Here is a 138944-nt window from a genome sequence, read left to right as displayed (position 1 = left end):
GCACAAAATCAAAGTTCATGTATATAATTGCACATTAAACCAAAGTTGATGTATAATTTTGATATTTAAAATAGGTAATAAGTCCCTATACTTTTATTTTCAGGAATTTAATCTTTTATTTTTGATTTCAAAATTTAGGTCCATTAAATTTTTGTTGTTGAATTCAAGTTAATTATAACGTCATTTTTTAATTACATGGCTACTAATTGAATATTTGTTTTATTTCAAAATATCACACCAACAAATTTAACAAAAAAAATAACATTGTTAATAGTTGGACCTAATTTTGAAATCAAAAGTAAAATAACTAAATTTCGGAAATAAAAGTACATGAACTAAATTTTAAATTTTTGAAAAGTATAAGGACTTGTGACATATTTTAACAAAAATTTCAAAATAAGTTTTTTAACAATCTCATTATAGGTTTTGATCCGCTCTAGAACTATTCATAATCCCTCTCCAACCCATAAATAAGAGAATAATGTGCTTCAACACACTCAAATCCACGTCCTCTTGCATTGACAATAATAACTATGCCAATCGAACTAAAATTCAATGGGTGATTTTTTTTTTTTAATCTAGGTTCTAGATTTCACATAAGGAAATATGCTTTGCTTTGGTAAGTGGAACTCAATGCTTATGCCATGGAATTTGTTCTTATCTCTTTTCACTCATTAACAAGCAATCATCTTTATTATTATTTTGTCATTCTTATCAAATAAATGATTAAGTAGGTAATGTGTCAAAATTAAATTAAGTTATATCTTAAACAAATAAAAAATACACCCAATTCAATGAATCATATACTTGAGGGTCCATAATTAGCCACTTTAATCAAACAAATCTTATCAAATTTCAAGTTTACTTTAAGAATATGTGATTTCTTGATTTGGAGAAAAAGCTAATATGACAAATAAGAGCATAACGGTTAAATTTTTATTAGTCCCTGTACTTTGTTATAATTGTAGATTTCATCTTTATATTTTAATTTATTAATTTTTAGTCTTTGTACTTTCAAATTATAAAATTTCAATCCTTCTTGAACGATAACTGTTAAAATAATTAAGTTCTGTTATCTCCAAAATCTAACGAGGTAAACATATTATCATAAGTATAATATCATGTTAGCTTACTATTTCCACGTATTACTCACAAAGAAAAGACCAGTTTGATTAATGACTTTTATTGCTAATACTAAAATTTAAAAATTCGAAAAATATAAAGACTTAGAACGATTCAATTAGGGAATGTGGACTAAATCTACAACAATACACGTAATACGAGACTAGAATTGAATTTAACCAAACGAATTTAATTACTTATTTCACAACTTTCACAAAAGATAAGGACTAGTAACAAAATTTAAACAAACTTTGTATTGATGTTACCATCATTATTTTACGATTTTAACCCAATTCATAATCGATAACATCTAAGATATCCGTATTAAACACACATAGAAAACCGGAATCTAAAACCACTTGTATGTTGAAACTACATACGTTCTCACATTTTACATGCACGAAAAGTGTTTGGGTGGCAAAATCCATTGCTTTTCTTTTTCTTGCTTTTTTACTTTTTGTTTATCTCTGTTTTCCTTGCTGCGTTAGGCTTCTCCATTCAAACCAAATCAATCCATGGCTCTCTCTTTTTTAGGGGGGAGGGGCATGAAGACAAATTTATTCCCCCTAATTTTGACATTTTATCATTTTAATCCTCATTTTTATCACTTTGGTCTTCAACATTAAAATTTTAATTAAATTGTTTTACTACTTTACAGAACAGTTAAGTGGGCTGTTAAAATTTTAATGACATCGATATTACAACCATGTGACAATTTCATGATAATTTTTTATGTATATTTTTTAAATTTTCTTGAAGTAAACGTGAATTGTCACGCAAATGTAATTAAAATTTTAACAATTTAATTAATTTTTTCATCTAAAAAAAGTAATTCAATCAAATTTTAAAACTAAATAAAGCCAAAGTGAAAACTAAATTTATCCTTTATCCATTTTTTTTTTCATCTTTTTTGCCACACTATAAATAAAACACCGAACACTTGGATCTTTATTGACACAAATGGCTCTCTTTATTTGCTTCTTATCCCTTCTTCTCTTTTCTTCTGCTACCGCTTGTGATCGTTGCCTGTACCAATCCAAGGCTGCTTATTTCTCCAAAGCCAATGCACTTTCATGTAAACTGCCTATAGTTTTTTCTCTCTCTCTCTCTCTCTCTTTTTCTGGTTAATATGATGAATACCCAGAGTTGTTTTTTACTTTAAAAATGAAATTTGGCAAAAACCCAGATTATATTTCAGTGAGAAATTTTGTGGGTAACAATCTAATTTTCATTTTTGTGTGGCTCTGTTATTGCAGCTGGAGCTTGTGGATATGGTTCCTTGGCATTAGGCTTAAGTGGTGGCCACCTTGCGGCTGGTGTTTCCTCTCTTTACAAAGATGGAGCTGGTTGTGGTGCCTGCTTTCAGGTTCGTATATGTCATTTTAAAAGTTTTTGATGGCTTCTTATGTTTGAAATTTTGAGTTTTGTTTTCTCCAAAAAAGTGTCGTGTCGTTTGTGGGGAGTTGACAGATCTTTCAATAGGTCAGCATTCGGTTTAGGATGCTTATATTTGATTTTATCTCCGGGTTTTGTTTATCACCTTCATCGAGAGCAATGAAAACTTAACATTTGCTCTTTGTGAGATTCAAATTTGAATGGCATATCTTTGGTGGGTGAAGGTGCTTCCTCCATGAACCCCTCTTAGCTCTCTGCAAAGGTGAGAGACAAAACTGAAGATAAAATCCAACATAAATATCCAGGGCTCAATACTGACCTCTGTCAACTTTCAACGGAGAATACTTTACAAACTTTTCCCATAAGGGTCTGGCCTCCTCTCAACAAGTTTGTTGATATTTTTGTTTTTTAAACATATTTTGGCAGATAAGGTGCAATAATTCAACACTATGTAGTAGTAAAGGGACAAACGTGACAATAACTGATATCAATCACAATAATCAAACAGGTTTTGTGCTTAGCACAAGAGCTTTCATGGCCATGGCTAACCATGGTATGGGCCAACACATATTGAAACTTGGAACTGTAGAAGTTGAATATAAAAGGTGAGCCTATTTAAACCTTTTTTTAGTTTAGATTATATATGAAAAATGCTTCAATTGAAAGTTGGTTAATTTCTTATTTGTCTTGGAAAAACAGGATACCTTGTGAATACAAAAACCAAAACTTAGCTGTTAGAGTTGAAGAATCAAGCCAAAAACCAAATTATTTGGCAATTAAATTGCTGTACCAGGGAGGCCAAACAGAGATTGTAGCCATTGATGTAGCTCAGGTTAAAGTCAAATTTCAAAGATTGTTTATAATTTTACCGGACATCATCTATGACCCGAATTTTAAATTGGTTTCGAAATTCCAAAAAGTTTTAATCGATTTTTTAAAGTATTAGTGTAAAATCAATCAAGTTAGTCCATCAGCAGTGGTGGAACGAGCCAATAATACTTGGGAGGGTCTAGTTAAAATTTCAAAAAAATTTAAAGGGCTTAATTAAAATTTTCATATATTTTGAAGGGCATAAAGAAAATTTCCCAAAATTTGCGATAGGGGTTGGATGTTGAATTGTGCTCAAATATGGCATGTTGCAGTTCAAAACATACTCGATTAAATTATGAACACGTACGTGTATATTTATTGTATAGATGACTTGGATCTAATGTATTACAAAAATAACCCCACATCGTTTATACAGTAAGTACATAATGTTTACAATTTGATCCACGCATTTTAAATATACTCTATATCGAATTGAAACTAGTATTTAAAGCTTAACCGACAGAGTGACTTAAATAACACAATATTGATACTTTGATACTCAATTTGAAGGTTTTAAACCTTACTGACTAATTTAAACTCTGAGCGATAGTTCGGGGATTTCTAGTGCAACTTTCAAAGTAACCCCATAATTGTTTTTGCTTGGTATATATTAATTCCAGGTTGGTTCTTCAAATTGGAATTTCATGAAAAGAAACCATGGGGCAGTGTGGGATACAAGTCGGGCTCCAAATGGTGCATTGCAGTTTAGATTTGTGGTAACATCTGGATATGATGGGAAGTGGATTTGGGCTAAAACTGTGCTTCCAGCTGATTGGAAAAGTGGAGTTGTTTATGATTCCGGGGTTCAAATCAATGACATTGCAAAAGAAGGTTGCTTTCACTGTGATTACAGCCATTGGTGATGGTGATAAAGATGTTATTTTTTTGTTTAAGTCTTTGTGTGAATACACATGGTTTAATATGGTCAACATATATAGTGAAATTTGAATAATTTAGAAGATTATAAAAAAATTATGAGTTTTTCGGAGCTTTTGTTTTGGTTAAAGAAAGATTAATGTAATATGTCCAATTCTAATATAGAGACGAGATTAAATTGGTCTTTACATTATTAAATGGATCAATTTAGTTATTATATTATTAAAAAAAATCAAATAATGTCAAATTTCAATAGAGTTAACATTTACTATATAAAAAATCATTTGACATGGGCGCAAGGGGTGCGCCGATTGGTTATTGAGAGTGATAGTAAAACGGCTATGGATTTTATATTAGGGAATGAGAGAGGGGGAAGCTCTTAGTTGGGGTTGGAGATCTGTAATTGGATGGCGAAGGATTGGTATGTTAAGCTTTGGTTTGTGCCAAGAACAACAAATATGACAGCTGATACTATAGCTAAGGACGTTAGAAGACACACAATGGGGCTGCTTGTATTTGCTCAACCGGTTCCGGCAGTGCATTGATGCGATCTTACAAGATGAGTGTTAAACAAGTCTAATTTTAGTTTTTTCTGTTGAACACTGCAGTTCATCTTCCTTTTTGTAGCAAAAAAATCGTCATCATTATTTAATAAAGTTATATAAATGAAATATTTTGTTTGGAGTTGAACCACAAATGAAAAAAAAATTATATCATCTTTTAAACAGTAAATGTTAATTTTGTTCTAATTTGAACTTATTTGATGCAGTCGAACTAAATTGATTTAATAATAAATGGACTAGTATGATTAAGTCCCTAAAGTAAAGGGATTTCGCATAGAATTTCACCAATAAAAAAGGCATGTTAGGCTCATCCCCAAGTAAATCAAATTGACAATGGCAAATTTTGTGTCTCATAATATTAAAATTGTTGTAGGGTCTCTCTAAATATTATTAAATAAATTAATATAATGAAAAATTTTCATTATGATCTCTTAAAATCTATAATTCAATTCTAAAATTCAAAAATAGAAAATTGGCTTCAATCTTGAAACAAAGTAAGGGCGATGCCAAGGAGTAGGCCGAAGCCTTGGAGCTATATATATGGTCCCTCCAGAAATTATAAATTGATGCAATAATAAAATTACATTTTAATCTTTTAAAATTTTATAATTTGATTCCAGACTTAAAAGTTTATGAATTCATCCCTAATTTCAGTCGGCTAGTTTTTGTAATCTTAGGGTTCCTTTGGATGGATGGTGCGTTTACCTACGGTTAGTGTAAAACCAGCGATGACAGTGAGATTAGATATTGTTGCAATATTGTAACATGAGACAAAAAGAAAAATAAACGCAACGCACTGGAGATAATCACCTATCCAGGGTAACCCTTAGTTTGCTTGAGTCACAAGTTAATCTTTATGGATTTTGAAATAGATGGTTAGTATTTGAGTTTCTAAGGAACAATATGAACCCCAAAACAAGAAGATTCAAAAAGAGGGGTATTGCAATATAAGCAAAATTTTCTACACTATATGTGTTTGCAATCAATGTGAATGATGAATTTGCCTAACAATTAAGGCTAGCTAATGATTTAGTACATTGAGAATTGTTATATTAGTAATGTTTTAATAATCGGATTAAAAATTGAATTAGTCAAATCATCGATTCTCGATCCAAATCAATTTAATTGTTGATTCAATCATTTAAAGATTTCATAAAATTTAACAACTAGATTAAGAAAAGGCTAAAAAAGAAAATAAAAATAAGGGTAAAATACTCCACAGATCACTCTAAAATAGCGTCATTTCTATTTTGGTCATTTAATTTTTTTTATCAATTTAATCACTCTAATTAAGATAATTGTTTGAATTTGTCACTGCAGTTAAAAATTCTGTTAATCCACTAACAAATTGCTAACGTGACCTTTTTATACTTTTGACTAAAGCTAGGGACCTGTTTGTAATTAGTCCAAGATACTTTTTTATTTATTTGCAACATAAAACTAAAGCTCGTAAGTTTGTTTCTTTTTCCTTTGTTGTTTGTTTCCAGGGAAAATTAACAGAGGAAAATGAGGATGGTTTTGACTTGTCCAAAACACCCCATGTTCTAGTTTCTTACTCAATAACCTTATCACTGTCTTTTTTTTTTTCACTTAACCATTTTAAAAGAAAACATGCAAAGGAGAAAAGAAAAGAAAATGACAAGAAATATTTATATTAGAAAAAGAAATATAGTTTAGAAGAATTATTGTTTTTAACCAGAAAAGTTGAACACCCAACAAAACCAGATTTGTTAATAAACCAAACATAGACAAAGACATAGGACACAACCCAGTTCTAGAAATTTAAGAATTAAGGGGGAAAACTAAAATTTTCTTTTTTAAAAAAAAGGAAAAGAAAAACTTACTAGAACTAAGATCAAATTTGGAAGATAGTACTCGTGGATTTTCCTATCTTGCCACTTGTATTTTATTTTAATAAGAATTTGGATCACAACTCTAACACCTGCAGCACAACAAGGAAGCATGAAACAATTTGAAAACAATACACTTAAGTAAAAAAAAAAAAGTATATCAAATACACAACTACTCCCACTAATGACTTGGAAACAAACAAAACTTAACTTGCACACAAGTTGATTATGTTAATCAGCACCTAAACACATCAAATAACTTAACAATTAAATTCATTTTCAACTACATAACATAACAAAGCAACTAAATAAACGAAACCAAAAACAACATGCATCAAAGGCATCATCTCGCAGCTCGCAACCTGCATGCATTGCTTGCTTGCATGTAGCTTGCAGTTCACAATTCGCAGCTTGCATGCAGCTCATAGTTCACAGTTCACAGTGTCAGCTCGCACTTTGTCACTCGTAGAGACTTCTCGCATTTTGCCACTTCAACATGTGAAAGAGTTGTTGCATGATTGGCCAATTTCTAATAATTTGGAACAAAAAATTACCCATAATCAAAATAAGGCAAAATACACTTATGGGAAGAGTTTTAGTGCCTTGCCTTATGCCAAGTCTATATTCAACATGTAATCACTAAATTTTTTCCGGGATTAATTTCGTGTTTAAAAAAAAAAGAAATTTTTTAAAATTTTTTATTACATTTCAACCCTAAACTTTTTGAAATTACATTTTGACCCCTTAACTTTCTTAAAATTACATTTTAACCTCTAAACTTTCTCAAAATTATGTTTAAACCCCAAAAGTTTTGCTGCCGTTACATATTGGTCCCTATGGCAGTCTCTGACGCAAGTTGCACCTGCAACTCGCGGCGGCCGACCTAGGCCCTCCCTAGCCCCCTGCTACCTGCAAAAAGAAAGAGAAATCAGCTATAAAAAGGGGTTTAAACCCCAAAATCAAGGGGAGGAGATTTCAAAAAAAAAAAAAAAAGAGAAAGCTTTGCTAAAAAGAGAGAAAGAAAGGAGAAGGGAGAAAAAGGAAGAGACGGCGGCGGCACCGTGGCGTCGGCGACAGCAAGCAACGGTGGAGGCTAGACTTTGAAGAAGAAGAAGAAGGAAGAAGAAGGAAGAAGAAAGAAGAAAGAAGAAAGAAAGAAGAAAAGAGGAAGAAGAAGGAACAAAAAAAAAAGGAAAAAAAAATTAAATCGGGCCGACCCGACCCGAATCCGGCCCGACCAACCCGCGCCCGACCCACAAGCCCAGCAGGCCCAACAGTAGCAAAGAGCAGCCCCAAAAAAAAAAAGCAAAACAGCAAAAAAAAAAAAGGGGCAGCAGCAGAAAAAAGGCAGCAGGCCTGTCCAAGCCCAGCAAGCCTGACCCAGTCGAGCAAGCACACTGCAGCAGGCCAGGCCTGTCCAGCACCCCCAGGCCCAGCGCACCAGCATCCGGCCCAGCGCCCAGGCCCGAATCTGGCAGCCCAACACTCAGCAGGCCCAAAAAAAGTAAAAAAAAGTAAAAAGGCTTTTGGTAGTTACTTTAAATCCATTTTAATTTAGTCTAGATATTTAAATATTGATCCATTTTAATTAAATTAACATTTTAAAAATATTTTCTAAAATATTATTATATTCATTTTATTTGCATGTTTAAAATAAATAAAAAATAAAAAAGTTATTCTAACGCATAAGGCAACGAACCGGTTTAGCATCGAGCCGTTGATTTCATCGCTATGTTGGGTGAATATCGATGGCTCGTGTTAAATACGAGACGCCCTTCTAAAAATCGAAAATATTCTAAAATTCTCGTGTTTTTTTTAATTCTCCTGTTTTAATAGAATCACGATTAAATGTTAAGTTGAATCGATTTGGCACTAATTCGATGATTTCATCGCCATGTAGGGATGAATATCATTGATTCGTGTTAAATACGGTACTTCTTTAAAAAAATCGGGTTTCAAAAAATTTCGTGTTTTCAAAAAAAATTTCTCGTTTCAAAAAATTTCGTGTTTTTAAAAAAAATTCGTGTTTTCAAAAATTCTAATGTTTCAAAAATCTTCGTGTTTTCAAAATTCCAGTGTTTCAAAAATTTTTGTTTTTTCAAAAAATTTCCCGTGTTTTCAAAAATTCCCGTATTTCGAAAATTTTTCCGTGTTTCATAAATTTCCGTGTTTTCAAAAAAAATTCTCGTCTTTCAAAAATTTTCATGTTTTCAAAAATTGACCGTGTTTCATAAATTTTCGTGTTTCAAAAAAAAATCCTCGTGTTTCGTATTTTATAAAAAAAAATTTATATTTTCAAAAACAAATTTTGTGTTTTAAAAATTTTCGTGTTTCAAAAAGAAAATTCGTGTTTTCAAAAAAAAAAGAAAAAAATCTCGTGTTTCAAAATTTTCGTGTTTTTAAAAAAAATCGTGTTTCTAAAATTCTTGTATTTTAAAAAAAATTTGTGTTTTCAAAAAAAGAAAAAGTTGTTGTGCTTTAAAATTCTTGTGTTTCAATCGGGTCACGACTAACATTAAATTGAACTCATATTTTTGAAAATGAAGACAACGCGCGTTTAACGAGATACCAATTTTGGGCGTCGCGAGGGTGCTAATACCTTCCTCGCGCGTAACCGACTCCCGAACTCTAATTTTCTCTGGATTTTCACGTAGACCAAAAATTACCTCTTTTTTTAGAAAAATCTAAAAAAAATAAATGTTTCTTTTAAAAAGAGAATTTATTAGGTGTCCGATCACACCTAGAAAAAAGATCGGTGGCGACTCCCTTTTTTTAAAATAAAATCAAAACTCCATTTTCAAATTTTCAATAATCACTTCGACTAGCGCCCATCGCCAATTTTTAGGTCGCTACACAACACATGCCAACTGAATATCTCAATATCTCGAATCTAGCAACTCCAATGCTCTTGGTAAATAGATTTGTCAGTTGATTCTTAGTTGAAACATACTTCAATTTAATGGTTCCATTCCCCACTAATTACTCTTTGATGAAAAGTTGTTTTATAATATGTTTGGTCCTTCAATGAAGCACTGAATTCTTTGATGTATGAATGGACTTCCATCTTAATAGTAAATTAACAGAAAGATCACTATTTAATGCATCAAGTGTCTAGTTTTAATACTAGTTGAGAATTTTTTGAATTTACTTTTCAAATTTTCGTTCAATTGTCACTAAATGAGCTCACTAACAATTATAAAATAGAGAAGGATACAGAAGTTTGGTTACGCAATTTGAAAACTTCCTACGTCCATGAAACCTTACTTAAAGAGTAATCCACTATAAATCAACTTGTACAAGATGTGATTTAAGTCCAACAGTTTTGTAAAAATTTGCTAGTCACTCTAAAATTCCATTTCAATGGTAGTGGCACTCTTGATGAAACCATTCACGTTTGTGATGTAATAAACGTGGAAGGGGAATGGAATTCCACTTGGCTCTTAACAGTTCTCCCTAGATAGGTGGTTAACTAAATACAAACTTGCAACCCCCCTCTAAGGGAGTCAAGAGCCCGGATCATCTCTCTTGGAAGTGGATGGCTGCTGGGAAATTTTCTATGCATGAGTCATACAAACATCTTTTTTGCCCCATCTTATCTAATCAACTTGGGGATGATGAAGTCATTTGGAAAATGAAAATTCCTCAAAAAGTTAGGACTTTCTTATGGATGCTTGTTCGGAATAAGATTTTGACAAATGAAGAGCGTGCACGAAAAGGTATGTCTTCTTTTCCTTTTTGTGAACAGTGTGGCAAGTCGATTAAATCAGCGATCCATACTGTGAGAGATTGTGATTTCACCCAATTGGGGTGGAAGTCCTTATTACCTAGGAATGCTTGGAATGTTTTTTTCAACTTTCATATTGGGGAATGGATACACTGGAATATCATGAATAACGAGATGCTTAATGTTGATGGTGATGAATGGTCGACCCTCTTTTCAATAGTGACTTGGTTCATTTGGAAAATTTGTAATGCTTTTATTTTTTAAAAATGCTAGTAGCAACAGTCATGAACTCATTACATCGACTCTTGCTTGGACAAAGTCTTGTGGGTATAGTGCCAAGATGGTTCATTTGGCTTACTCTTCTAAAACTGAACAAAGATGGCAGTGTCTCGATTCAGGTTGGGTCAAGATTAACATTGATGGTTTTGTTTCAAAAAACAACACCGAAGCAGCAATCGGAGGAGCTGTGCAAAATTCAAATGGGGAGTGGTTGACGGGTTTTAACATGGTAACAGGGATGGATGAGATATTCAGGATTGAAGCACGAGTGATTATTGAAGGAATGAAACTGGCTTGGTTGAAGGGGTATAAACAGGTTGAGATTAATTGTGACAATGTGATGCTTACAAATACTATCTGTAATGGGTTCGCATCAATTAGTAACATTGCTGAAGTCCAGTTAATTCATGAATGGTGTAATAAGGATTGGAAAGTGAAGTTTAGGCATGTCTTGCGAGGAAGTAACAAGGTAGTTGATTGTTTGGCAAAGGCAGCAATAAGAAAGCTAAACCAAGTAGTTTTGTTCCGAGTTCCACTACAGTATGTTATACGGCTACTAAAAAAGGATACTCATGATTACTTATATGAAGGAAACACTGTTTTTATTCATTCCTAGCTAATAGGAATGTTATTTTTCTCTACCAAAAAAAAAAATTTTGCTAGCCACTAATGACAAGTTCTTTCACTTAACTTGGCAGTTAATTTCGTGGCTAAATGTTAGCTCATTGATTTTTTTTTTTAAAAAAAACGCGTGTATTAAATTGAGACATTTCCTTTAATGAGAAGGAGAAGGTGGCCGCACTGTCACTCGTGCATAATAATTAAGCTTCATTTCTTTTTTCATAAAAAAATTGTCAGCTCATCTTGTTTGTTGAGATTATTGTCAGCTAAATTGGGTGGGGTGAGCTAACAAATTTTTCTTTTCATTTTCAATAGAAAATTCAGCACGAGTGGCAGTGGAATCTTGTGCCTAATACGCCATATCTCAAGCCTGATCTGTAGGATCATTTTTGCATTAGAAGAAGACAAGATCCACAGTGCCACTCGTGCACAAAGCTTCGTTTCTTTTAAAAAAATGCGTTAAGCTTATCATGTTTGTTGAGGCTATTAAGTTGAGTTGAGGGGAGACATTGAGCAGACAGCGGCAGCAAAAAATGTCGAAACCCCAAATCAGTATCACGTTTGGATTCATAGAGATTTGCATTTGAGATTCCTTGTGTCTCCCCCTTTGCCTTTATTATATATATAATCATAGCTTAATGGCAAAGCTGTATTCACCATTCACCCTTTTAAGACTTTTCATCTTTTAAACCAAAGAACAAAGATGGGTTCTTCAGCTTTGAACCAAAAATCCAATTTCAATGCTCGTTCAAACAGTTTGCCTTCTAGACCTCATCCACTCATTCCTCAAATAGATGAGCATTTACGTAGGCTAAAATCCGATGAATCCGCCGCTTCTTCATCGTCGATTACCGGAAAACTAAGTGGTCTAAGAGATCTGTATGAGTTGGTTCATAGTTTGCTTATCACACAAAAATCCTTAGCCCAAAACTACAATGGCAATAATGAGTTGTTGTTGAATGGATCTCTTAAGCTGTTGGATGTTTGTGGTTTAGCCAAGGATGTTTTGTTGCAGGCCAAGGAAGATACCCAACAACTTCAATCGAGTTTCCGAAGACGAAGAAGCGGCGACGATGCCATTTTCGCAAACGAAGTTAAGGCTTACTTAGCATCAAGGAAGAAAGCAAACAAGTTAATAAACAAGTCTTTGAGAGACTTAAAGATCAGTAAATGTGGCTTTGCTGATGTTGATGAACCTACATGTAGCATGTTGAGAGATGTTGAAGGGGTTACTTTCGCAGTGTTCGAATCGGTTTTTTCCTATATAACAGCGACAACGCCGGAACCGAAATCGAATAACTGGTCCTTGGTGTCGAAGTTGATGCACTCGAAACGTGTAACCTGCGAGGGACAAGTTTCGGGGACGAACGAATTCGAGAGAGTGAATGCAATGTTGTGTGGTCTAATTGGGTATAAGAGTAAGAAATGTGGTGATATGAGCAATGAGAATGCAGTGGTTGAGTTGCAGAAACTTGAGACAAGCATTGAAGATGTTGAAGATGGAATTGAATGTGTGCTTAGGCTTTTGATTAAAACTAGAGTTTCTATTCTCAATATCCTTAGCCATTGATTGAAGAAAATCATAGCAGATGGCATTTTCAAAAGGGAAAAGAAATTCCCACGATTTTGATGTACACTCCTTGTATAAAGCTAAAAAAATACATGTATAATACTTGATTGATCCTAAATATGAATGCTACAATTTTCTTGAACAAATTTACATCATTTTTTTGGGGGGGATTTGTTTTTCTTAAGAAAGTTACATTTGATTTTGAACAAATAATAATAATTAGGGTAAAGTATCAAAATAGTCACTTTTGTTTATCTCATGTTACATTTTAGTCACTTACGTTATCGCATTGTAACATTTTGGTTACTGAACCATTAATTGTCGTTAATGGTGTAACGGTAAGCTGACATGACACGTTAAATAATTATTTCAAACAAAAATTTTAGGTTAATTTATACAATCGGTTCCTATATTTTAACGTTTTGAGTAATTTAATTTGTTTCTTTTATGTTCTTTTAACTTCTTTTTTTTTCTTTATTTTTCATTCTCTTCTACTTCTCCCTTTGTTTTCCTCCATTCTCCATTTTTTTAATGTAGTTTTTCTTCTTTTTTTTATTTGTTAAAACTAATCTCTATATTTTTTATTTTTTGAACAATTTAATTTTTCGAGTGAGGCGAGCTTGGACTAGTTTTAACAAGTAAAAAACATAGAAAATTTACGTTAAAAGAAATGAAGAAGGAAGGAAAACAAAGGGAGAAACGGGAGAGAGTGGAAAATAATGAAAAAAAAAGTTAAAAGAACGTAAAAGAAAAAAATTAAATTACTCAAAATGAAAAAATATAGAGACCAATTATATAATTTAACCTAAATTTTTCGTTTGAAATGATGATTTAACGTGCCACGTCAACTTACCATTACACCACTAATAGCTCAGTGACTAAAATGTTACAACATGATAACGTAAGTGGTTAAAAGTAACATTTCAAACATAAGTGATTAAAATGTAACTTGAGGTAAACAAAAGTGATTATTTTGATAGTTTACCCTAATAATTAAATCATCAATTTGCATATCTATACTATTAATAAAACTTCCTTACTAAGTTGATGTCACAGATTAACCAGGCACTAAATTCGCATCAATTTGTATATTTATACTATTATTATTTTGATGACATACTTCTCTTTTCATACTTTTATATAGTTTTTAAATAAAAGAATTAAAGTTAATATGTTTAGGATTTAACCCATGTTTAATGGATTTATAAAAAAATTATCATTACAAAAATAATTGTAAGTGAACTTTAAAAAATTACTTTTTACTATAAAATTTTTCTCTCACCGATTTGTGTATATAGATAATTAACTTCTTAACATAAAATGTTTCCCTTACCAATAATAATTTTTACATTTCATGATTTATTATATATTATTTTAAACATATATATGTTTTAAATATGTGAATTCCACAAGTATATGTGTGTGATAAAATTTCTAATAGATAAGAAGAGAATGTACCCAAAAAATTGGAGAGTGAAAGAATGAAGATTGCAATATAGGCAATTTTCTGCCATATATGTGTTTGCAATTAATGCGCATGATCAATTTACATTAAATTTGAGGCTAAATCATCTAGGTCAGTTCTTAATTGCTTTTGAAAAGTGTTTTTGAAAAGTGTTGTGGAAAAGTGCTTTTGAGAAGTGTTTTTGAAAATTTTGAGTGTTTGGTATTGCTATCAAAAAGTGCTTTTGAAGAATTAAATGTTCATTTTAGACATGATATTATAAAGTAACAAATATGTATTTAAATAATGTTCAAATTAGTTAATATTATGATATTTTAGCAAAAATATAAAAATAATTTATTATAACTTATTGTTAATATTTTAATAATAATATTAATTTTAAATATTTCTAAGTAATTAATATTAATTATTTATTAAATTTAATTAGAATATATAAACTATATTTAAATATTTAAATATTTAAATATAATAATTAAATATTTGTAATTAGATATTGACACAATTGTATTATTATAAAATTATTTTTATTTTAATTAATGCTTTTAACACATTTGTATTATTTTATTTTAAAATGTATTTGAATATATAACTCATATTAGATATGAACATAACATAGAAAACATAAACCTAACAAATTAAAATATTACATATATTTCGATTAAAGTTTTAAAAGGGATAATATTTATATACCAAATATAAATTCACAATAGACATGTACTAAGCATATACATAGAGTGCTCTAATCTTGTTCTCAATTATATTATTTCTTTATAATTAATTTAACTTGTTCAAAACTATTAAGAACATATATTATATAAATATGTGGTTTCCAACTAGGAAGCTCTCAAATTTTCAACTACAATTTATTGAGCAAATTGAATAAAAATTGCATCTAGAATGGCAAAAATGTCATCAATCTCCAAAGTCTAGTTTGCAACTAAATACTTCATATCTGTCTGAGAAATTTTTCTTATAGAAAGAAAACACTTCAAACCATCTTAAATTAGTAATATGGGGAAAAGACTATTAGATGGACAAATGTCAGACACGGGAAAGACTCAAATGAAGTCAATTTCATAATATAAGATTCTAGAAAGAGGGAAGAGTGTATTGCATTTCATTTAAAGGTTCAGCTAAAATCTTTAAACAGAACCAGACCTATAGTAATAAAACTAGTACATACCATGATGTAAAAAAGTACAAGAAAAATAGAAGAGCAAATTTGAGTCCACTCGGATGTTGAACATATTTTGAATAGACCAACAAAATTAGCTATCCACTGTAATATACTTGAGAACTCTATAAGGAGTTGATACATATAAAGCATGAAAATGCTGAAGCATGCATAAAACTGGAGAGCCTTCCACAACCTTGACAAAAAAGAAACAGAACATAAGCTACTAAAAACATTAACCAATGATAAAATCAAATTCATTGACAAAGAAAATGAAATAGAACAATGTACAAAGAGTCAAGAAGCAATCACCTGAATAGTCTTAGAAAATTGCTAGTCAAAGACCAATCCACTAGCCCAATACGACTTCCAATGAAAATGGCAAAGAAATCCACGAGGATGGCTAATTCCCATAACCAGCTGAATAGCAGGTAGAAGCAAACAGGAAGCAACTTTAAGATGGGAACCTTTCATGAATTAAACAATGGAAAAAATTATATATCAGTTTCAATTTAAACATGACTACCTGAGGTAACAAGTAAATTAAAGAACTCAATTAAAATATTAAGTTCAGAAGTTGAAGCAGAATAAAGATTAAGAAGGAAATGTTTAAGATAGTTTTAACTTTTCTTTCTTTTTCTATAGTGTCCGAGGCCAACAAAAGTTCCAACTTATTGCCAATGGCATAGACTTAATGGGAATTGAAATTTATATATAAAAGTTATAAAGCTGACTGCAATGCAGATAAGCAACGCGATCATTTCAGTTGGCTAACCATCGAAATAGCAAACTACCAAGCATACACATTATATGTTATTAATGCAGTTTGTGCATACATTGCATATTACTAAGTTGGCAATGATACAACTTAATACTGCATGAAACACAAAGCATTTGTTCGCAGAGAAAACTCGTTTGTTCTATTACCACATGAAAACCCTTAACTAGATTGACAAGAACTCTAAATTGAATATGAGGCAAAATAATGCTTTAAAAGTTCTAGTAGCTAACTTATAAGCTTTAAGTAGGCTACAGAGATCAATAATTTCACCTCCAATCCACAAGGCCCCAAAGATCACAAGAGAAATATTCCACTGGTAAAACATGTGCTATCATTGACACAAAATTAGAAGAAAAAAATAAGGCTCTAGTTCATATCCTCTGCATGCAATGAGTTAATCCTAAAACATGCATATAGGATTGCTAAATGGATCCTGTTTTAGGTGGGGAGAGTACATAGTGCAACAATATCACTACATAAAAAACAATTAGAAAAATAAGGCAATACTTACAAACCTAATTGTTCAACAACTGTTAAGAAATGACCCCAACAAGTATACCGCCACGGAACAAGACCGAATATGTTCCCATGTATATCAGGCAATGCAACTACTAGCACTAGAAGTTGTGTAACCAAAAAATAGATCATAGTGGGAGATCTCTAAGACTGGATTCTGTAAAAGCATAGCCAAAGGGACAAACTGTCAAAATATGCAGAGACTAAAGGAACAGAAGAATTAAAGAAAACAAAATATATCCTCACATCATAAAACCAATTAGCTTGAGCCACCAAGCATCTCCTACACTCTGTTTATAGCCTCCAACAGCCCATATAACAAGCTATGCAACTTGTGAAAGAAAAACAAGTAGGGAAAATATGATAGCAGGTCACAGTAACAAATATTTCCTCCTGAAATGAAACCAAACAATTAATTTTAAGGAGAAAGAATTTCTGTAAAATCAATTAATTAATTTCTGTAAAATTTCTGTAAAAATCAAACAATCAGAAAACAACTAAAAACTAAATCATAATGAATAATTAAATAGAAGAAGAAGAAAAGAAACTCACCGGTGAAAGAGGAACAAAGAACTAGAGGAAAGAACTTTGAAAGAGAAAATGTGAAAAAAATGGGTATAGCCAAAGGACCATAGGAAAGAATGTTTTCTGGGGAGAATACATGTTAAAAATGGAAATTATCAGCCAAAAGCACTTTTGGCTGAAGAAAAGTTAAAATTTTCAACTTCTCCATTTGCCAAAAAGCACTTTTTTAAGCTGAAAATTATTCTGAAATGGTGTTTGTTCTTCATTGCTTTTAAAGAAAAAGGACTTTTTCTTGCAAAAGTCCATCTCAGATGAACCGGAGAACGGAGCCTTAGTATGTTGAGAATTGTTAGCATATAATATAGGTGATAGCTCAATTTCAAGTAATTTTATGAAGAAGGATTCTTGGAGAAATTATTTTATGGATTTTTCTATCATATTATTTATAGTCTCTTTTTAATTATTTGATAATATTTCAGCAATTTTTCTATGTCATTGATACAAAATTTTGATATTTTTTTTTACCTTAAACTTTGAACCCAAAACCCTGAACCTCGAACCCTAAATTTTATTCATTATAAAAGTTTTGACTTCATCTTTAATGAGGTAGACACGGTTCATGAATGATGATGTAGATGCAAATATTGATTATAACAATCTATTCAAATGATCATCAACCTCTATGAGTAGAACAAAGCATGGTGACAAGTTGTGTTAGAAACAGTGGTAGCCATTGTTTCTTCTAGAGAGGATCCCTTCATCCCTACCCAACATATATACACACATGTATACATAAATATATGTATGTGTCATGTGATGAGGAAGAAATGAAGAATCTGATCATTGAGATTAAAGTGTATATTTTCTAATTATTCTACAACTCATTGACATCTTGATTCGTAAAATCAAAATTCAATTATACTCGAGATTAAAATTGTATATTAAATTTGTTTAAAACTCAGATTATTTGTCCAATTTGATGTATTTATCTCTATTAAAAATTAAATAAAAATTTTAATTTTCTTTTTTGATAAAAACAAAATTTAAAAGATTAAATTATATTGACAAAATCAAAAGCACCAGTAGTTTTATTACTTTCAAGAGCTTCTAGTAGATCTGTAAGAGTAGTTGTCAAAACATTGATTCCCTTCAAATCAACAGATACTATCTTAGCAATCCTATCTGCGACTAGATTGACTTCCCTTGGGACATGTCTGACCACCGAATAATGCTCAAAACTTCGTAGCTTTGTTGAATCCGCCTAACTAAAGCTGATCTCGAACTAGTTGAATCATCCTTTTGCGAAGCATGAATTACTTTAAGACTATCAGTTTTAATTAAGATCCTACTCAAATCTCGGTCTTGTAAAAGAGCCAAACCATCTAAATTACTCCACAACTCAGCATAAAAAATCGAATACATCTCTAAATAATGATTAAAACCCATACTCTAGATCCTTATGATTCTGAAAAATCCATAGACTTTGTCAAAAGCTAATTTTTTAAGTCATAATTGTTTCATCATTTCATTAGCATAAACATTAATTAATTAATTAATTAATTAATCTCCAAGAAACTATAATGGCGGATCATGTTTGTTTTCAATAAGCAATAAAATAAAGCCTTATAAATGTGGATCGTGCTGTCAATACGATATTATTCATCATAGACAACGCGTTAGTTTAGGGTATCAAAGTACAATAGAAAATATTATGTAAAATTATGGAGGATATTTTTAAATTAAGAGTTAAATTGTATTTTATTTTGTTCATTTTAAAATGGATAAATTAGTCTCTGCATATTTGATTAAGGAGTAAATTGGTCCTTATACGTAAAAATGAGATACATATGGTATTCCACATGTAACTATCTGGTTATTATGTTAGCAATGTCAATTTCTAACAGTAAATATGGAAGAGAATTTTATCAACAAGAATTAACTTGCTCTTTAATCTAACGTAAAAGGACTAAATTGTCCATTTTTTTGTAAAAGGAGTAAAATGCAATCGAATGCCTAGTATAGGGATTCCATGGCACTTTTACCAAAATAGTGGATATGATTTCTTATTTGCAATACTTTTCATAATTGGGTAAAAATACCATGGAAGCTCTTGTACTAAGATTCAGATTTCATTTTATCCCCTCTATTCAAAAAATAGACAAATTGGTCCTCGTACGTAAGAATGAGGTATATGTGGCATACCATGTGTAATTATCTGATTATTTTGTTAGCCACACCAATTTTTAATAGTAAAAATAGATAAAAAAATTTAATAAAAAAGATTACTTCTTTTTTTATCTAACGTACAAGGACTCAATTATCTATTTTTTTAGTAAAGGGATGAAATATAATCGACTCCTAGTACAAGGAACTCCATAATACTTTTACCTTTATAATTATGATTCATGGTTTCATGATTTTGATTAAAATTGTTTAAAATTTGACATATTCATATATTCATATCATAACAAAATAATGTAGATTTGTTCAAAAAAATTGTAGTATTTATATTTAGGATTAGTATTATACATGTATTTTTGAGGCATATATACAAGGAATGTACATCAAATTTTGGGAATTTTTTGGCCAAAAAAGAAATTGTGGGAATTCTTTTTCCCTGGGAATTCTTTTTCCCTTTTTGTAAATGCCATCTGCTATGATATTCAGCAATTAATGGCTGAGGATATTGAGAATAGAAACTCTAGTTTTAATCAAAAGCTTAAGCACACATTCAATTCCATCTTCAACATCTTCAATGCTTGTCTCAAGTCTCTGCAACTCAATCACTGCATTCTCATTGCTCATATCACCACATTTCTTACTTTTATAACCAATTAGACCGCACAACAATGCATTCACTCTCTCCAATTCATTCGTCTCCGAACCTCGTCCCTTGCACGTTACGCATCTCGAGTGCACCAACTTTGACACCAAAGACCAGTTGGTCGATTTTGGTTCCGGCATCGTCGCAGTTATATAAGAAAAAACCGATTTGAGCACCGTGAAAGTAACCCCTTCAACATCTCTTAACATGCTACATGTAGCTTCATCAACATCAGCAAACCCACATTTATTGATCTTTAAATCTCTCAAAGACTTGTTTATTAACTTGTTTGCTTTCTTCCTTGATGCTAAGTAGGCCTTCGCATCGTTTGCGATAATGGGATCGTCGCTTCTTCGTCTTCGGAAACTCGATTGAAGTTGTTGGGTATCTTCCTTGGCCTGCAGCAAAGCATCCTTGGCTAAACCACAAATATCCAACAGCTTAAGGGATCCATTCAACAACTCATTGTTGTCATTGTAGTTTTGGGCTAAGGATTTTTGTGTGATAGGTAATTGAAACAAACTATGAACCAACTCATACAGATCTCTTAGACCACTTAGTTTTCCGGTAATAACCGATGAAGAAGTGGCGGATTCATCAGATTTTAGCCTACGTAAATGCTCATCTATTTGAGGAATAAGTGGATGAGGTCTAGAAGGCAAGCTGTTTGAACGAGCATTGAAATTGGATTTTTTATTCAAAGCTGAAGAACCCATCTTTGTTTTTTGGTTGAAGAGATGAAAAGGCTTGAAGGGTGAATGGTGAATACAGCTTTGCCATCAAAGCTGTGATTATATATATAATAAAGGCAATGGGGGAGACAAATCAACTGCAAATCTCTATGAATCAAAACGTGATACTGATTTGGGGTTTCGACATTTTTTGCAGCCGGTGTTTGCTCCTTGTCTCCCCCCAACTCAACTTAATAACCTCAACAAACATGATGAGCATAATGCATTTTTTAAAAAAGAAACAATGCTTAATTATTGTGCACGAGTGGCACTGTGGATCTTGTCTTCTTCCAAAGCAAAAATGATCCTACATATCAGGCTTGAGATATGGCGTATTAGGCTCAAGATTCCAGTGCCACTCGTGCTGAATTTTTTGAATAATTTATATTGAAAACTAAAAAAAAAAACAAATGTTAGCTCACTGTGTTTCCCCACCCAATTAGTAGACAATAATCTCAACAAACAAGATGAGCTAACAATTTTTTAAAAGAAAAAGAAATGATGCTTAATTATTGTGCACGAATGGCATTGTGGCCACTGTCTCCTTTTCATGCAAAAAAGGGTCCTACATATCAGGCTTGAGATATTGCGTATTAAGGACAAGATTCCAGTGCCATTCATGTTGAATTTTGAATAATTTCTATTAAAATATAAAATAATCAAAATATTCTGAAATTTGAAATTTAGTTTATGTATTTATAAAATTAAAAAAGGAAATAGCTACTATAAGAAAATACAGGTTTCAGACAAGACAATGGAAAAGGTTACCGTGTATATTTGCAAGCAGATAAGAGAGACGGGACAGAAGAACTGCAATGCTGAAAATGGAAAAAGAACAATCATAAAACCACAAATTTTAGACAAAAATCCAGAAGGAATCAATAACTTGTCAAGTTGGGTACAATTGTTTCCAAAACATTGCTTCGAGTTCCTGGGATTTTCCACAGCATGGAGCCTAATTCTCCTGTTGGAGGAAAAAGAAGAACCAAGAAATAGTAATACTGTTTGAAGCAAAGTAAAAAGAATTAAAGAAATAGGGCCTTACCGTTCAGGTGCTCGGAGTAGGGTAGTGTCCGCCACCATTACAGCTGAGTGGCAAGTCTCAATGCCGCTGCTGTTATGCTCTGTGTGTCTATTTGCTACTTTATAAAATGAAAATCTAAAGTAGATACCATACCAGAAAAGCTTTCTATTCCATTTAATATTTGCTTCACTTGAATAAAATATACGAGACAATACAAGGTAATTTTCCTTTAATCATAAACCCATCATTACCTTACGGTAAAAATGTCCAACATAATAATAATAAGCTTCTTCTACTCTATGCCTAGTTATGTGATATATAAGCTGGATGTCCTAACCTCAATTGACAATTTGCTATCGCCATGTCTTTTTATGTACACAGGAGAAAACAGTTCCTTGCTTGACAAGTAATCTTATCTGAACTAGAATTTGATCCGGACTTCAAATGATTCTAATCCAAACTAACACCAACAACAAAATAACCGAAGAATATTTAATCTGACATGAACTCTTCAATTTTATATAAGTAATCAACATCAATCCAATCTGGATCCTCTATAGACTGATATTCATCACTCATTTTAACAGCATCTTTCCTGTTTTTCTCTTCAAATGTTTCAATTCCTTTAGCTTGACATAAACAGCTATCTGGGTTTTCATGAAACTCACCCTTGCCGGGTTTCATTTCGTTCGGCTCTCCCATGAAGCCGATCTGATAAGTTCGAACCCTAGAGGAAAACTCTTCCCATGTCATGTTATTTCGGTCCAAGAACAATTTGTACAGCTTCTTAGCATTAGGTCGGATTGCTGGTTTGTGTCCAAAGTATCTCCTGCAATAGGAAAATAGAGTGTGTTGTTTCGCCAATGTGATTCGCATATAACAAAAAAATAGTTGCATACCTCCGACCAGCTAACATTCTAGCCATGTTTCCGTTGTTGTTTGCGACGAAAACATCGGTTTCATCGCAAACAATATAATCCAATGCGGCCATACGACCTGAAAATGAAGAAAATTGTGCCAACTCCTCCTTGGTAGCTATCGTTTGTTTTGAATGAAAATTAGGGAAGAGTCCTTTGAGTGGAGCCAATGACTCTTCACCTCCATATACATCACCTGACGCCACGTAAACGTGAACATCACTTCCAAACCCCAATGCTCTTAGCATTAGACCAACTTCCTCCGGTGTCAGCGGGCATTTTCCGTTCCTTCTTACTTTTTCAGGGTTGCTTGCCTGCAGTTCCCACCAAAACAAACATGTTTTAATGCATCTGCAGATATTTAGAGGATTTACAGAAGTGTCCTTGACAACGCATGAGGCCTTACATGTAAAGTTTTCCACCTTTTCCGGATTGCTCCGAGTTCAGCCCTTTCTTTATCTCCTCCACCATAATAACATCCGGAAAATGCAAGCATATCAGGTTCAAACCTATGGCAAATGATATATCAACCTGCATTAAGTCTTTTTCACTTTTATAGTAAAGATGTTAAGACAAACTGAATAGAACATCCAAATTCCAATAAATGCACTTCTAAGTGGACTGCTCTTTACCTCAAGTGCAAGGCAATGAAATGTTTGGCTTTCATCTTCATCCTTTCAACCAAGAGTTTACCCATTTTGAGAATGGGATCTGTGAACCTTAAAGCATGATAGTTTACCCTACATCTTAGTTTTTGTAATTCTGTGTCTAACCTGTTTGAAAGCCTATAATCAAACTTTGTAAGCTCAACAGCCTGCAACAGGAAAATGTTATAGAAAAATTCTGTCAGTTCTTCAATCGTACGCTAATTTCAATCCCATGAACAATCCGACAGACACCAAGACAGTATGTTTAACATATCAAACGAAGGATTAAGTATCCTTCTTGTTAAACGAGAAGAGACTCGACATCAACATCATTTGCTGGTACACTCAAAAAGTACATATCATTGATGCTGCAAGACATAAAAATGAGTAGAAAAGCTAATTTCGAGCTACTAGTTACCTGTGTTCTATTTAGAACAGGTAGAACACGAGTCTCGTAGCATGTTGGATCACACTTCCTTGGAACACGAATGGTTCGTGGAATCCAAGCTTTACCTCCCTTTGGTGGTAGCTCTTTGATGATTTCAACATCCCGAGAGAGATACGAAATGAACCAGTTGACATCGAAAATGTCAGCAAAACAACTGCATCAAAATACCTCATCACATATATATGCGTAGAATATAATAAACCATTCCCCTGCATTGAAGGTTAAACATGAAGACAATGGCAGACCTGGTATCTTTCCAATATGATTGCTGGTCTAGCCTGGGAATAACCAGAGTTGCGTTTAACATATATGCTGCAACAACAGCGTCTATTATCTGTAGCCAAAACTCACAAAATATTATAAGCTTACTAATTGTGCAAGTCCCTCAAAAATACCAACATTAGTTCTCAAATCCAATAAGCCTAAATTCAGAAAACTTACCCCTGTTCGCTGTTGATTTAACCCTCCACTGGTAGCAATCAACAAGTATCGGTCGGGAAGTGTTTTTATATCAGCAGCTAAAACATAACAAAAAAAGGAATATTAGAAAATCTTTGTAATGAGCAAATGAAGCATCCTCGTATTTTTAATATTGCAAAAATAAATCAAGTACAAATGGTAAATGAATAAACAGCTTAATTTTAAAGCCAAATCTAACTAGGGAAAGAATTTAGATTTCTATGTCAAAAACCAAAATCAAAATAGGCCGCCACCTGTACTCAAAACTTTAAAAGTTACATTCTCATAATTTTTTTCAAATTAAAATCAGTCAATTTCTGTCAAAATTTTACCATCAATTTAAGCATGCAATCATACCACCTTCTCAAGCAAATCCATATGAAATCAACAAGTCTAATAGTGAGTAAATTCTGATGAAAAATACTATTGATATCAGTGATTGCAATAAAATTTTAAATCGAAAAAATAAGAGTTTTAATTTTTAAATTTTAAATTTTATCAATTTATAAGTAAAAAAATATAAATAGTAAAAATAAGTAATCAAATTTAGAATACTTTACTTCGAAACGTTTTCGAAGCGTTACTGCATCCATAGTAGAACGTCGATTGGCTCCAACTCCATAAATCACGACCTAAATTTCCTCCACTTGCCTAATAAACACAAAATCAATTAATCAAAAGCTGATATTAAGATCGAAACAAGCCATCAAAACTGAATACGTAGAACGTTTAGCTCGTAATTGCACCGGAACTTGAAACATCGCCTCAAAATTGTACTCCAAAGCTTCTCTTCCTTTCACCACCTAAACAATTAATCAAACAAAAAAGCAAAAACAAAACGAATAAAAATCAGAGAAGATTATCTTACCTGTCGAAGTTCGGCCAACAAAATCACGAAAGCCACATGAATGAGAAAAAAAAAAGAGAGGGAAAGTGTTACGTGACGAACGGAAGAGTGACGAGGAAGGAAGAGATTGTTTGCGGTAGGCGGAGGAAAGTAAACGGAGGAGAAAAGTAAGAGAAGGAGACAACCGGAGATGGCGGAGATGAATGAGAAGACACGGCGGCGCTTCCGCCAGAGAATAAGCTTAAGGCCAATGTAAAAGCCGTTTGAGCCATGAAGATGGATGGTAGTAGTATTATTATTACCTTCACTCTTCTTTCTTCTGATTTTCAGAGAAAAAAAAAGCTTTTTCAACTCCTTCAACGTCGTCATTATATTTTCCATTAAAATTTTAAGCTCCAAATTTTCTTGTTTATATATATATATATATATTAGAACAACAAAAGAAGTCCAAAATTCAGAGGTTTCAGCAGAAATTTTAAGAAAAACAAATTTGAAATTCATTTATTTATTTTTCGGTTAAATCTTCCATAAGTCCTGTATCCTTCACAAATTTAGAATTTAGCCCTATACATTTATTTCTAGGAATTTACTCACCTTGCTTCTCAGATTTCAAATTTCAATTTCAATTGTTAACATTATTTTACTAAATTCAAGTTCATTATTGAACTTGAATTTAAAATCTAAAAATAAAGAGATTAAATACATAAAATAAAATTATAAAGATTAAATTTCAAATTTATAAAAAGTATAGGGACCTATGATAAATTTTAACCTTATCTTTTTCCCATTGGCAGCAACAGATAGTAATGGCGGTTAACCTTAAGTTCAGCGGGAACTAGTTTAAAACAATAATTATAATTTATTTTTAAGTAATTATCTTGAATTTAAAAATTCAAACTTGTAATATTGTTAATAAATTTTAATTATTGGTACTCACAATATTTGAGTTAATGATGGATTAAGATTTTGAATTCCAACAAAATTTAATTATTTGTATTCAAATTTGAATTAACGATAAACTCATATATTTTAATATTAAAATTGGTAAAAAAATTAAAATTTTATGTATTTGAATATTTGAGTTAATGATAAATTTTATATCTTAATATTCAAATAATTAAATTTTAATATCATTTTTGGTTAAGTTATTTTGTCTAAAAAGTAAAAAAAAAAAGAGCTACATTATAAATAAATTTTAATATTTATCTTTCTTATTAATACTAAACTATTCAAGTTAACATGTTATTGATTTTTTTATATAATCAAATTTAGTAGCTCATGCAAAATCTATTTTCTAAAATTTGTAATATTATTATCACCGACAAAATTGTAATATTAAATATAATTAAATTAATATTATAACTAATTTCATTACATTTCATAATTAATATATGGATATCATTCTAATATTTCCTTATATGTAGATATCATTATGATATTTCCTTTTACAATAATTTGGTTTTTCACAAAATAGTCATTTTAAAATATACTAATTTAAAAAACTAATTATAAAAATATTTTAAATATTATAATAAATAATTAATATAAGCCAAACGTAGCCAACCGAATAAAAATTATAGGATGTGAAAATTTATAACTTATGGTTTTCTTAAATATTTTATCAAATAAAATTAAATTAATTATCCAAATAATTATACTTATATTAAATTATTCTAAATTTTTTCAAACAGTCACATATTATTTAAATTTTATAATTGGTATGTATTTCAAAAAGAGTTGTATACAATTTTTTTATAAATAGCTTTTGAAATATTTTATCAAAATTTATACTTTTAAAAGCTATTTAATATATATTTCTTTAAAAGAAAAATTAAAATTTGGTATCATAGAAAACATAAATTTGATTGGCGGTTATAATTATTTTTAAGCTATAAAACCTTACTAATATATATTTTTAGCTATAAAATAAAATATTTAATTGAGATAATGTGTTATTAATTCATTGTACAAATTCAATAAAATAATTCAATACAAACAACCTCTAATAGATCAGAGCTCGACATATTGTATGTAATTTTTTGTGTGACATATACCAAACTTTGCTTTGCTTTGATTTTTATTTAACTTATTTTATTTTAATTTTATTCTTAAACCATAAATTTATAAATTGTTTACTTATTTGGTTTTGATTGGTTTTAAAATTTTAGAAATTTTCATTTTCATTTTCAAATTTTAATTTTTATGTAGACGTAAATTTTATTTTAAATATTTCATATATAAGTTGATATTTAGGTGATATATATGATCGGAAATATTTTTTTTTATAATTGGAGGTGGAGATTGAGTTGATTGGGATTAAATTTAATTTATAATTGCTAACAAATTTTTTTTAATTTAAACAATGCATTTAATGTCGGTAAAAATATTATAAAAGTTCCTGTATTAAATGTCAGATTGCATTTTGCCCACTGTACTAAAAAAATAGACAAGTTAGTTCATCTACATTAGATCAAAGAGGAAATCAGTCATTTCTATTAAAAACTTCATCCATTTCTACGATTGAAAACTGTCATGGTTGACAATATAAAAAGATAAAAATTTAACAAAAGATCAATTTACTCTTTAATCTAACATACTGAAACTAATTTATCTATTTTTTGAATAGAAAAACAAAAATCAATTTAACTCCTAGTATAAGAACCTCTAGATACTTTAATAAAAAGAACAAGTCAAATTAGAAGTTTTAGAACATCAATTAATAGGGATAGAAATTAGATGACAACGATGTTTTGACATATTTTTACATTGGGTAAATCATGTTGGGGTTGTTTTAATGATTTTCATATTGGGTAAATTATTTTGTCCAGGTAAATCATGTATGAGTTGTATTTTCAATTTTCATATTAGTTAAATTATGTTGTATTAATGATTTTCATATTGAATAAATCATGCGCTAGATATCTCTAAATTTATTCCGACTTTAATTTTATAAATGATTCTAGAATTATTTTAATTTATTTTTTCTGAAAATTAATTCTCTTAATTAATTAATTTATGAACAATTTTGGTCAAAAGTGGTTGAATTTGCCTAACCTAAACAACAAATAACTTGCTATGATGTATAAAGAATGAGACATAAAATCCTTAAATAATAATTAATCACTAGTTTGTCCTAGAGAAGAAAGATGAAGAAAATTAACTAGGATTCTATTATTTGTGTAATAGATAAAAATCATGTGTCACTTACCAAAACAACTGTGAGCATATTATTATGTTAGTGTTTTAATCCCCATTCATAGCTTCTAGTAGGGGTGTTCATTCGGTTAACCGACCTTTCAAAATCTTTAACCGTTAACTAAACCGAAATTTTTTTCAAAAAAATTAACGAACCGAAATTTTTTCTGTTAATTCGGTCGGTTAACTAAATTAACCGAAAATTACATGTTTTTTATTTTTGGTTAAAAATTAACCGAATTAACTAAATTACCCGATTTACCCGAATTAACTGAATTGAATCACTACATAATTAAATTATTTTTAGACTTTTAGAATTTAGTTTTAGTTTTAGTTTTAGTTTTAGAATTTTATTTTTATTTATTAAATTATTTGTAATTTTTATGATTGGGTTGGGTTGAATACTTGGGTTTGGATTGGGTTTAGGTGAATAGTGGGCCTATTTATATATTATAATTTTATTTATTAATTTTTTTGGTTAAATCGAAAAAATTTGGTTAACCGACCGGTTTCGAACCGAATTAACCGTTAACCGAAAAATCAAAAAATAATTAATCGACCCCTGACCGAAAAAATTCGTTAACCGACCAATTAACCGAATTCAGTCGGTTAACCAAATTTTTTTAGTTTTACCTGAATTTTGCACACCCCTAGCTTGTAGGTCATTGTTGGGGAAGCATGGTACCACTTTATCTATACTCAAATGTCGAAGACTATCTAAAGAGGTGGCAAGTTCAAAAAGTGAGAGTACATCGTTGAAACTAACCTTGAGTGACACACGACCACAAACCAAGGAAAGATGATCACTTGCCTATGGTAGGGAAATGAGGACATTTGAACCCCTAACTTATAATTTATAGGTCATTGTTGGGTAGCTATAGTCAAGCAAATCAAACCTTATCATATGTCCATATTTCCTTGATATGTGGTCATGCACCACCCACAGTCCATTTAGATGATGTGCTCTCACTTTTAGGTTATTGCTAGGTAGCTATAGACTAATGAATCAAACCTTACCATAAACAAATGTCTACATTTCCTTGGTAGGTAATTGTGTGCCATGTATGGTCCGTTTCGACGAGGCGCTTCCGCTTTATGAACTAACCGTTTCTTTAGGTAGTCTTAGACACTAGAACTTTTTGTAGAGCCAAAAGGTAAAATCTCAACCAATGACAATCAACCTATTGATGGATCCTTTAGCTTTAGGCAAATAATATTTTGAAGATTTTTTGGAAAGTGTTAACTTCTCGTCAACAAATTTATTATATTTACTGCAAAATATAATAATTATAGGAAAAACATTTAGTGAACTACTAATGGAGTTTTTAAACTCCAGAAGCAGGGTCGGCGTGATGACAATTGTCCTATAGGGTATAGTAAAATATTAAAAAAATGAAACACTTGATAATTTTTTAAGTATGCTTGTGGAATTAAAAAAAAGTAAACTACACAAATAGTCATTCATCCAATTATAAAAAAAATCATTTTAAGAACCCAAAACAAAAGTTTTGTAATTTAAATACTTATGTTACATAATTCGATCATTTTGGTTACTCCGTTAAAATCACAAAAGACAACCTGACATAACAGTTAAAAATCGATATAATAACAAATTTAGTCCTCAATATTTACATATTATATTAATTTCATCATAATTTTTTAAAATAACTCTCAAAATTTATAAATGATCTCAATTTGATCTTAATTCTAAAAATTTAAAGAAATATATAAAATACATAAATATTTTCAAAAATATAATAATAAATTTTAAAAATATCTAACAAGAAATAATAATATATAAATTTTAAAAATATAAAAATAAATAAATTTAATTTTTTTATTAATATTAATATTAATATTAAATAAAATATAATTATATTAATTTTTTTTGGTAAATTATAAGATGAGAGCAAAGCCCTAATAACAATAAGATTAGCGCAGCTCAAACCTAGGTTACACTTAGGGCGGTGAATATCCTGACCATCAAACTAACACACGATATTCTAACTATATTAATATTAAATAAAACAAAAATCCCCACCCTTGTCCCTGTTACTACTGTTTCTTTGGACCACTTGGTGCCCGCATCATTAGCATAAACCAATATTATTCTCTCAGGATACCTACGGCCCCATCAATAAAAATCTTTTATTTGGTTAAACCAAACAAGCTTTAAAATAAACAAGTTTTGAAGAATTGTTGCTACACTAGAGAGAGAAGTGGAGTATATAGGGTGTGGGGGAGAGGGAAGAGGAGGGTTTTTATTTATTTATTTATTTAATATTAATATTAATATAAAATTTAAAATATTATTTTGAAAATATTTGTGTATTTTTTAATTTTATTTAATATTAATATTAATATTAATATAAAATTTAAAATATTATTTTGAAAATATTTATGTATTTTATATATTTCTTTAAAGTTTATACATTTAGGATTAAATTGAGAATATTTATAAATTTTGAGGGTTAATTTTTAAAATCATTATTAAATTAATATAATATATAAAAGTTAGGGCTAAATTTATTATTATAATAGCTTTTAACTGCCACATCAGCTTCTTGTTTGTGGTTTTAACGAGAGTGACCAAAATGATCAAATTATATAACATGGGTGCTTAAATTATAATTTTTTTATTTTAAATGCCTAAAATGAATTTTTTTAATAAATGAGTAACTATTTGTGTAATTTATCCAATTAAAATAGTATACTGGTAGAGTACAAAATATTAACTCCTATATATTTATCTATATATATTAATATTTGAACTCCTAGTGGAAATTAGAGGTGATCATGGGCCGGGCGGCCCGCCCGAAATATGAGAGCGTTTAGATAAAAATATAAGCCCAATATATGGGTTTAGACCAAAAAACGAGGCTCGTTTATAAAACGGGCCGGGCCCCAAGCACCACTTTTTTGGTCGGGCCCGGCCCGGCTTATCCAGAATATATAATAAATATTTTTATTTTTTATTCTTTTAATTTTAAAATATTTTTAAAATAATTTTTCTATTTTTTATTTTTAAAATAAATTTTTGGTGTTTATTAAAAAATTGGGCCGGGCCGGGCTCGGGCCTAGGAATTTTTTCCCAAGACGGGCATGGACAAAATTTTAGACCCATATTTTAGGTTGGGCCGGGGCTCGGGCCTAGGACACGGGCCGAAATTTTTCTAGGCCCGACCCAAACCCGACCTAGCCCGGCCCATGATCACCTCTATTGGTAATTACCCTCGTTTGTTTTCTAAAAAAATGAAACAACGTTACGTTGCGGGAAGACCTTGAATAATAATTTAAAAAGGTCAAAACTTGTGGGTAAATTAGACGAAAAAGGTTGATTTTAAAAATATTTAGGATTTTGGATTTTTTTTTTTCATATTTAGAGAAATAGATTGATTTTATAGAGAGAAATAAAAAGGTATTCATCAACGGTAAAATTTTTCAAACAGGTAAAATGGCTAGTTTATTTCCTATATAAACTAAAGTCATTTTCTCTTTTGTATTCAAATCCTATTCTCTCAATTCTCTTAACTATTTAGTTTTCAATTTTTTATTCAATTTCTCTTGTATTCTTGTTGTTTTAATTTTATATTTCGTAATTTATTTGATTTTTTAATAGTAATTTTACACTTATTCGTTTGGATGACAAACACATTTCTAGTGTCCAATTGCAAATGGTAAGAAATATTATTAAATATTTTAATTTTAATTAAGTTCATTATTAAGTTGTTAACACTATTAATTTTATAATTTTTGTATGTTTATATAATTAGATCGAATATCAGATTTTAGAGACGTACATACACAAATTAACTGCAAGGGCACCACGTGTTATTGAACAACACTTGCAAGAGGTGAGATTTTTGCATGTGTCTTATATGCTCAGGGGACTAAATTGGATCCCCAACTTATCAGCATTTTGGTGAAAAGATGGAGACTCAAGATACACAGATTTCATCTTCCATGTGGTGAGTGTATAATTACACTCGATGACGTAGTTTTATAACTCGATTTACTGGTGGTTGAGCCATTCATTACAGGGGCAATGGGCGTTGGCAATTGGAGCGCAATTTGCGAGCAACTATTAGGCAATGTGTCGAACAAGTTTAGTGATATCCAGATAGAAATGAAATGGTTGGAAGAAAATTTCAATTATATCGATAACTCTGCGAGTATCGTCGAAAGAGAACAATATGCTCGAGCATTCATCTTGAGGTTAATCGGGGGTCTTCTAATGCCCGATAAATATTAATGCCCGATAAATATTGAAATTTGGTACATTTAATGTGGCTACTACAACTCGTTGACTTGAAAGAAGTAGGGTGACTTAGTTGGGTATTAGTTGTGTTGGCGACATTGTATCGAGAGATGTGTCGAGTGACAGAACTACAAAAAATTAAAATCGATGGTTACGTACTCCTCCAGTCATGGGCATGGTACCGACTACCATTTTTACGTCCTCAAGTTAATGCCCCTTATGTATTTTTGAAATAACATATTATTTGAATTGGTGAAACAATGGAGCCAGTCATGTGAGTATAACAAATGAACTCGAAGATATTCAACTATTGATAGATTAACGATTGGAAGATGATGTTAGTTTTTGAATTTTTGAATTATATGATTTTTATGTAAGAATTTGAAATTTAATATTAAGTACGTAATAAAATTTATAATTTTGTACTATAGTTTGAATGGATGTCATATTCTGATCTAAGAATTCAAGAATACATCCTGGTCGAATTTTTGGCCAATCACAATATTTGGCACGTCAAGGTGCCAAACACAAGAGGCATTTTCTTCCCTTACATTTTCAACCCCAACCCTAACTTGTGAAAAAATTCATAAGCTGAAAATCCCGAGATAATTTTCAAACATCGAAGGAATCCTAGACGGTCATGGGCTCCCACATCATTTGTTTTTTTTCTTTAATTTTCCTTCTGGTTACCTATATAAATGAGGTTTTGCTCCACTAATCCATCAACTCTCTCGCCCAGCGTCTCTTACAAAGTAAAAAAAATTATATTCTATGTTGTTTTTTTAGTGCTGAAATTTTTGGAGAGAAAGATTTATTTGTGTTTGTGTTTGAGGGAGACATTCCCATAGTTTTAAGGTATTTTTGAGTTCACGGTAATGCAGTGGTACTCGGAGGGCCACACATTTCATCTGTTGTGTGGGGAGCAAACCATCACCATATAAGCTCGTTGCATTGCAACTCAGGCTCTAAGTTCACAGTAGTTATACGGTCACGAGCTGAAGTATAACTAGAGCTCTCAGTTGACAGTGGTTATGTGATCATAAGTTTAAGTATAACTCGAGCCCCCAATTGGAGGTGGTTATGCAGTCTCGAGTTCAAATTTAATGCCACCGGATGAGGATGCTTTATAAACCCCCATACATAAGTTTGAGGCCATAATCATAGGGAAAAATAAATGAGCTTTCCAGTATAATCAACTAATTCTTTTTGCCCATCTCCACTAAAGTATTACCCCTAACCTCATTGTCCGAAACTTGTGACAGAGTTAGGCGCAAGAGGACTTTTCAGGGAATGAGTGATTGTGATGCTGAAGAAAAGCCGAAACACGACTCAGGGCTGCAACAATTGTTGTGATTAAGGAACTCATCAATAAATACAATCTCAGCTGTCCCAACTTGAATTTTAGCTTTTTCTCCATCGTCATAGTCACTCCTCCTTGAAAGTACTCTTGACTCTAATGTTATCACAAGTTTCGAACAATGAGGTTAATGATACTGCTTTGGTAGATATGGAGAAAAAGAATAAGTTGATTCTACTGGAAAGACCCTTTGTTTTTCCTTATGTTTATGGTATAAAACTTATGTATGAGGTTTATAAAACATATCTTCCGATATCATAAAACTTGAACCTGCGACAGCATAACCACCGTCAACTAGGGAGGCGTTTGGTTCAGTGTATTACCTAATACAATACAGGCCGAATACGCGCGTATTACATGACGCCTCTAATCCGGCGTTTGGTTCGCTGTAATAGGCATTACGGCGTAAACCAATCCCGACCTAATCCCTTTTTCACGCTTTTGTAATCCCTTCCCAAATCCTGTAATACCTATTACGTCCGCCTTCCGTCCCCTCTCTGCTTTTACCCTCCTCCCTACCCGACCCTCTCCTATTATGTCCTCAAAATTTCTCCTTCCATCTCCCACCGCTTTTGTTTATTATTCTGTCCTCATCGTTTCTTGATCTCTGTCTCCTCCCATTTCCTCCCAACCCTATCTCGCAACTCTCTCGCTCTTCAATATTTTCACAAAATTGGAAATACGATAGTGAATCCATTGAAAAAAAGTGAAGCGTTTTTCGGGTCATCACCTCTAATCCAAGATCGGGTGAGTTTTATTTCGGACCCAAATTAATCTGCCAATTCTTTGTTCGACAATCTTTTATAAAATTGTATTGCATTAGTATGAATTTTTACTCTTCAGTAGTTTCTGTTGAAATTGCTATTGGATTTTATTCATTGTTGCTTATCCAAGATTGGGTGATTTCTATTTCGGACCCAAATAAATCTGGCAATTCTTTGTTCGACACTCTTTTATCAAATTGTTAAGATTTGTGCATTATTATGAATATTTTTACTCTTCAGTAGTTTCTGTTGAAATTGTAAGATTATTGTGTATATGGATACACTGGTGTTAAAGCTGATTTCATTGGGGTATTTGATGGTGATTTCATATAAATTTGGTGCGGTGTAATTTATAAATCCTAATTTTTTTGCTGACCAACATCAAAACGTTTAAAGCATATACTTCTAAAAATCATATTTCCATTTTCGCATGACAAATTTTGCATTCATGAAGCTTCTTTCTCTTTTCTTTTGCAGCCAAAGATGGCACATTATTTCAATTTTTTTTTGTTTTGTTAAAGTAACCAGTAATTCAGTAATTTCAGAGAGAGTAGATATCTTGTTCATAATTTGTCAAATTCACAAACACTCTGCAAGCAGATATGTGAAAACTGGTGAAGTCCATGAAAATCAAAGAGAAGCTTTTGTTGTATTTGTGAAAATTCTGTAGGAGTATTGCTTTGTTGTTTATTTGTTTATGATGCTTTGTTTTTTTTTTTAATTTCTTGTATATCAGTAGCCTCTTGCATGCTAACCTTGTAGTTAGATTGTTCATTTGGTTTAAAAAGAAACTACGATCTTGGTAGAGTGACCCTGAAAAGAAAGAGATTTTCACTTTCAAGTATGCATTCTAATTGCAGTTTCCTTCCTTCATGTTTTTTGAAGCTTTCTTTTACTTTTGCAATGATATGTTATTGTATTTATTCCATTGGTTGAACATATACTGCTTTTATAAATGAATAACTTTCATTCAAGATATCTTAACCAAAAAAATTGCCTAGATTGTATCTGATATTTTCTGTGATCTGTTTGCGTTGTCTTTGTCTGTATGTCGGAGGGGTTAGGCAGGTTTGGTTGGAAGAAGAGGAAAAGAATACATCTGTTTTTAACAAATGAGTGCTTGTTTAATATTACTACTCTCTTTCCCCACACTTACGTATGGGTTACTCATATTTTATATTGTGAGGGGTTACATTTCTAAATTTATGGTATCTACTCTGATTTCATTAGTTAAGCTCGGAATGGATAGAATAAGTTACCTTGTTTTAATTCACTGATTTAGTATATGTTTTTTTTTTGTCAAATATGATATATGTATGTGCCTATATGCCTGCCTGCCTTTTTTGGTCATGTTATTGCTGATGCTATGAACTAGAACTAGAAATTCAGTTTCTCCTACATTCTTTAGCCAAATCATTGGCTGAATTAGCTTATCAATTGTTGTTGTTTCTTTTTATTTTAGGTTTGATTGAGAAATTATGAGCATCAAATCACTTTTGAAGTATATTAGAATCTTTTTGCTCGGTTGATGATACATATGCCTACATTGTGTTGTTTGGTAATGGGGATGAATGTGGGGGAATTAGAGGCCAGTGGTTTGTTATGTATTAACTGAGTGCAACTTAGTACATGTAGGATGTTAGGTACTGAATTTAGATAATATGGTTGGTTTTATGGTTGTGCCATGACTGCTTCCAGCGTTCTTGTAATTCATATAAGAAAAAGGGTTTAAGCTTCTCATACTATAATGAAAAGAGGACACTGCTTCCAAAAGCTTGGCAATTGGGAACTATTTGTTGGGAACTATTTGTTGTTAATATTTTTAGTATATTTGATATACTATATTTAGCTATAGCATAATTATTTTTTTAAAAAAAAAGGTTGATCCGAGCACTTTTTGCATTACAGGTTCTTTGTTCCAACACTTCCACATCGCATTTGTCCCCCATTTGCTCATTACAGGTTAGTTTTCCATTGGTATTCATGGTTTTGTTTGTATGTTTTCCCTGATTCCATGGCTGTATTGCTGTAGCAGCTTCTGGTGTTTCCCAAATGAATATGGTTATGGTTAATTTCTTTAGCAGCTTTTGTAGCAGCTTCTGTTGTTTGTATTTTTGTAATGCTCATTAAAGCTTGTTGAATTATGGTTATGGTTATTGCTGCATAATTATTGTTCTTTTTTGAATTTAAAATAGGTTATATGTTTTTACTAATATGTAACATTTTTTTTAAAGAGCATTATGCCTACAAATAATGGGCTTCAAATCACAAATATTTGTACATGTAAATACAATCTCATTAATAATAAATTTGTTACCTATAAATGAGATTAAAGTTATATTTTTTTACAAAATGAAATTACCATTTAAAATGTTATAAAAGTTTTATTAAAACTTAGATTTCATTATTAAACTAAATCTTCAATCTTCATTTTATTTATTTTGAAATTAGAAAACATTAACTAAACTAATCTTCAATTAAAAATTAATCAATGATCAAACTTAGAACATGCTTTATTAGATCTTAAATTTCATTATACGAAATTTTATTTAAATTTAAATTTAAATTTAAATGTCCAAACTATAATGTTCAAACATTGAACATGCTTTAAGTAACTAATCAATATATTTATACGATATCATTTTAGGTCAATTAATTTGGGTGATTTTAATTAACTTTATTAGATTTCATTATACATAATACACGTTATTTAAAACAAATGTTAATTGATTCAAAACATTACTTTTCCCTATAATAGAAATAATGTTATCTTAATTATAAAACAAATCTTGTATATCATTTTAATATTATGGTTAATATGTTTTTTTCCATATAATGAAAATAATGTTGTCTAAATTATAAAATATTAATTAGGCTAAAATTTATTACCTAATTCTATCTTAAATTTTAAGTTGATTGCATCATACATAAAGCTTATCTCATTCATAATATGATTTCCTTTTAATACATGTAACATGAATGTCAGCTACAACAAATAAGAAAACCCAAGTTAATTTCTTATGGATACATGAGTGTGAAGCCTTTGAATTAAATGGAAGAAGTACAAGCCGGTGAAAAAGATTTTAATATTAACTATGAATTAGATTAAAGTTATATTTTTTTTTGCTTCGTGTGTTCTAAATTTGTGCTGTTTTTTTTTATTTGATAATGTGTAATTGCAACTTCAATTCTTTGATAGTGTGTTCTAAATTTAAATTGTTGCAGTAATGGCTCGTCTGCCTTTAATTGCACAAACTGTGAGGCGTAAAAGAATTAGTGTTGCTGTGACAATATGGTTGGAAATTTGTAGAATCGCGATTTGGTTCTTATTTAGAATGGGTGCCATCCTTAGATTACATAGACCAATGATTAGGTCCTATACCGTAGATTTTTATGCAAAACGGGATTATGTGAAGAGGCTTGTATATGCTAGTGACGAGACCTGTATTGAACAAGTTAGGATGAATAGAGCTGCCTTTTTTAAACTATGTGAGATGTTAGAATCGATAGGGGGATTGAAGTCGACAAGGTTCATGCTTGTTGACGAGCAAGTAGCAATGTTTTTACATATCATCTCCCATCACCTGAAAAATCGGGTTATCAAGCATCACTTTAGAAGGTCCGGGGAAACTGTTAGCAGAGCATTTCATAGTGTTTTAAATGCTGTCATACGCTTGCAAGATGTGTTATTTAAAAAATCGGAGCCAATTACAGTCGATTCTTCTGACACAAGGTGGAAATGGTTTAAGGTATTAGACTGAGTTTTATATATAGCTTCAACAACATTTACTTGATTTAGATTTAAATTAGTATTCTAACTCAAGGTTTTATATCATGTGATATAGAATTGCTTAGGTGCTCTTGATGGAACCCATATCAAGATTAGGGTTCCAACAGTTGATAAACCTAGATATCGAACGCGAAAAGGTGACATAGCAACAAATATGCTAGGTGTTTGTACACCTGAGATGCAATTTGTTTATGTTCTTCCTGGTTGGGAAGGTTCAGTTGCCGATGGACGGGTTCTTCGAGATGCCATTAGTAGAAGACATGGATTAAAAGTTCCTCATGGTAAAGTGTATAGTTAGAGGACTTTGATTTATTCATTAAGATCAAACTTTGTGTCTTTGAATTAATCATTTTTAATATGAAACTTATTTTATAGGTTGTTATTATCTAGTTGATCTTGGATACACAAATTGTGAGGATTTCTTGCACCATTTAGAGGACAATGATATCATTTGAACGAGTGGCGTCGGGGTTATCGACCAAGTTCTCCGCAGAGTTTTTAATATGAAACATGCCTCAAGACGTAATGTCATTGAAAGATGCTTTGGCTTATTAAAACTTAGATGGGGAATACTTAGGAGTCCATCGTTCTATCCTGTAAGGGTGCACAATAGAATTATTATTGCATGTTGTTTGCTCCATAATTTTATTCGAACCCATATGAGTAGTGATCCCATTGAAGCGGAGGTGGGAGAAGGATTACCTACAATTAATGTGGTGGATGACGATGAACCGAATATCACAAATATTCATCCATCGGATGCTTGGGCTACTTGGAGGATGGAACTAGCCAACCAAATGTTCGATGAATGGCAAGCATCTAGAAATTAGTTTGTGAAACTTTTGTGAAACTTTTGTATTGATTTTTGTATTGTACTAAACTACAGAAATTATAATATAATTTCTTCTAATTCAGCATGTGTTATAATAGCCAATTTTTTGTGCTATGGAACTTTTGATTCATGATATTCAACTTAATTACTTAGATTTTATAAAGTGTTGACCTTTTGAATCATGATATTAAAATAGTAATTAATATAATTTGTTTTTTTTGTTCTTAAGATCATTATGTCGGTGTTCCGAATCAAATGCTCAAGCTTCTCGAGGAAGCAAAAGAAAATGGGTTCGAGGAAGATGCGAGATTAGTTTCAAAGATGGTGGACTGCACAATGTTGGAACATTTAATGTCGATACTGGGTTCAAAGCCGGTTATTTGAACGAGTTGGAAAGAATGCTACAAACGGTTTTACCAAATGCAATGTTGAAGGCGAAACCTAATATTGAATCAAGGATTAGGTTACTTAAAAGGGAGTGGTCAATCGTCTACGACATGCTTAATGGCCAAAACAATAGCGGTTTTGGTTGGGACGAGCATAGGCAGCTCGTTGTTGCTGAAGATGCGGTTTGGGAGTCCTATTTAAAGGTAAGATTATTTCAAGTCTTTATTATATTATTTTTACCAAACTTACGACTAATATGATTTCCTCATTTTTTTAGAGTCACAAAGAAGCCGCCCAATTCAGATTTCGTACTTTCCCTTACTATGACCAGCTTACTACCATATACGCAAGAGATCGAGCAACTGGGAGAGATGCTCAAACAGCTGCTGATGTTCTTGAAGAAATACATGCTGATGATGTACGTACTACAGATATGAATGAAGAGAGAAACACATTCTATGACTGCGAAGCTGACGTCTCTTTAGATGACATGCATGTTTCTGGTACGGATCCGCGAGGAGATCGAGACCAAGGGGGTTCCTCATCTTCAAACAAGAGAAAGAAGAAATCTGATGCTCGTGATAATGTGTTTTCTTCATTTAATGAGGCTGCCACTTTGTTCGGGGAGAAAATCCAGGCCGTTGGCGATCAAATCAGTAGGAGTTTTGCCTCCGAGGTGGTAGTTCAGCAGAAGTCAGAACAACATATGGAAGAGAGCTTCAAATTTATATTCACCTTATGGTCAATTGAAGGTTTAACCGACGATCGGTATGATGCATTGAGTAAAATTCCGACCATCCAACTCAAATGATCGTTTTCTTTAGTTTACCTTCGATTGCCGATTGGAATGGGTTAGGAGATTTCTTTCTTACCATTAAATATCAATGTTCAAACTTTTGATGTTGTAAAACTATATAACATATGGATTATAATGTACAATTTCATTTTCATCTAACCTTTTCTTAATATAAGTTAATTATGTTTATGCATAATATAATTCTCAAGTTATATATTGATTTTAGTAAATTCATATAAGAACATTTTATTATTAAGAATTTTATGAAATTATATATCACTATATAATTATATTTAATATTAATTATTTTAAATTGTATAAATTCATATAAGAAAATTTTTATTATCAAGAATTTTATGAAATTATATATTATTATTAAATTATATGTAATAATTATTATTTTAAATTGTACAAATTCATAAACTATAATCATATTAGTTATAATAATTTTAAATTTTATTAAATCATATATTTAATTAAATCATATTTAATATTAATTATTTCAAATTTTCTTTTATAGTATCATATATTATGATTTGAGTAAATTCATAGAAGAATATTATTTATTAATAATTTTATTAAATTATATATTTTAATTATAATATATTTAATAATAATTATGTTAATTTATATTTTACAAGATCATATATTATGATTTGAGTAAATTCATATAAGAATATTAATTTTAAGAATTTTATTAAATTATATATTTTAATTATAATATATTTAATAATAATTATGTTTAAATATGATTAAATTATTTATTATTGATATTAATCTTATTAAAATTTAAATAACAATAACAATAATAATTTACCAAAACAAATTTATGCTAATTATTAAGAATTTTATTAAATTATATATTTTAATTAAAATATATTTAATAATAATTATGTTTAAATATGATTAAATTATTTATTATTGATAATAATAATCTTATTAAAATTTAAATAACAATAACAATAATCATTTACCAAAACAAATTTCTGCTAAGGGTATTTTAGTCATTTTAGTTTTTTCATTATGCTATTACACCTCTATTACACTCAACCAAACATAGGATTACTATTACGCCTCTATTCCATTACATTCAACCAAACAGTTGATTTGCTATTACACAGCTTTTCCATTACACCTCTATTCTATTACACCTCTAATCCAATACACCTCTAATCTAATACAGCGAACCAAACGTGCTCTAGGAGTCCTAGTTATACTTTAACCCGTAACCATATAAACACTGTGATTGGAGTCTGAGTTGCAGTACAATTGACTTCTAAAGTGATGGTTCCGTCCCGACATGATAAATGAAATGTGTGGGTCTTCAAGAGCTATTGCATCATCGTGAACTCAAATATACCTTAAAACTATCACAATGTCTACCTCAAACACAAACACAAATAAATTTTCTCTTCAAATTTCCAACACCAACACAAAATAAAACAATTTTGGAGAGAAAAACATAAAACACATCCTAAAATTTGCTATCAATTCCTATATTTTAAAAAAGTTTGTATACTAAAATATTTTAAAAATTCAATTGTTTTATTTTTCAATTTAAAATAATAACTCAATCATTAACATTTTTAATACTTTTTTATAAAAAAATTTAACAATTTTTTATCGATCATAAATCACATAACATAAAACAACCTAATCAATATATCATATCAATCAATTTTGAATGAAAATATTAATAATTTTAGTGATTGAACTACAATTATAAAATCGGAAAGGTAAGAGGGTTTAAATTTTAAAATTTCAAGTTTATAGACTAAATCTCAAAATTTATCAAAGTTCAAGGTCTGAAATCAGAATTTAACAAAAAAGCTATTTTTGATTTATCGGTATAAAGAAAGGGAAAAAACCGAAAGCACGGTGAAGGGAAGCTGAAAATCAACTAATAGCCAAAGGAAATCGGACCCAACATTGAAGAAGGATGAACAGTAGTGAAGGGAAGTTGAAATCATCGAGTTCCGAATTGGATTTGGATCGACCCAACATCGAAGATTATCTCCCTTCTGGATCTTCCATTCAAGAACCACATGGCAAGCTTCGCCTGTAATTTTTCATTTCCCCTCTTATTTATTTCCTTTTTTTTTCAATTTGGCTTAAAAATTAGTTAATTTGATTAGTTTATTGATTATGATTAATTTTGAAAATGGGTTTTTTAGGCGGGATTTGCTTGATATTTCTCCCGCTTTAACTGAAGCTGCTGGTGCTATTGTTGATGTAAGCTCTCTTTCTCTGAATCGCTAATTCGTTGTAAGATTCCTGCATGTTTTCTTTGGAAAATATTTGATGAAAGCAAATGCCAATGGCTTAATGTTAGCAAAAAAACCCAAAAACACAATAATTTATTGTGTTTATCCTCTGGCTAGATACTAACACTACCCTGAGCCATGTCATGCCCATAAGCCGCTGTTGTCCTCTTTGGATGCTTAACAGCTTGTCAAGGCTCCCGTGTTGGAGTTCAGGACCTTTTGTTATAAGACCAAATGGTAAATGTGTTGGTGAAGATGTGCCTCCCATGTTTGAACTCATGAGTTATGACCTTCCATTATAAGACCAAATGTACCCAGTGTTGCAAAGAGTTCATGAGGTATACAAAGAGGATAATACTGGCCTACGGATAGGACTTGGCCTAGGAAGTGGTACTACCTTGCTGCTTGGCGGGTTGTGAAATAAAATGATGTTTTTAGCTAGACCAAATGGTATGAGTGTTGCGAAAAGAACTCATATATGGGAGGTCCTGGGTTTGAGCATGAGGAGGTATATCTTGGGGCTGACAAAGCCTTGAGGAGCCAATGGGCATCTAACGAGGATAATACTGGTTTATGGGCATGATGCTGGAGTGAGAGCCCTAGGAAGTGTTAGTATATTGCTGGTCTGTGGATTATGAGGATTTATATGTTTTTATTGATCTATTTTTTGTATATACTAATTTGAATTATCTATTGATTTTTTTATAAAAGAAACATGATTGGTGCGTTCTTTTTTACCCTAAAGTTTTGAGCTTGAGTTGAAGTATCTAGTGAAAGTTTTTCAATATTTAACTGATTGTAGCTGTGCACTTGACGAGCAGGATTCTTTCACACGGTGTTTTAAGTCGAATCCCCCGGAACCGTGGAACTGGAATGTGTATCTGTTTCCTCTCTGGTGTTGTGGTGTGGTATTTCGGTACTTGATTTTGTTCCCTATGAGGTTAGCCATTCTACTTTCCAAAAGTAACATTGAATTGTTTAATGCATGATGGTGTTTGTTTGAATGAACTTTGCTTATGTCTGTTTTAGAGGTAGGTTAGATACTGTATGGTATGTTGAAATGCTTGCTTTGGTTCTGAGTTTCGGTTATGCTGTTCAATCTGCAGGGCTTTAGTTTTAACAATAGGATGGATAATATTTCTGTCATGCTTCATTCCTGTGCACTTTCTTCTCAAAGGGAACGATAACTTGCGGAAAAAGATGGAGGTGCGAACTTTTACTTATTTCTAGTTTGTGCAGCTCATTTTTCTCTCTTTTGTCTAGGTATATGTGTATCTTTGTGTGGTAGTGGGTTTATATACCTTACTTGCGAGGGAAGAAAAGGTTTAAAGTTCTAAACTGGCAAATTGTATCATGCTCTCTTAGGGGATTTCCTATACTTTTCTAGCAAGCTTGTTCCTTACCTATATTCTAGTGCATTTTCCATCTAAATGATTATGCCTAAACTTAGTTCATCATATTTTCTTTTCAGAGGGCGTTGGTGGAGCTAATCTGCAGCTTCTTTGTTGCGTCCTGGACTGGAGTTGTTAAGTACCATGGACCACGGCCTAGCATGCGGCCCAAGCAGGTTTAGCTGACTCTTCTTTCTGCAATTTGTATCACAAAGATTTTCGTTTTTATTTTAATTTCATAAAGATTCTTTCTGGTTCTTTAGTGCTCCTTCGATGCCACCTGTCTCTACAAACTGAAATATATCTGAGCGTTCTTCCATGGATTGAACAGGTGTTTGTGGCCAATCATACTTCTATGATTGATTTCATCATATTAGAACAGATGACTGCATTTGCTGTCATTATGCAGAAGCACCCTGGATGGGTTGGTAAGTAGTAGTTAAAATGACGTACTTAAGAATGATGTTTATGTATTTTAATATTGTAGGGGGTTTTCAATTATCTGATTACTTATATTGCATGCTTTTCTTAGAATGCTTGGACTATTTTTGTTTCATTTGGTTGCATGCAAGGTTTTGAAACTCGCCAGTGTCAACCTGTTAACCAACTTATTTATATTATACTATTGACATTATAGAATTCCTTTTTATGTTTTCATATAGAAATCCATATTGTGAAATATATAGCTATAGCTTTGTGTTTTGGAAAATATCTCTCTTTTCTGATGTTATGTTTGATACGAGCTTCAAGATTTCTTAGAGATATCGTAGTACACCTTTACTTTATCATGATAATTGTGGTCTTATTCACAGTAGGCACTTTTTCCAAATGTTAGTGGCAGAGAAATGCATATCCTTGATTCTTAGTTTTCATGACACCTATTATGAACAGTAGTTTTGTTGAATAACTTAAGTGGAACAATTTATAGTTATGCTTTAAAAGTTGTCACTTATCATCTTTTCAAGTTGAAAGAACACAATTTCGGGGCTCCACTGTTGTTGCTTTCTTTAAAAGTATATTTTGATATTGCAGGAGTGATAATTAGGTTCCTATATACCTTGTGTATATTGAATGAATGAAATAACTATTTGACTTCTTTCTACATTTAGGACTGCTACAGAGCACTATTTTAGAGAGTGTAGGGTGTATTTGGTTTAACCGTTCAGAGGCCAAAGATCGTGAAATTGTAACAAGGAAGTAAGTACAATTAGAGTGGGGAAAATGCTTTATCTATATGTTTTCCATCTCATGATTGTATAAATTTCCTAATTTCAGGTTAAGGGAGCATAGTCAGGGAGCTGACAATAACCCTCTTCTCATATTTCCCGAAGGGACGTGTGTAAACAATCAATACAGCGTTATGTTCAAGAAGGTATAGCTGTTAAGAGTTTTGGGAGAGCTGCTTAAGTTGTTTCTTTCTTATACTTCTCACTTTTTTTAACTTCTTGGTTAGGGTGCATTCGAACTTGGTTGCACTGTTTGCCCGATTGCAATAAAGTACAATAAAATTTTTGTTGATGCCTTTTGGAATAGCCGGAAGTAAGTTATCGATCCCTGAGTCTTCCCGTGTCTTGTATATTTTATCATTATTAATGCTTTATTTTGTGGTTTGTGATACCCGTGATGTCTTACCAAAGTTCCATTTCCCACAGGCAGTCCTTTACAATGCATTTATTGCAGCTTATGACATCCTGGGCTGTTGTTTGCGATGTTTGGTACCTAGAGCCCCAAAATCTAAGGCCTGGAGAAACACCCATCGAGTTTGCAGAGAGGTAAGTACTGTTCTTTATTTTTGAAACCGGTAATTAAGGTCTTCAGTTAATGCCTTTTAAGCCTTCCTTAGAGAAGCAATAGCTTTGATTCAGTTGATATTTTCTATACAGGATCAGAGACATAATCTCTGTTCGAGCAGGTCTTAAAAAGGTTCCATGGGACGGATATTTGAAGTATTCTCGCCCGAGCCCTAAGCATAGAGAGCGAAAGTAAGAACAAACCTCTTCTAATTCATCCCGTTTTTCCGGTTGTCATAGCATCCGGTATCTTTTGACTCCTTAAATGATAACTGCAACCGTGAGCTCATTCTCAGTAGCTTATTTGTCCAACGCTTTAACAAATCACCACCTATATAATTTATCCGAATTCTTGCAGCTCGGTTCCTTGACCCTGGTAACCTCCCTTATGACAGGATCTTCTAGTCCTGACTTATTCAAGCTAGGACATCATTTTTGCGTAAATTTCGTGTATTGTAAGATCAAATTGAAATATTGTTGATCTGTGGTTGCCCTTAATTGATAAACGTGGGGAAATTAGTCATTAGTTGACTATAGGGTTAGTTTTTGGTCTGATCAATCGGGTCAATTTGTGTTTTAAGATTTTGAAGTAATTTTGGTTCAGGTCAGTTTTGGGCTAGGGTCATTTTCAGTTTCTTGCCATTTCAAGTTTGGGTTGCTTTGGTTTCAAGCCATTTCGGGTTCAGGTCTTTTTGCATTCATTCAGTTTTATTGAGTAAAGGTATCGCGAGTTCTAGACACTTCAAGTTTGGATCATTACAAGCTACTTGTTTGTGTTATTTCAGGTTCCTATTAGTTTGAGTTCAGGTTGTTGACCTTTTGTGGTCAAACCGAATTGTTTCGGGTTTGCCGAACCACGAATAGTAGTCTAAATGAGTTCATTTTTGCACTTTGCAGACAACAAAGTTTTGCCGAATCTGTTCTTCGGGGACTGGAACTGGAAGAAAAATGATGGCACCAATGTACATTTTGTTCAGTTCATGTAAGGATAGCTTCTGATCTTTTGTTTTTAAACATCTGGTTGGTCCTTGGTATTGTTGTTGTGGCTATTTTTTGTTTTTTAAAATTTTCAATGGCACAGTTAAATCGATGATTGATTAATCAAAGTTACTAAAAATTTTGCTGTTTTGATGTTATTTGTATGAACACCATAACTAATAATATGACACACACTGATATTTATATTTGAATAGTGTCATTATTAGATTTTGATGATTTCTTTTTGGGATAATTAAAATCTCTTTATTATCTTTTTTATTGGATTTTTTATGGAAAATAATTTCAATTAGGTAATGTTTTGTATAACTGCATTAAACATTACTAATCTTGTAATAATTTGTGTGATTTTATTATAAAATTTGAGTAATGTTTTAGGTAATGATAGCTTTGCATAACTCAACACTAAAAACTTGACCTTATACCTCTTTTATTATAAGTTTTGGTTCCCAATCAATAAATAGGAGGATAATGCGTTTCAACGTATTCAAACTCATAACCTCCTACATTATCAATTATGTCTATGCCAATCGAGTGAAAAATTTAAAAGTTGACTTTTAATAGAGGGAGAACTTTCATGCAGTAAGTGATCAAATTCTAACACTAAACAATATCTAAAAATTTTCAAAATAAAATGTAATTGTTTCATTAAAAAAAGGAATTAACAGATAAGAAATACAATGAAGTTAATTGCATTGGAAGTTTTCAAAGCTATGGTATAAAACTCAAATTTTAAGAAGTTCTAGTCTTAGGAGTTATGAAAATACAATATCAATAAAATTTAAAAGGGTAATATTGATACTTTCATTTTTTTATAAGGGCGAGAGTGGAATTGTTCATGAATCAATTTCGGAATTGATGTCAATTTAAAGTTTTGGGATCAATTTAGTATTTGAACCATAGTTTGAGAACCTATGGTGGAGTTATCCTTGGATATTTCTAAGTAGGGTTGTTCAATTGAGAAATTTGATCTTAATCAATATTGTTGGAATTGAATTGGTCTGGTCGATTAAATTATTTTGATTGGGAATATTGGTTCGGACAAAGAGATGAACTGAACTTTGAGTGGGTTGCTTGAAACTGTGAACTAAGAAAAAAAAATCTATAGTTCAATAAGTTGGATCGATATATAAATTTTTATTTTTCAATTATTATTGGACTGATGATTGAATTAATTGAATAAAAAATAAATAGTTTGGTTGGTTTGAATCACCAATCTAGTTTTTGAAACATTGGTTTTAATTAATGATATTTGAATTGGTCCGCATCGGTTCAAAAAATGATATTGAATCAATTGGATAATGAATCAATACAGACCGATTGAATCGGCTAAAAAATTGGTTGAACCATTTTTATTGTTTCGAATTTTTAATCAAATCGATTAAACTAATCGAACCGATCAAACTAATAAACCAATAGTCTTACCGGTTCGATCACCGGTCCGATTCTAAAAATATTGGTTTTAACTAAAGTTTAACCACCCTACTTGTAAGCTAGAGGGTGCAAATATTATGGGCCAAGAAAGCCCAATAATCCATAGATTAAAATCCACGCCCATAGTACGGGTATCGGATTCGGCTTCTCAGTTTGAAGTTCCCAAGTGTTAATTAATTACTCTTTGTTTTTTGTTGAAACTTTGAAACTACCTTTCCGTAGTTTATCAATGGCGATGATACGGTAAACCGCTTAATTATTATTATTATTATTATTATTATTATTTTATTTTTTCCCCTTTGGTTTTAACAACTTAGAAAAAAAAAAACTTTAACTTTCTCAATTCGCTACTCGGTACTCATTCAGCTCTTCAAGAAAGGTAATTTTTTTTTCTTACTTAATTACTCGTTTGCCTCCTTTTTCTCGACAACCAAACAGAAAATATCTCTAGGCAGATGTCTGTTGTCTTAGTAAAGAAGCTTGATTTTTCGTAATTGCATGACGAAAATATATTGTAAAATTCAGTTATTTTTCGCGGTTTCCTCTGTTTTGCTTCATTTTTTTTAGTTAAAAAATTTGTTTAATTCTTTAAATTTTATATGTTTGTGTTATTTCATCAAATTTGATTGTTTTTGTAACTTACTCGTATGTTGCTTAGCTGAAATTTTGTTTTGAAATAATTATCTAATTTTTTCAATGTAATTTTCAGATTGGATAGGCTCTAAAACTGATAATTCCGGGCAATGACACTGACAAGTTTGAAAGTTCCTACAATTTCTAGTGGATTGACAAATAGAAAGAGGGAATGGAACAAGATAAATAGGTCTACGGGTTCTAATTCTTTATTAAACCAATCCGAAATATGTAAATTTAGGAAGGAATTAGGCTACATAGATGGTGTGCGAAGCTGCCACCTATCTGCAGCACATAGGAATTCATTGTTGTCACCATTAGTGGCACATAGGAATCCCCGTTTTCCGGTGTTTCGAAATCAGTTAAGCTCTGATTTCGGCGTGGAAGATGTCAAGGAGACACTCACGTTGAATGAAAAAGATGATGCTGCCCTGTTAAGATCAAGTTCAACTGGAAGTGTTAATGTCCGGTAAGATTTTATGACCTATTGTTTAGTTATTTCATAGTTATTTGTTATTAAAGTTGTATGGTATCTATCTATATACATACAGACTTATATGTATACCTGTTCTTTCTTTAGATGCTATGTAGTTTTGATGTGGGTTGGTTTGTGTAATGACTATGAAAATTGGAGTGATTGATTTCTGTAATACAATGTTTTCTTCCATCTATAGCAGAATGGTAAAATAGAACTTTAAGCAATAGAAGAAAAGACGTAGTTGACTTTGTAAAATAATGTATCATTCATTATGTCATATTATTAAATTAAAAAATAGTTTGAATACCACGATGCTCTGTAATTGCTTCATCCTCTGCCTCGTTCTTTACAATTGGGCTTCCATTTTACCAATTGTTATGTGCTAATATGAACTTTAAAATTTCCATATGCAGTGAGGTGAAAGTGAAGTCTGTGGATGTCAAGAGGGAACTTATTATGCTTTCTCTGCCTGCGATTGCTGGACAAGCTATTGATCCCTTTGCACAACTGATGGAGACAGCATACATTGGAAGATTGAGTATGAGCTAGTTTTAATTTTAATTTCTTCCATTGCTTTACTTGCTAAAAATAATTCTATTTTCCTTTGTTTGATTATTTGATGCTAACAATGTTCATTCTTTGGTAATAGACTAAAAATTTAGTTGGAGTTTCTTTTGTTGTGATTTCTTTGTTAATCTTTTAATACAGTTACAGTTCTCTGAAGGATATGCTTCTCTATAACCACGGGTGTATTACTCTTATCTGTGCTGCAAATTGCAACACACTGCTCCGTCAAAAATTAATTTTGTTACCAAATTCCAATTTCCAAATAAATAAATTTGTATGCTTATGCTGATTTAATGTGGTTTCAAGTAATTGGAATTTTGAAAATTGATAGAACCTGCTTCTAAAGTACAAAATTTCAGGCTTCAAAATTTTGAAATCAATGGTTTATATATTTATTATGATATTTGTTCTGTTGTTTGGGCAGGTTCTGTGGCATTGGCTTCTGCAGGTGTTTCTGTTTCAATATTTAATGTAGTATCGAAGTTGTTCAATATTCCTCTCTTTAGCGTTGCAACTTCCTTTGTTGCTGAAGACATCTCAAGGAATGCAATTGAAAATTTGTCAGCAGGTGAATTTTTGGTGATAGATGTCGCATGCTGGTTTTGGTTAATCTTGTCTCTAGCTTATGGCACCAGACTTATGTAGATGATTGAAAATTTTGACTTGATCTTTGACTATTTGAATTCTCATTTTCTAGGGAGTACTAATGGTAAGGCTCTCGATGGGGTAGCTGAAAGAAAGCAATTATCCTCAGTGTCTACTGCTTTACTTCTGGCAATTTTGATTGGAATCTTTGAGGCATTGGCATTATCTCTTGGCTCTGGATTATTTCTTAAGTTGATGGGAGTACCCTCAGTAAGTTTAGGTTTATTTTAAATTTATTTTGCTTTATCTTTTAGTCATCCTTCTCCTGCTCCTGCTTTGTTGAAATACTGCTAGTTGTTGATGTGGAAGCTTCTTTTCTGGTTTTCCTCCTCTTAACAGACATCAGATATGCATGTTCCGGCAAAACAATTTCTTTCACTTAGAGCTCTTGGGGCTCCTGCTGTGGTAGTCTCTTTGGCTCTTCAAGGAATTTTCCGTGGGTTCAAAGATACACAGACTCCTGTTTTTTGTTTAGGTAAGTATTTTGTTTGACATTGAAGGGTGGTGCACGGAATGATCTATGTTTGTGTCCACATTTTGTTGAATGGATACCATAGAATGCATGGATTGTAATTTATGTGTACAAGCTTTGTTTACCATTTAGCTGCAGAATGAAATTTTGATAGCAAGCTTCTGCATAGTCCTTCAATAATCAGTAACTAAAATTCATTTACATTTTAAGTGATGATCTACAAACCTGACGCGAGGATGCAAAACTATAGGTGTAATAGTTTTTTAAATTAGCCCTTTTCTTCCTTTTTTTGGTTCTTTTTTCATTCTCTAGGTGTTGTTGGAAGGAGTAGATCAGAACCTAACATGCATTCATTTGCAACTACTCTTTTATCCCTTGGAATAAAACCACTTCTGGTCTATATTATTTTAAACTGGTTACGGTCTATGTCTCTTGTGTATTTAACTATTCTGGTTGGCCCAATCTTGAATATGCATCATGGAATGGCTTCCCCCCCCCCCCCAGGGGGCACCCCCCCCAGGGGGCAAAAAAATGTATCAGCTTACTGTGGAGATTGAAGCGCTATTAGTGGTATAAAAGAAGGGCGGAGTTTGATATCTATAGAGCACGTAGAAGTTCTTTATTACTTCTGTTTTCCAGTAATTAATGGTTAATGTGTTAGGTTCACTTTTTCAATATCTCTCTTCTTTACTTGACTAATTAATGTGGTTGTTTCAAATGCAGGTGTTGGTAATTTATCATCCATATTGTTTTTCCCCTTATTTATGTATGGCCTTCGAATGGGTGTGACGGGGGCAGCTCTCTCCACTGTTTTATCTCAGTAAGCATGTCTGCTTCAGGAATTAATTTCCTTCTTCCCTTAAATGATTTGTTTCCATGGAAATTACACTACAGCATTTTCTTGTACCAGGTACATTGTTGCCTTTCTGATGATTAGGTATTTAAACAAGAAAGTTGTATTACTGCCCCCAAAGATGGGGGCATTGCAATTTGGTAGCTACATAAAATCTGGTAATTTTTTTTACTAGCTTCGAGAAAAAAGGTTGTGTTATGTGGAGAACAATTTTGTTATTATGGATTTAGCCTTCCATTTATGTTCTGATGTCTAGACATTTATGTTCTTGGATGGATATAGATTTTTATGACATTTTTTCTTACAGAAAATGGTTTTTACAGGTGGCTTTCTTATCGGACGAACTCTTTCAGTGCTAATAACAATGACACTGGGGACTTCTATGGCTGCTCGTCAGGGTTCACTGCCTATGGCTGCGCATCAGATATGCATGCAAGTATGGCTGGCTGTATCTCTTCTAACAGATGCACTTGCAACATCTGCTCAGGTACATAATTCTCCTTGGAGGCTCTCTTTAAGTTATTATAATTTAACCAAAACAATCATTGAGATCAGAGAGAGAGAGCATAAATAGATGGCAAACTAGATCCCCTAAAATTCAGCTCCTTGGTAATAGTTACAAACACGTGCTCATACAGACTGTAAACTGTTATTTTGCATGTGAAGACATTCTAAGCTGGCCTAGAATCATGAGGAATAAGGCTGCCCTTCTTTCTAACATTCTTTGTTTTTAGGCATTGATTGCAAGTTACCTATCTGAAGGCGAACTAGAGACTGTGAAGGAAATTGCAAACTTTGTATTGAAGGCAAGCATTACTGGATGTTCCTAAAATTGTCATCACCTATCATTATATTGATATCTGGCTTTTGATATACCAGTCACTAACTTGATGCGCATGGCTTTACAGATAGGGTTTGTCACAGGTGTTTTGTTGGCTGCAATCCTAGGTGTATCCTTTGGTTATTTGGTCCCCTTGTTTACCCAAGATGCTGAGGTTCTGGGAATTCTTAAAACTGGAGTGCTGGTAAGTATTCAAAACCAACATCCAGTAAGCTCCTCCTTTCTTTTGCTTCTACATTTATGGTGTCCTTGGATAATTATAACGGTTTCTTCTAAAAATTATTATAGTTCGTTAGTGCTAGTCAACCTATAAATGCTTTAGCATTTATATTTGATGGTCTTCATTACGGTGTCTCGGACTTCCCTTATGCAGCTTGTTCTATGGTAAGATGCCTATTGGAAATTTTTGTGTCCTTAATTTTAGATATAAAAATGAACATGTTGCCTCTTCTAACATATACTTTATGTAATCTCCAGATGTTATTGAGTGCCATCTCTTCTGCATTTTTGCTCTTTGCTCCAAAAGTTCTCGGTCTTCAAGGGGTTTGGTTGGGCCTAACTCTCTTTATGGCTCTGCGAATGACAGCAGGATTTGTCAGGTAAAATTTTCAAACACAAATTTGTATGTCATGAGTTATGTTCATTTCTCCAAGCTCAATCCAAAGACTTAAGGAGCATTGCCAATTTCAAATTTTTGTACCAGTGTATTCTTTAATATTTATGCATCTTTGTTTATTTGTTTGTTTTCACAGAACACTATCAAAAACCGGGCCTTGGTGGTTCCTTCACAGTGACTTGGAGAGAGGTGGGTTTAGTGTATGTTCATAGAAACCAATGTTCTAAGGTTGTCATTGTTTGAACTGCTTTTGTTCTGCTTTTGCTGATGCATAAATGGAAAAAAGCTAGTCTTTTAAACTGGATAATTTTGGATACGATATGAAAATACAAAATCTGAACATTTTGCCGACTTTAGTCTTTCCAACTAAGTATTTTCAAGCTAAAATGTATAAGATATAATGCAAAATAAATTGTATTGATATTTCTTTTTCTTATTATTGCACACAATAAGAGACCCCAACATTCTTACATTGTGCTTCCTTCATACATGGTTTGAGTATCTTGTAGCTAACCCGAAACCCATTTATTGAAAATAAGGGACAAACCACACAATAAAGATGATGAATTTGGATTGTGTACAATGCAAAGGTAAGAACCAGTTTAATTAGAGACATAATCCATGGGGCCATAAGGTTCAAAAAGTTCTGCAAAAAACCCTTTCTTTCTCCTTGGTTTCCATGCCATATCTTTGCACAGTTGATCATTGTACCATATATGCAAAGCACCAATGCACTTTCTACGATAGTATCCACCCGAGTATTGTTTCAAGTATTCATCCCATTCTTTTATATTTTTTTCCATGTCTTTAATGCTTGGCAGCTTGAACGTGCCGTCAAGAAGCTCTGCTACCCATCTACATCTCATCTCCGAGGTAAATATATTTGAAATACTCTCTGAGAATCCGATTACTGCTAATTGTGGTATCCTTGGTTGAATGCATTCCCTGCTCAAACAATCCCACTCCATTTATATCTAGAAAATCTGTGCATCTCGTGTTGTGTTTGTGTTATTTGACCGTGTTTAAAGGGTTCCGCATTTTATATTGTGTAGGCCCATCAATTCTGACCCAAACCTGAAATTCTAACCTGATCAACTCGAACCCAACCAAACCTGATTTGACTAAAAAAAATCAACAACCTGAAATTATCCAGTTTGGTTGACCCAAACCCAAACTGACTCAAACTGAAACAACATGAAACCAAAATGTCCCGAACTAGAAGTGATTTGAACCTATAATGATCCAAGTCAAAAAACCTCAGCCTCAAAACCCATATGATCTGAACCCTAAATTGACCCAAACCCATAACTGAAATGACTCGAAATTTTTGAAACCTGAATTGATTCAATCTTAGACTGAAAACCAACCTGACTCACCAAATTGTCAAGTCATATCGTGTTTATTGTAGATAAACTGACCTGTAGAGTGGAAGGGCTGCATCAGGGGATCCAGTAATGTAGTCTTGGAAGGTTTGAGACATAAAAATGTGTTTGAGCTTTTTTTCACCCTTGAATCCAGTGGCCAAGATGACAAGGTCCGCTTCTATCGGTGAAGTCTCGCCTTCGACCAAAACGCCATTGTTGCAGAAACTAAAACTTGGGGCCTTTTTCAATTTGATTTCTCCATTTTCAACCTTGTCATAGAATTTTTCAGGGACAGTTGAGATCAAACATGAGCTGATTTCTTTGAGGAAGCTATGTGTTGGGACCATCCCATGTTTTTCCAAACGAAGCTTCTTTTTAATATCACTTTCAACAAATTTTGAATATGCATATCTCTGTCAAATAAGAATTAAAAGAAATCAGAAAAAAGAAATATGAAACTAAAATGAAGTGGTATTGTTATTTGGTTAAAAACTGTGAGTGACGGATATGGACATGTAGGTACCAGCGGTGTGAGAATTGTGGCTAAGAGGGAAAGGAGAAGCCCTTCACCGGGCTTATGAACCATAAGCTCGGAGAAACGGCTAAGGTACATGTGTGCAAGTGAAAATCCCCATGGAAGATAGTCAGGGACATTCCAGTGAGCTGTCCTGTATAAAACTGTGCATGGATCTTCCTTTCCTGCAAATCCATTGATATTGAAAAGAAATTTATTGGCATTGAATATGGTTAGAAATTTTATTTGCATATGATTTTTTTCTTTATATTCTTGATGTCCGTTTTATGGTCTATGTTCGGGGTTCGTGGTTGTCATTTTCAATGTCATCTCAAAGGTTTGAACTTGAATCCTTTTGAGATTGCAATATGTTTTATCATTGCCCCCAAATCCACGGATACGGATAAGTACATGCAATATGAGTCTTATATATGACACAGATATAGTGTCATGAGAGTGTTAAAAGATTCAAACTCAATAACCTAAATATGAATAAAAAACCAAATATAGCCTACTTCAAAAACCCAAATGATCGAACCTCAAAATAGATCAAACCTAAAATATTCAAAAATTTTAATACTCAATTTTAACTCATTTTAGATTCATCCGATTTAAAAACAACTGATATACTCAATTGATTAGATAAATGCCTACACTCAGGTCTGTTCCGGTTAACATAACTAGCAAAACATTTCCATGGTTTCATGCCAGAAAGAAGCATGAATTTCCAACAGTTAATTAAAATTATGTTTACCATTAGCAGCAGAACACTCCACTGCAATGTCGAGTGCAGATTTTTGAAACCCAACAACAATGACTCGTTTGCCTTTGACGAATTCAGCAGCCTGTTTATGATCCATGGCTGCATATTCCATTGAATGTATTACCTTACCATCAAATGCTTCCGGGCCTTTTTTCGGGGGAAATTCTGGGATGTTTGGCAAACCACTGAATCTCCCCACACAAACGATTACAAAGTCCACATTGTAAATCTGCAATAAAATTTCATTCTGCTTTTTATTCAAACAGATGGGATACCATTTTTTAAGGCCGTGAGTTACAGTTGATCATAAGAATAAAGGTAAAATTATGGTTTTGGTCTCTCAAATTTTGAGTTTAATCTGTGTTTTTGATACAGTTTGATTTGTTTAATCTTATAGTATCATTAGTTAGTTTAAATAGTTAATAATCTTAATTACTCGTACTAAAATGATGCTAATATGAAAGTTTTTCGACTGGCATGAAAATTGTTTCGGTATGAGAAAGATTGTTTTAAAGATTAAATCTACGTTGGCATTTAATTAGAAATAGTTAATGGATTAATTATTGCTATTATAAACATGTAGAGACTATATATTGGATTGAGTGGTAAAGAGTTTATTACCCTTTAAACAAAGTCTTAGCCATGGCCAAACATTGCTATTAAAGGTTTTGGAAGACCTAATTAAAATTTTTAAAATTATGGAGGATCTAATTAAAATCTTCTAAAATTTTGGAAAGCTTAGTGAGAATTTTCAAAAAATTGGAGGTCTAATTAAAATTTTTAAAAAATTTAGGAGCTAATTAAAATTTTTAAAAAATTTAGGAGCTAATTAAAATTTTAAATAAATTAACAAAAACTTTTCAAAATTTTAGAGTGACAAGACTCTCTTTGGCTTTTATGACGTTCCGTCATTGAGTCTTAAGTTCAAATCTTATAAAAGGGGAAAACAATACTTGGAGAGCTTATTTTCTATTTAGACATTCAACCTGACTCAACTCTAAATTTAATCTGACCCAATGTGACTGATATAAAGATTATTGCAAAAATAAAAAATAAAAATCAAATTACTTCAAATTAAACTACCACAAGCAAAATCTCACACATACCTCAGTGGAAAGAGTTACCAAATCTTCAACAACAACCTTCCATTTCCCTTTAGACCCAAAAGGCTCACCATTACAACCCCATAAACTCCAAGCTTGGATCTCTTCATCATTAGGACCTTCAAATTCAATACCAACAACTTTGGTATTGAATTTGATGTGCTTAACCAAATCAAAATGCTTTGCATACCCATTAACATAATCAAATACCTTCTGTCCGTCCGGAAAATCTTCCGAGACCGACTCCGGCCATGGGAAATCGGAGAATTGATAAACTGGTTTAGGTGTTTGGAGCTTTGTGGTCTCCACGGTTTTGGTCCAAACACCTCCCACAGTGCTTTGGGACTCAAAAACTATTGGATGAAAACCCTTTGACAATGTGTATTTGCAAGCAAGAAGGCCACTTATGCCAGCTCCAATAATGGCCACCTTTCTGTCCATTGCTATCTTTAGTTGATATATGTTCTCGTGTGTTTTGCCTCTATATATAGAGATCTATTCTATAAGAGTAGTTTATAAGTTATTCTTATTATAAAATTTCTGATTGAGTTAGTGTCACAACTTAATCGAGTAGCAGTGGAGTCAGAAAATCTTTTTGAGCGGAATTAAATTGTATATTTTGACGATAGTAAAAATATAATTCACCATTTTAATAGTTTATATCTTTATAATTTTTAAAGGATTAAATCAGATTTTTATCATTTTTTGGAGGGTTAAAGTGCAATATTACCATTACTAATTTAAAATTTTATAAATTATAAAAGGCCTAAATGAAATTTTTTTTCATTTTAGCGGGGTCGGACCATTGCCAGCCACCTAGCTTCGCCGCCACCATAATCAAGTACTAATTTAGTTGAAAAAAGATATATATATATATATATATATATATATAAATTTTCTAAACGATAATATAATATGAGTATGATGGTACTTTTGTCATTTTATACTTTTATACAATCTTTAAATAAAACAATTAAAAATCATGTATTCTAACTTTAAACTTGTACTTAATAAGATTTAAATACAAATTATTCACCAGTCCATCTATACTTGTCATTGAATAAATCTTAAAAAATTTCTTTACATAAAGTGTCCTCTTTCATCCGCATCGTGGGTGTGACATAATTTAGTTTATTTATTTAAGATCTTAATTGAGTTAGTATCACCCATCAATCTGGTCCTAACTCAATTGTAAAATTATTAAAACCTATTATTTTTATAAAACAACAAATATTGTTAAAGATATTTGTGTATTTTTATATTTTTATATAAAATGTAAAAAAATACATAGGCGCGATTTGATTTAAACCCACAACATCATAGTTTTCACCATCTCAAATTTATTATTTCAACTAGACTTGTTCATAGGTCGAGTTACTCATCTTGGTCCAAAAGCCCGCTCAAAATTGGGAAGGTTTAGTAAAAAAAATTAAGCCCGTTTAAAATATAGGCTGGACTCGGGTTTGAACATTCAAAGCTTCAGCCCGACCCGACCCGTTTTAAGTTTATAATACTTTATATTATGTTATTTTTATATATTATGCAATTTATAACACATAATTGTATACTAAATATAATACTACTCTAATGTAAACATTAAAATAATGTTGAGATAATTAAATAAAAAATTTCAATAAGTAAAAAACATGTAAAAGTATTAAAAATTAAAATAATATAATATAAATATTCTTTAAAAAATTTAAAAATAATATGGATGAGCCTAAAATGAGCTTGGGTGTGTCTTTTGCAAATATAGACGGGCTTTAATAAAATTTTAAGCCCACATTTCAAGTGGGACTAGTATTAACAAATAGAAAACAGGGAAAAACAATGTTAAAAGAAATGAAAAAGAGAGGAAAAAGTAGAAGAGAATAGAAAATAAAGACAAAAAAAAAGAGTAAAGTTAAAAGAATATAAAAGAAAAATAAATAAATTGTTCAGAACGAAAAAAGTATAGGGACCGATTGTAGCATTTAATCTAAAATTTTCGTTTGAAACGATGACTTAACGTGCCATGTTAGGTTACCGTTACACCATTAACGAAAATTAACGGCTCAGTGACTAAAATGTTATAACGTGATAACGTAACTGACTAAAACGTAACCTGAAATAAACAAAAGCGATTATTTTAATAGTTTAACTTTTTTTTAACGAAACTTATAAGTTACTTAACTAAATAAACTATAAAAAGTCAAATAATAATCTAATTGAGCTCATAAATATTTTTTTTCTCAATCTTTAATTATATATATTTTATATGTATATAATATTTAAAACTATACCTAACTCCCCAGGTGTGACATGACTAAGGGCGGGTTTGGATGTGCGATTAGGTGCAGTACGGTGCGTTTAACTTACTTTTTGTCTCACGCTACAGTATCGCTACAGTATCTAATCTCACCGGCACCGCTATTTTTACATTAACCGTAGGTAAACGCACCGTCCATCCAAACTCACCCTAAGTCTAATTCATGGTATACACAATTTTTTTTTGAGAATAGAATAAACAGTTGCTTTGACTTGTGGTTTAAATTTATAATGAAATAAATGTACTAGCTGTCAAGGATTTGTAATCATCTAAATAGATTTAATAAATCGTGGTTAATTTTTTATATAAAATACTATAAAATTGATATGAAACATTATTTTAATCTTCAATAATTGTCCATTTTAAAATTTTATAATGAAAAAATATTTCAAAAATAATTTGACTCATGGCTGGCCATAATCAAATGTATTATCTTTTTAATTTTTTTTAAAAAATAAAATCTCCTCGATAATGGGATCTCAATTATCATGCTGTAACCAAGCTGGAACTTCCAGCATTTTCTTCTTCTTCTTCAAACTTTGAATTGCACGATCAAAATGTTTATAGAATAAAATATAAAGGTAATGAGTTATGAAATAAAATATTATCTAGAAATTTATGGTCTGCCATGACATTTTTGCGATTCATGTTTAGGATTCGTGGTTGTCTTTTCTAACGATGTTGTCTTTAAAGTTTTAACCTGCGTCTCTCCTTAAAAATATGGGTTGGGCTCAAGCTTGAATATTCAAGGCCCAAGCCCAGCCCGGCCCGACCTATTTTTAAGTTTATAATACTCTATAAGGTAAACTAAAAAAATAGTTACTTTTATTTTTCTCAGATTACATTTTAATCACTTATGTTTGAAATGTTACGTTTTAGTCACTTACATTATCATTTTGTTACGAAGTGGTCACTTTACCATTAAGCTTCGTTATCTCCCTAACGGTATTCCTACGTAGCAGTTCAAATGGATTTTAAATGTCAACTTGGATGTCTTACGTGGCAGTAATATTAACAAATATATTAAGTTATATAAATTTGAAAATTCAATAAATGAAAATTATATAAAATTAAACACAACTATTAGGAAAAAATAATATAGGGAAGCTTAAGTTAAATATTTACACATATTATCGGATTTAAGTAAAACTTAATATTCATATTTTAAGTCACGTCAAACTAAACTAAATTTGTATGATTTTAATGTCTATATAAATTTAATCCAAACTCAACTCAATCTAACTCATAAACACCTTTTACTGATATAGGATTTGGTGGAGATTACAAATGATTCACACTGTAGTGGTATTGAGAGTGAGATTTTTACGAGTTTGGAGAGCTCTATGAAAGATTGGGTAAAGTTTTAGTATATGTCTTGAAGTCCTTTAGTCCCATAATGGAGATAGAACTTAACATGGATCCCTTATAATGATGCTTATTGCATATGGTGATGATAGGTAAAATATAAAGGAAGTCCTTGTACTAGGAGTTAAATTATATTTTGCCCATTTATTTAAAAATGGACAAATTAGTCACTGTGAGTTAAATTAAAGATCAAATAGGTCTTTTTTGTTAAAAATTTCATTCATTCGTACTATTAAAACTATCGTAATTGACGGAATAACCAAATAATGACGCCATATGTATCTTATGCTAATGTACAAGTACTAATTTCAAATAATAGAAATAGATGAAAATTTTAACGAATGATCAATTTACTCTTTGATCTAACGTACGATGATTAATTTGTCTATTTTCTAAGTAAAGGAGGCAAAATACAACCCGACTCCCATTAAAAGGACTTCAACCTTGGATAAATTAAAATATATATATAAATCCAATTCAACTTAATAATTAAATTTAATTAGAGAATATATATATATTAATATAAAATTATTTTAAATATTGTTTTCTAATCTAATTATGGATTTATAAAATATATGACTAATACCAAGACTTATTTTTATTAAAACATAATAAAGATCATTTTACCAATAAAGGCCCATTTCCAACTTTATTTCCGGAAATGGGCAAAATTTTTCATTATTTACAGGAAAGGGCCAAAAAATGCAAAACGCGTCCACGTAGGAGCTTTTTTGGTGAAATTTCAGCAAAATGCATCCCTAGGGGAGCGATTTTGCCATGTCAGCACAAAACGCGCCATTGTGGATGTGATTTGCTGGAATGGCAAAATCGCTCCCACGAAGAGGCGATTTAGCCCGTGTTTTTTTCTCAACGGCTATTTTTTTTACCATTGGGGGATCCAACTGTCAAAGAAAAAAATATAAAAATCCCTCTTATTTTTTTGACACAATATTTCTTCAAAATTCTCCAAAAAAGCTCTTAAATTTCTCCCTAAATTTCTCAAAGCTCTCTTTAGTTAATTATCTCCTTTAATTTTTTTTCTAAATTAATATTTTTTTATAGTTTTAAAAATATTTGATCGTGTTAGCAATGGCCAGGGAATTAATTCGTTTCAATCATAAACATATCTCCGTCGAAAAATGAAAATGGTAAGGGTGAATTTTAATTTTTGAATATTATTTAATATTTTTTTTCATTTATGTAATTTTAACTAATTTTTGTTTTATAATTTTTTATAGCAGTCTGTAGATCGGGTGTTACAATATTATATTCATAATATGTCTGGTCCTCCATCACCGTTGATAGAAAATTATTTGAGGGAAGCGGGTTTTTGGCATGTGGCCACTATAGGCCGACAGTACAAGTTTGACCCGAAATGTATCAGCGCGTTAATAGAGAGGTGGAGACCCGAGACATATACATTTCATCTTTCATGCGGAGAGTGTATCGTCACTTTGGAGGACGTGCAATTACAATTGGGATTGTCGGTGGATGGGTCTGCACTCACCAAGTCATTCAATTTGTTGATTGGGAAGTCGTATGCTATGATCTTTTGGGTGTGATTCTAGATAATATTTACAGAAGTCGGATCGAGATGGGCTGGTTATGAGACACATTCCCGAAGCCGAGAAATGATTCGACTGAAGTAGAAAGAATACGATATGCTCGCGCATACATCTTTGAAATGATTGGAGGTTATCTGATGCCTGACTTGTCACAAAACCTCGTACATCTGAGGTGACTATTGAAACTGGTTGATTTTAGAGTAGCTGGCGAATTTAGTTGGGGATCTGCCGTGTTGGCAACATTATACCGAGAGATGTGCAGGTGGCGCCACCAAATAAAACCAAAATCAGAAGTTGCCTATCACTACTACAGTCATGGGCTCGGTTTTGCTTTTCATTTTTACGTCCTTGAGTGAACCATCCGTAAACATTCCCACTCATAACGAGGTAAATTTTATATTAGATTTTATAATTATTACATAGATTTAAAATATAATTGTATGCTAAATTTTTTTTTAATTAGGTGGAACCATTCGACGAGTTATGTTGAAATTCCTACCGCTCTTGAAGATATACGACTTCTATTAGACTAACGGTCAGAAACGCAAGTAAGTATTAAATAATATATATATACATAAAATAGTTGTTTCATATTTAGTATTTAGTATTTAGTATTATGTATATAACTAATATTTTTATCACGTTCATATAGTTTCAATGGACACCATACGAGGATCCGAAAATTCGGGCAGTAATTTTGAATGAATTCTTTCAAAATCTGAATATTTAGCATGTTAAGGTTCTATTGGTCAACTATGCTATCATCGAGATCACCAGACGTATAAAGTGTTACGACAATTAGGGTTCCGACAATTAATTTTCGTGGCACTTGAGGTGCTTGATGATGAGCACAAAATTGACTTACGGTAATCGAACGAATTGGCCGGTATTCTAGTTGGAATATATCAAAATTTGGGAAAATAGGTATGATCATATACCTACTCACGAATCGATCATCGTTCCAGAGTTAGCATACGCGCTGGATTACATTTCATGGTTTAGGATCCATGCTAAGCTATATTTGTTGTCGGAAGAGCAGAGACGTCAGTAAATTCATGTCGAAAATAAACAACGGGGCTTTTAAATCTAAGGAGAAGGGATGACAGCACCGGCCCATCGACAGCGCCCACACAATCACCAGCCCCAACACCTTAATCGACGACACCCACACCACAGCCTCTTCAAATTATGCCAGGTGCGTATCCTAGCCCTTATATGTATCCTAGCCCTTATTGTTTCCTTTTCCCAGTCCTATGCCAAGTTTGAATGCATGGCCCGGTGCATCTTCTTTCTTAATGACTCCGACTCAACCGATGCTATATAGGCCGCCTTTGCAGAAGGTATCGCATGAGGCATCGTCGGGGAGCTCATCTCATTACCAATCTCTATCGCCTTATGGGATTCAAACACTTTTGTCCTGGGTGATGCAAACACCTCCGTATTATTTATTTTATCAATGTGGGTCATCCTCCTAACACCCACAACCACAATCCCTGCCGGAGCAACCACAACCATCGCCGGAGCAACCAAAATCCCCACCGAAAACTAAATTAAGGAGGAATCCAGTGCACAATCGTCGACAACCCCCATGTGGCACTGATTTCGACCAGCACATACATTAATTTTTTAATATATTTGTACAAATTATTTTTTTATTGTTTCATTTAATAAAATAAAAATTGTTTTTAATATTTTAATAGTAAATTATTTTTATATTTTTAATAAAATTTAAGTTCTTTTGAATAAGGCAATAGAAATAATGCAACATAGTTTCATTACAGCAGTTATCAATTGTTTCGATTTGAACATGATCGAATTGTATGACTTGGGTTTCTACACCATCCGCACAACTTCTATTGGTTCGTTCTTTCCCGAATATATATATTATTACGTATTCTACTCGAGCAAGGTCGACCTTTTGGTTTGCGACATAATTCTCTATCCGGTAATAACTTAAATAGAGCAAGCGATACAGACAGCCACTTACGTTTATCTGGGACCGATGGGAATACGTGTTTACATACATTGTACATGTATTCTATTTTGTACATTTTGTTGACATATCTCATAGATCAAAATGGATATTCTGACAAGCTGCAATTGCATGAGTGCATGGATAATGAAGTGCGTCAAACGTCCCACAGTCGCAAGTTCTATTTCTCAAGTGTACGCGATATTGTCCACTGATAATACATTGGTTTGGTCTGTCAAACTCAGTCACATAAAACCATAGGTTGTCGCGATTGTGACACACTGTGTGCATGGTGTTGGCCCGCACCTTCGCCTTGTTAATTTCTTTCTATACATTCCGGTACCATACATGGCATCCTCCTTGCATTTGACCTTTATAACTTGCTGCTCGCTTTGGAAATAGTGCCGCTAAATCCGCTATTCGAAAGGTATGTTATAGAGGTAGTTTGCGCCTTATTCGTTAATTGAACACAAAATCGCCAACATCTCATGAAAACGGTCCTTTTTGATCTCGTACCCTGCCAATATAAGTTGATAGCGAAAATTACATACCATTTTTCCATTCAGAATAAATTGAATATTACAAACGAAATTATATTAATAGAGATTAAATACTCATGTTGGTCACTTGCCCGTCGTTCAGTGGTAGATTGATATTACCTGTAGTAGCTGGACGCAACGTGTATTAGACAATACCGATAATGTGTGCGATCCCATAGTATTCTAGTACCTCGATTCGATATAACGCAGATATCAAGTTGGAGGCAGACATGCCTTCTTAACCTAGAAAGAAAGAAATCTCAGTCATCACCTGACTCTCCCGGTGTTATTGCAAACGCAATTGGAAGGATTCTCCCACCTCCATCCTATGCCACAGCTAGCAATAGCCGATGGGTATATCTACCATACATAAAGGTACCGTCAATTTGTACTAATGGCTTGCAGTACACAGATGAGTCCCAACATTGCTTAAAGCTCTAGAACAGATGCTTGAACACTTGGCATCCACAGAACAATCAGTTGTTGTAGTACGCAGGTGCCGTTTCAAGATCTGTTATGCACCCTGGGACGTACCTCTCCAGCACCTGACACCACTGTCACACCTCATTATATGAAGCGTTCCACCCACTATGCATATTTTCCAACGCCTTCTACTTAGTTATCCAAGCCTTACGGTAAGAGGGCGTTTACCTCAATTAGCTACAAATATTGACAATTAAGATCGACACAGAAGTCTTGGAATCTGCCTTTACCGTCAGTAGTATTAAGCTAGCTATCATATCTGAATCTATCTTAGGATGATCTTGTGAAACACCTGTCAACGAAGTACGTTAAATAATACAACATCAAGTAATAATAAAATTATTCAAAAACCCTAAACACCTAATGATACTGTATCGGTAACACATGTATGTGGACCCTTATACTTTTTTATCTCCCAGAAGCTTGTCTTTTTCCTAACCTCCACATCGGACTCATCATCCAACCCCCCATCATCTGCAACGTATGAGGTCCCTTCATAATATCCTCAATCAGATGTGGATTGCCAACTACTAGAAGATGTCATTCCCCAACATGTATTTCCAGCATCGAACATCGACCAACCGATGTGCATGTCCCATCTGCTAATCGAGTGTCGTGCAGGAGTTGTGTATTCCATACTTCCACCAAACACGGATACTTCTGTGTTCTGCATCCCACTAACGGAGTGTTAGGTAGGGGCCATGTATTCCTCTCGAGTAGCAATAGATGTTGAAGTCGCAAATGCTTCATTTGGCGATGAAAATTATACATATAACTCAAGATAGAGTGATCCACTAGCGGATGAGTCTGCACCATCGCCTCCAAGCTACGACCAGCTTTGATATCAAATGAGTCATATGTCACGGGATCAACCGAAGCACAAAATTGATACTTGATAGACGAAACACTCATTGGCGTTGTTCCAAAGATTTTACTCCTAATTCTTTTACGAAGTTCTGTCAAATCTATGTTCTGGTTAAAAACGGTCGCGTTGTATTCTCCGATAAAAAAACAATACCGCTTTCGGTGTCATAGACCTCACCATCATAATAAATAACAGCACTAATACGTTCACTCATCTTCAATTTCTATTATGCTTAGCCTCTTTAATTTTTCTTGCTGTAACTTATGCAACCTGAGAATGAAATTTGGCTCATTTATAGCCTAAAGCCAAACAGGAACTATTGTAGAAAAAGAGCGTCCACGTGGGAGCTTTTTTCATCAATTTTACTGACAGTGCATCCTGCTTGAAGCGTCACCATTTGTTCAGAACCGTCTTCTTAAAATTATTTTTTCAAGAACTACTATAGAAAAAGAGCGTCCATGTAGGGGCTTTTTTCAGTGTTTTTGCTGACAGTGCATCCTGCTTGAAGAGTTTTTGACACTATTTGCTCGGAACCGTCTTTTCAGAATTATTTTTTAGGAACTACTGTAGAAAAAGAGCGTCCACGTGGGAGTTTTTTTTAGTAATTTTGCTGACAGTGCATCTTGCTTGAAGTGGTTTTGGCATTATCTTTTCAGAATCATCTTCTTAAAATTATTTTTTCAAGAACTACTGTAGAAAAAAAAAACAAAATCCTTATTATCAATATAATTTTCCCTAAACCCTAAACCTAAACACAAAATTATTTAAGAAAAAACTAAACCATAATTTAATTAATTTTCTTAAAAACCCTAAACCTTAATTTAATTAATTTAAACCCTAAACCCAAAAACCTAATTTAATTATTTTTTTAAAAAACCTTAAACCTTAATTTATTCCTTAAACCCTAAACCATAAATTATTTTAACAAAACCTTAACCCTAAATCCTAAAAACCCTAAACCAAAAAACTTTAGGGACTAAACATGCAAAAAGCCCTAACCTTTGAAAAACACGGGCTAAATTGCGTTCCTGGGGGAGCGATTTTGCCACATTAGCAAATCGCATCCACGAGGGCGTGTTTTGTGCTGATATGGCAAAATTGCTCCCCCAAGAACGCATTTTGTTGAAATTTCACCCAGAAATGCTTTTACGTGGACACGTTTTACATTTTTCGGTCCTTTCCCGTAAATAATGAAAAAATTGACCCATTTCCGTAAATAAAGCTGGAAATTGGCCTTTATTGGTAAAATGGTCCATAATAAAGTTTTTTATTTATTTTATTCTTCCTAATTTGCTGATAATTAAGCTTGATATAGATAAAAGGCATTGACTAATTTTGTCCATGCTTGCATGCATTTCGTCCTTCAAACAAGGGCCTTAGCTCTTTCCCTCAGAACAGCCTTCTTCAGCTTCCCCGTCGAAGTGAATGGCAGCTCATCAAACACCACAGTTTCCGGCACCATATATCCGGCAGCTTTTCACGGCAATACTCGATAATGTCATTAGAGCGGGTGTCATCGCACCCTTCCTTAAGCCTCACAAAAGCACAAACAGTCTCTCCCACCACCTTATCCGGCTTCCCCACAACTCCGGCCTCGAAAACTGCCGGATGGTTAAACAGCACCGCCTCGACATCCACCGTACTTATCTTCTTCCCCCCAGAAACAATCAAGTCAAGTTTCCGATCCTTAACTTCAATGCTCCCATCGGGATGTCTCACAGCAATATCGCCGGTATGAAACCAACCACCCATGAACGCCACTTCGGTCTTCTCTGGTTCCTTATAATACCCTTTCGTCACGGTGTTGCCTCTAAACATCACTTTACCTAAAGTGAACCCATCAAATGGAACACTTTCCATTGTCACCGGATCTTTAACATCAACAGCTGCCATTAACATATGGTTCAAACCATGAAGAGCTTTGGTTTTGGCTTGTTGTTGAAGGGAAAAAGAGCCGTATTCAGGCCACCAAGGATACACAGTCCCAGGTCCTAACATTTCCGACATCCCATACGAGTGAGTAAGAATAACCCAAGCTCTTCGATCTTTAAAACCACCTGTGGCGGCGGTGGAGCACCGCCGGTCATTATATTAACTTTGAACGGAAGTGGGTTCTGGTTCGCATTAGCGATTAAGCTAAGAACGGGTGTTGCACCACCTAGGTTGGTGACGTTATATTCAACAATGGCGTCGAATATGAACTTGGAGTCATATGTTCTAAGGCAAATGTTAGTGCCACCGAGTGCGGCGGTTGACCAAGTGAAACACCACCCATTACAGTGGTACATCGGGACTGTCCATAAATAAATCGGCATGGCTTTCATTTCATTAATAATGATTTCAGCTAGGGTTGTAAAGTAAGCTCCTCTATGACTATGAACCACCCCTTTTGGTTCCCCCGTCGTGCCTGAAGTAAACACAATGGAAATCGGATCAAATTCACCCTTTGGCCTTAAAATCTCAAACCCAGAATTGTTTTCCACGTTGAGAAGCGAATCATAAGTTTTGTAACCCAAAAACTGATGATCGTCGGCGGCTGTTTTAGCATCGGGATCGGTCTCTAACATTAAAACGACGAGAGGAAACTCGAAATCGGTGCATGTTTTGACAAGGATCTCGAAGGCTTCAATGACGAGATTGAGGAACTGATAATCGATGAATATGACTTTAGCTTCAAGTAGTTTGAATTGTGCAGCTAATGCAGTTGAATCCTGGTGTATGTTCAATGGCGAAAAGACAGCGCCCGCCATTGGAACAGCAAAGTGAAGCTCGTATATCTCTGGGATGTTCGGACCCAATGCTGCAACCTGTTTAAAAAAAGTAAAATTTTGTGATAGATCCTTGTACTATGTATTTTTTTGGATTTAGTCCCTCATGAAAAGACTAATACAAGAATTTTATATATAAATTGACAAAAAAATGTTGGAAAAAGTAAAAGAAAAACTTGAAACTAGAGCTTACAATTTCGCCATTTGAAACTAGACTCTTATCACCATACACCATGGAAGCTCTTTCCAAAAAGCTTATGGGAGTGAGCGGTGTATGGTTGGCTGAGCATTGAACCAAGTGCTCCATATTTCCCAATCTTTCTTCTTAATCTATAACTAATACACTTATCGATGTTAATGAATAATTTGTTCGATATATATATATATGTGTGTGTGTGTGTGTTTTGGGGGATGGATTTCATAGTATTAATTATGGTTGATATCAACTTAGAAAGGTGTGGATTTTATATTCCTAAAATAAACATTTTTGTGTGAGATTTTATGCTTTTTCATTAATTGTTTCTGATGTTAAAGTTACCAAATATGGATTCTAATAGGAGGAACATTGTACTTGTTTTTTTATTTCTTAAATGACAAATGAATGTTAATGGAGTTATTATGTATTAAATTTTGGATTTTTTTTATAGAGTTTTGGCTCGATTGATATTAATATTGTTGTCAATGTAGAAGTACATGAGTTTAAGTGCACTAAGGCGTATTATCCTTCTATTTAAGAGGTGAGGAGGGGTTATTGATCAAGGATGGAGCCAAGGGGGCCGGCAGGGCCCTGGTCCCCCTAAGATGAAAATTTTCACTTTTAGTCATTTTATAATTTTAAAAATTTTAAATTAGTATATAGTAAAATTACACTTTGTCCCCCAAGAATGAGAAAAAATGGATTTATTTGTTTAAAAATTATAAAAATACATGTTATTAAAATGGTGAAATTTCGCTTTTGCTATCATAAAAATATACAACTTTATTCCAGCTCCCTAAAAAAATTTTCTAGCTCTGCCCCTGTTATGAATAGTTCTAGGCATTGTATCAAAAAGAACAGATAATTAGATTAATGTTCAAAATTTTTTATAGAAAATTGTTGTATAGAAATTAATATTTTAGCAACTTAAATTTTTATACACATCGATAACACACAATAAAATGATTAGAAATAAATATTTTCTACAAAAAATATAGAAAATGATAAATAGATAGGAATCTACTTATCACTTAAGAGAGAATAAATTTAATTATTTTTATTTTATTTTATTTTCTGTCATTTAGTATTATATTATATTTTATCAAATAATCTAATTGTATTTCATATTTAATTTTAAATAATTTGCCAAACAAATTTTATAGCTTAAATTCAACCGTTAAGTTTTTGTACTTATTTTTCAACATTTAATTTTATAGTTTCTCAAACATAATTTTACTATGATTTTTCAGTTTTAATATTTAAAAATAAATTTATTACCATCGGTTTTAATTTTTAAGTGCAAATTTTGCGCTATCTTGAAAATCTTGCAGAATGGAATGCAAGTTATTACCTTATTTATCTATTTATTTTTTAACAATTTTATTATATGTTCGATCATATTTGCTCTTTTAATATAAAATCTAGAACTACTTATTATCCTTCTCCAACCCATAAATAACAAGATAATGCATTTTATCACACTCAAATTTACATCATTTTGTATTGACAATAATGTCTATACAAGGTGAGATAAGACTCAATCAAACATTTATCTATTTATTTTTAAATTAATGCATATTAAGTTTAAAACTAATTGTGGGTAAAACTTTTATGTATGTATTTTTTAAATAACATAAATTTTTAAAATTTTGTTTGTTTAATTAGCTATTGAAAGATTCAATTAACCAATAAAATGGTGCTGAAAATAATAAGTAGATAAGAATCATTTATCACTTAGGTAGCGTTTAGTATGATGAAAAGTGGAACGTTTGGTTTGTCGAATTTTATTTACTTTCCTTGGAACCTAACTTTCCCTTAGGAGTTATTTCTCCATAAACATGACAATGTGATTCCCATGATAAAATGTGGAAAAGTTACTTTCCTATATATATTAGAAAGTTAAAAAAAATATTAAGATAAAATTAATCGTATTTTATATTGAGCTCTTCCAAGCTACAAATTTATATGAAATAGCACCTTAGTTAATAAATTATTGATAACATCAATTACAATAATTATCTATAACTAATAATGCATTTATTAAAATATCATATATTTTCCATTAAAATACATGCACTGACACTAATAGCAAGCGGTTGAAAGAAGCGGTCGTGAATTTCTTTGCCGGACACTTAGAATGAATTCAAATCTTGAAGTATTCATTGTTAGGAGGGTTTTACTTAAATATCACTCGGCTCAAACAATGATTTTGAACAAAAAGTTATTATTGTTGGAAGATTTTTACCTAAATGCCACTTAGACATGACTGATGACACATTTAGTTATTTAAGAAAAATATTAATATTTTACTATAAGCTTCTTAAAAATTGAACATGAATGATACCAATTACCAAATTAGAAGTGTTTATAAGTTGAGTTGGATCAAATTGAAGTTCAATTCAAAATAAAATTGCCTCGAGCTCGAGTTAAGCCCACCCAAACTTGTTTTATTGTTCAAAAACAATAAAATATTTTTTATTTAAATTTAATTATAAAAGTTGGATTATGGCATAATCATGATGTATGTGAAAGCGTTTATGTAATAGATTTATTAAAAATTGACATTTAAAATAGTAAAGTTGAGAGAGCGAATATTAAGGTGACTTGGGGTTCAAATATTACCATATCTATACTATTTATCAAGTGTTTTCTTGAGTTGGTGTCACCTACAATCGGATCACCAACTCAGTTAGGAAAATTACGAAAATGTTATTCCGTAATTAAAATGAGTTATATTATTTGAAGGTAATTTAGTCTTTTAATAAAAACTAATCAATAAATGCATATGGTGGGATTTGAACCCAAATGAATTGGATTAGTAAAATTTTAATTACCACTAAATTAAAGCTTTATTTTAATTCTTTTATACATTTCAATTTTTATTACGCATATTGTATTATCTCCATCAATTACATATATTAATATATTTGATTGAGTCGGTGTCACAAGTCAGCTCGACACTGAGTCAAGATTGATGACAAGTGACAACACTATAATAAACAATTTTAATCTAATTTTTCTTTCATTTTAGCATCGCACATATTTCATATATTATTATTATTAATCAGTTCCAAGCCATACGTTTCATTATTTATCACATGATATTTTTAAACATACATTTGTATTTCAAATTTATGGTCTCCACACGCATAAGCGTGTGATAAGATTTTAGTGTTTTTAATTTTCTAAATTTATCAAAACACAAGCATGTTTAAAATAATATTTATTATTTTGTAAAATAAATGGACTTTTGATAAATTCACAACTAAATTGATACCTCAATTAATTAGTGACATTAGCTCAATTAAAAATATTATGTATTGTATAAATATATAAATATTAATATAAAATTATTTCTATATATTTTATTAATTCTAAATAGTAAAATGAATTGAATTAAACTATAACGAGTTGCCTCTCAAACCCGTAAATACTACCCTAAATCTTAAACCCTAAATATTAAAGTAGTGCTAATGTATCATTTCCTACTTTCACGACAATATAATCTCTCTTCCTTAACTCTAAAAAGAAAGTCAATCTCCAGCGTAATGAAAGATTGATGTGTAAATGCAGGCCAAGAGGCCCAAGACAATATTTTATTCCCACCGATCATAGAACTCTTAATGGGTCGGATTATCGTCTAAATGTAAAGGTTAATTCGAATTTTGAGAATAAATATTAGATTTAAAAAATAGATTTGAATAAAATATTAGGTTTATTTAAAATATGGGCTAGACTCGAGGTTATAAATTCAAGGATCCAGCTTAGCTTGGCCCGTTTTCTATTTTTTTAATTTATTGAAAGGGAATTTTTTAATATATTATATGTGTTATTTTTATATATTATGTAATTTATAAGATAAAAATTAAATCTATAGTAATATATAATATTATAAACATTAAAAAATTTTAAGATATCTATATATAAAATGTTAATAAATGAAAATGTATGTAAATATTAAATTAAAAATGATAGAATTATTTTTAAAAAAATTTACATGTGCGGGCTTAATATGGACTCGAGTTAGCCATTTGCAAATATGTGCTGGTTTGGATAAAATTTTAAACCCATATTTCAGGCCTAACCGGGTTAAGACAAGCATAAAATATATTAAGATCATGCTTAAACTCAATCCGACTCGCAAACACCTTTACTATCCTAAACTCTCCCGTATGTAGTGTGAACTTTCGATGTTGAGACAACATAGAATGGATTCTAATAGCTTCAACTCTCAATGCTATGTCTCTGCAACTTGATTCCAATTTGTTTTTCGACTGCATCGAGTATGGTTTTGCAGGATTTGCAGGGGATCACCATGGCTGAAAACCAGGATCAAGCATCTATTTCAGGAGCAAAGCCAGAATTTTTTTTAAAGCGAACGAGATTAAATTATATATTTTTATGGGAGTTAAAATGTAATTTCACCATTACATTGGCTTATATCTTTATGATTTTAAAAAAAGGACTATAAACTATAATTTTACCATATATCAACTCATAACTTCATAGATTCTGAGAGATCCAAAGCAAAAAATTTTCATTTTAGGAGGGTCAGCCCCCTCTCCCTTGGCTCTTGATTTGCTTCGAGAACAAACGATATTAACCTCAAATTAGGCTCAACATCAACATGATATCTATGGTTATGTGAATATTGTTTACCTTTTTCATTTACCCAACACAAAAACTCATATGTGACAATTCCACCCTAGTTTGAGTAACATATCATTAGAATAACACTTTCACCACCTTGTGGCCTTTTGAATGGATCTTTTTTTCATACACCGCCCACATTTCTTGATTCCGTCTATAAATTTGCTTCCTTTTTGGACCCTTTCCAGTTGCAACTGTAGGCATCCTATTCCTCTCCTTTTGCACTTTGCCTTTGATGGTAGATCCTATTATTTTGTAATATTTGGATAGGTACCTATTTATTACTATGTCGAGTCGAGTGGTAATAAATTTGATGTCTTTTGAATAAAATTTTGAGCTCAAGTATTATATATGAAAAGACAATATTAAAAAGGTTTTGCCTTTCGTTTAGATGTTTAATCCAACTTGATTAAATTAAAATTAGTGAAATTTATGTTTATCCGGATCTAATTTACACTCATTTATATTGTTTTTAAAATATATAAATTTTAATTTAATATTTTTAAATGATTTTTAAAAATTTTAAATTTAGTCAACTTAATATATTCTTTAATATTTACGTAGTATTGTATTACTATATATTTAATTTAATTATAGAATATATAAAAAATAAAATAAAAATATATTACAAGAGTATAAAATGAGCTAGGTCTAATTTGGGCCAGGTTAGGCTCAGGTTTAAATATTAAACTCTAAGCTTAATTCATATTTTAAATGAGTCATATTTTTTACACAAACTTATTTTTCAAGCATCATATTTTGGGCTGGCCTTCAGGTAAATAATCATCTGATAAATAGGTCTAGCAAGTTCTTGTTAATGATGTGTGTGGTGGCGATTTGCTCTTGCTAGTGATGATGTGTAATGATTTTTAAACCAGATCGATGGCAGAACCAGTTAAGTCATCGACTTGTCGATCCGATCCGTTCAATTAAAAAATTATTAAAAATCTCAATAAAATGAACCAATTTAGCCATTAATTTAATTGATTTATAGAGATTCTCAATCTAACTAAATCAAAATCATTCTCTAAATCTGGTTAAAATATTATGAATTATAAAAAAAACACACACATTTCATAAAAAAAAAATGATAGGTGATCAAATCAGTAGTATACTTTATTGGGAAAAAGAACACTTGCACATTATATGCACAATGTATGTCTGGGCAGTGGCGTAGTTAGTAGCTGGCAGGGCGGAACCTAAAATGATTTTTTTTTAAATTTAATCCTTTAAAATTTTAAATCAATAAAGATAAAATTATAATTTACTCTTTTAAAATGACAACAATTTAATGTATTCTTTTAAAAATTATAAAAATATATATTATTTAAATGATAAAATTATATTTTTATTATTATAAAAATTAAAATTTATTTTCGACCCCTAAAATAATTTTTTGACTTCACCCCTATATTTAAGTTTAGTTGCATAATATACATAAACGAGTTATTAAATTAATTAAAAAAATTGTAGAATATAAAGGCAACGATGAACCCTTATATTTCCGTGTTCTTAGCATAAAAGAAAAACAAATGAAGCGCCGACATTTTTTGTAGTAGATTTTGTTAGTATGAAGCAGTCCATTAAATTAGGGGTTTGTAAAAACTTGGTGTAAAAAACATAGAATCTTTAAAATAGAAGGGGTAGTTTTGCAAAATTACCATTTTCTCTACCGTTACTTTCTCATTTTCTGGCTGCGACCCTTTTTTTTCTTTCTCTTCTCTAACATTAAAATCCTATTTGACTATCAATAACTAAATATTTAAATATAAATCTATATTAGGTTGGGTCGGGTCGGATTGAAATTTATGGTTGATGTGAGGACATTTTATATTTGTTCATATATGATTTAATCCGAAATATAAATTTAAAATTTTGTTCAAGTCCGTACATATTTATAATAATTAACTTAAATTCATTTTATGTTCGTCCATATAAATATACATATTATTCTTAAAGGAGAGATCTATTTACTTACACTGGTGTAAAACTTAAGTGATTTTACACTATTTTGTAATTTTTATATTATTAATATTTTAACAATCCAACTGTCATATTTTATGTTCCATTATGCATATTATGCACGTCAAGTTGGCATAAATTAAAATTTTCTAACTATTTATTTTATGTAAAAAATCAGTCGTTAAATATATATTAATATAGATAATATTTTAGATCGATATGATTAAAATAATAGATCGATTATAAAATTTACATAACATCTTATTAAATACAACGATTGAATTGTTAAAATATTAATTGTATAAAAAATATAAAACAAAGTATATAACTACTTAAATTTTACACTGGTATACTGAATCCTTCCCTATTTTTAATTTAATATTTTAGTTGATTTTTCTTTTATTAAAACTTTAACCATGGACAAATTGTCATATTTTTATAATATTTTATATAGTATTGTATTATTATATATTTAATTCAATTTGATAATAAAAGTCAACAAATCAAACCAGTTCAACTTGAACTACAAACCGAACTCAAAATAAATTGAACCTTAAATGACCCAGATTCGAAATAATCAAAATAGATATATCGAAGTAACTTGAAACCAAAATTGCTTAATCTAAAAACTTAAAAAAAAAAAACTGAATGAGTTGACCCTAAAATGGCTCGAACTCGGAATAATTTTAAAAAAATTTAATACATAATTAATTATATCTAAATTAATCTAGTCCAAAACCAACCCCAGCCATTCGAGAAGCAATTGTATGTTAGGATTTTGATTTGGTCATAATTAGACAGCCCACTAAATAAGGGTATTAAAAAAGCTAAAATCTTTAAAATAGAAGGGCTGCTTTGCAAAATTATAACTTTTGCTCCCTTTACCTTTTCCCCTGCTTGTCCGTCAATGGCATTCTCTGCAACTTCTTTTTCTTTCCTTTTTCCTCTCTAAAACCCTAATTTGAACTTCAAATACCTTCGAGATCTCCAAGCTCCGTCACCCCAAAATGGCCACGACACGCAGATCTCTTCCTCTTCTGAGAACCCTCGTAGCCGGAAAAACCCAAACCCGACCCGTGACGTACATGCCCCGACCAGGAGATGGAGCCCCAAGACCCGTAACGTTAATCCCCGGAGATGGGATCGGACCTTTGGTGACGAACGCGGTGGAACAAGTGATGGAAGCGATGCACGCGCCGGTTTACTTCGAGAAGTACGACGTTCACGGCGACATGAAACGGGTACCACAAGAAGTGTTGGATTCGATAAAGAAGAACAAGGTTTGTTTGAAAGGAGGGTTAAGAACACCCATGGGAGGTGGAGTCAGTTCATTGAATATGCAATTGAGGAAAGAACTGGATCTATACGCTTCATTGGTCAACTGTTGTAACTTACCCGGATTGCCGACCCGCCATGAAGACGTGGATATCGTCGTAATTAGAGAGAACACTGAAGGGGAATACTCGGGTCTTGAACATGAGGTGGTGCCTGGTGTTGTTGAAAGCCTTAAGGTAAGTAAAAACCCTCTGTAATTCAATTGTTTTTGTTATGAAAAAGTTTATGATTTTGGTATTGGGTAATTTAGATTCTTTTTGGGTTGATTTTTGTTAGGTTATAACGAAGTTTTGTTCCGAGCGGATTGCGAAATATGCTTTCGAGTATGCTTATTTGAACAATCGAAAGAAGGTTACTGCTGTTCATAAGGCCAATATTATGAAACTTGCTGATGGATTGTTCTTAGAGTCTTGCCGTGAAGTTGCAACTAAGTATCCAAGTATCAAGTACAATGAAATCATTGTGGACAATTGTTGTATGCAACTCGTTTCGAAGCCCGAACAATTCGATGTCATGGTATTGAAATTTTATATCCGAACTGGACTAGCTAGCTTTGTATATTAAGGGTGTTGCTTTGCTTGACTGATCTTTCTAGACTAGCTAGCTTACTCTCCTGCCTACTAAACTTGCTTTATAATTGAACTTGCAGCAGAGTTAGGACATCAGGGTGGGATATAATTAGATTGATTGTTGAAGCTCTCAATAACTTTTAGCAGTTGATCAACTTTGGGTTTATCATGCTATTAACTTTAAAGATGGGTAATCTTCGAGTTAGCAGTTGACCAACTTAGGTTTTATAATGCTACTAACTTCTAAAAATGGGTTGGCTATGTATTCTTGTTGTGGTGATATATATATAATATCTTGAACTAATTCAATATGAAGATATAAATAGTCATATATTTCGAATTGTTATCAATGTCAACCATAGTTTATATGTTTCAGAAAATGAGATAATATGGTTAGTTATCAATGTCAACCATAGTTTGTATGATTCAGAAAATGAAATAATATGGTTAACCATATGCTAGGAGAGAGTGTTATTTCAGAAATTTCTTTTAATTTTTTTATGTTGCATTTTGATCTATGTTTTTTACCACTGGAGTCTGGTGTGTCTTTAGGTTACCCCTAATCTTTACGGAAATCTGGTTGCAAATACAGCGGCCGGTATTGCTGGAGGCACTGGTGTCATGCCTGGAGGTACCAATCAGTAATCTATGCATTTTTATTAATATTCAGTTCTTAATTACTTTTTTGCAGAATGAATAAAATCCGGAAACTGTTGCGATTATGCTAGCTTTAATTAGACAATTTTCTTTCTCTTTCTCGTAGGCAATGTGGGAGCTGAATATGCTGTGTTTGAGCAAGGTGCTTCAGCCGGAAATGTTGGAAAAGAAAAGATAGTAGAGCAAAAGACGGCAAATCCCGTGGCATTGCTTCTCTCCTCTGCCATGATGTTGAGACATCTCCAGTTTCCTTCATTTGCCGATCGACTCGAAAGTGCAGTGAAACGTGTTATCTCAGAGGGCCAGTATCGAACTAAAGATCTCGGTGGGCAAAGCAGTACACAGGAAGTTGTTGATGCTGTTATTGCTAAACTAGATTGATTACTCGTCTTCTACTTCACTATGGGTTTTCCACAGTAAGATTTTCTTAAGTTGGTATATCTCATTCTTACATTTTCAGAATAATATTTTTTTTTCGAAATACTCGAAAATCAAACTTATAACAAACAACAAACAACTGTTGAGTTGTGAACCATTTTACATTTTTTGTTTTTGTTATGATTTTGAGAGGAATATAATATTGTTACCTGCCTCTGATATTTCTACAATTTAGTTTCTTATTTTAATTTGTTCATTTATTTTCGATTACATGTGTCCCTAAATGTATATTTAAGATTTTTTTTTTATATTTTTTCATGTCCGTTTTACGGTTCATGTTCGGGGTTCGTAGTTGTCCTTCTCAATAATATCGTCTTTAAGATCCGATCATGTCCTTCCTTTGAGAGTGTAATGGACCTTACCATTAAAAACACTTGAGGTATCACTTGATCTCAATTTAGTATACTCGATTTTGAAAGAAAAGACTATAATCAAAGATGGTAACGAGGTAGGATGTTTGCTTGTATAAATAGCCTCATAAGAAAAACACTTAGATAATCTGTTTAAATGACAACACATATTTATTCACAAAATCAATTAATTTAAAATAAAATCAATATTTTTTGTTAGATTCACTTTAGGATTGATATTTTTAAAAAAAATAAAAATCAAATCTGTAGAAGTTAACTGGGCAAAATTTTTTGTCCTATTGTGTGAATCATTTGGAAGAATGGTAATTTATTTGTTTTCCAAAGGTTTATCATGGAAATCTGATGAGATTATTAAAGTTTCGACAATTTTGATCACACATAGAGAAGGCTTGAATTGAAGATGTACTTCCATTCTGGGGGATCTTTTATTCGATAAATGGGTTCATTTACATACTGATCGAGTAATTGATTTGAATTTGCAGGGGGAGTGATGCGAAATCATTTAGGGGAATGGATTACGGGTTTTAATCACCTTTTAGGGGCGTGCTCAGTTTTTGAACGATATTTTTTTTAACGTACAAAAGTGTCAATTTTTTTCGGATACATTTTTTCTTATCGAACAAATCAATTTAATGACATTTTAAAAAGCATGAACGATTTAACAGTTAAAAAATTTAAAAGAAAAAAATCACACTATATAAAATTAAATATTTCTTTCCATTATGCAAAAAAAAAAAAACTAATACTATACTAAAAATTTCATAAATATCATTATAATTCCAAATATTAAATTAAAAAAAAACTTGGCATCAAACACCTTTCTTTTGCCTAAGGAGCCAAGCGGAAGATAATTGTATTTTTTTACTCTGTGCTTTTAGTTTCGACATCAAAATCTTTTTTTTTTTCTTGACAGTGTTGGCACATTACTAAAGGAATATAATTCCTTAGCAAACATACAAATCAAATACAAGAAACTCATTAACCTAATATGTAATGGTATGACCAAATCAATTAATTCTAGAATTCGGCTTTAACGTCCATATTGAGCCTTTTAAGTTTAGTATTTTAAAGTCCATTATACATTAATATTTTATTATTATTATTATTATTATTATTAAAGTTATATAATTAAAAATCGAGAAATACTTTGTTAATATAAAGTATAATCTTACGGCTTAAGGGGGCGAATCATATGAAATACAATTTAGCCAAGAAGGCGAATGTTATACAACGTGAACACTAAATCTAAAATACACAATAATATATATTTTAAAAATGTGAAAATTCTAAAGGAGGGATCGCCCCAGCGCCCTCCTCGATCCATCCCTAGTCCAAGCCTATTCACTTGAGCTGGAAATGCCAAGAAGTGGAGTGCCTCTCCATACTGATTGAGAGGAACACATTGTTAAAATAAATATTGATGTCAGTTTCTGCAACACAAGACATGAATCATCGACAGGCATTGTAGTCAGAAACCAAAATGGATTGGTGATGGATGCCTGCACTCATTTTAACTAGAATATTTCAGACCCCAGCACTGTTGAGTCCCTAGCGGGTCTTCAAGCTCTTCCTTTTGCTAATGACATGAATCATAGTGGATTTGGTCGGGTTAAAACTCAATCATATTTTTTTTTGTCATCCCTAATTTTAATTTTAATTTTGATTTTGATTTTAAAAATTACCGGATGCAAAAATCTTATCATATTTTAGTATATACACTTATCCGAGACAAAATTGAGCAAACAGGGCCGAATCAAAACAAAGTCGGAGCCCATTTTCGAGACTTAAGTCTACATTTCTGTGAAACGTGGCAAAATATCATTGGCTTACATGACAAACCTGTTGTTTTGAAAATGTTAAAATATGCTGTTAGTCCCTGTAGTTCTCCAAAAATTAAGATTTAATTTATATACTTTAATAGTTAAAAATTTAATTTTCTTTTTTTTTGATTTAAAAATTTTAATTCAATCATTATTATTAGTATTTTTCATCAAAATTCGTCAACTTAATATGTTTATTTTTAGATAATTTAATCAACGTACTAAGTTGATAGATTTTGATAGAAAATACTAATAATATTAATAATAATGTTGAAGTTTTCAGAGACAAAATAAGAGGACTTAATTTTTAATATTTTAAATACAGGGACTAAATTTATAATTATAAAAGTATAGGGACTAAAAACATATTTTGACATGTTGAAAAAAAAAGGGGTAAAGGAAATAAACAATATCGCCTCTCACACAAACCCGAACAAAGCTCTGGTCTGTTAGAATCCCCAATTTTCTCCTCTGAAGAAATCCCCTTTTAATTTTTTTACAATTCTTTTTTACAAATTTCTCCGATTCTTTAATTTTTGGATTTTTTAAAAAATAATTTCGAATCCAAATAAAAATTACAAAATTTAAGGAAAAGAAAAAGGGAAGAAAAGTGTTTTTTTTTTTTTGTTATTTGTTTAATTTTCTAGGGTTTTTTTGATCGATCTGAGAGAGGAAGGAATATGGGTGCGGGAGGCGATTCAAGTGAGTCACGACTCGGTGGAAATGGAGGAGGTGAAGAAGGAGTGACGGTTAATATACGCTGCTCGAACGGTACGAAATTTACGGTGAGGACCAATCTCGAATCCACCGTTGGATCTTTCAAAGCTCTTTTGGCTCAAAATTGCGATATCCCAGCTGATCAGCAACGGTTGATTTATAAAGGGCGAATCCTGAAAGACGACCAAACCCTTCAAAGTTATGGTAAGGTTTAATTGCGAAAATAAAAAAAATAAAAAAATCCCTCTTTTTGTTTGTATAATTTTTGGGTATTTCGTATTTTGATGGAATTATAAGAAAAATGTTTGAGAACGGTGAAATTTTCTAAAAGACAAAAATGGTTCTGATAATAAGTTCAGAAAGTAAGAGGAAAATGCCTGATTTAGATGGTTGGGTATTGATTTTGTTGAGCTGATTTAAATGACATGTTTTAGATAGTTGGGTATGATTGTGACATGATTTCTGAAATTTTCACTGTGTTTTAACCCTTTTTTGAAGGTTTGCAAGCTGATCATACCATTCACATGGTTCGTGGTTTCGCCCCATCTTCATCTACGCCTCCTCCTTCAGCTACCACAAATGTTGCAACTGATAACACTACGCCAGGGGTTACTCGGGGTATTGGTTCGAATGATGGTGCTGGTCTTGGGGCATCTTTATTCCCTGGACTTAATCCACTTGGTGGTGGCGGCGGCAGCAGTGGTTTTGGTTTGTTTGGATCCGGACTTCCTGAATTTGAACAAGTACAGCAACAACTAACTCAAAATCCCAACATGATGAGGGAAATAATGAATACACCAGCTATTCAAAGTTTGATGAATAACCCGGAGTTGATGCGTAGTTTGATTATGAGCAATCCTCAAATGCGTGAGATTATTGATAGGAATCCGGAGCTTGGACATATACTTAATGATCCTAGCATTCTTCGACAGACATTAGAAGCTGCAAGAAACCCTGAACTCATGCGTGAAATGATGCGAAACACCGATAGAGCAATGAGTAATATTGAAGCTTCTCCTGAGGGATTTAACATGCTTAGGCGCATGTATGAAAATGTTCAAGAGCCGTTTTTGAATGCTACGACTATGGGTGGGAATAATGGAAATAGTCCGGCTACAAACCCATTTGCTGCTTTATTGGGCAATCAAGGTGGTTCTCAAGCTAGACGTTCACCTATTAACACTTCTACGACTGGTTCTGAAACCGTCCAAGGCCAAACTTCCCCGAATACGAATCCTCTGCCTAATCCTTGGAGCAACACTGCTGGTGGTGGTAAGTATTATGTACTTCATTAAAGCATCTTTTTTTGTCTAGCCATTCTCTTTGATCCAATATGTATATTTTTTAACCTAAACCATGATTTCAAGCCAAAAAAATGGTACACGAGCAGTTTTTTAAACCAAACCTTGATTTTAAACTTGGTTTTAATCCAAGCCGAACAACTAAAATTTTTAGCTTTTGGCTTTTGGCTTTTGGAAAGTGTTTTTCAATGAAATTACTTTTTTATCTCCTATTAGATCTTCTACTTTACAACATCATGTCTAAAATAGATATTTTATCTTCTTAAAAGCACTTTTTGACAGCAATGGTTAACACTATCAAATTTTCAAAAGTTCTTTTCACAGCACTTTCCAACCTTAATGATAAATTGGCCACAAGTAATTTTGATTATGTAGACTTAATAATTGTTCAAAATAAAACATTTTCCCAAGTTCATTCAGTTGTTTGGGGGTGGGGGGGTGATTTGATTGAGATTCATGTAATTATAGTTTGCTGCCCATGTTTAATGTTGCATGCTTGGGGTTCTTTCTTGTTTAGAAAAAAACATTAAGCTAAATTGATGTGGTCTACAATATTTTGCCACTGTATGAAACTAATATTGCCTTAACTAGGATATCGTAAATGTTTAAAATTGGATATTATACCGAGTTTATTCAGTTGTGGGATGAATGATTTGTTCGAGACTCCTCTAATCATTGCGTGTTGTTCATGTTGAATGCTGCATGATTATGAATTAATTTTAGCCTTTTGTTCTGTTTTCCTATATAAATGAGTGATTCTTTCACATTAGGAAAAGAAAGATTCAATGGTAAATTAAATCGACGCGTCCTACACTGTTTTGCCACAGTTCAGCGTAAAAGGGGATATAGGTAAAGTACCATGGAGGCTCCTGTACTAGGAGTCAAATTGTATTTTACCCCATTTACTCAAAAAATAGGCAAATTACTCCTTGTATGTTAGATTAAAGAGCAAACTAGTCATTTCTATTAAAAATTTCATTCCATTTTTACTGTTAAAAACTGGCGCAGATGACCAAATAACTAGACATACAGGTTCCAGTTTTTAATAGTAAAAATGGATGGAATTTTTAATAGAAGGCCCAATTTGCTCATTGATCTAACGTATAGGGGTTAATTTGCCCAATTTTTTAGTAGAAGGGACAAAATACAATCCAACTTCTAGTACAAGGGCTTCCATGGTACTTATACGAGGGAATATAAAGTAAACTAGAGCATCCAAGTGTTTTGTTCACTTTAAATGGAATTTACTGCTCTTGTATCTGTGTTTTGTTGATGCTTTCGTGATGAATTACCGTGTGCTGCAAATTGTCAGGGGTTACCCAGACCAATGCTACTACAAGGCCAAATCCTGCTGGGGATGCCAGGACACCAGGTGTTGGTGGTATGGGAGGCCTTGGACTTCCGGATCTGCCACCCATGTTGAATGGAATGCCAGATGCATCTCAGTTGACCCAGTTATTGCAAAACCCGGCAATTTCTCAGATGATGCAGAGCATAATGTCTAATCCCCAATATATGAATCAGGTATTTTGAGGAATCACTTCAGTCAAGTGATATTCATTTGCTATTTCCGTTTCGCTAAGAATATGTTTTCACTTTTTTAGATCATGAATCTCAACCCCCAACTACGTGGCATGTTTGATATGAATCCTCAATTGAGAGATATGATGCAAAACCCTGAAGTACTACGTCAGATGTTTTCCCCCGAGACAATGCAGGTATATTCTACGCCATGTGTCTCAGAATTCTCTCCTGATAAATGCTTACATGACTTATGGTTTTGCATCAATGTATCTTTCTTTATAGGTAAAAGGACCGCTCTGGTCCCTCTCAAAAAAATTGGAGAAATTTAATCCTTGTCTATTTCGAAAGTTAGCAACTAACAACAAGCAATCACCAAGTTAATGTTTTTCCTCAACTGTATCTATTTTTTGTTATTATAATAACAAATTTAGTCCTCAAAGTTTACACATTTTGTCAATTTGGTCTTGATTTAACAAATTTAGCTCTCAACATTTACATATTCTGTCAACTTTTACACAGAATATATAAATATCGAGAGTTAAATTTGTTATTATACCAATCAAATTATGTATAATTGATGGAAAACAATAACACTGTGATTAATTGTCCTTAGTTGCTCACTTTAGAAATTGACAAGGATTAAACTGCAGCTGGTGTGGTCTTATAGGCATGTTAGGGCTACCTCACTGGATAATATCAAAGATTATTTGCTGCTTTTCAAGTACTATTTTGACAGTAAAGTCACCTATGTTCACTTTTCCCTTTTATCCTTTTATTACTTGCAGCAAATGCTAGCTTTACAGCAATCGCTTCTGTCTCTCAATCGGCAGCAATCAACCCCGTAAGTGATGTAACCTCTGTCTATTAAATTGGTAACAAAAATCAGAATTGTTTCTAAAGTGACTTGATAGTTGTACCTTCTTAACTTTATTAGATAATTATTGGTTCAGATTGGGACTATTCGAGGGATTTTAAAAGAAAAAAAAGAATTAAATTCTCTGATCATCTATGGTAATTTGACTGGAACATGATTACAAAACAAAATCAAACCTGCCTTTAGGACTCATGCTTGGATGATTATCGTTGCATTTTTTAACCACATTTGGCTTTCTTACAGGGACTCAGCACAGACTGGCGGTACTACAGGTATCGAAAAAAAATTCTGGATTTTCTTTATAAAGGGCATGAAGATTACTTCCTGAAACCGTCAAGGGCTCTCTCTACTTTGCTTTGCTACCCTTCCTTTACCGGCTATTCTTTCATATATCTTTATGTTTTTACCCTTCATTGTGTTCAATTTCATTTTCAGCGGCACCAGGAACTGCCAATCTAGACTTGTTGATGAATATGTTTGGCGGTCTGGGCGCTGGTGGCCTTGGTGTCCCCAACCAACCCGATGGTTAGCATTCTTATATCTTTCTCGATACTTTCACTAGATTTGTTACACATTTGGGTCACTAGTAATGTCATCTTCATCGATTTCCCAGTTCCCCCTGAAGAACTTTACGCTACACAATTATCACAACTCCAAGAAATGGGTTTCTACGATACACAAGAGAATATCAGAGCATTACGAGCTACTGCTGGAAACGTCCATGCTGCAGTCGAGAGACTTCTGGGAAATTCCGGGCAGTAGTAACTCCTTGAAATTTCATGTTCTTTTTTTTTCTTTTTTAAATTTGACCAAGAAAAACTGTCTCATGTAAGATTAGTTGATTTGGGTTGGTGCCTTAGCAAACCACAGATTTATGTTGCATATACATTGTTGATTCCTTGTTTTTGCCGTGTTTAATAAGCAAGTAAACACGATAAATATATATACCCGAGAACTTGTTGATATTTAGGCTTTTTATGCATACCTACATCGGATTTTTCCATATTTGGCACTTCCTTATGTACATACATTTTGAGTTACTGTTCTCTTGTTTTTTTTAAGAACTTTGAGTTACTAAATCTGATTCGATTTGAGTTGATATAAAATAGTCCGAAAAAATTTGAGCTCAAAAACTTCTTTAAACAAAGCATACACCAGAAAACAAAGCAAGCCATTTTCAAAAGCACAGAATTTCTATCAAAATTTTACATTATGAAGAAATGAGAAGGTATATTGGTTGCTAAAATGTAGTTAACTATATGTTCACATGATTTTAAAGAAGAAATCTATCAACAAAACATTACTAAGCTTCTAGTTTGGATGTAGTTGTTAAGAATGTAAAAAGTGCCCAACTCTTTTTATATAAAAAGTAAGAAAAAACAAGAAAAAGCCTTTCAAAAGCCGCTTTGAGTTGTTCCTATATACATACACACACCATGTTTGCTTTTTTGGTGTATGCAATGGAGCAAGGTGTTGTTAAGCATGTTGATCTACAGGGTTCATCTGCAATGAGGTTGGTCCCAATGGCTACTTCAATTCATATCTTATATATGTAAACCCAATATATATATATTTTGGATGATTGGCAAAGTCACAGTTGTAACCGGTGGTGCAAGAGGGATTGGAGCTGCCACAGCTAAATTTTTTTTGTTGAAAATGGGGCTTATGTTGTTATTGCTGATATATTGGATGAACCAGGGACTATGCTTGCCGACTCCATAGGAGCTTGCTACATTCATTGTGATGTAGCCAAGGAAAGTGATGTCGAATCAGCTATCCAACTTGCTATCACATGGAAAGGCAAACTAGACATACTGTTTAGCAATGCTGGCATTGGAGGCATTGCAAGCAGCATAACCAGCCTTGACATGGAGCAAGTGAAACATCTGATCTCAATCAATCTACTCGATAAAGTACATGCAATCAAGCACGCTGCACGAGCCATGCTGAGATGCAGTAAAAGGTTCCATCATATGTACGTCGAGTTCCACAGGTATCATTGGAGTGTTAGCGTCTCACCCTTACTCTTTGTCGAAAGCTGGTATCATCAGACTAATGTGAACAGCGGCATGCAAGTTAGGGGATTCATGTGAACTGCATTTCTCCTCATGCTGTCCCTACAGATATGCTCGTTAGTGGTTATAGAATTTTCAGGGGAATGAAACAACACCCGAACAAGTGAAGACACTAGTCGGTGAAGAAGGGATTTTATTACGTGGGAAAGCTGCAACTGTTGAAGATGTGGCCAAAGCTGCAGTGTTCCTCGCCTCAGATGACAACGGATTCATAACAGCGCATAATCTCGTTATTGACGGCAGATATACGTCTGCTATTAGTTCAGAGTTTCATCTGCAAGTAGTAAAGAATTAGGACAAGAAACAAAATAAACCAAGGACAAACTTACCTGATATGGATTTTGGAGCTTTTATTGCTGAAAACACCTTCAAATCAAACCAAAATAGTTGTACTAAATCGAAAATATTATCAAATATTGAGAATCAATACAGAAAGCAAAGATTATTACTTTAAAGGAAGTCTTTTCATCCAACAAGATGCAAACAGCTTAGTCCAGCATGGAAGGATGGCATATAATTGAAAACCATGTTGTATTTATGTACAATATGTGAGCATCAGCTAAAAACAGTAAAAGTACCATAGATGCTCTTGTATTAAGAGTTAGATTACATTTCACTCCCTTTACTAAAAAAATAGACAAATTAACCCTCGTACGTTAAATTAAAACGTAAATTGATGATTCTGTTAAAAATTTCATTAATTTCTACAGTTAAAAACTAATCTCTATATATCAGCACATGGCAGCCATGTGCAGTGTTGTGTTATTCTACAAGGCATACCAATTTTTAATAGTAAAAATGGATGAAATTTTTAACAAAAAAAAGTCCTATTTGCTCTTTGATCTAACATACAGAGACTAATTTTCACATTTTCCGGGAGCAAAATGCAATCTAACTCCTAATACAAGGGCCTCCATAATACTTTTACCACTAGAAACTGAATATAATCCAATAAGATACAAGACAATTGTTTCTCAAAGTGGAAGGATGTCCTAGTATTGAAATGCATGCATTTTTTTATCTTTAATAACATCTTAGCTTAAGAAGGAACTTCAAGAAGCCTTCTTTTGCTTGTACTTGGCAGCACATAGGGTATATATCAACATGTTTAAGAAGCTGAGACCAGCCAAGAGCCAGAAGAAATAGTCGAGATGACCCTCGTTAAGGTTGTCCGGTATCCAACCAATCTCGCCACCCTTTGTTGTGAAGTAAATTACAAGGGTCAAAATAAAAGAACTCAAGTAGTTGCCCAAAGATGTAGTTAGAAGTGAAAGCGCACTACATAAACTCCGCATGGCATCAGGGGATTGATCATAGAAGAACTCAAGCTGTCCGATAAATGTGCAAACCTCTGCAGCACCCAGCAAGAAATATTGAGGTATTTGCCAAAGAATATTAATGGGTACGGCAACTTGTTTATCAACCAAATCTAGCTCTTTTGCGAGCTGCAATCTCTTGATCTCCACCAAAGCTGCGGCTGACATGCATAGGACTGAAATAAAGAGACCAATTCCCATACGTTGCAACTCTGAGAAGCCACGCTCTTTACGTGTGAACTTTCTTGCAATTGGAACAATGATCTTATCATAGATGGGAACCCAAAAAATAACACTGATAACATCAAAAGACGAGAGAGAAGCAGGAGGAATAGTGAAAGAACCGATTTTTGTGTCCATCATCATCCCTTGTTCCACAAACATAGTTGACATTTGGGCATATACGGCAGAGAACACAATTCCAGTAGCCCATATGGGAAACATGCGGATCAAGATTTTCAATTCCTCCACTTGTGTTACAGTGCAAAGCCTCCAAGGGTTTGAGAAGTCCCCACTTTTGGTTTCGGCATCAGTGACTATGGCAGCGTTATCTAGGCACCTACAACAAGATGCTCCCAATTTAACCATCTTTCTATACATAAATATGCATGGGTAAACACTAGTGTGTCTAATAAAATAACTAGATAATTACACGTGATGTGTCACGTGTACATCATGTTGACGTTCAAGGATCAATTTTAGTAAAACGGATGGAAAAGAAGGAGCTGGCTCCTAGTACAAGGACCTCTATGGTACTTATACCCAATTCCTTGTACTACATTAATTTTGCCTAAAGTGATAAAGAATTCTCAATTTCATAGGCTTTCACACAAATGAGACACAGAGATCGATCATTCAAAACTTAAGAGAATTAATTAAGAAAACTTACTTCAACTCTTCACTGTGCTCCAGTTTCCGACTTCCTTCTATGGCAGAGTGGTTGTCACCAGTTTCATATAGGAGACTACTATCTTCAGGAACCTTGAGGTTCCGTTTATGAAATGCTGCAACCATAACCTGGCACATTCTTGTAATAGGGCTTCCTCCAGGTCGTTGAAATCTATAAAGAGATGTACCTGAGAAAAAACTTCCGATTGCAAGGCCCATAAATAATGCTGGAATGCCAAATCCGAGACCCCATCCAGCATTGTCTTGAATCCACACTAAAAGACTGCTTGAGATCAAAGCGCCAATGTTGATGGAAAAATAGAACCAATTGAAAAAGGACCCTTTCTTCACCCTTTCTTTGGGATCAGTATCATCAAACTGATCGGCCCCAAAAGATGAAACACACGGTTTGATTCCACCCGTCCCTAATGCAATCAGATAAAGCCCAAAGAAAAATACAACATACTGAGCTGGAGTAGCTGAGGGACAAATAGAACCCACACATTCAGCAGGTTTCAGTGCAGGAATTGATGCCGAGAGTGTTAATGTACACATTCCCTATATCAAATACTAAATGTGTTACTCAATGCATCAAAAAGCGAAATCAAACTGTATAATTAAGTTGCTCGCTTTACCTTAATATAAGTACTAGAATTCATTAGTCAATAATATGATTAAAATGATGACAAATTGATGTCCTCACACCTCACATAGCCAAATATGTTATTACTCTATGAAACCTTCTTTAAATCTTCGAAAAGGAGTCAAAGTGTTTCCTCTATGATTTAAACACAAAAGATACTCACTAAAACTACTAACAACAAAAGAGGAGAACCATGCATGAATTTAAATCGCATGTGAAGGACCATGTAAAGAAAATCAGGGATTAAAAGTACCATGAAAGCCCTTGTGCTAGGAGCTGGATTGCATTTTGCCCCCTCTACTTAAAAAAGGGACAAATAATTCCTAAACCCTATTTGTTAACATGAGGTACAAGTGGCACGGCATGTCTCACTATTTAGTTATTCTGTCAGCCATGCTAGTGTTTAACATAGAAATGAATGAAATTTTGAACAGAAATAACCACTTTGATTTTTTATCTAATGTACAAGGACTAAATTATCCATTTTTTAGTAGAGGGGGAAAAATGTAATTTGACACCTAGTATAGGGACCTCAATATTATTTTTATCAAAATCAGGGTTAATGGCATAATGAAAACAAACAACAGCCAAAGACTCTACTGCAGTTGAATGCAAGATCAACTTCATGATAAGTACTTAAAAAAACTAATTAAAGCATAAAACAATAACATCTAAAGCAAAAAATAAAAATAGTAGTTAAGAGTAAATTATATTACAATGAAGTAAATAGTGGAGAAAGCAGCAATTGTCCAATATCTTCCCCAATATGCATCTGCTAAAACAGCTCCAATGAGAGGTGTAACGTAACAAGTTCCTTGCCAAGTAGTCACATTCCTTGCAGCTGATGCATTTCCTTCATGTAGTTTCTTGGTCAAGTAACTTACAAGATTAGTTGCTATCCCATAATAAGCCAATCTCTCACAACATTCATTACCTATAATTCCATATAAGAAAATTGCAGAAATAAGATAAGCTTTACTCGAATAAAAGCAAAACTCATTTAAATGAAGAGAAAATAGATAAATTTATAATAATTCACCCAAAATGAAAGGGCATGCTTTCCAATTTCCAGTATTTTGCTTCAAAACAGGATTCCCATTAAAGTCAACAGAGCCATCCCCAGTGTAAAGCCCACTGTTTTCAGCCTAGAAATACAAAATATTGAAACATCAAATAACATAACCTCCAAGTTAAAGAATTTTAACAAGAAAAAACAACAAACCCAGAATTTTTTTCAGTGTTAAAAGGTGTCTTTGAACAAATTATCAAAATCTTATGACCACCAAAAATAAAAGATCAAAGGGGGAAAATTACCCGATCAAGTTCAGCTTCCAACAGCGACCTCTCTTCATCGACAGATCCCATGATTGTATTGCAATTGAACCAGTCAAAGACTACAGATTCAAAATCCCCAAATTGTAGGGCAAAGAAATATTATAATTGGTGATGAAAACGCTGGGTATTATTTATTTATTTGTGAGCCTTATAAAATCGTTAGATACTTAATGTCAAGCGTCCTTTGGAAATTGCTATTTTTTTTTTTTGGGTAAAAAGGAAAGATGAATTACTGCATAAAACAACCATTTCGTGTAATAAATCTATTAGGAAATTGGAATCTTTGAACAAAAGAAAATATATAGAAAAAGAAGTACTTTTAGAATCCTTTAGCTTATTAGATATTAAGAGAAGCTAAAGCACTGGAATGTTGGGGGGAATCCTAGCACGTTTCCCTATCTATATAAGGCAGCAAATAGACCTCATCCTAAGTCGGGCTATTTTTTTAAGTTTGAAAGCCTATTCAAAAAATAATAAGGTTTAGGTTTAAAATATAAATCTAAAAATAAGTTTAGACAAAAAAAAAAACATCTTTTTTTAAATAGGTCGAGTTTAGGTTAAAATTTTTTTAGTCGGTCTAGCCCGAATTTACCTAATTTTTTCATTATTGTTTTGTTGTTATTTTTTATTATACTGCTAATATTTTGTTATTATTATTTGAATATTATATAACTCTTATTTTATTGTTAATTTTGCTATTATTTTAGAAGTATTTACTTGTTAAGTTGTAATTATCTTAGAGTTATTTAAGTATAATTTTTATTATATTTTCAATTTGTTGCGAAATATTTATTTGAATAATTTTAGTATATTTGATATATTATATTTTATATAAAATATTTTTTAAAATTGTTTTTATATAAAATATAATATTAAAAATGTTAATATGGGATGGGTCGGACTCAAGTTTAGTATTTTTTATATGGGTCAAGCTCGAGTAGAATTATAGGCCCATTTTTCGAGTTAAGCCAGACCGACCCTAGAAAACTGGTCCAGAATTTTGTATTGGCCCAACCCATTATCAGGTCTAGTGATAAGGATTTTTAATTCACATATAGGTCTTTAAAGGTCGGGTCGAGTTTGGGTTGGGCTTAAGCATGATATTAATATATTTTATATTTACTTAAATTCGGTTTAACTAGAAATATGGACCTAAAATTTTACTTAAACCTATTGTAAATGGTTAATCCAAACCTATTTTAGGCTTGTACATATTTACAATTTTTTAAAATATTTATTTATATTATTTCAATTTAATATTTAATAATAATATTTTATGTATTAAAATTTTATATATAAACATCTTAAATTTTTTAATGTTTGCATTATAGTATTATTATATATTACAATAGATTTAATTTTTATGTGTTATAAATTATATAATATATACAAATAATATAATACATCCATCCTCAACACATGAAATACGTATGATATTAAAAAAGATTAAATTGTAAGTTAATTAAAATTTAAATACATAAATACATCGGATAAAAATATTAAATTAATACATTAATCTTAAATTGGTGCCGAGCTAATTTGTGATATGAAATCAATCAACACCATTGTTAATAAATACAACTAATGGAAGTAATAAAGTTTGCATAATAAAATTAAAATGTATGAAAATATCAAAATAAAAAAGAGTAAATTGGTTCTTTTCTATTAAAATTTTTATATATTTATATTGTTAAAACTAATGTGACTGACGGAATAAACAAATAATTAAATTTGGTATGCTGCGTGTAGCTCATGTTAACATATAGAAACCAATTTTAAAAATAAAATGAATAAGTTGTTAACAGAAAGACTAATTGTATATAAATTACTTAGACCATTTTTAAATAGAAAAGATAAAATGCTTTTACAATCATGAAAACAAGGAAGTCAAAGCATTTTAAATACATTTCCTTGCTCTCTTTCCATTTGATCTTTCAGAATATTTCTTAGAACTGGTTAAATTAGTTGTACAAATCTTTGCTTTTAGAGAATGAACATAAAATCAATTCAAGCGTATATGTGTGAACAAATCAAAGCATCCAACCACAAGAATTTTCTTTCACATAAACCTCAATTAGTTAATTAAAGAAGTTTGGAACAGTACCTTGATCTCTCCTTTCAACTTGCTTGAAATCCCGCTTAAGCTCCTTCTATTGCTTAGATTTTTGAAGCTCAAAGCTGTAAAGCATAAACAGAGAAATTCGAAACTGATTTGAATTTTTTTTGAAACTGAGAAAGCGTAAACAGAAATTTAGAGATGGGCGTTGAAGTCACCTCGGGCTGCGCGAAGGAGATGAGATTGGGTGTTTGAATTGTGAATATAGTTGCCGGTAGATCTGATAATGGGCTATGGGGTCGGATTTGGGTCGGATTAATGTAAATTTTTAGATTTATTTTTTAAGTTCATGTCCGGCTTAATTTGGCCTGAAATTAAATTTAAAATTTTGTCTAAATTTAACTTTGATTAAAAAGGTTAAGTTCGAGCTGTAATCGTCTATATTAAATTTTTTAGATTAATTTGTTCTATAAAGAAAATTTTAAAAATACAATGTATTAGACTTAAAACATTAAAATGAAATGTTTTTCAATAAATTGAAAATACATTAAAAATTATATATATTTAAATAACTCTAAAATAATTACAACTTAGCAAGTAAATGACTTTAAAATAATAACAAAATTAATAATAAAATAAGAACTTTACAATATTCAAATAATAGGAACAACAGTGAAATGACAACAAAATAATTGATTCGGGTTGGGTCAAGCTGGCCCAAGCCAAAAAATCCTACTTGAGGCCCATCCCATTTAACAAATTGACCTTATTTTTGTTTAAATTTATTTTTCGAGCCTATATTTTTGTCCAAACCCTCCTCCTTTTCACGCAAGCGAGTGACTTGACCCATGATTAGGTCTAGTTGCGTTGGCAAGAGATCAAATTAATTTTTGGGTAAATTACACAAGAAGTCACTCAATTATGGTGAACTTTCTTTTTTATCACTCAACTATTAAAAATTTAAAATTGGTCACCCAACTAATTAGATTTGTCTATTTTAGTTCTTTTCCATTTAGTTCCATTAAATGTTTGATTGAAAAATGAGGTAGCAATTTGAAATTGTATAATAACAAATATAACTCCTAATATTTATATATTGTCTCAATCTAGTAATGTCATCTTCATCGATTTTCCAGTTCCCCTGGAAGAACTTTACGCTACACAATTATCACAACTCCAAGAAATGGGTTTCTACGATACACAAGAGAATATCAGAGCATTAAGAGCTACTGCCGGAAATGTCCATGCTGCAGTCGGGAGTTTTCTGGGAAATTCTGGGCAGTAGTAACTCCTTGAAACTTCATGTTCTTTTTTTTCTTTTTTAAATTTGACCAAGAAAAACTGTCTCATGTAAGATTAGTTGATTTGGGTTGGTGCCTTAGCAAACCACAGATTTATGTTGCATATACATTGTTGATTCCTTGTTTTTGCCGTGTTTAATAAGCAAGTAAACACGATAAATATATATACCCGAGAACTTGTTGATATTTAGGCTTTTTATGCATACCTACCTCGGATTTCTCCATATTTGGCACTTCCTTATGTACATACATTTCGAGTTACTGTTCTCTTTTTTTTTAAGAACTTTTGAGTTACTGAATCTGATTCAATTCGATTCGAGTTGATATAAAATAGTCCGAAAAATTTGAGCTCAAAAACCTCTTTAAACAAACCATACACCAGAAAAACAAAGCAAGCCATTTTCAAAAGCACAGAATTTCTATCAAAATTTTACATTATGAAGAAATGAGAAGGTATATTGGTTGTTAAAATGTAGATAACAACCACAAAATAAAATGTATATTTTCACATGATTTTATAGGACAAATCTGTCAACAAAACACTACTAAGCTTCTAGCTTGGATGTAGTTGTTAAGAATGTAAAAAGTGCCCAACTCTTTTTATATAAAAAAGTAAGCAAAAACAAGAAAAAGCCTTTCAAAAGCCACTTTGAGTTGTTCCTATATACATACACACACCATGTTAGCTTTTTTGGGGTATGCAATGGAGCAAGGTATTGATAAGCATGTTGATCTACAGGGTTCATCTGCAATGAGGTTGGTCCCAATGGCTACTTCAATTCATATCTTATATATGTAAACCCAAAATGTATATATATATTTTGGATGATTGGCAAAATCACAGTTGTAACCGGTGGTGCAAGAGGGATTGGAGCTGCCACAGCTAAAACTTTTTGTTGAAAATGGGGCTTATGTTGTTATTGCTGATATATTGGACGAACCAGGGACTATGCTTGCCGACTCCATAGGAGCTTGCTACATTCATTGTGATGTACCCAAGGAAAGTAATGCCGAATCAGCTATCCAACTTGCCATCACATGGAAAGGCAAACTAGACATACTGTTTAGCAATGCTGGCATTGGAGGCATTGCAAGAAGCATAACCAGCCTTGACATGGAGCAAGTGAAACATCTGATCTTAATCAATCTACTCGGTAAAGTACATGCAATCAAGCATGCTGCACGAGCCATGTTGAGATGCAGTACAAAAGGTTCCATCATATGTAAGTCGAGTTCCACAGGTATCATTGGAGGGCTAGCGTCTCACCCTTACTCTTTGTCGAAACCTGGTATCATCAGACTAATGTGAACAGCAGCATGCAAGTTAGGCGTGCATGGGATTCATGTGAACTGCATTTCTCCTCTTGCTGTCCCTACAGATATGCTCGTTAGTGGTTATAGAATTTTCAGGGGAATGAAACAATTCCCGAACAAGTGAAGACACTAGTCGGTGAAGAAGGGATTTTATTACGTGGGAAAGCTGCAACTGTTGAAGATGTGGCCCAAACTGCAGTGTTCCTCGCCTCAGATGACAACGGATTCATAACAGCGCATGATCTCGTTATTGATGGCGGATATACTTCTGCTATTAGTTCAGAGTTTCATCTGCAAGTAGTAAAGAATTAGGACAAGAAACAAAATAAACCAAGGACAAACTTACCTGATATGGATTTTGGAGCTTTTATTGCTGAAAACATCTTCAAATCAAACCAAAATAGTTGTACTAAATCGAAAATATTATCAAATATTGAGAATCAATACAGAAAGCAAAGATTATTACTTTAAAGGGTTTCATCCAACAGGATGCAAACAGCTTAGTCCAACATGGAAGGATGGCATATAATTGAAAACCATGTTGTATACATGTACAATATGTGAGCATCAGCTAAAAACAATAAAAGTACCATAGATGCTCTTGCATTAAGAGTTTTGCATTTTACTCCCTTTACTAAAAAAAATAGACAAATTAACCTTCGTAAAATAAATTAAAGCACAAATTGATGATTCTGTTAAAAAATTCATTAATTTCTACAGTTTAACTAATCTCTGTATATCAGCACATGGCAGCCATGTGTAACTGTTGTGTTATTCTACAAGGCATACCAATTTTTAATAGTAGAAATGGATGAAATTTTTAACAAAAAAGACCTATTTGTTTTTTGATCTAACGTACAGAGACTAATTTTTCCGTTTTCCGGGAGCAAAATGCAATCTAACTAGTAGGCCTCCATAATACTTTTACCACTAGAAACCGAATATAATCCAATAAGATACAAGACGACAATTGTTTCTCAAAGTGGAAGGCTGTCCTAGTATTGAAATGCATGTATTTTTTATCTTTAATAACATCTTAGCTTAAGAAGGAACTTCAAGAAGCCTTCTTTTGCTTGTACTTGGCAGCACATTGGGTATATATCAACATGTTTAAGAAGCCGAGACCGGCCAAGAGCCAGAAGAAATAGTCGAGATGACCCTCATTAAGGTTGTCCGGTATCCAACCAATCTCGCCACCCTTTGTTGTGAAGTAAATTACAAGGGTCAAAATAAAAGAACTCAAGTAGTTGCCCAAAGATATAGTTAGAAGTGAAAGCGCACTACATAAACTCCGCATGGCATCAGGGGATTGATCATAGAAGAACTCAAGCTGTCCTATAAATGTGCAAACCTCTGCAGCACCGAACAAGAAATATTGAGGTATTTGCCAAAGAATATTAATGGGTACGGCGACTTGTTTATCAACCAAATCTAGCTCTTTTGCGAGCTGCAATCTCTTGATCTCCACCAAAGCTGCGGCTGACATGCATAGGACTGAAATAAAGAGACCAATTCCCATACGTTGCAACTCTGAGAAGCCACGCTCTTTACGTGTGAACTTTCTTGCAATTGGAACAATTATCTTATCATAGATGGGAACCCAAAAAATAACACTGATAATATCAAAGACGAGAGAGAAGCAGGAGGAATAGTGAAAGAACCGATTTTTGTGTCCATCATCATCCCTTGTTCCACAAACATAGTTGACATTTGGGCATATACAGCAGAGAACACAATTCCAGTAGCCCATATGGGAAACATGCGGATCAAGATTTTCAATTCCTCCACTTGTGTTACAGTGCAAAGCCTCCAGGGGTTTGAGAAGTCCCCACTTTTAGTTTTGGCATCAATGACTATGGCAGCGTTATCTAGGCACCTACAACAAGATGCTCTCAATTTAACCATCTTTCTATACATAAATATGCATGGGTAAACACTAGTGTGTCTAATAAAATAACTAGATAGTTACACGTGATGTGCCACGTGTACATCATGTTGACATACAATGATCAATTTTAGTAAAACAGATGGAAAAGGACCTGGCTCCTAGTACAAGGACCTCTATGGTACTTTTACCCAATTCCTTGTACCACATCAATTTTGCCTAAAGTGATAAATAATTCTCAATTTCATAGGCTTTCACACAAATGAGACACAGAGATCGATCATTCAAAACTTAAGAGAATTAATTAAGAAAACTTACTTCAACTCTTCACTGTGCTCCAGTTTCCGACTTCCTTCTATGGCAGAGTGGTTGTCACCAGTTTCATATAGGAGACTACTATCTTCAGGAACCTTGAGGTTCCGTTTATGAAATGCTGCAACCATAACCTGGCACATTCTTGTAATAGGGCTTCCTCCAGGTCTTTGAAATCTATAAAGAGATGTACCTGAGAAAAAACTTCCGATTGCAAGGCCCATAAATAATGCTGAAATGCCAAATCCGAGACCCCATCCAGCATTGTCTTGAATCCACACTAAAAGACTGCTTGAGATCAAAGCGCCAATGTTGATGGAAAAATAGAACCAATTGAAAAAGGACCCTTTCTTCACCCTTTCTTTGGGATCAGTATCATCAAACTGATCGGCCCCAAAAGATGAAACACACGGTTTGATTCCACCCGTCCCTAGTGCAATCAGATAAAGCCCAAAGAAAAATACAACATACTGAGCTGGAGTAGCTGAGGGACAAATAGAACCCACACATTCAGCAGGTTTCAGTGCAGGAATTGATGCCGAGAGTGTTAATGTACACATTCCCTATATCAAATACTAAATGTGTTACTCAATGCATCAAAAAGCGAAATCAAACTGTATAATTAAGTTGCTCGCTTTACCTTAATATAAGTACTAGAATTCATTAGTCAATAATATGATTAGAATGACGACAAATTGATGTCCTCACACCTCACATAGCCAAATATGTTATTACTCTATGAAACCTTCTTTAAATCTTCGAAAAGGAGTCTAAGTGTTTCCTCTATGATTTAAACACAAAAGATACTCCCTAAAACTACTAGCAACAAAAGAGGAGAACCATGCATGAATTTAAATCGCATGTGAAGGACTATGCAAAGAAAATCAGGGGTTAAAAGTACCATGAAAGCCCTTGTGCTAGGAGCTAGATTGCATTTTGCCCCCTCTACTTAAAGAGAGACAAATAGTTCCTAAACCCTATTTGTTAACATGAGGTACACGTGGCATGGCATGTCTCACTATTTGGTTATTCTGTTAGCCATGCTAGGTTTTAACAATAGAAATGAATGAAATTTTTAACAGAAATAACCACTTTGATTTTTTATCTAATCTACTAGGACAATTACACATTTTTTAGTAGAGGGGAAAAAATGCAATTTGACACCTAGTATAGGGGCCTCAATATTATTTTTATCAAAATCAGGGTTAATGGCATAATGAAAACAAACAACAGCCAAAGACTCTACTGCAGTTGAATGCAAGATCAACTTCATGATAAGTACTTAAAAAAACTAATTAAAGCATAAAACAATAATATCTAAAGCAAAAAAAAAAAAAAAAAGTAGTTAGAGTAAATTATATTACAATGAAGTAAATAGTGGAGAAAGCAGCAATTGTCCAATATCTTCCCCAATATGCATCTGCTAAAACAGCTCCAATGAGAGGTGTAACGTAACAAGTTCCTTGCCAAGTAGTCACATTCCTTGCAGCTGTTGCATTTCCTTCATGTAGTTTCTTGGTCAAGTAACTTACAAGATTAGTTGCTATCCCATAATAAGCCAATCTCTCACAACATTCATTACCTATAAGTCCATATAAGAAAATTGCAGAAATAAGATAAGCTTTACTCGAATAAAAGTAAAACTCATTTAAATGAAGAGAAAATAGATAAATTTATAATAATTCACCCAAAATGAAAAGGCATGCTTTCCAATTTCCAGTATTTTGCTTCAAAACAGGATTCCCATTAAAGTCAACAGAGCCATCCCCAGTGTAAAGCCCACTGTTTTCAGCCTAGAAATACAAAATATTGAAACGTTAAATAACATAACCTCCAAGATAAAGAATTTTAACAAGAAAAAACAACAAACCCAGAAATTTTTTTCAGTGTTAAAAGGTGTCTTTGAACAAATGATCAAAATCTTGTGACCACCAAAAATAAAAGATCAAAGGGGGAAAGTTACCCGATCAAGTTCAGCTTCCAACAGCGATCTCTCTTCATCGACAGATCCCATGATTGTATTGCAATTGAACCAATCAAAGACTACGGATTCAAAATCCCCAAATTATAGGGCAAAGAAATATTATAATTGGCGATGAAAACGCTGGGTATTATTTATTTATTTGTTAGGCCAAGCGTCCTTCGGAAATTGGATTTTTTTTTTTTGGGTAAAAAGAAAAGATGAATTACTGCATAAAACAACCATTATCTTTGTCTTATTGTAATAAATCTATTAGGAAATTGGAATCTTTGAACACAAGAAAATATATAGGAAAGCTAAAGCACTTTTGGAATCTTTGAAGAAAGTACTTTTGGAATCTTTTAGCTTATTAGATATTAAGACAAGCTAAAGCACTGGAATGTTAGGGAGAATCCTAGCACGTTTCCCTCTCTAGCAGCATATAGACCTCATCCTAATTCCTAAGTCGTGCTATTTCTTCAAGTTTGAAAGCGTATTTAAAAAATTAAGAAAATTTAAGTAAAAATATAAATTTAAAAATAAATAAAATTCGTTTTCTAAATAGGCTAAGTTTAGGGTAAGATTTTTTTAGTCTGTGTTTGGTCTAGCCTGAATTTATCTAAATTTTTTTACTACTGTTATTGTTGTTATTTTTATTGTATTATTATTATTATTTTATTGTTATTATTTGAATATTTTATAACTCTTATTTTATTGTTAATTTTATTAATATTTTAAAAGTATTTACTTGTTAAGTTGTAATTATCTTAAGAATTATTTAAGTATAAATAATTTTATGAATAAAGTCGGGCTGCCCGAAGGAGATGAGATTGGGTGTTTGAATTGTGAATATAGTTGCCGGTACACCTGTTTTGGGTCGGATTGATGTGAATTTTTAGATTCGTTTTTTAAGTTCATGTCCGGCTTAATTTGATCTGAAATTGAATCTCATAAATTCGAGCTCTAACCGTTTATATTAGTTTTTTAAAATTATTTTGTTCTATAAAGAAAATTTTAAAAAATATAATGCATCAAATATACTTAAAATATTAAAATAAAATATTTTCTAATAAATTAAAAATACATTAAAAATTATTTATACTTAAATAACTCTAAGATAATTGTAACTTAGCAAATAAATACTTTTAAAAGAATAACAAAATTAATAATAAAACAAGAGTTATACAATATTCAAATAATAAGAACAACAGTAAAATGACAACAAAACAATTGATTCGGGTTGGGTCAATCTGACCTGAGCCAAAATCTTACCTGAGCCAAAATCTTACTTGAGGCTCATTCCATTTAACAAATTGACCTTATTTTTGTCCAAACTCATTTTTCGAGCTTATATTTTTGCCTAAACCTTCCCACTTTTTGTGTAGGCGAGTGACCTGATTCATGATTAGGTCTAGTTGCTTGTGTAAGAGATCAAATTAATTTTTGGGTAAATTACACAAGAAGTCACTCAATTATGGTGAACTTTTTTTTTTGTATCACTGAACTATTAAAAAGTTCAAAATTGGTCACCCAATTAATTAGATTTGTCTATTTTAGTTCATTTCCGATTAGTTCTGTTAATTGTTTGATTGAATAATGAGGTAGCGATTTGAAATTGTATAATAACAAATATAACTCCTAATATTTATACATTATCTCAATCTAGTCATAATTTTAAAAATGTACTCTCAATAATTAAATTTATATAAATTATTTTTATTTAAAAACCTGAAAATTTTTAAAAGAATATAAATTTTATAAAATATAAAATTAAAACTTTTAAAATTAAAAAATATTTTAAAATATGAATTTTTTAAAATTTAATGTTATCTAAACTAGACCAAATCAATTAAATCAAGAATCAACTTGAATATCAACTTAATAAAAAATAAATAATTGATTGACTCACGAACCAATATGAACTAATTCAACTTAAAACTAGCAAATAGATGGGCTCAAACGAACTCACGTCGAACTTACTTTGAACATGAATCTTTTCGGACTCGAATCTTGTAAGTTCAACTTTTTGGATAGTGTATTCTAATATTTAGATTCTTAAGGCAACAATTAAAAATAGTTTAAAAGCTTTGGCATACATATTTCGGTTTCCAAGATAACATTTTATTTTCCGAGACACTTTTCTTGAAATATTTTTCAAAACCTTTCAAATTTACATAAAATTCATTTTAGTTTTCTATGTAAATTTTGTTTACATTAGTCTTGAACTTACATTATTTATCAAATCATCTCAAAATGAATGAAAAATTTAATATTTACTAAATTTAAATTTTGGAGTGACATAGCATCCACATGTATGCTACGGCAACAAATTTAAGATATTAATTTTCATTCATTTTGAGATAATTTGACATATAAAACGATTATAAGGGCTAAAAAGATAAAAATTAAATGAAAGACTAAAATGATTTTTTTGAAATTGAAGAGCAAAATAAATCATAATACCTATTTAAAAAATATTTTCAACTTTAAATTCACAATTTCCATGAAAATAAAAATCTATAAAAAGATAGTGGACTTTTGCTAATAATCATATTTTTAGTAATAAAAGAATTAATTCATCACTTTTATAACACTGGTAATTGTTTTCATTTTTGTTGAATGCAATGTCTCCGCTTAAAATGACTATTTGGTACATCTATTTACCAATAGAAAAATAGAAGCAAAATGGTATGTACATACATTCTTTATTATCAGGTCATCTTGATAAAAGTACTATCGAGTACTAAGAATTAGAATGCATTTTACTCATTCTATTCAAAAAATGGATAAATTAGTTTATATACGTTAGATGAAAAAGTAAATTAATTTTTTGTTTTAAAATTTTCATCTATTTGTACTGTAAAAAACTAGCTTAGCTGACGGAATAACTAGACAATAAAAAGTGATGTGCCGCGTGTATCTCATGTTGTCATACAAGGACAAGTTTTTAATGATAGATGGACAAAATTTTTACAGAAGAACCAGTTTACTCCTTGATCTAACGTTTATAAACTAATTTACCCATTTTTTGAATAGTAACTCAAAGTACAGTGTACAAATCCCTACATCAGAGACTAATACGGAGTTTGAATCTCTATCCATTGTAGTAATACATTCCTAATAAATTAGCAGTGTAGTATTAGGAACAAGGGTGAGGAGGTTACCAGACCCTGAAATTAACACAATTCCTTGTACGCAGGCTGCAAAAGAAAAAAGAAGGTGTTTTCATATTTTCTCTTTTTCTGTTTAATCTGTCGTTGCTGTCATGGTAAGATGGCATAATGAATATGAAATATTCAAGAGCTTTACCCATAAACTCGATCATCAATGAGAGAACATCAGGACATCAGCATGTAAGAACCCTGCATCACTAATATAGAGCTTTACCAACAAACTCGAGCATTCAGCTTGGTAAATTGCTATCCATCTGCAGAAATATGAAAACAAGGTGCAATTTGGTATTCACTTCACAAGCACAGACAATTTACAGATATTAATCAGCACATCATGACCTACTGCGCATCATTTGCCCGCATTCCTGACTTCTGAAGATGTTGAAATTAAAATGAATATTTTCCATGAGTGCGCTGCCTAGCAAATCCTTCGTGAATGACAAATTAATCCTTGTTTAATCATTATTAACCTCTAAACTCATCTCCAGACAAATGGGAATTTAACGACCGACTTCACCAGTAATCAAGAAACTCAGTTTTCTCGGTCTGCAAACTTGGTATGCTTCCTTGACCCCAGCCTTTCTGTACCCGCTTAAGGGTTTTCAAAGCAATTCCACTGCCATCATCTCTGTAAAAGAATATAAAATAGAAGCTATGTCAAGTATACCAAATAGTATACAGAGAACAATATACTACTACACCAATAGAAAAGAACGTGATGGGTTACCAGGCAAAGACATTATTAAAAATATATCACATATAGGAGTCCAGGATACCAAAGGCTTTACTGGCAGTGTCATGACATAACATATGTGATTTTATTAGATAATGGTTCTTTAATACTTTTTTGAGGGAAGACTATAGTTCACTACTGTCTATATTTGGCAATTATCATTTAGCACCAAACAGAATTACTACTTTAGCCATACCTGTGTACTATTGTTTGCCAGTCATCTCCACCATACTTCGTTTCCTTTCTATGGATCAATTCCTTTGGTTTTCGAGATATCTTATTTTCCACTCTACCATCTGAAGCCATCTCCAACATCTTCTCTGCAAGTTCATCAGCCTCATGCTTGTTTCCTCTTTTACCCAAGTCATCAACCACAGGCATGAATGATGCAGGGTCAAATTTGTATCCTTTGATAATCAACTTGTGCAAAATTCCACTAGCTTCCTCTAACTTCCCATCTTTACAAAGTTTTTCAATGAGATCCTTATAAAGGAAGTTTCCCAGATGAAAAGATCTATCTAATGCAGCTTCAAAGATCACTTTAGCTTCTGAAAGTTGCCCACCAGAAAGCAACTCATTGAACATTAAACTATAAAAGGCTTCCTTGTGACCACATATACTAAGACCAATCTCGAATAACTCCTTCGCTACTCCAAAATCACTTGCCTTGCAGAAAGCTTCTATTAACATCCTGAAGGTAGAAATATTAGGATTTATACCCATTTGCAGCATGTCATCCAAGATAGAAGTAGTGTCCTGGATTTTCCCATTTTTGCAAAGAGACTGAATAATGTTATTGTATATGCAAACATTAGGAGTAATCCCTCTTTCTCTCATCTCATCGACAAGTCCATAAATTTCAAATATTTGATTTTTACTTCCTAAGCCAAGTATCAGTGAATTATAAGTCTGTACGCTCTTATTACATCCTTTTTTCTCCATGTCCTTGAGAACTCGAAATGCAGATGAAATCTTTCCTTCTTTACAGAAAATATGGATGAAAGTATCAAAAATAACCGCATCGGGTTGCAAGTTTTTACCCATCATCTCTCTGAATTTCTTTTTAGCTTCATCTATCTTTCCTGCTTTGCATAGAGCACTAATTATGATAGAATATGTAACTAAGTCAGGAATACATCTCATGCTACGGCTAACATCATCAACTAGGCCAATAAATGAGTTCCCAAGGTTACCTAGAGCAGCACTTCCATGTGTCCACATCTCATGTGCAATTTCCATAGCTTTGTCCAATTTCCCACTTTTACACAAACCATCAATTACAATATTGCAGGTCACAGTATCCACACCATAGCCTTTTTCATTCATCTTTTGCAATAACTCTTCTGCCTCCAATATTTTACCCTCTTTCCATAGGCTATGCAGCAAAATATTACAGGTATAAGTATTAGGGACATAACCACTTCTCATCATCTCATTTAGAATAGCATTTGCTTCAGATAACTTCCCTTTACGACAGTAGCCGTGCAGTAAAGTGCTATAAGTTACTGTATCAGGGGAAAGACCACTCCTTACAATAAAACCCATCACCATTCTCGCATCAGAAAGCATCCCATTCTTGCATAAACCATCCATCACAATGTTATACGAGTAAATATTAGGTTCTACACCTTTATCTACCATATCTTCAAGTACCAACTGAGCCTCTACTAACTTTGCGTTTCTTAGCAACCCCAACAACCAAATATTATAACTATCTAAATTCATCAAATCACCATTTTTCTCCATGGACTCAACCAAGGCCTTTGCTTCCACCAACATCCCTTGCTTACAAAACCCTTCAAGCATTAGATTATAGGTTATAACATTAGGCCGAGGTAGCCCCAATGCTTCATCTATTTGCATATCCCTAAAAATCCTTGATGCTTCAAGAACTTTACCGGCACTACAAAGAGCTGATATTCTAGCATTGAATGTCACAACATCAGGAAACAAACCATCCTCTCTCATTCTTTCCACCAATTTTTCAGCATCACCAGTTTTACCTTCCTTACAAAAACTTGAAATCAATGTATTATACACAACTCTGTTAGGCAAAATCCCAGAACTTCTCATCTCATCCAAAAGCTCCAACCCTTTATTAGCAAGGCCAAACCTACAATACCCACGAACCAAAATCCCAAAACTAAACTCATTCGGCAAGCAACCTTTCTCAGGCATTTTATCAAACAACTCTCGGGCATCCTCCAAATGACCCAAATCACATAACCCACAAATCAAAAGATTAAAAGTATAAGTCTCCGGAGAAACACCAGCTAAGACCATATCTTTATACAGCCAAAGCACACAATCTGAACGTCTTTCTTTAATACAACATCCAAAGAGAACATTGTACAAACAGATGGAAGGCGGGTTTTGTGGGAACATTTTTCTTATAGATTGAAACTGGGAAAATGCTTTATCAAAGAAACCCGATTTGGCTAAGAGATTAACAAGTGAAATGAGGGAAGGAAGGGACTTTTCTTGAGGCTGTGAGGATAAGAGAAGGAGGTGAAGATGATCGATTTCTGGGAGCATTTTGGAACGAATAAGGATACGAGCAATGGTGGGTACTGATGAAAGAAAACAAGGATTGGATGGTGAAGATTGAATGCGCTTGAAGAGTTGCCATGCAAGCTTTGGGTTTTTGGTGTTTTTGAGGAGTGCTTGGGTAAGCTTCGTTGTTCCCATGTAATGGTTTTTCGATCAACTATTGACTGCTAAACAAAGGGTGAATCCAAGCCTTTAGAGGGGCAAGCATTGCTGCATCCCGCCTGCTTCCTCAACCCTGTAATCCTTGTCTCCGCTATGTTATCAATATAGCATTTTGAGCTGCTTGTTTGATGATTCAATGCTCGATTGCTAACAGGTGACACCGTTTTGAGCTGATACACCAAAACAAGTCACTTTAGTCCAGTTATAAACAAAGTTAAAGCTCTCCAAAGATAAACTAGAACGGTAAATAAGGTGGGTTTGACCCGGATTGATAATCGGTTCAAATGATTCAAAAGAAAAATAAGTTAGAAAAAAAAATCGGTTTGAATCGGATTTTTAATTCAATTTTATCAATATGTACAAATTTCAAAGGTAATTTGATTTAGCCTTTTTGTTCCAGATTACATCCTACTTATGAATGTTCCCTTCCAAAATGTTAATTTAATTTATTTTTTAATATATTTCTGAATGTATATATACTTAAAAATATCAATTTATTTTTTATATATTAAATTATCTATTTTTAAATATAACTAATATCTGCCAAGCTACTACCTTTTAATTTAAAGGAGAAAGAAAACGCCATTGTTGATCAAAGGGTAACAGCTTGCGATAGTAGAAACAGCATAGATGGAAAAATAATAATAAAAAGATCTGACCTTGATTCTTGATGACTCACAGCCAAGTGATCAAAGGGTACCCCAAACGTGTCATTCCAATCCTCCATTGACTCGACCTGGTTCTGTTCATTTTGGTTATATTCTTTGGTATCATCATCCCACATTCCCAACTTGTTATCCCTAATTCGTGGAATATTATATATTCCTCTACTTCACCTTCATACGCAACAATAACAGAAGCAAAAAAGAAAAGGGTTCTCTGCTCACTAAGTTTTATTCTTTTATCATTTCATTTGATCGCCAAAAAAAGAAAAGCTTAATCCAAATTGAAGAGGAAAAAAAAAAAGGGTGCACCATGGATCATGCAGCTGATGCTCATAGAACTGATTTGATGACCATCACTCGCCATGTCCTTAATGAACAAACCAAGTACCCTGAATCTCGTGGTGATTTCACCATCTTGCTCAATCATATTGTTCTTGGCTGTAAATTCGTTTGCTCTTCTGTTAGCAAGGTTCTTACTTCTTACAGTTACCTTTTCTCAATGACCATTCCTTCAAATGTATGTATTTGACCCCAAAATCCTTTTTCTTTTGTGTGTGTGTGTGTGCGCGTTTATAGGCGGGTCTTGCCAAACTATTTGGACTTGCTGGAGAAACCAATATCCAGGTATGGTTTAAATTGTTTAAAAAGCTTTAAAATCCCATTTTAATGGCTTCCTTATTGATCTATATTGTATTATAAAATTTGGGTCTATTTTGTTTTTGTTTTTCAATGTTTCAGGGTGAAGAACAAAAGAAATTGGATGTGCTTTCTAATGAAGTTTTTGTTAAGGCTTTGATTAGCAGTGGAAGAACAGTAAATAATGCCTGAAAACCATTTGTTTAAATGCTTGATTGAATAAAAATTAGTGCTTGATTTTTATATATTAAACATTTTTATGTAGTGCCTCCTGGTTTCTGAGGAAGATGAAGAAGCTATATTTGTGGATCAATCAAAGCGTGGAAAGTATATATTCAAATCCGACATGAATATGTTCAATTCTTTTTTGAAAATTTTCTATATACTTGAAAGATCATATTCATTCACTATATTTATCCATGTATGAACTCTAGGCTAACTTATCATGCCAAAATTTTGTGGTGTTTTATTCAGATACATTGTTGTTTTTGATCCATTGGATGGATCCTCAAACATTGATTGTGGTGTTTCCATAGGAACTGTATGGCCTCCTTATACACCCCTCTCAAGCTTGTATCGTAAAAGTCTTTGTACTAAGTTTGATTGCATTTTGCCCCTTTACTTAAAAAAAGAGCAAATTAGTCCCTATACAAAATCAAAGAGCAAACCGGCCCATGTTTTTCAGTAAAAGGGGTAAAATGCAATCTAACCCTTAGTACAGGGTCTCCATGATACTTTTACCTTCTTTTACTTAATGAAAATGGTTTATGAATGTAACATGCATGTTTTCCCTCTTGTAATTTAGATATTTGGGATTTATATGGTGAAACATAAAGACAATCCCACCATTGATGATGTATTACAACCCGGAAATAATCTCGTAGCAGCCGGTTATTGTATGTACGGAAGCTCCTGCACGGTTAGAAAACAGTCTCTCATCACCATTTATCAGCATTTGTAGAAACTTAAATCGGTTTTGCTTTTTGATGATTGAAGCCTAAAGGAAGTGTTGTTTTCTTTTGATTTTGCAGTTAGTGCTAAGTACTGGGAGCGGCGTTAACGGTTTCACTCTCGATCCATCTCTAGGGGAGTTCATATTAACTCATCCCGATATCAAGGTATTAACACTTACTCCATTGATCAAGTTGTCATGATGTTATAGTTACATTACCTGTTTGCTTTGGAGCAGATACCTAAGAAAGGAAAGATTTATTCGGTAAATGAAGGAAATGCCAAAAATTGGGATGAACCAACTCGAAAGTTTGTTGAAAAATGCAAGTTCCCTACAGATGGTTCACCCCCAAAGTCCCTTAGATACATTGGAAGGTATTTACTATTAGCTACGCTATTCGAACTCAAATACGAGCATCAGATATGATCATATTCTTATATTATATCCGGATACTGGTCAAATACGAGTGCTAGACCCGGAAAAAAAAACTAACAAGTTGCTTTCAACTAATGACATTACACTTTTGCAGCATGGTTGCAGATGTTCACCGAACATTGCTTTATGGTGGTATCTTTTTATACCCTGCAGATAAGAAAAGTCCTAATGGGAAGCTACGGTAAAGTATTGTTTCAAAAGCTTCATTTTTTCATTGCAACTTTATACGAATAAATCGAGCTTTTGTGTTTCGAATATAGTGTTCTTTACGAAGTTTTCCCTATGTCATTCCTAATGGAACAAGCTGGAGGTCAAGCTTTTACTGGAAAGCAAAGGGTAATGTGATATCAACTCACTATTCTTTGTTCTCATATATACATACATATATTTACATATGTTGTTGATCTTTGATGGAGTTGCAGGCCCTCAATTTAGTTCCGGGGAAGATACATGAACGATCTCCGGTTTTCCTTGGTAGCTATGATGACGTTGAAGAAATTAAAGCACTCTATGCTGCTGCTGATGCTGCAAAATAGGAAGAAGGAAATGCTGCATAAACTTGTAGACTTTATATCAGTCTTTTTAAGCTTTTTAACATGTGGTTCCTTAAGAGTACTAATAATTTAATTGAAGAATCAAATAAGACTAAATTGATATAAAATTAATATTTATTATTTAAAAAATCGTTTTATATTTAAAAATGTTAATAAATAGCAAACAAATAAACTAACTATATAATATTTCTCTGTATAAGACCATAACTCAAGTGAGCAATAGAAGAAAGTATTAGCACCTCTCTTGAAATCTCCTCAAAAGTCTTCAATCTTTGGTTTGTTATCAAAACCATTTTAGCCAAGAAGTCAGCAGTTTTGTTAAATTCTCTAGGAAGATTTTTATGATTCAAGATCTTACATTTCTCAATAGGTGATGATTACGTTTAATGAGGGTAGACTTGTCAGAGAAGAATCTTGAATAGCTTTGATTGCCTCCACATTATCAGATTGAATTTTCACACCATCATAGCTCCTAATTTGGATGAGGGTCAGACCATCAAGTATACTCCATAATTTAGCATCAAAGATTGAATATTTGCCCAAGTTTTTGTTGTACCCCATAATTCACTCTCCATTTTCATTCCTTATGACCCCGAAAAAATATAATTTTTAAGACATTTTTATACAATAAATATTAACTTTTACAATTTAGACTTTAACTAAATTGATTCATTTAATAATAAATGGACTAAACTAATTCATTCCCTATTATACAGGGACCTTCCATGTATTTTAACCCTCGTATTTGCAGCCCAAACCATATATACAGGTGTGGCATGATTTAACCGGGTCGGACCTGACCCAACCATGCCAAATTGGACGCATGTAGTAGCACAACTGCAAATTCGCAAAAAAATAATTAAAAAAAATGGAGTTTTGGAGCCAAAATATAAAACTTTCTTCGTTAAGAAAAAAAAAACTAAACCTTTATGAATATGACGAAATGGGTTTTTACTTTTGTGCCAGATAAGTCTCCTTTTTAGCTAATATTATTGCTTTAGAACTTGCTTTTTTGCATTTGAAAATAATCCCAAAAAAAATGAATGAAATTGGGGGTTATATTTGATTTCTACAATGTTGCATGTAATTTAGGTGTTTAATTGTTTTCAGATTTTCTGAATCTTCGTGCTTGATTTCACTTTAATTGCTGTATCCACTCAAAAGGTTCTGCTTTTAATTTACCATCTATATTAGCAGAATTTCCTTTTCTGGTTTTAAAAGGTTTAAAAAGCTTGAAATTTTCTTTTTGTTTGGTAAACTATGGAGGGAAATCCAGTATCAGATGATAATTTGATTCAAGGTGATGGCTCATTTCAGGTTCATGAAGGGTTAAACCCACAATTTTACCAATTTCAAGATGTTATGAAAGAAATTGGAAAATCTTGTGATGATAATTGGAATAATTTTGATGAAGAAGGTGGTGGTGGTTGTGATGGATGTTGTGATGGTGGTTGTAAGGGGAAAGGCGAGTTCTTGTGGCGGCGAGTGAAATGGACGGTGCAAATGGTTAAGCTGTTGATCAATGCTGTTTGTTATATCGACGAAGATGCGTCTTCTGATTGTCAAGGTGGTATCAAGAGAAAACCGTCTATGTCGCATAAGATAGGTAAATGGACATGTGTTTCGAAACTTATGGTTGAAAGGGGTTATCGTGTATCGCCTCAACAATGCGAGGACAAGTTCAATGATTTGAATAAAAGATACAAGAGACTCAATGATGTGCTTGGTAAAGGTACTTCTTGCAAGGTTGTGGAGAAGCCGGAGCATTTGGATGTAATGGACGTATCCGATAAGGTAAAAGAGGAAGTGAAGAAGATTTTGAGTTCGAAGAATTTGTTTTACGAGGAGATGTGTTTGTACCATACCGGGAATAGATTGTATCTTCCTCAAGATCCCAAGTTGCAATGCTCCTTGCAGTCGAGGCAGTACAATGGGGATAATGAGTTCGAGAAAGAACTGCACGATGCTGAACCGGATGATGTGTTTCATAAGGGAAACGACGTGAGTTTGAACGGTATGGAGTATGGCAAAAGCAGCGCCTATGGATTGCAAGAGCAATGGATGGCATTCCGTTTACTCGAGCTGCAAAAGCTGAAGTTACAAATTCAGGTCCAAAAGCTTGAGCTCGAAAAGAAACGGTTTAAGTGGCGAAGGACAAATTGGAACCAGGACAAGGATTTAGATAAGACGAGGCTGGAAAATGAATGCATGAAGCTTGCAAATGAGCTATTGGCATTTGAGTTAGGAACAAGGAAAGGAGTAGTTTCTGAAACTGAGTACGTGTTGTGATTCGGGTACTTCTTGGAATTGTATTATAAGTTTAGTGTAACGAAAGACTTACTAGGTTTGTTTACGGTTGTCAATATCGTCACCTCATGTTTTCTTAAACAATACGTTATGGTATTTTGTTTCATCTGTTTTCAGGCTATTACGAATTTCGAACATAAACCTGTTGTGAGCTGTGTTTTCTGTGTTACCTGTATGTTTTGTAAGCATTAATGAACTGACAAGTGGCACTTAGATATTGTGTTTATGTTAAAACCGAAGCTACATGTGCCCAAGTTGCCTTTCGGCCGTTTCAGTTTTATCGTCCGTTTTCACTAATTCCCAAGCATTCACATATTGCACCAACTGCACTTTAAATCTGAATTATTATCTGTTGTTGCTGTTTCCACATCGCAGTTTTGTAAAGACAGAGCGAAAGGTCAGATGGAGGAAATGGCCGTTTTTGCTACATGCAACAGATAAGTCCCATTTGGCTATTTGAGTTTGTTATATACATTTTCTTTCTTGTTCATAAATTTATGATTTGGCTCTCGTTTGGATCTACTTTCGTGAAATCAAGTGTTGTTTCTTCCAATCGGTCTTAGAAATTAGATGGACTTTGGCTGTAAAGTATTGCTTTGCTTAAGCTTTTACTGATAAATCTCCTTGTAGTTACAGCTATCCATGGAAAGAAAATCATTCCGTGGGACTTCTTTAGCTCGGTGCTAAACCGAGAATGACATTTAACTGCTTATATCTGTTATTGTGCTCCAATGGCATCTAGATACTAAGCACCCGGATTGTGTCCCGACAAGCTTATTTTTGCTTGGAAACAATGGAAGGTAAACCATCAGCAGGTGGTAACATGCTGCAGGAATGGGAATACGGTTGCCTAGGCCTACAAGGATCGATACAGCCTCAAAACGAACAACAGCCATGCACGTCCAAACTTCCTTCTGCTTTCGGTTCAGTTGAAAACGAGAGACGGGAAGTCACTGTTATCGAGGATGATGTGACAAATTATGCCATACAATGCATGCGCGAGCACAATGAAGCTGGTAAGAACGAGGACGGGCCACCATGGCAACGCATGAAATGGACCGGAAAAATGGTGAAGCTTTTGATTACCATTCTTTCTTACATCGGAGAGGATCCTTCCACCGATTGTGCCGGTAATCAGATAAAAGTTTCTTCTCTTTTGAGGAAACTCGGGAAATGGAAGTGTGTTTCGAAGGTGATGCTTGAACGAGGTTACATCGTCTCTCCACAACAATGTGAGGACAAGTTTAATAATTTGAACAAAACATATAGGAGATTAAATGATTTACTAGGGAGAGGCACTTCTTGCAAGGTTGTTGAGAACCCGAAGCTTTTGGATATAATAAACGTATCGGAGAAAGGGAAAGAAGATGTACGAAAACTTTTGATGTCAAAACATTTGTTTTTCGAAGAGATGTGCTCGTATCATAATGGCAATCGATTGTATCTACCTCATGATCCTGATTTGTTGCAGTCTTTGTTGTTTATTCTAAAGAATGAAGATGATTACGAGCTACTTGACTCGAACCAACCCGTGCCTGATAAAAAAGCTGGTGTTACAGCTAAGGATAATGAGGATTTTGCGGAGTTCTCAGCAAAGTGGTTAGAGCTGATTAGCGAAAACGGTATTGCCCCATCGGGTTCTAACCAAACTTTAAATGCTCAAGGTGATGCAACCGAGTACAATGGGGCGAATTCCGGGTTTTCTGCAGAGATCTCAACACTGTGGTTCAAGCCAATGAACGATAACGAAGTTGTAGGTCCCACGAGTTCTTTGAAACCGTCATGTTTCAACCAAATTCCGGACACTGAAGACAATGAAGCAGATGGATCACAATGGATGACAAGGCGGGCATATCAACTAGAGAAGCAAAAGCTACGGCTGAAGTCCAAGGTGCTCGATTTAGAGAAACAGCGGTTGAAGTGGAGGCGTCGAAGCTGGAAACAGGACATGGAACTGGAAAAGATGAGACTGGTAAACAAGTGTTTGAAACATGGAAATGAATGCATTGCATTGCAACTTAAGGGTAAAAAGATTGGATCTTGAAAGGGTTTTAAGTATATCAAAGTTGGTTCTTTTTTTTTTTTTATCAATGGCTGCTGTTTGTAATAGTTTCAAACAGTACCTATTGTTTTTTTTATTTTTTATGATAATGTATAAAATCACCTCTTGTATCTTCGGATATGCATGTCATCAATTTCCATTGCCATGGATTCAGGTTTTTGGTTTATCAACTTTCCATATACTATTGATTTTATTCTAAAATTGACAAAATTGTATATTTGTTATCATTATAAATTTATAAGATTTCGATCTAAATCTTGGTAAAAGTATCGTTGAGGCCCTTATACTAGAAGTTAGCTGCATTTTGTTCTTTTTATTCAAAAAATAGATAAATTAGTTCTTATATGTTAGATCGAAGAACAAATCGGTCTTTTCGGTAAAAAATTCCATCCATTTCTACCTAGTGTGGTTGAACCAAGAACGTTTTATAAAACTCTTGGACCCCCGGATTTGGAGTATCTTACTTTCACACAATTCACAGGGTTCAACAAGCAATCAATATTTTATGATCAAAGGTGTAGTACTATTTGTAGCAATGGTCCTTATATATCGTATTAACAATTGAAATATGGTCGAAAGAAAAAAATCTCTATTTGACAAGACTTCTTCCTATACCTATGAATTCCGTTGGACTCAGAAATAATAAAAGAATCTTTTGGGTCTTCCAATATCAATAAGTTGATTGTTTCGCTCCAGTATATTCTAAAAGGAAAAAAGATCTTTGAGAACTATTTTTTGGATCCGAGAGAGAGTACTTGGGTTCTCCCAATAACTATACATGATGTGTCACGTGCACCTTATGCTGACATACAATAATCAATTTTTAATAGTAAAAAATGGATCTAAAATTTTAACATAGAGACCCATTTGCTCTTTCTTCTAACTTACAGGGACTAATTTGTTCATTTTTTAGTAGAGAGAACAAAATAATTTAGTTAATGTTTTAAATTATTATAAACTAAAATATTTGAATTAATAAAATGTTTAATAAATAATTAGTATATTAAAAATAACATTGACATATTAATAATATTAAAAATGTTTTAGTAAATAATAAATTACATAGTATTTAACAATTCATAACAAAATAGTAAATTATTAATAAGACCATAATTATGTATTTCATCTTTAAAATGTCAAAATTTGCATAAATTATTAATAAAAGTTTATACATTTACAAATTTCATCATTACTCTAAGTTTAAAATTATATCAATTTTTCGCTTAACTAAAAAAATATTAGATCATTAAAACAAGATTGTATACCCTTTTGATATAAAGTTATTAGTTCAAATATTTTGATAATTAACAATTAATAAAAAATATAAAATCAAATATTGATTGTAAATTTCATAATTACAAATATTAATAATAGTAAGATAATAATGCATCATAATTAATATTAGTAGTAAATAATTGATTAATTTTTTATAATTAAACAATTGATTAATTAGTAGTATATGATTGATAATATAACACCTTAAAGTAAACCCCACGTCGGCAAAGCACGGAAGAGATCTGAGTTGTATAAAGAGATAACAACACTTAAGTGATAAGAGACTTTTTGGGGTGTATGGGCGCTCTCGTGAGGGTCATGTGTGCCCAAAATAGATAGTATTTTATCAGGTCGAATATTGGATATGACATTTATTGGTATCAAAATCACTTACTGTGCCTCTTGAGTAAAGTGATAAGAGGCTTTTTGGGAGTTTATGAGTGCTCTAAAAAATTTCAAGGTACCTAATCATTCATATTCTGTAGGCTATTAAGAATAAATATTGCCATGAGTTTTAAAGTTACTCTATGCTTAAAGTGAAAATCGAACCCTTTACCAATAATCAAAGTAGAAAAAATCTTTACCATCTCATTTAACTTCCACGTTTAAATTTAATTTATTTTTAAGCAATCAAGTAAATTATATGAAAAGAAAAATGTAAAAGAGTAACTTATTTTTCAATGATTCCAAGATAAAAATAGATTGTGAATTTGGCAACCAATGGCTTTCCTTAACTCATTCTACACCACTCAAAGAACCCAAAACCAAACCTTATAAAAGCCCCTCAATGTAACCCTAGTCATCCTCATCACAATAAACTCCATTTCCTTCCATTTTGGTCTTCTTCTTCTTCTTTCAACCTTTCTCCTGCATATATATAAAAAAATCCCAAGAAAGAGAAAGGTAAAAGATCAAGAAATAGATAATGGGTGCTTGTGCTACTAAACCAAAGGTTTTGAAAGATGAAAACTCACCGGCCACCGTCCCCGCACCAGAACCGGTCAAGGAAGAATCCGTTCAGCCGGTTGAAACAAAAGACGAACCGGTGGTCGTGAAGGAAGCTGATGAAACCAAGCCGAATTCTCTTGGTTCATTGCTTGATAATGTAGCATCTTAACACTCTAATATATCATACATGAAAGGCTTCCCATTAACATACATTTTTTCTTTGTACAGGAAGAAAAGAGCAATGAAACTAAGGTGGAGACAATAACTGCTGAAGAACCAAAGATTAAAGAAGAAGCCGCCATTGTTGAGGCGCCAAAGAAAGTGGAAGAAGCCATTGTTGAGGCTCCAAAGGAGGCCCCAAAGAAAGCAGAAGTCATTGTTGAGGCTCCAAAGGAGGCCCCAAAGAAAGAAGAAGTCATTGTTGAGGCAAAAACAATGGTTGAAGCTGAAAAGCAAAAGAAAAAGGAAGAAGAAGAAGAAGAAGAAGAAGAGGTTATTGTTTTGGCTGAAAAGAAAAGTGAAGGAGCTAAGAAAGAAGAACCCATTGTAAAAGAAGTGAAAACTGAGGCACCCATTGTTTGATCATAGGGAAATGTAAGGGAAAGTTTATATATATATGTATGTGAGAACTAAGGAGAAAGAAGAAAAACAGGAGGAGGAAGAAGCAAAGGAAACTAGCAACATATGTAATCATAAACTCATAATATTTTATGTTGTTTGATTTTATGTTTCTTCGGGAAATAGAGGGAAAATGTGTTTATTTTTAATGTTTTTTAACTTAATTTATTTTTTAGATTACTTAAAATTAAATATCTTTTATTAAAGAATTAATAAAACACATTGAAAATAATATGAAAACAAAATAAGCAAAACAATTGAATTTGAAAATGCTTAAATCTAAATAACTAATAAAAATAAAAAATCATAAGCAAAAATTGAAAATGAATTTTTTTTGAAATTAACAACTAAAATTTAAGAAAAAAAGGAAAAAAACATTTAGCAACAAAAATTAAAATTAATAAATTTAACAGTTATAGCTATGTGAGACCTAAAAGTTTAAAATTTAAAACTTCAAGTACTAAAATGATAAAATTAAAGTATATAGACTAAATCTACAACTTTTTCAAAGTACAGAGACTAATTGCAGAAATCTTATAAAAAATCATATATGTATGTATAAGGAGGAATCCATTACACTGGTTTTACACCCTTCGTAACTTTTATGCGATTACTATATTAATAAGCTAAATTGTCTATCATATCGATCTAAAATATTGTATATATTAAAATGCATTTAACGGTTGAAAGTTATTTACATCAATTGAATAGTTAAAAATTTTAATTTATATCAAATTTGTCATGCATGATCTACATAAATGAAATATAAAATATAATGTTGAATTATTAAAATATCAATTATATAAAAACCACTTAAATTTTATCCTCCTATATATATTTCTATAAGTATTCTTGCAAATAAGGAAATTTTGCTTAGTTGGTATAATTTTATTGTGCCAAGTGTACATGTTTTAATATATATACTTTAATATGAAAAATTTTAAATTTTATTAACTTTAATTAAAGTTTTAAATTTTATAATATATATAATTATAATTAATTATAAAGTTTTAATATATATACTTTAATATAAAATTTTAAATTTACAATTTATTTTATGAATAACCAAGTAAATTCTAAATACTATTTTATTATATTGTATACTTTTTACATTTACACCATTGTTGTAATTCTATTAATCAAAATTCAATTAGCTTTCATCTTCGATCTTTGATATTAACTATCACATTAACTTAGATCTAAAATATGTTCTTGAGAAGTATTGATCCACTATATCAATTGTCGAATTGTCAGTTAAAACTTACTAGCCAAACTTAAAAAAAAAAAAAAAACTTAACAACCCAGTGACTTAAATGAAAACTTTCGAATAGTTTAATGATCATTTTGTAACTTTTTAAAGTTAAATGTCCGAAACGTAAACTTGCCGATAGTTTAGTGACATTGGGTGTAGTTTGCCCTATATATTTATAATAAAATATCACATTTACTAATTAAAAAATATTTTCTACATTATTTGAAAAAAATATATATTACCATTTATTTTTGCATGAGAATCCCCAAGAGAGAACGGAAATATACTGAATTTCTGTTTAGTTTATCTGATCAGTCCATTCACAACTCCTAGCCTAAGACCCGTTCTACTTTTGGATTCTTTGGAGGTTAGAGAAAATCACTATCTTTTTTTATTTTAATTTATTTTATTTAATTTTTCTTCAAAAATTAATGATTATTAAATCATTAAATAACAATAATTATCTGTTATAATATACTTTTGGAAGAAAAGAGAAAAAGATTTTTTCACAGGGTTTTTAATTTTTCAATTTTGGGTTCTCCTTTAGCAAAGAATTAAGCAGAGAAAACAAGAAAAAACCAACAAAGATTTCTGGATTTTTTTTCTTTGTTTGGTTTTCATATTATTGAGGTTTTATACATAAAATGGGTCGAATTGCGAATATTTTTCATAGTATAAAGCCGCCATTGTTAATGGTATTGGTACAGATCATATTTGCTGGTGTTAATGTAATGTATAAGTTGGCTGCAGATGATGGGATGAGTTTAAGGCTTATTGTGGTTTATAGATTCATGTTCGCCACTGTTATCATGGTTCCGCTTGCTCTTATTTTTGAAAGGTTAAAACTTAATCTTTTTTGGTTTCAGTTGTTCTTTTATCAGGTTTTTTTTATTTGTGTCTTTTTTTTTTACAGGAAGAGCTTGAAGAAAATTAATAGAAAAGTACTGCTTCAAGCGTTTCTTTGTGGATTATTTGGGTATGTTTAACTTAAATTTATATGTTTATACATGTATATATATATAAAAAAAAACCTGTTTGTTTTAAGCTAATTGTAAAGGTATTTAACAGAGGATCATTGGGTCAAAACTTGTACCTGCAAAGCTTGGTGCATACATCTGCAACATTTGTTGCAGCCATGATCAACCTTGCTCCAGCCTTTACTTTTATTTTGGCCATTTGTTTCAAGTACACTTCTTAACCCTTTGTTGATTTTTATTTTTTGTGCCCGTTGGATACTTCAATGGGTGTGGTATTGGGTTCCTAGTGTTTATGTTGGATTTTATCTCTAGTTTCTGTTGAGAGTTCTAGTGGATTCAGCGACTCTGCTAAGAGGTCAAGGAGTTGACATGCAGTAGGAGCACCCTCACCCACTAGGGGCGTTGGTGAGTGAAAATTTATGGACCACCGTTACCTCCTCAAACTCTCAATACAATCACAAAACCCAGAGATAAAATCGAGTATAAACGTGGAACCCAATTCCAATTATCTCTAAATTTTTGTCATTTTTTACATGCATTGAAACAAAGTTAATTATGATAACAGGATGGAGAAACTAGCAATAAGAACAAATGCAGGGAAAGCCAAAGTGTGTGGGACATTAATAGGAATAGGTGGAGCAATGGTATTCACATTTTACAAAGGTATAGACATAAACATCTGGTCAACAAATGTTAACCTTTTAAAGCATCATCATCATCAACAAGTAGGTCCTGGACCTTCATATCATGGCACTGGTCACTTCATTATCGGTGCTTTTTTCGGTCTTTTGAGTTGCATTTCTTTCTCTTTGTGGTTGATCAATCAGGTAAAACTTGGGTTCTATTCCTTTTCCTATTCCATCAATTTCACTCTACTTACATGATCTTTTTTTGTACTTAATTTTTGAACTTTGTTAGGCTAAAATGAGTGTGGGGTTCCCTTACTTGTATTCAAGCACTGCTTTGATGTGTTTGATGGGATCAATACAAGGAGCTTTATACGCAGTTTGTACTGTGAGAGATTGGAATCAATGGAAGCTTGGGTGGAATGTTAGGCTTTTAGCTGTTGTTTTTGTGGTATGTTAATGGCTACATATTGGGGTTTTCTTTTGGGGGAAAATTGAACATGTTGACATTGTTTTTTTGGTTATGTTGCAGGGAATTATGGGATCTGCTTTGTTGGTGTTTTTGGTATCATGGGCTGTTAGGTTGAAGGGACCATTGTATGCAGCTATATTCAATCCATTGGGGCTTGTGTTTGTTGCTATTGTGGGATCTTTGTTACTCGATGAAAAGTTGCATTTAGGAAGGTATATTTTGTCATATATGCTTTACTATTTTATTATATTCTTCTAGCACTAACATAGTAATTATAATATTGATATAGATATAATGGTGGCAAAATGAGACTGAATTTCTAAACATAAAAACTTGAACTTGAAAAGATTTAATATACTAAATTTGAAAGAAAAAGAACTCAAGCTTACAACAATTTTAATACGAAAAAGAAAACTCCACATTAGTACTTGAAACTTAGATAATAAAAAAATCCTGCGCTTAAAAGAAACTCAAAATCAAAATCTAACTTGAGATTAGCTTGGATCTGAATTGAATTTAAAACAGTTCGAATTTGAATCTAAACTCTAAAACGTTTGGAACTTGAAAAACTCAATTCAAACCCAAAATAATCCAAACATGAAAATATGACTTAAAAAATGTGAAGGTATAATTGAATATAAAGATTAAAACTTGATACCCAAATAAAAAACTCTAAACTTAAAAGCTCAAAAAAAATACCCTAAAATTGACTCAAATCCTAGTTGAATTCAAAGAAATTCAAACCTGAAAAATTAAACTAAAAAAGGGTTCAACTCAAATATATCTTAAGATTGACTTGAACTCCAACTAAACTCAAAACAGTTTGAACTTGAAAAGAACTGAACCATCAAAAAAACTTAAATCTGAAAACACCCGAACCTAAAACTATTAGATCCCAAAATTACATGATCTAAACCCGAATTAAGTTTACATAACTGTTACACCCAAACTTTGAACTTAAAAAACTCAAACTCGAAAACCTCCAAAATCCTAAAACAACTAAAACAGAAAATTACATGATCTAAACCTGAATCAAGTTGTTATCTTTATACCTACAAACAACATTCACACTCAAACTTTGAACTACAAAAATATTCAAACTCGAAAATACTTGAACTTGAAACAATTAAAACCCAAAATTAAATGATCTAAACCCAAATCAAATTCTACCTTTATACTTACCCAACACTAACACTCAAACTCTAAACTACAAAAACATTCAAACCAGAAAACACCCAAATTTAAAACAACTAAATTTCAAAATTACATTATACAAACCCGAATCAAATTACTATATTTATACCTACACAACACTCACATCCAAACTCAAACAACTTAGCTGCAAATGGTGTTTTAGTTTCTAATTCTTTCTCTTTTTTCCTGTGAAATCAACAGTATCATAGGGGGATTAATGATAGTATGTGGAGTATATGTGGTGCTATGGGGCAAAGCCAAAGAGATGAAGCAAAAAACACAGTTAGTACCAGTACCAAAAGTAGATGAAGAATCAAATGAAATAGAAGAAGATAAACAAAGTGAAAATAAAGAAACTGATGAAGAACAAGAGCATGAAGGAACTGAAACTCCACCTGTAATAATTTTAGCTTAAAATTTTATCTTTTTTTCCCCTCAAAACTAGAAAAAAAAAAGAAATTTGGTCATTGGCAGCAACTTACAGTTTACTGCCAGATATATTTGTTGCACAAGACACTGTTTTGAAAGCTCATCTTTGGTGATTTATTACCTGTAATTCAAAGGCCAATTTGTACACCTGATATTAGATCATTTATTATATATTATTATAGCTATGTAGCAGCAATATATATGTTATTTTTATGAGTAGAATTATCCAATGAAAGGGTTTCTTTGTGTTGTGTGCATGAACCTATGAGAGCTTGCCATAATCATCATGGTTGAATTTAACATATATTTTAATTTAATATAATTATTTAAAAATTGTTATTAATTTATTATGTGTAAGTGGTGGATTTATTTATTTATTTATTCTTAAAATTATTTAATATCTCTGAGCAAATTGATTCTTCTTAAAAAATTAGAACAATTTAATCTTTCAATTTTGAAATAAACAACTAATTAAGGACAATTAATCATGGTTTTCCGTTAATTATATATAATTTTGATTGGTATAATAATAAATTTAGTGCTTAATGTTTATATATATTTTGTGTTGTTAGACAGAATATGTAAATATTACGAGCTAAATTTGTTAAATCAAGGCCAAATTGATAGAATATGTAAATGTTTGTGGGTTAAATTTGTTAAACAATACCAATTTGACACAATGTGTAAACTTTTGTGGACTAAATTTGTTATTATACCAATAGAATATAGGGTAAACTACCTACTTGGTCACGTAACTTTTGGGGGCTTTTATTTTGGGCCCTCGCAATTTTGTCACTCAACTTTAAGACGCTTTCATTTTAGTACCAATCATTAAATCTCTAACAGCGGTTAACTATGCAAACTAAATTATGTTCTCACTTTCATTTTGGTCACCAAAAAAATATCTTTTTTTAAAGTATTGATTGTGGTAAAAAAAAAACTAAGGATTAAGTAAAAAAAAGGGGTAGAAACTAAAATATTGTATTAAAAAATTGTCAAATTGTATATATTTATCACATTGCTGACTATTTTAATTTTTTTTTTCAATATTGAAATTTTAAGTTCACAAATGGAAAACGTAGCACCACAGGTGGATTGCTACAATGCTTGTAGTACTAGTTGCCTTCAAAGTAACAGTAAGTTCAAAAAAAGAAGAACCTTTTTCAATTTCTTTTTTATTTTTTTGTGGTGGTTTGATCTTGGATGTTGGTCTTATGGTTATGGTGTTTTTGTTTTTGGATTTTGGATGTTGATCTTAATATTGTCTATATTAAGATACATTTAACGGTTTAGAAATTTTTAATTTATATCAAATTTGTCATATATGATCTGTATATCTAAAATATAAAATATGACGTTAATTATTAAAATATTAATTATATAAAAACCACTTAAATTTTACACCCGTCTAACTGGATCCTCATATATATATATTTCTATAAATATTCTTGCAAATAAGGAAAATCTGCTTGGTTGGTATAATTTTATTGTGCCAAGTGTACATGCTTTAATATGGGAATTTTAAATTTTATTAACTTTAATTAAAACAATCCTAAATGTTAATTTTTTAATTTATAAAAGTTATAATTAATTTTAATTACATATATTATAAATTTTATAATTGATTTTATGAATAACCAAGTAAATTCTAAATATTATTTTAAATCTAAAATAGTATCATTTTATTATATTGTATACTTTTACATTTACACTATTGTTATAATTCTACGAATTAAAATTCAATCAGTTTTCATCTTCGATCTTCGATACTAATTATCACATTGACTTAGATTTAAAGTATATTTTTCTACTTATTGAGAGGTATCGATCCACTATACCTGTAATGACCTAAAATTCACGGGCATCAGAAAAGTATAATATCGGGCCTCCGTCTTAGTAAACGGAGTCTGAAAATAATTATTAGAAATATTTACTAGACTAGTTGTGTATTTAATTAGGTTTTAGAAAGGTGAATTTAGCTTAATTAAGAGTAATTAGGAAAAGGATTAAAATGAATAAAGGGTAAAAGTCTAATTATAAATCAAAAGAAAATAAAAGGATTAAAATGACAATTAAGCCATTAATAAGAAATGGGACAGTAAAAGTGATAAAATCTTAGATTTTTATGTTTTATATATATTATTTTATTATATAATATATTATATTGTATTATATTATATAAATTAAATAGATGACAAATGTATGATAAAGATTAAGACAAGTGTAATAGTAATAATTACATAGGTACACTTGTAATAAAAATAAATATATATGCTTAAATAATAAGTAAAATAAAAACAAAACAAAAGAAACAGAATAGAAAGAACAAAGAAACAGAGAAGCAAACGAAACAGGGGAAGAAAGAAGAAAAAAAGAAAGAAAAAGGGGAAAATAGATTTTTAAAGCTTGGAGTTAATTTGGTCAGTCAAATTAGCCCTTTTCTCTTAGTTCTAATGTTTTAAAAGCTTTAAAACAAAGTTTTGATGGAATCAAGTTGATATTTTGTAAGTTCATAGGTTTTCAAGAATAGTTTATGTTGAACAAAAGAGATGAATTAGGGATTAAAGTGAAGGAATTTTAAGTTAGAATTGAAAAAGGGATTAAATTGTAAAAGAAACTATAAGTTTTATGTTTTAAGGACTAAATTTAGAGAAATTTGAAATTAGCAAAATATGCTGAAATTTTGATAGTTAAATTTTAGTTTGGATGAAATTTGAATAGAAATAGAGTGTGAATTGAATTAGGAAAGTAAGTGAATTTAGTTAGGATTAAATTGAGAATTAGGAAGAAATTGAATAGAAATTCAATTATTTATTATAATTAGTGCTGTAATTAATAATATAAATTATTATTATTTTCGTAGCTAATAAAGAACCCGAGGCATCGCCATCAAAAGGAAAAGGGAAAGCTATCGAGGACTAAGGCGGGAGATTTATGGTTTATATTACTATAATTCAAGTTATTTATTATTAAATGCTAAATTTTAATTTATGTGTAGTAAATGAAATGTGATGTAAGTATTAATATTAGTATTAATTTATTATTATTATTATTATTATTATTATTATTATGAGTGAGAATTAAATTGAATAGTTGATATGAATTAATATTTGAATTGTTTGTTGATTGAAAGCGGGAAATGAATTTGAATCGAATTGTGAATGGTATTAAATTGTATGGAAATGTATTGAGTTGTGAAAATGTGTGAATTTGTGAAATAATTATTGATTGAAATGTGAGAAATTGTGATTGAATTGAGAATATATGTGATTTAAATACCCTATTAACTAGTCGGGCTGAGTCGGATATAGTTGGCATGCCATAGGATTGGAAGAGTTCAGGGATACTTCGACCTCGAGTCGATGAGACACTGGGTGTCACAATATTTCTTCGGATAGATTCGATGAGGTCTGGGTACCAACTTTCTTGACTTTGCCGATGAGACCTTGGTGTCAACTATTGCTTGAACTATCCGATGAGGCACTGGGTGCCATTCTGGTGTGTTTGGTTGGATCCGTGTATCCGCCAAAGTCCGAGTTTTGTTAATAGGGTAAATGATGAAATGATAAACCGAACGAGTTGGTCAAACGAGCTATTGAAATGATATGAAAAAGTTGAATTGTGAATTGAAATGTGAAATGAGATTGAGAAATGAACCTAAGGTTCATGATTTATTCAAACTCAAATTGTGGATATCGATATTGGTTGATGAATTGCTATTGTTGAAATATTGAATTTAAATTGTATATCTGAATTATGCATTACATGTTTATTATTGTTATAATTTGAATTATGGTAATACCCCAGTATGAAATACTCAATCTGATTGTTTCCGTGCGCAGGTCGATAGAAGTCAAAGGTCCCGGTTTAGCATCCAGATTAATCCCGACTTCAGCATAACTTTGGTGATGTATATTTTCTTTTGGGTAATGTGGCATGTACATAGGATGTGTATAAAGGTTGTTATGTTTTAATATAAATGGTTAAAAAAATGTTAGTATTAAAAGTTTATGAATTATTATGAAAGAAGTTTATCTATTTTGATTTATTTATTACCTTGTTAAATTTTAAATTGATATTATGTTGATTGAGTTTGATTAGAAGTAATTAGAATAGAAAATGTGAATGTGGAATGAATTGGTTGATTTGGTTATATTTGGAAAAGATATGGTTTTAATTGCAGGGGGTTCTATGTAAAAATAAGCAGAAATGCTGCCGAAATTTTTATAAAATTTATAATAATAATAATAATAATAATAATAAGAGATGAAGTCAATTGGTAAATAAACATATGAATTTATGATTTTATTTCAATATGTTTGTTAGTTATTTAAGAATTCTTTTTGTAAACTGTCTGATATGTCCGGTAATGCCTCATAACCCTGTTTCGGTGATGGTTCGGGGTTAGGGGGTGTTACAATACCAATCGTCGAATTGTCACTTAAAACTTACTAGCCAGTTTAGTGATCATTTTATAACTTTTTAAAGTTGAATATCCGAAACGCAAACTTACCGTTAGTTTAGTGGTATTAGTTGTAGTTTACTCTATATATTTATAATAAAATATCACATTTACTAATTAAAAAATATTTTTTACATTATTTGAAATATATATATATTACCAGCGTGAGAATCCCGAAGAGAGAACGTAAGTATACTGGATTTCTGTTTAGTTTATCTGATCAGTTCATTCACAACTCCTACGCGCAAGTCCGCTTCTACTTTTGGATTCTTTGGAGGTTAGAGAAAATTACTATCTTTTTTTTAAAATTTATTTAATTTAATTTTTCATAAAAGGATTTATACACATTCCAGCTGGGTTTTTAATTTTTCAATTTTTGGTTCTCCTTTAACAAAGGATTAAGCAGAGAAAACAATAAAAAACCCACAAAGATTTATGGGATTGAATTGCGAATATTTTTCATAGTATAAAGCCGCCGTTGTTAATGGTATTGGTACAGATCATATTTGCTGGTGTTAATGTAATGTATAAGTTAGCTGCTAATGATGGGATGAGTTTTAAGGGTTATGGTGGTTTATAGATTTATGGTCGCCACTATTATCATGGTTCCGCTTGCTCTTATTTTTGAAAGGTTAAAGCTTAATTTTTTTTTTGGTTTTGGTTGTTTTTTTATTTGTGTCTTTTTTGTTTTACAGGAAGAGCTTGAAGAAAATTAATAGAAAAGTACTCCTTCAAGCATTTCTTTGTGGATTATTTGGGTATGTTTAACTTAAATTTATATGTGTATATATGTATATATACAAAAATCTGTTCGTTTTAAGCTAATTGTAAAGGTATTTTACAGAGGATCATTGGTTCAAAACTTGTACCTACAAAGCTTGGTGCATACATCTGCAACATTTGTTGCAGCCATGATCAACCTTGCTCCAGCCTTTACTTTTATTTTGGCCATTTGTTACAAGTACACTTCTTAACCCTTGGTTGATTTTGATTTTTTGTGTTGGTTGGATACTTCAATGGGTGTGGTATTGGGTTCCTGGTGTTTATCTTGGATTTTATCTCTAGTTTTTGTTATGACTCTATTGAGAGTTCTAGTGGATTCAGTGACTCTGCTAAGAGCTCGAGGAGTTGACAGGCAGTAGGAGCACCCTCACCCACTAAGGGCGTTGGTGAGTGAAAATTTGTGGACTGCTGCTACCTCCTCGAACTCTCAATAGAATCACAAAACTCAGAGATAAAATCGAATAAAAGCGTGGAACCCAATTCCAATTGTCTCTAAATTTTTGCCATTTTTTACATGTATTGAAACAAAGTTAATTATGATAATAGGATGGAGAAACTGGCAATAAGAAAAAATGCAGGGAAAGCCAAAGTGTGTGGGACATTAGTAGGAATAGGTGGAGCAATGGTATTCACATTTTACAAAGGTATAGACATAAACATCTGGTCAACAAATGTAAACCGTTTAAAGCATCATCATCAACAAGTAGGTCCTGGACCTTCATATCATGGCACTGGTCGCTTCATTATCGGTGCTTTTTTTGGTCTTTTGAGTTGCATTTCTTTCTCTTTGTGTTTGATCAATCAAGTAAAACTTAGGTTCTTTTCCTTTTCCTATTCCATCAATTTCACTCTACTTACATGGTCTTTTTTCGTACTTAATTTCTAAACTTTGTTAGGCTAAAATGAGTGTGGGGTTCCCTTACTTGTATTCAAGCACTGTTTTGATGTGTTTGATGGGATGAATACAAGGAGCTTTGTATGCAGTTTGTACTGTGAGGGATTGGAATCAATGGAAGCTTGGGTGGAATGGTAGACTTTTAGTTGTTGCTTTTGTGGTATGTTAATGGCTACATGTTGGGTTTTTCTTTTGGGGGGAAATTGAACATGTTGACATTGTTTTTTTGGTTATGTTGCAAGGAACATATATAACCAAATGTAATAATATCAATAATAATAAGAGTAATAATAAATAATAATAAGTTAATTAATAGTAAAAATAACTAACAGGACTAAATTGCAACTAAAACAGAAATTTAGGGGCAAATCTAAAATAAATAAAAGGGGAAGGACCATTCTGAACACGCGAATAACAAGGAAGGATTGAAAGGGTAATTTCCCCTGCCCTCTAAAACGACATCGTTCGAATGTGGACCTAATTGAAATAGAAACAAATCATGGGTTACAAATTAAAAAAAAATTGAATTAAAATAATAAAAAATGTAGAAGGGCCTAATGTGCAAATTGGCCAAATGATAGAAATGCGCAGATCCTTCCCCGGGTCGGGTCACCGCGCGGGTCATGGTCACTAAACGGCGTCGTTTTGACACTAAGAACCCTAGCTCAAAACGGCGTCGTTTTGACACTAGGAACCCTCTGCCGCGTTATTGTAATTTTATTTAAATAAAAATTTCCTAAAAAAACATTTGCAGCCCATGTTTTTTAAAAAAAAGAATGGCTACTTCTTTTTCCTCTGCCAGGGTTCCGACCGTAGCCTCAGCTGCCACGCCTCCACCACGATTCCACCGTGAACGGTGGTCGGAACCGCACCACAAAGGGCTTTTTGGCTCCTTTTTGCGCAGATCTGAAGGCTGAGCGCCTCAAGACAAGCAGGTAAGCCCTCTTTTTTCTTTTTTTTTATTACTTACTGTTTTATTTTTTTTTTAAATCGAAAGAAAAATATCTACCTTAAATCTGAAATCTCTCTTGATATCAATTTCTTTTCTGTTTTTTTTTATTTCATTCGTGAATCCCCCTTTACAGATTTTTTTGATGGCTTTTTATAGCCAAATAAAAGGAAAATAACATTAAAAAAATATTCTACTTTCCTATTTTGTTTTCATTATTTACTGTCATTTTTGCTGATATTCCGTATTTTGCTACTTGTTTATTTTTTTGTGTTGTATGCAGGTCAATCAATGGAGACTCCGGGGCGGCGGCACAGGTGTGCGTGAGGAGCGCGAGGCGGCCATGCGGCACGCCCTAGGGTTCCTTCTTTTCTGTTCATTGAACTTTGTTGGGCTAGGGTTTGATTTGGGTTAGGACTTTGGGCTTGCTGTTTTGTTTTGGGTTTGGGCCACATAGGCCTGCTGTAATTTGGGCTCTTTTATTGTAATGGACTGTTTTTATTTTTTTTATTTTTTTGTTTGTTTTGGTTCATTTGGTGCGGGCCTGGGATAATTGGGCCTATTACATGATGAATAAGTACAGGTATGTGTGTGTAAACTTATGAGCAATGTACTCGATATATGATCGAACTTTGGTAAGATTGATACGAAGTAAGTGTTATAAGGAAAGTTACTATAAAGAAAACATGACAGAGTGAATTTTAGAAATAAAATAGTTTTGAACAGCAGTGGTTGTGTGAATTTGAAAAATTATTAAAAATGGTGGAAACCAAATTAGAATTTGAATAAGATATGAAATAAAATCTTATTGAGTCTATTTTCATATAAAAGAAACGGTATAAGTAAAAGAATTTCATATTATGAGATATTTGAATTTTAGTGTGACAGGTCGAATGATTTTGGAATCACTGTCCCAAATTTAAAAATTATTAAAAATTGAAAAAAATAATTATGGGTTAGAATTTATATTTTAAAAATCCTGAATGAGTATATTTTCAAGAAAAATAAATGGGAACATCGTTCGAATTTTGTACGAGAAGATAATTAATTTTTAGTGCAGAAAGGTCGAAACTGTCAGACAGCAGAATAAGGGAAACTTTAAAGAATAAACAGTACTTATTGGATAAACAAAAAATTCTAAAAATTTTATGGTAAGAAGATATGTGAGTCTAGTTTTAGAGAAAATTTACGGAACTTAATTTTAAGTTCCATAACTCAAGATATAAATAATTTAGTGACTATGACTCGAGTAGACAGCTAGATACGAACTTGAGTAAATATTGGAACTATGTGCTTTTATGATTGTATTATTTTGAGAAAATATTGTGAAGATTGATAAAAGCATATTAATAAATTGTTTATTATTTATATATTAACTTACTAAGCTTTATAGCTTACTCATTTTCCTTTCTCTCATCTTATAGGTTTATTTAGCTAGCGCGGGTTGGAGATCGCCGGAGATGCTATCACACTATCAAATTATCATTTGGGTATAAGTGAATGCAAGTATTTTAAGTTTATGGTGTGTATAGGGACTTTGTCTTTTGAATTTTTGTGTCATTGTTAATGAGGTCAAATGTGTTGGCCTAATATAGTTTATGGTTCAATTGGTATACAGCTATGAAGGATGGCTTATGTTGATTATAAGCTTATGCATGTGTTAATGCCTTTTGTGAGTGTGAAGCTAATATTTTTTATAATGATCTAAATAGGATGATTAAGTAAGACAAATGATGATATGAGGATGATATGTTATTAAATTATTTATGGTCATTAGCTTGCCTAAGTATGCTATGTGTGACCACACGGCCTATCCACATGGGCCTCGTGTCCCAAACCACACGGGCGTGTGGCCCTGTTTCATGATAAAATTTTCTAAGTTTCCCAAAAGACCCCAAAATTCTTAGTTTAGTCCCGAACTACTCCCAATGTATGTTTTGGGCCTCGTGAGCCTGTGTAAGGGACGATTTGATTGTTTTTGAATGGTTTTAATTTAGATTAATTCTTAAGACTCGGAATAGTATGATTTCTTGTGTTTAAGTCCGGTAACGCCTCGAATCCTATTCCAGCGTTGAATACGGGTAAGGGGTGTTACAACTAAAATATTGTATTAAAAAAATTGTGAAATTGTACATATGTTTATCACATTGATGACTATTTTAATTTTTTTTTCAATATTGAAAATTTAAGTGCACAAATGGAAAACGTAGCACCGCAGGTGGATTGCTACGACGCTTGTAGTACTGGTTGCGTTCAAAGTAGCAGTAAGTTCAAAAAAAGAAGAACCTTTTTCAATTTCTTTTTCATTTTTTTTTGTGGTGGTTTGATCTTGGATGTTGGTCTTATGGTTATGGTGTTTTTGGATCTTGGGTGTTGATCTTAATATTGTCTATATTAAGATGCATTTGACGGTTGAAAGTTATTTACATAAACCGAATAGTTAGAAATTTTTAATTTATGTCAAACTTGTCATACATGATCTACATAAATAAAATATAAAATATTAATTATATAAAACCACTTAAATTTTACACTCGTCTCCCTCCTATATATATTTCTATAAATATTCTTGCAAAGAGAAAATTTTACAACTCCTACTACTTTTGGATTCTTTGGACGTTAGAAAATTACTATCTTTTTTTATTTTAATTTATTTAATTTATTTTTCTTAAAAGGATTTATACACATTCCTGGGTTTTTAATTTTTCAATTTTGGGTTCTCCTTTAGCAAAGGATTAACCGGAGAAAACAAGTAAAAACCAACAAAGATTTCTGGGTTTTTTTTTCTTTATTTGGTTTTCATATTATTGAGGTTTTATACATAAAATGGGTCGAATTGCAAATATTTTTCATAGTATAAAGCCACCATTGTTATTGGTATTAGTACAGATCATATTTGCTGGTATTAATGTAATGTATAAGTTGGCTGCTAATGAAGGGATGAGTTTAAGGGTTATTGTGGTTTATAGATTCATGTTCGCCACTGTTATCATGGTTCCGCTTGCTCTTATTTTTGAAAGGTTAAAGCTTAATCTTTTTTTTTTTGTTTGTTTCAATTGTTCTTTTTTGGTTAAAGGTTAAAGTGTCCGTTGGATACTTCAAGTACACAAGCGATAAAAGAACAAGCTGAAACAAAAAAAAACAAAAATAAATTCAAAACTTTAAACAATTAAAAAAAAAAACAAAGAAAATAAAATAAAATAAAAAAATTTTAAAAATAGGCAGAAAATTTTAAATATAGAAATCATAAAATGTTAAACAATTCATTACTCATTTGACATGTTAAAATGAAAACATCATTGGGAGTTTCGACTAAATCGAGAATTTTGGGGTCTTCATGAACTTAGAAAATTTCATCATGAAACAGTACACACGCTGCATTTGGGACACGCCCATGTGGGTAGGCCGTGTGGTCACACATAGCATACTTAGGCAAGCAAATGACCATAAATAAGTTAATAACATATCATCCTTGTTGACACCATTTTTTTGATTGAAAACGGGGTCGACTTGGATTTTGAAAAATGAAACGAAAATGGGAGTCGCCACCAATCTTTTTTTGTAAGGTGTGATCGGGCCACCTTAAAATGTGGTTGTTTTTAATAAACAACTTAATTTTATTAAAACAACGATTTTGGTCCACGAAGTTCAGAAAAACGGGTTCGGGAGTCGGTTACGTACGAGGAAGGGTTAGCACCCTCGACACGCCCAAAATTGGTACCTAGTTAATTAATTAATGTGTTAGTGTCGAAGATTGAAAACTTTAAAGAGTTTTAAAATACGATCCTTTATTGGCATATTGAAAATTTTCGGGAAAAGGGGCATATTTCATGTTAATTGAGGAAAAGAATCATATCCAGTAAGTTAGGACACAATGTCTCGAATTCTCGATACGCGAATGAATGCTAAAAGTTTGCTTATTTAAAAGATATTTAGCTATCTCGGATTTTTTTTTAAAAAGGGTCAGGCCCAGTAAGTTAGAACTTGATCTTTTCTTAATTTCCAAGATCGTTTAAAGCTTAAGTTTGAAAAGATTCGTGTATTTAGATTTATTGTGAAAACCGAAACCCAGTAAATTAGGGTACAACCTTCTCGAATCTAAACACGAGATTTTGCTTATTCAAAAATCATAATTTATGCGTTGAATAAAAATACTCTAACACAAAATAGTAGAAGTAAAACACGATGTTAATGCTTGTAACAAAACAATAATGAATTCGATAATGTAAGTACGAATAATACAAGCAACAACAAATAAAAGATAAATAAGAACAAATTAATCATGCAAGAGAATAAGCAAGTAAACTATTCGAATAAAAATGGGCATAAATAAATAAAAAGAAAGTGAACACCATGAAACCATAAAAGAAATAAAAATATATAAATGCATGTATATATATATATATTTTAGAATATTGAAATATAGAAAATATTTGTAAGTATGTATATGTATATCTATATGTATTAAAATACGTAGATATGGATATAGGTATATGTATGTATGAAAATGAAATATAAAAATATATTTATAATAACTTTAAGAATATACGTGTATATATATATTAGAAAATGAATGTATTTACAAAAAATTAAAATATGTACACATATATATTATAAAAGTATGCGTTTATATGTATATATATATAACAAGGATTAAAAGGGAATAAAAATAATAATAAAAAAATAATAAAATAATAATAATAATAATAATAATAAAATCTAATTTGCTTACAAAATAATTAAAATAATAAAACAAGCAGGCTAAATCAAATATTGGAACAAAATTCGGGGTTCAAAACGCAAATAAACAAAAATAAGATCCCCAGGAACCAAAGTATAATGCGCCCAAAGAACGGAGGGCTGATTGAGCAAATGTTCCCATGCTTATGCGCGCCGTTTTGGCGCGGGCTAAAATGAAAGCGCAGAAAATTACACGGCCGAATTTAAAAAAGCAAAAGGACCCCATTGCACGACGGCGCGAAAGCAAAGGGACCTTACTCGAAAATTACCCAATAACACAAAACGCGCGGATCCTTCCCTAGGTCGGGTCACCGCGCGGGTATTGGCCACTAAATGGTGTCGTTTTAAACACATGAAGGCCTTACCTCAAACGGCGCCGTTTTGTATTTTAAAAAAGAGAAAAAAATAAAATAAAACTTTCAAATTACTCTAATCTGCCATTCTTTAAGAAAATAAGGTAAAAATGTGAAACCCTAGCCCCCCTTTCTTTTTCTCTTCGCCGCTTGAGAAACTATGAGCCACTCTTCCTCAACTCCGATTTGGACGGAGTGAAGAAGAGCTTCGACGGTGCCAAGGTAAGAACTCTCCGTCTTTTCCTTTTTTATTTTTGATTTATAAAATGCATATATAAAATAAAATAAACCAAATAACGAAAAAAAGACGAAAGATTCGAACCTAAAAACTTTCTCAGAATTCGATCTATATTCTTTTATTTCTTTGTTTCAAACTCTATTTTTGATACAAAATCCCCCCAAATTACAACATAATTTCGGGCTTATAAAGCCGAAATATCAATGCTCTTTTTCTATCTTTTTTCACTATTTTTGCTTTTTCGGTGCTGCTCCTGTTCCTTTTTCATGCTGTTTGCAGGTCTGTAGAGTCTATTAGCAGAAGGCTTTGCCATTTTGGTGCAAAAATGGGTGAATGCGTCGTCATAGGGCGTGGTCTTGTGGGAGGCACATGGGCGGCGAGAGGAGGCGGCGCTTAGGGTTCAGACTCTGCTGAAACCGATTAAATTCAATTTGTTTGGGCCATTTTATTTGGGCTTGTGTTTTTTTGTTGTTTTTTTGTTTGCCTGGGCCCGGGCTAAATTGGGCCTCTACAGCTGCCCCTCTTTGCTCATTGTCGTGTAACGAGAATGAAGCAAAGACTTCAAGAGGGCCAATTTTGCCCGGTTTCGTCGAGTCTTGACTTCTTCTGGCGTTTCGATCCACTCCACTGTGTCGTGTTGCTTCGATCCACTCCAACGCATTTCAGAAAGATACGACTTGTAACTTCAATCTTCTTCGCAGCAACTTCAAGGGGACGAAGTTTGTGGTTTTAGTCTGCTCCACTGTAACTTCAGGGAGATAAGACTGGATGCGATCTACTCTACTACAACTTCAGAGAGATAAGATCTTTGATGCGATCTACTCCACTACTGCTTAGAGAGATAAGATCTAATGCGATCTGCTCCACTACTGTTTAGGGAGATAAGATCTACAATCTTCAACCTACTCCACTACTACTCAGGGAGATAGGATTGGTTTCTTCTATCTGCTCCACTACTGCTTAGGGAGATAAGATCTAATGCTTTAACCTACTCCATTGCTGCTCAGGGAGATAGGATTCGTGGCTTAAATCTGCTTCCTTACACTTGAAGATAAGATTTACTGTCTTCGATCTGCTCCACTACTGCTTAGGAAGATAAGTCTTGATACGATCTGCTCCACTACTGCTTAGGGAGATAAGATCTACAATCTTCAACCTACTCCACTGCTACTTAGGGAGATAGGATTCGTGGCTTAAATCTGCTTCCTTACACTTGAAGATAAGATTCTTGTCTTGATCGCTCACTCTTGCTTAGGAAGATAAGTCTTAATACGATCTGCTCCACTACTGTTTAGGGAGATAAGATCTACAATCTTTAACCTACTCCACTGCTACTCAGGGAGATAGGATTCGTGGCTTAAATCTGCTTCTTTACACTTGAAGATAAGATTTACTGTCTTCGATCTGCTCCGCTACTGCTTAGGAAGATAAGACTTGATGTCTTTAACCAGCTCCACTGCAACCGATGGAGGCAAGGCTTTGTTTTCGATCTGCTTCGCTGTTAACGCAGGAAGGCAAGATCTGTTATCTTTAACCAGCTCCACTGCAACCGATGGAGGCAAGGCTTTGTTTTCGATCTGCTTCCCTGTTAACGCAGGAAGACAAGATCTGTTATTTTTAACCAGCTCCACTGCAACCGATGGAGGCAAGGTTTGGTTTTGGTCCGCCTTGATTGATACGCAGGAAGGCAAGATCATTATCTTTAACCGCTCCATTGTAACCTCAAGGAGATAAGATCTGAAATTCTTGATCTACTCCACTGTAACCTCGGGAGATAAGACACGATCGATCTACTCTCTGTAACCGGAGAGATGAGATCCTTTATTTTAATCCGCTCCATTGTAACCCGGGGAGATAGGATAGTGTCTTGGATCTGCTCCATTGTAATCTCGGGAGATAAGATCTCGCTTCAATCTGCTCCTTTGTAACCTCGGGAGATAAGATCTGAAATTCTTGGTCTACTCCACTTTGTAACCTCGGGAGATAAGACTGATGCGATCTACTCTCTGTAACCCGGAGAGATGAGATCCTTTATTTTAATCACTCCACTTGTAACCCGGGGAGATGGGATAGTGTCTTGGATCTGCTCATTGTAATCTCGGGAGATAAGATCTAATCGATCTACTCTCTTGTAACCCAGAGAGATAAGATTCTTTATTTTAATCCACTCCACTTTGTAATCTCGGGGAGATAGGATTACCGACTTGATCTGCTCATTGTAATCTCAATGAGATAAGATCGATATTCTTCATCTATACATAACACCCCTAACCCGTCTCCGTCGCCAAATTTAGGGTTACGAGGCATTACCGAACAAACACAACCATTTTAAAACCAATCGATCACAACATGACAATTTAATTACTTTCAGTATAGCTATTATAATTTACAATCAAAATGTAGTTAACATCGTACTCAAACCTATACATGCCATAAGATTAAGTTCAAATTTTAACAAAATACCCAAAAGAAGTCGATAGTGTGATGGACTATCTTGATGATCCACGAGCTTGTAACGTCTCCAAAATCTATAAAATCAAATGAGCGAAAACAAACAAAATAAGTTTTTATAGCTTAGTAAGTCTATAGCATAACAACAAAAATATACATATATATTAACAATTACTTATAGACAAATGCATACATAATTATCAACAATTAAAACCGGATGTATATATACTTTATTACTTGCACACTTTCAATTCACATATGTACTTATCATGTACATAAAATTTATCATACTCATATATACCAATCGTCTATTATATTCGTTTGTATATATATAGACTCATTTAATTTATACTGATTACATAGCTAATACGTACATTCGAATATATATATATCCCAATTGCATACATAAGCAATTATCAAACACATAGGCTCAACTTATATGTATTTAACAATCGCATATACCTAATGTACATATGCCTTTATTATTTGTATACTCCAAATGCATACAACTATGTTTAACCACAACATAAACCGAAATGTAGATGTATACTCACCAAGCGTATAAAAACCTAATGCTTATGTATTCATCGATTTCATATAACCAAAATCATAGATATAACAATTGCATATTTTCACATAATTTAAATAGATTCACCGACACTTAGCACGCTAGGTTTTAAAACTCGATTCAAGACAATCGCTTTTAGCTGCTAGACCTATAGTCCGAAATGTATCACCGGCATTAAGCACGCTAGACGTAAAATCTGAATTATTTCACCAGGCATCAAGCACGCTGAGGCACATAGCTTTGAATAAGCGAGATGCAAAGTTAATCTTTCATATAAATCTTTATAACACACATAGATCTTTCTCAAAAACTATATCTCGATAAGAATTTTTTATATTCAACTCTTCATAGCAACCTCACATTCGAACCACATATACATAATTCACAACATTAAGTTCAACTCAAGAAACTCAAATCCTATTTTCGATTCACATGTACAATTATATATAATTATTAACATTAGATTCAACTTAAAGAAACTTGTATCTTACATTCTAACCTCTTATATATATATATATATATATATTTCATATCATTTCATTCAATTCAAAACATTGCATCATTTATTCGAACCACATATACACATACAATTTATATCATTAAATTCAACTTAAAGAATTTGTATTACACATTCAAACAATATCATATATTTATTTAATATATGCTATTAACTTCATCTTATTAAACTCAAGCATGCACGATATAACATATTCAATATTTGTAAAATAAAATTTCAACATTCCAATTTCTACTTGTATATCAGGTTAACAATATGAAAATAACAAAGCTA

At 32.3% G+C, this 138944-nt stretch overlaps 19 protein-coding genes, 3 long non-coding RNA genes and 3 pseudogenes across 32 annotated transcripts; 16 read left to right on the top strand and 9 right to left on the bottom strand.

Annotated features, from left to right (window-relative positions):
• Window positions 1–2034: 2034 nt before the first annotated feature.
• LOC105779552 (expansin-like A2) lies at window positions 2035–4375 on the top strand. Its single transcript, XM_012603354.2, has 5 exons — window positions 2035–2197; window positions 2379–2488; window positions 2944–3122; window positions 3217–3349; window positions 4008–4375. Exons 1-5 carry the CDS (start codon window positions 2083–2085, stop codon window positions 4248–4250), a joined length of 780 nt encoding a protein of 259 aa, XP_012458808.1. The 5' UTR covers window positions 2035–2082; the 3' UTR covers window positions 4251–4375.
• A 2980-nt stretch (window positions 4376–7355) lies between these two features.
• LOC128040645 (uncharacterized) lies at window positions 7356–8048 on the bottom strand. Its single transcript, XR_008195449.1, has 2 exons — window positions 7737–8048; window positions 7356–7585 (listed from the first exon to the last, which is right to left on the bottom strand). It is a non-coding gene; the product is annotated as an uncharacterized LOC128040645 (long non-coding RNA).
• Window positions 8049–12003: 3955 nt separating this feature from the next.
• Window positions 12004–12870, top strand: LOC105779551 (uncharacterized). Its single transcript, XM_012603352.2, has one exon. The coding sequence runs from the start codon at window positions 12004–12006 to the stop codon at window positions 12868–12870; it is 867 nt and encodes a 288-aa protein (XP_012458806.1).
• A 3036-nt stretch (window positions 12871–15906) lies between these two features.
• LOC105779553 (uncharacterized) lies at window positions 15907–17193 on the bottom strand. The gene is made up of 3 exons (XR_001129033.2): window positions 17053–17193; window positions 16806–16963; window positions 15907–15976 (listed from the first exon to the last, which is right to left on the bottom strand). It is a non-coding gene; the product is annotated as an uncharacterized LOC105779553 (long non-coding RNA).
• A 2620-nt stretch (window positions 17194–19813) lies between these two features.
• LOC105779550 (uncharacterized) lies at window positions 19814–22086 on the bottom strand. Of its 2 annotated transcripts, XM_052629011.1 has the most exons (4): window positions 21932–22086; window positions 21789–21850; window positions 21655–21704; window positions 19814–20553 (listed from the first exon to the last, which is right to left on the bottom strand). In XM_052629011.1, the coding sequence occupies exons 1-4, from the start codon at window positions 21967–21969 to the stop codon at window positions 20002–20004; spliced, it is 702 nt and encodes a 233-aa protein (XP_052484971.1). In that variant the 5' UTR covers window positions 21970–22086; the 3' UTR covers window positions 19814–20001. The 2 variants fall into 2 exon arrangements, with proteins under 2 accessions (XP_052484971.1, XP_012458805.2); XM_012603351.2 differs by having other exon boundaries at window positions 21655–21850.
• Window positions 22087–22174: 88 nt separating this feature from the next.
• LOC105779143 (protein ROOT HAIR SPECIFIC 17) lies at window positions 22175–25597 on the bottom strand. Its single transcript, XM_052629879.1, has 10 exons — window positions 25331–25597; window positions 25128–25184; window positions 24942–25032; window positions 24364–24440; window positions 24168–24256; window positions 23893–24076; window positions 23460–23641; window positions 23234–23336; window positions 22810–23141; window positions 22175–22739 (listed from the first exon to the last, which is right to left on the bottom strand). Exons 1-10 carry the CDS (start codon window positions 25595–25597, stop codon window positions 22403–22405), a joined length of 1719 nt encoding a protein of 572 aa, XP_052485839.1. The 3' UTR covers window positions 22175–22402.
• Window positions 25598–32468: 6871 nt separating this feature from the next.
• Window positions 32469–40667, top strand: LOC128040623 (uncharacterized protein At2g29880-like). Its single transcript, XM_052629878.1, has 4 exons — window positions 32469–32638; window positions 39654–40014; window positions 40089–40527; window positions 40636–40667. The coding sequence occupies exons 1-4, from the start codon at window positions 32469–32471 to the stop codon at window positions 40665–40667; spliced, it is 1002 nt and encodes a 333-aa protein (XP_052485838.1).
• A 1806-nt stretch (window positions 40668–42473) lies between these two features.
• On the top strand, window positions 42474–47236 carry LOC105780570 (glycerol-3-phosphate acyltransferase 9). The gene is made up of 12 exons (XM_012604967.2): window positions 42474–42668; window positions 42782–42839; window positions 43693–43811; window positions 43978–44077; window positions 44343–44438; window positions 44594–44690; window positions 45372–45459; window positions 45538–45634; window positions 45716–45801; window positions 45915–46034; window positions 46146–46244; window positions 46950–47236. The coding sequence occupies exons 1-12, from the start codon at window positions 42547–42549 to the stop codon at window positions 47002–47004; spliced, it is 1137 nt and encodes a 378-aa protein (XP_012460421.1). The 5' UTR covers window positions 42474–42546; the 3' UTR covers window positions 47005–47236.
• A 1409-nt stretch (window positions 47237–48645) lies between these two features.
• LOC105780340 (protein DETOXIFICATION 45, chloroplastic) lies at window positions 48646–55733 on the top strand. 6 transcript variants are annotated; one of them, XM_012604611.2, is made up of 16 exons: window positions 48654–48861; window positions 49192–49584; window positions 50007–50131; window positions 50585–50728; window positions 50858–51015; window positions 51145–51280; window positions 52001–52097; window positions 52188–52288; window positions 52454–52617; window positions 52865–52936; window positions 53039–53155; window positions 53260–53355; window positions 53449–53570; window positions 53724–53776; window positions 54409–54460; window positions 55471–55733. In XM_012604611.2, exons 2-15 carry the CDS (start codon window positions 49226–49228, stop codon window positions 54411–54413), a joined length of 1749 nt encoding a protein of 582 aa, XP_012460065.1. In that variant the 5' UTR covers window positions 48654–48861; window positions 49192–49225; the 3' UTR covers window positions 54414–54460; window positions 55471–55733. The 6 variants fall into 6 exon arrangements, with proteins under 6 accessions (XP_012460063.1, XP_012460065.1, XP_012460067.1 ...); XM_012604613.2 differs by lacking the exon at window positions 55471–55733 and adding an exon at window positions 55106–55359; XM_012604610.2 differs by lacking the exon at window positions 55471–55733 and adding an exon at window positions 54996–55359.
• LOC105780342 (probable flavin-containing monooxygenase 1) lies at window positions 53986–57772 on the bottom strand. The gene is made up of 5 exons (XM_012604615.2): window positions 57335–57772; window positions 56220–56457; window positions 55475–55650; window positions 55006–55364; window positions 53986–54532 (listed from the first exon to the last, which is right to left on the bottom strand). Exons 1-5 carry the CDS (start codon window positions 57770–57772, stop codon window positions 54190–54192), a joined length of 1554 nt encoding a protein of 517 aa, XP_012460069.2. The 3' UTR covers window positions 53986–54189.
• Window positions 57773–68419: 10647 nt separating this feature from the next.
• LOC105779144 (isovalerate--CoA ligase AAE2) lies at window positions 68420–69503 on the bottom strand. The gene is made up of 2 exons (XM_052629877.1): window positions 69390–69503; window positions 68420–69235 (listed from the first exon to the last, which is right to left on the bottom strand). Exons 1-2 carry the CDS (start codon window positions 69501–69503, stop codon window positions 68420–68422), a joined length of 930 nt encoding a protein of 309 aa, XP_052485837.1.
• Window positions 69504–76895: 7392 nt separating this feature from the next.
• Window positions 76896–79173, top strand: LOC105780254 (isocitrate dehydrogenase [NAD] regulatory subunit 1, mitochondrial). Its single transcript, XM_012604472.2, has 4 exons — window positions 76896–77515; window positions 77616–77855; window positions 78461–78539; window positions 78672–79173. The coding sequence occupies exons 1-4, from the start codon at window positions 77012–77014 to the stop codon at window positions 78944–78946; spliced, it is 1098 nt and encodes a 365-aa protein (XP_012459926.1). The 5' UTR covers window positions 76896–77011; the 3' UTR covers window positions 78947–79173.
• A 2437-nt stretch (window positions 79174–81610) lies between these two features.
• LOC105778906 (ubiquitin domain-containing protein DSK2a) lies at window positions 81611–86575 on the top strand. Its single transcript, XM_012602656.2, has 8 exons — window positions 81611–82115; window positions 82410–83183; window positions 84525–84736; window positions 84817–84930; window positions 85522–85577; window positions 85854–85882; window positions 86046–86135; window positions 86224–86575. The coding sequence occupies exons 1-8, from the start codon at window positions 81875–81877 to the stop codon at window positions 86370–86372; spliced, it is 1665 nt and encodes a 554-aa protein (XP_012458110.1). The 5' UTR covers window positions 81611–81874; the 3' UTR covers window positions 86373–86575.
• Window positions 86576–87088: 513 nt separating this feature from the next.
• On the top strand, window positions 87089–87980 carry LOC105779145 (short-chain dehydrogenase reductase ATA1). Its single transcript, XM_052629876.1, is given in 5 exon segments — window positions 87089–87251; window positions 87254–87561; window positions 87563–87688; window positions 87690–87760; window positions 87763–87980. Coding segments are annotated over 5 exon segments (786 nt in total). The 5' UTR covers window positions 87089–87188.
• A 597-nt stretch (window positions 87981–88577) lies between these two features.
• On the bottom strand, window positions 88578–94204 carry LOC105778904 (protein NRT1/ PTR FAMILY 8.3). 2 transcript variants are annotated; one of them, XM_012602653.2, is made up of 7 exons: window positions 94142–94204; window positions 93972–94045; window positions 91847–91926; window positions 91572–91677; window positions 91249–91466; window positions 89891–90447; window positions 88578–89560 (listed from the first exon to the last, which is right to left on the bottom strand). In XM_012602653.2, the coding sequence occupies exons 3-7, from the start codon at window positions 91895–91897 to the stop codon at window positions 88738–88740; spliced, it is 1755 nt and encodes a 584-aa protein (XP_012458107.1). In that variant the 5' UTR covers window positions 91898–91926; window positions 93972–94045; window positions 94142–94204; the 3' UTR covers window positions 88578–88737. The 2 variants fall into 2 exon arrangements, with proteins under 2 accessions (XP_012458107.1, XP_052485056.1); XM_052629096.1 differs by having other exon boundaries at window positions 93972–94145.
• A 1588-nt stretch (window positions 94205–95792) lies between these two features.
• On the bottom strand, window positions 95793–101120 carry LOC105778905 (protein NRT1/ PTR FAMILY 8.3-like; annotated as a pseudogene).
• Window positions 96050–96850, top strand: LOC105778917 (short-chain dehydrogenase reductase ATA1-like; annotated as a pseudogene).
• Window positions 101121–103588: 2468 nt separating the features above from the next.
• Window positions 103589–107635, bottom strand: LOC105778903 (pentatricopeptide repeat-containing protein At2g17140). 3 transcript variants are annotated; one of them, XM_012602651.2, is made up of 4 exons: window positions 104798–107635; window positions 104208–104496; window positions 104005–104122; window positions 103589–103895 (listed from the first exon to the last, which is right to left on the bottom strand). In XM_012602651.2, the coding sequence occupies exons 1-2, from the start codon at window positions 107287–107289 to the stop codon at window positions 104382–104384; spliced, it is 2607 nt and encodes an 868-aa protein (XP_012458105.1). In that variant the 5' UTR covers window positions 107290–107635; the 3' UTR covers window positions 103589–103895; window positions 104005–104122; window positions 104208–104381. The 3 variants fall into 3 exon arrangements, with proteins under 3 accessions (XP_012458105.1, XP_012458104.1, XP_052485055.1); XM_012602650.2 differs by having other exon boundaries at window positions 104212–104496; XM_052629095.1 differs by having other exon boundaries at window positions 104005–104496.
• Window positions 107636–107952: 317 nt separating this feature from the next.
• Window positions 107953–110596, top strand: LOC105778912 (fructose-1,6-bisphosphatase, cytosolic). Its single transcript, XM_012602669.2, has 11 exons — window positions 107953–108447; window positions 108555–108602; window positions 108717–108791; window positions 108880–108941; window positions 109089–109155; window positions 109420–109533; window positions 109646–109732; window positions 109804–109940; window positions 110096–110182; window positions 110262–110337; window positions 110424–110596. Exons 1-11 carry the CDS (start codon window positions 108289–108291, stop codon window positions 110535–110537), a joined length of 1026 nt encoding a protein of 341 aa, XP_012458123.1. The 5' UTR covers window positions 107953–108288; the 3' UTR covers window positions 110538–110596.
• A 330-nt stretch (window positions 110597–110926) lies between these two features.
• Window positions 110927–113374, top strand: LOC105778909 (uncharacterized). Of its 2 annotated transcripts, XM_012602661.2 has the most exons (3): window positions 110927–111719; window positions 111873–112831; window positions 113238–113374. In XM_012602661.2, exons 2-3 carry the CDS (start codon window positions 111918–111920, stop codon window positions 113320–113322), a joined length of 999 nt encoding a protein of 332 aa, XP_012458115.1. In that variant the 5' UTR covers window positions 110927–111719; window positions 111873–111917; the 3' UTR covers window positions 113323–113374. The 2 variants fall into 2 exon arrangements, with proteins under 2 accessions (XP_012458115.1, XP_012458114.1); XM_012602660.2 differs by having other exon boundaries at window positions 110927–112831.
• A 274-nt stretch (window positions 113375–113648) lies between these two features.
• On the top strand, window positions 113649–115090 carry LOC105778907 (uncharacterized). Its single transcript, XM_012602657.2, has one exon. It carries the CDS (start codon window positions 113656–113658, stop codon window positions 114904–114906), a length of 1251 nt encoding a protein of 416 aa, XP_012458111.1. The 5' UTR covers window positions 113649–113655; the 3' UTR covers window positions 114907–115090.
• Window positions 115091–117008: 1918 nt separating this feature from the next.
• LOC105778916 (uncharacterized) lies at window positions 117009–117916 on the top strand. Its single transcript, XM_012602678.2, has 2 exons — window positions 117009–117304; window positions 117376–117916. Exons 1-2 carry the CDS (start codon window positions 117125–117127, stop codon window positions 117727–117729), a joined length of 534 nt encoding a protein of 177 aa, XP_012458132.1. The 5' UTR covers window positions 117009–117124; the 3' UTR covers window positions 117730–117916.
• Window positions 117917–119661: 1745 nt separating this feature from the next.
• On the top strand, window positions 119662–122701 carry LOC105778908 (WAT1-related protein At1g25270). The gene is made up of 7 exons (XM_052629875.1): window positions 119662–119855; window positions 119931–119993; window positions 120086–120202; window positions 120560–120821; window positions 120913–121071; window positions 121153–121304; window positions 122488–122701. Exons 1-7 carry the CDS (start codon window positions 119662–119664, stop codon window positions 122699–122701), a joined length of 1161 nt encoding a protein of 386 aa, XP_052485835.1.
• Window positions 122702–125004: 2303 nt separating this feature from the next.
• On the top strand, window positions 125005–126669 carry LOC128040360 (uncharacterized). Its single transcript, XR_008194981.1, has 3 exons — window positions 125005–125135; window positions 125579–125652; window positions 126558–126669. It is a non-coding gene; the product is annotated as an uncharacterized LOC128040360 (long non-coding RNA).
• A 965-nt stretch (window positions 126670–127634) lies between these two features.
• LOC105778918 (WAT1-related protein At1g25270-like) lies at window positions 127635–135532 on the top strand (annotated as a pseudogene).
• The last annotated feature ends 3412 nt before the right edge of the window (window positions 135533–138944 follow it).

This window comes from Gossypium raimondii, chromosome 4, assembly GCF_025698545.1.
Source record: "Gossypium raimondii isolate GPD5lz chromosome 4, ASM2569854v1, whole genome shotgun sequence".
Classification (NCBI taxonomy): domain Eukaryota; kingdom Viridiplantae; phylum Streptophyta; class Magnoliopsida; order Malvales; family Malvaceae; genus Gossypium; species Gossypium raimondii.
This window is presented reverse-complemented; position numbering and strand designations above follow the sequence as displayed.

What these genes read in the sequence shown, in the direction of transcription:
- LOC105779550 (XM_012603351.2), bottom strand. Translation starts at nt 21,969, where the DNA reads ATGGTGGCGGACACTACCCTACTCCGAGCACCTGAACG. An exon ending in CTACTCCGAGCACCTGAACG is followed by an intron (nt 21,851 to 21,931) that starts GTAAGGCCCTAT and finishes TTCCTCCAACAG; the next exon opens with GAGAATTAGGCTCCATGCTG. An exon ending in TCTGCTTGCAAATATACACG is followed by an intron (nt 20,554 to 21,654) that starts GTAACCTTTTCC and finishes GCTTTGCTGCAG; the next exon opens with GCCAAGGAAGATACCCAACA.
- LOC105778909 (XM_012602660.2), top strand. Translation starts at nt 111,816, where the DNA reads ATGGAGGGAAATCCAGTATCAGATGATAATTTGATTCAAGGTGATGGC. An exon ending in GGAGTAGTTTCTGAAACTGA is followed by an intron (nt 112,832 to 113,237) that starts GTACGTGTTGTG and finishes TCCACATCGCAG; the next exon opens with TTTTGTAAAGACAGAGCGAA.
- LOC105779143 (XM_052629879.1), bottom strand. Translation starts at nt 25,597, where the DNA reads ATGACGACGTTGAAGGAGTTGAAAAAGCTTTTTTTTTCTCTGAAAATC. An exon ending in TCATATTGGAAAGATACCAG is followed by an intron (nt 24,077 to 24,167) that starts GTCTGCCATTGT and finishes ATTTTGATGCAG; the next exon opens with TTGTTTTGCTGACATTTTCG. An exon ending in CTGTTCTAAATAGAACACAG is followed by an intron (nt 23,642 to 23,892) that starts GTAACTAGTAGC and finishes TTCCTGTTGCAG; the next exon opens with GCTGTTGAGCTTACAAAGTT.
- LOC105778904 (XM_012602653.2), bottom strand. Translation starts at nt 91,897, where the DNA reads ATGGGATCTGTCGATGAAGAGAGGTCGCTGTTGGAAGCTGAACTTGAT. An exon ending in AGCATGCCCTTTCATTTTGG is followed by an intron (nt 91,467 to 91,571) that starts GTGAATTATTAT and finishes ATGGAATTATAG; the next exon opens with GTAATGAATGTTGTGAGAGA. An exon ending in TCTCCACTATTTACTTCATT is followed by an intron (nt 90,448 to 91,248) that starts GTAATATAATTT and finishes TATTTGATATAG; the next exon opens with GGAATGTGTACATTAACACT.
- LOC105779551 (XM_012603352.2), top strand. Translation starts at nt 12,004, where the DNA reads ATGGGTTCTTCAGCTTTGAACCAAAAATCCAATTTCAATGCTCGTTCA.
- LOC105780340 (XM_012604609.2), top strand. Translation starts at nt 49,226, where the DNA reads ATGACACTGACAAGTTTGAAAGTTCCTACAATTTCTAGTGGATTGACA. An exon ending in GACTCCTGTTTTTTGTTTAG is followed by an intron (nt 51,281 to 52,000) that starts GTAAGTATTTTG and finishes TTTCAAATGCAG; the next exon opens with GTGTTGGTAATTTATCATCC. An exon ending in TTCTTAAAACTGGAGTGCTG is followed by an intron (nt 53,156 to 53,259) that starts GTAAGTATTCAA and finishes AAATTATTATAG; the next exon opens with TTCGTTAGTGCTAGTCAACC.
- LOC105778903 (XM_052629095.1), bottom strand. Translation starts at nt 107,289, where the DNA reads ATGGGAACAACGAAGCTTACCCAAGCACTCCTCAAAAACACCAAAAAC. An exon ending in TGGCAAACAATAGTACACAG is followed by an intron (nt 104,497 to 104,797) that starts GTATGGCTAAAG and finishes ATTCTTTTACAG; the next exon opens with AGATGATGGCAGTGGAATTG.
- LOC128040623 (XM_052629878.1), top strand. Translation starts at nt 32,469, where the DNA reads ATGGGCGTTGGCAATTGGAGCGCAATTTGCGAGCAACTATTAGGCAAT. An exon ending in GCTCGAGCATTCATCTTGAG is followed by an intron (nt 32,639 to 39,653) that starts GTTAATCGGGGG and finishes TTTGTTCTTAAG; the next exon opens with ATCATTATGTCGGTGTTCCG. An exon ending in TTTGGGAGTCCTATTTAAAG is followed by an intron (nt 40,015 to 40,088) that starts GTAAGATTATTT and finishes TCATTTTTTTAG; the next exon opens with AGTCACAAAGAAGCCGCCCA.
- LOC105778907 (XM_012602657.2), top strand. Translation starts at nt 113,656, where the DNA reads ATGGAAGGTAAACCATCAGCAGGTGGTAACATGCTGCAGGAATGGGAA.
- LOC105778908 (XM_052629875.1), top strand. Translation starts at nt 119,662, where the DNA reads ATGGGTCGAATTGCGAATATTTTTCATAGTATAAAGCCGCCATTGTTA. An exon ending in TTTCTTTGTGGATTATTTGG is followed by an intron (nt 119,994 to 120,085) that starts GTATGTTTAACT and finishes GGTATTTAACAG; the next exon opens with AGGATCATTGGGTCAAAACT. An exon ending in CTTTGTGGTTGATCAATCAG is followed by an intron (nt 120,822 to 120,912) that starts GTAAAACTTGGG and finishes GAACTTTGTTAG; the next exon opens with GCTAAAATGAGTGTGGGGTT.
- LOC105778916 (XM_012602678.2), top strand. Translation starts at nt 117,125, where the DNA reads ATGGGTGCTTGTGCTACTAAACCAAAGGTTTTGAAAGATGAAAACTCA. An exon ending in TTGGTTCATTGCTTGATAAT is followed by an intron (nt 117,305 to 117,375) that starts GTAGCATCTTAA and finishes TTCTTTGTACAG; the next exon opens with GAAGAAAAGAGCAATGAAAC.
- LOC105779144 (XM_052629877.1), bottom strand. Translation starts at nt 69,503, where the DNA reads ATGGAGCACTTGGTTCAATGCTCAGCCAACCATACACCGCTCACTCCC. An exon ending in TAGTTTCAAATGGCGAAATT is followed by an intron (nt 69,236 to 69,389) that starts GTAAGCTCTAGT and finishes TTTTTTAAACAG; the next exon opens with GTTGCAGCATTGGGTCCGAA.
- LOC105778906 (XM_012602656.2), top strand. Translation starts at nt 81,875, where the DNA reads ATGGGTGCGGGAGGCGATTCAAGTGAGTCACGACTCGGTGGAAATGGA. An exon ending in ACAGACTGGCGGTACTACAG is followed by an intron (nt 85,883 to 86,045) that starts GTATCGAAAAAA and finishes TTTCATTTTCAG; the next exon opens with CGGCACCAGGAACTGCCAAT. An exon ending in TGTCCCCAACCAACCCGATG is followed by an intron (nt 86,136 to 86,223) that starts GTTAGCATTCTT and finishes TCGATTTCCCAG; the next exon opens with TTCCCCCTGAAGAACTTTAC.
- LOC105780570 (XM_012604967.2), top strand. Translation starts at nt 42,547, where the DNA reads ATGAACAGTAGTGAAGGGAAGTTGAAATCATCGAGTTCCGAATTGGAT. An exon ending in CCCATCGAGTTTGCAGAGAG is followed by an intron (nt 46,035 to 46,145) that starts GTAAGTACTGTT and finishes TTTTCTATACAG; the next exon opens with GATCAGAGACATAATCTCTG. An exon ending in CCTAAGCATAGAGAGCGAAA is followed by an intron (nt 46,245 to 46,949) that starts GTAAGAACAAAC and finishes TGCACTTTGCAG; the next exon opens with ACAACAAAGTTTTGCCGAAT.
- LOC105780342 (XM_012604615.2), bottom strand. Translation starts at nt 57,772, where the DNA reads ATGGACAGAAAGGTGGCCATTATTGGAGCTGGCATAAGTGGCCTTCTT. An exon ending in TGGTAACTCTTTCCACTGAG is followed by an intron (nt 56,458 to 57,334) that starts GTATGTGTGAGA and finishes ATTTTATTGCAG; the next exon opens with ATTTACAATGTGGACTTTGT. An exon ending in GGAGTGTTCTGCTGCTAATG is followed by an intron (nt 55,651 to 56,219) that starts GTAAACATAATT and finishes ATGGATTTGCAG; the next exon opens with GAAAGGAAGATCCATGCACA.
- LOC105780254 (XM_012604472.2), top strand. Translation starts at nt 77,012, where the DNA reads ATGGCCACGACACGCAGATCTCTTCCTCTTCTGAGAACCCTCGTAGCC. An exon ending in GTGTTGTTGAAAGCCTTAAG is followed by an intron (nt 77,516 to 77,615) that starts GTAAGTAAAAAC and finishes GATTTTTGTTAG; the next exon opens with GTTATAACGAAGTTTTGTTC. An exon ending in CCGAACAATTCGATGTCATG is followed by an intron (nt 77,856 to 78,460) that starts GTATTGAAATTT and finishes GTGTGTCTTTAG; the next exon opens with GTTACCCCTAATCTTTACGG.
- LOC105778912 (XM_012602669.2), top strand. Translation starts at nt 108,289, where the DNA reads ATGGATCATGCAGCTGATGCTCATAGAACTGATTTGATGACCATCACT. An exon ending in GATCAATCAAAGCGTGGAAA is followed by an intron (nt 108,942 to 109,088) that starts GTATATATTCAA and finishes TGTTTTATTCAG; the next exon opens with ATACATTGTTGTTTTTGATC. An exon ending in CTTTTACTGGAAAGCAAAGG is followed by an intron (nt 110,338 to 110,423) that starts GTAATGTGATAT and finishes ATGGAGTTGCAG; the next exon opens with GCCCTCAATTTAGTTCCGGG.
- LOC105779552 (XM_012603354.2), top strand. Translation starts at nt 2,083, where the DNA reads ATGGCTCTCTTTATTTGCTTCTTATCCCTTCTTCTCTTTTCTTCTGCT. An exon ending in CAAAGCCAATGCACTTTCAT is followed by an intron (nt 2,198 to 2,378) that starts GTAAACTGCCTA and finishes CTGTTATTGCAG; the next exon opens with CTGGAGCTTGTGGATATGGT. An exon ending in GTAGAAGTTGAATATAAAAG is followed by an intron (nt 3,123 to 3,216) that starts GTGAGCCTATTT and finishes TTGGAAAAACAG; the next exon opens with GATACCTTGTGAATACAAAA.